Source organism: Pelophylax lessonae (assembly GCF_965119305.1).
Source record: "Pelophylax lessonae genome assembly, chromosome: 5".
In the NCBI taxonomy this organism is placed as follows: domain Eukaryota; kingdom Metazoa; phylum Chordata; class Amphibia; order Anura; family Ranidae; genus Pelophylax; species Pelophylax lessonae.
Window position 1 is genome coordinate 335452158 of NC_138772.1, and position 144179 is coordinate 335596336.

At 42.2% G+C, this 144179-nt stretch overlaps 1 protein-coding gene across 1 annotated transcript; it reads right to left on the minus strand.

Annotated features, from left to right (window-relative positions):
- Positions 1–6572: 6572 nt before the first annotated feature.
- ADTRP (androgen dependent TFPI regulating protein) lies at positions 6573–71502 on the minus strand. The gene is made up of 6 exons (XM_082259872.1): positions 71337–71502; positions 61085–61219; positions 56105–56206; positions 21614–21729; positions 9981–10132; positions 6573–7344 (listed from the first exon to the last, which is right to left on the minus strand). Exons 1-6 carry the CDS (start codon positions 71487–71489, stop codon positions 7310–7312), a joined length of 693 nt encoding a protein of 230 aa, XP_082115998.1. The 5' UTR covers positions 71490–71502; the 3' UTR covers positions 6573–7309.
- Between the last annotated feature and the right edge of the window lie 72677 nt (positions 71503–144179).

The window sequence follows — 144179 nt, forward strand, 5'->3', positions numbered from 1 at the left end:
CCCATCCGATCCGATCCGCTGGACGGATGGAAAATAGGGTTTCCATCCGTCCAGATTTGACGGATCGGATCGGGTCGGATGTCAGCGGACATGTCTCAGCTGACATCCGATGCCCCATAGGAATGCATGGAGGGACCGTTCAGATCCGCCAAAAAAACGGACAGGCGGATCTGAACGGTCCGCCAGTGTCAAAGGGGCCTAATGGTTTTAGATTTGTTCAATGAGTGTATTCATACCTGTTATGATGGGTCTGTCTGGATTTCTTATGTGGGGATCCTGGGCAAGTGGGCAGCATAAAGAAGTTCCCAATTTATGCATTATCTGGAATTGCACTGTTAAGTTCTGAATGTAGGTGAAAAAACGATGGCAGGTTGTATTCAGTTTTTCTTGTTGAAAGTGCACTAATATGCCTCAATCCCCTCAACCCCTAAACCCAACATATACAGTATCTCACAAAAGTGAGTACTACCCTCACATTTTTGTAAATTTTTTTATTATATCTTTTCATGTGACTATAGTGAGTATACAGTTTTTATAACAGTGTAAATTTGCTGTCCCCTCAAAATAGCACAACACACAGCCAATAATGTCTAAACCGCTGGCAACAAAAGTGAGTACACCCCTAAGTGAAAAAGTTCAAATTAGGCCCAAGGGTCAATATTTTTGTGTGGCCACCATTATTTTCCAGCACTGCCTTAACCCTCTTGGGCATGGAGTTCATCAGAACTTCAAAGGGTGCCACTGGGATCCTCTTCAACACTTCCATAACGACATTACGGAGCTGGTTGATGTTAGAGACCTTGCACTCCTCCTCCTTCCATTTGAGGATGCCCCCCAGATGCTCAATAGGGTTTAGGTCTGGAGGCATGCTTGGCCAATCACCTTTACCCTCAGCTTCTTTAGCAAGGTAGTGGTTATCTTGGAGGTGAGTTTGGGGTTGTTATGTTGAAACACTGCACTGCGGCCCAGTCTCCGAAGGGACGGGATCATGCTCTGCTTCAGTATGTCACAGTACATGTTGGCATTCGTGGCTCCCTCAATGAACTGTAGCTCCCCAGTACCGACAGCACTTATACAGCCCCAGACCATGATTCTCCCACCACCATGCTTGACTGTAGGCAAGACACACTCTTTGTACTTCTCACCTGGTTGCCGCCACACACACTTGACACCATCTGAACCAAATAAGTTTATCTTGGTCTCATCAGACCACAGGACATGGTTCCAGTAATCCATGATCTTAGTCTGTTTGTCTTCAGCAAACTGTTTGCAGGCTTCCTTGTGCATCATCTTTAGAAGAGGCTTCCTTCTGGGACGACAGCCATACAGACCAATTTGATGCAGTGTGCTGCGTATGGTCTGAGCACTGACAGGCTGACCCCCCACCCCTTTAACCTCTGCAACAATGCTGGCAGCACTCATACGTCTGTTTTCCAAAGACAACCTCTGTATATGATGCTAAGCACATGCACTCAACTTTTTTGGTTGACCATGGCGGGGCCTGTTCTGAGTGGAACCTGTCCTGTTAAACCACTGTATGGTGTTGGCCACCATGCTGCAGCTCAGTTTCAGGGTCTTGGCAAACTTCTTATAGCCTATGATGCTCAGGTACACTACAGAGTGTATGAGCATCATGGCAAATGTAGTTCCCAAACATCTGGGGTGCCAAGATTAGCCATCACTGGCCTATGCTATCTTTATGTAGAGCAACAATTCTTTTTTTCAGATCCTCAGAGAGTTTCTTTGCCATGAGGTGCAATGTGAACTTGAGGTGACCAGTATGAGAGTGAGAGCGAGAACACCAAATTTAACACACCTGCTCCCCATTCACACCTGAGACCTTGTAACACTAACGAGTCACATGACATCGGGGGAGAGAAAATGGCTAATTGGGCCCAATTTGGACATTTTCACTTAGAAGTGTACTCATTTTTGTTCACAGCAATTTAGACATTAGTGGTTGTGTGTTGAGTGATTTAGAGGGGACAGCAAATATACAAGCTGTACACTCACTACTTCACATTGTAGCAAAGTGTCATTTCTCACTGTTGTCACATAAAAAGATATAATACATTTTTTTTACAAAAATGTCAGGGGTGTACTCACTTTTGTGAGTTACTATATCTTACCCACTCTCAGCACAAAGCTTTAGAAGCTGAGTTCTTCAGTGGCTGCCTGTACACTGTTCTGATGCTGATTGTTGCTGGTAGCTTGTGATTTACCAATAGTGTCAGCCAACATCAGAGTTGGGCTTAGTTTATTAGAGCTAGACATAGAAATGCTGTACTGAATCCCCAAATGCGCCCTTGCTGGCCCCTTTACAAATTTCCATAAAGTCCCCACAGAGATTCTGGCTTGGCCTCGGATTATTCTTTCTGTTTTAGCTGTCTGTCTAAAGTGCTGTGCCATGTAAGTCAAATAAAAGGAGGCAAAGGAGACGCTTGCTCCTAACCTAGCATTGCAAAAGTTTCACCTGTTGCTCATCACTAAATATGAAAATGAAAAATAGAACCTTCATAAACTGTGTTTGCATACCCTCACACCTGCTAAGACTTATTATTTTAGCATGATGATGTCATCAAGCTTTCTGTAATAACACTGCCTTACATGCACATTAAGAACCCTTGTAGAACAATCCTTTGTTTTCAAAGGCTACCAATACTTCTGACACATCGCAGATCTGGAAAGATAGTCTGTTGTGTTTCATAAGCCACTTAACATTGGCAGGGGCGAATAAAATAATCAGCTTTTATTTATTCATGCAAAGCGTTTATTCAAAAAGGAAAATAAAATGTATTCTCTAACTGATCATAAAGTGTGAGCTGGAGTTTGGCTTTAATCTGCCAGTGTATCTAAATCTGCTAATACATTTAACTACACCCCCCCCCCCCCCTCCCCACCTTGTGCTCATTCTCCCAAAGTTGTGTCTCACATATACTGAATGGTAAGTTGCAATATAATTCATTATTGATTTTAGGTATAATACTGCTTTAACCACATACTGCCCTCCCACCGTCAAATGACTGTGGAGCGGGGCAGCTATTGTTCTGGGACTCCGTCATATGATGGTGCACCAGAACGGCCTATCTCGCGCGCCCGCTAGGACACAGCGCGCCCCAATTTTGGTAAAGAGCCAATGACATGGCTCTTTACCCATGTGAACGGCTATGTCCAATCACAGCCGGTCACATGTAAATGAGGAAGTGCCGTTTATCGGCTCTCCTCACCTCACACTGTCACTGTGCGGTGAGGAGAGCTGATCAGTGGCTTCTCCTCACAGGGGAGACCAGGAAAGGACACTGATCATCAGTGCCCTCGTTACAGAAAAGAGAAATAGAGTGCCAATCAGTGCCCACCATCAGTGCCCACAGTGCCACCATCAGTGCCCACCATCAGTACCCATAGTGCTGCCAGTCAGTGTCTGCTCATCTAGGCACTGATGGGCACTGACTGGCAGCAATATGGGCACTGATTGTGGGCACTGATGGTGTTGCCCGTCAGTGCTCATCAGTGCCGCCCGTCAGTGCCGCCTCTCAGAGCCCATCAGTGCCACTTATCAGTGCTCATCAGTGCCGCCTATCAGTACTCATCAGTGCTGTCTATCAGTGCCCATCAGTGCGGCATATTAGTACCTCCTCATCAGTGCCACCTCATCAGTGCCCATCAGTGCAGCCTATCAGTGCCCCTCAGTGCCGCCTCATCAGCGCACATCAGTGAAGGAGAAACATTTTTTTTTTCAAAATTTTCTGTCTTTCTTCTTTTTTTTTTGTGTAAGAAATAAAAAACCCAGTGGTGATTAAATACCACCAAAATAAATCTCTATTTGTGTGAAAAAAATGATACAAATTTCATATGGGTACAGTGTAGCATGACCACGCAATTGTCATTCAAAATGTGACATCGCTGAAATCTGAAAATTGGCCTGGGCAGGAAGGGGGTGAAAGTGCCCTGTATTGAAGTAGTTAACCTGCTGTGTCTGAGGCTGAGTGGGGCTGAGTTTGTTGTCAGAGGCAAGGCAGAAAAACAAACAACCTAATCTACCAAGTGGCTCCTGCAGGGGTAGTACTACACATTTTTTTTTTTTTAGCAGATTGATGGTATTTGGGTTTAGCGCATTACAGTAGCATGCCCTTTAAATAAAGGATGATATTTAGATTCTGATATTCATAGCTTCATAATAACATTGAACATCATGCTGATACTACAGTATGATATAACAAGCTGATATGTCTATTGGGCTGGAGATTATTTTAACTATGACAGATATGATCCAATCTTGTAATATTTGAAAAAGCATAAAAGCATTAATCTAGATCAGTGTTGTGATAAATTATGGTAGACACTTAAAAGATTACAAAATATATGTTACAGTATATCTAAACCCAAAACTTTTTTTTTTCATTTTGTGTAGAGTAGTCAAGGAATATAACCCCTATCATATTTTAATTGTGCCTGTATCCCACCTAGGTTAATTCAACCCTCTATTTGTCCTAGTAACTAATATCACTGGGAAAGAAAGCATGGAAAAATCTAACATTTTGAGTTGCCACTAGAACAGGAAGAGGGAGGAAATCTTCCAATTAAAACACCTGTTGGCAGTGACCACTGTCCGATAGGGGATTTCCTTCACTTTGGAGAAGTTTATCCCACTGCATGTTATGTCTATAGGGCAGAAAGTGAAGTAAAATCTCCCCAATAGAACATAGCTACATATAATTATTTAATTACATAATATATAATACAGTGGCGGCCGGTGTATTGAGGGCGCATGGGCGCCGCCCCCCCATCCATGCGTCCGGCCCCCTAATCTGCATGCAGGGGTGCCGGATGCATGGAGCTTAATGTTTTTTTTTTTTAAAATCACCTCATTAGAGCCAGAGGCTCTAATAGGGTGATGCAAAGGGTGGAGCCGGGGCGCAGAGCAGTGTGCCCCGAGCCCACCCATTGTGTGACAATAGCATTGAAAATTTGCTATCGTCGCACCGATCCTCCTCCAGGCCAATCAGGAAGCGTGTCCGATACGCGCTTCCTGATTGGCCTCAAGGCAAACCCCATGCCATTGGCCGAGGAGGAGGCGGGAGCGGGAGGACTGGAGGAGACAGGCCGCCGGGAGACTGAGGAAAAGACGCCCGCCGCCGCTGCTGCTCCAGGTAAGTAAGGGGGCACGCACGCTGATCTCTGCATTGGGGGAATGTATGCTGGTCACTGCATTGAAGGGGACATGCACGCTGATCTCTGCATTGGGGGAATGTATGCTGGTCACTGCATTGAAGGGGGCATGTATGCTGGTCTCTGCATTGGGGGAATGTATGCTGGTCACTGCATTGAAGGGGGCATGTACGCTGGTCACTGCATTGAAGGGGGCATGTATGCTGGTCACTGCATTGAAAGGGGGCATGCTGGTCACTCTGCTTTGAAAGGGGGCATGCTGGTCACTCTGCATTGAAAGGGGGCACGCTGGTCTCTCTGCATTAAAAGGGGGCACACTATACCTTAATTACTGAAGGCCCCTTTCACACTTTTGCGACCTCAAAGTCACGCAATTTTTTACAGCGTTTTTTGCCACAAAGCAATGCCTATTACATTTTTCTGTTTGCGCCCCCCCCCCCCCCAAAAAAAACATTTTGAGCACCAGCCATCACTGATATAATAGTTGGTTGACACAAGTGCATCTAGTTCAACCAATAAAAAGGAGAATTTTTTTTTTTTTTTTTTTACAATCCTATATACTCAATCCTATACCCACATTTGATCCAGAGGAAGGCAAAACAAACCCAGCAAAGCATGATCCAATTTGCTCCAGCAGGGGAAAAAATTTCTTCCTGATCCCCCAAGAGGCATCATAGAAAAAAACATGACAGGGGTTTCAACCAATCCTTGCTCTATCCAAAAATGACAAAAAGCCTTGGTTTAAATATTCTTTTAGAAATTATAAAAGCATAATTTATGCATTTTTATGGAAGTGTACAATTTTGATTATACATTGTAAAAATACTTGATAGTGTGTGTTTTTACATACATGTACAGTATCTCACAAAAGTGAGTACACCCCTCACATTTTTGTAAATATTTTATTATCTCTTTTCATGTGACAACACTGAAGAAATTACACTTTGCTACAATGTAAAGTAGTGGGTGTACAGCTTGTATAACAGTGTAAATTTTCTGTCCCCTCAAAATAACTCAACACACAGTCATTAATGTCTAAACGGCTGGCAACAAATGTGAGTACACCCCTAAGGGGAAATGTCCAAATTGGGCCCAAAATGTCAATATTTTATGTAGCCACCATTATTTTCCAGCACTGCCTTAACCCTCTTGGGCATGGAGTTCACCAGAGCTTCACAGGTTGCCACTGGATTCCTCTTCCACTCCTTCATGATGACATCACAGAGCTGGTGGATGTTGGAGACCTTGCACTCCCCCACCTTCCGTTTGGGAAGATGTACACTCACTACTTTACATTGTAGCAAAGTGTAATTTCTTCAGTGTTGTCACATGAAAAGATATAATAAAATATTTAGAAAAATGTGAGGGATGTAATCACTTTTGTGAGATGCTGTATATATCACTTGAAGCCACTTCAATTGAAGTCATCTGATGTTTGCAACAAAACAAGATTCTTAGCCTAGAATGTACATGGGGCATCAACTTCTGCTCAAGTGAGGTTGAACCTTCCACTCATAGTAAGCACCACTTCTTGACATCCAACTGACAAACGAAACAACTTCAATAAACACTAGAAGCAAAAAAAAAGTAGAAGCAAGTCTTTTTAATGCTGATTGGTCATATGGAGTGATGATAAGGCATTTTTCCCACATATACATTTTAGCAGTACGCAAATAAATCTGCTGCATCTTCAAATGTATGTTCTTCAATGGTGTGAACGGACAGTGTTTCATAAACGCAAGCAGTTGTCATTTCTTATTACTCCCTAATGTGGAAATGTGAATGCCTAATTATTCCTCTACATTTCTTATATGGTCTGCCACCTGCTTTATAACTCCAGCGAAGATTTTTCAGTTAATAGTTCCTGGAGCAGAAGACCAGAGACTGACTTGAACTTGTTCTTTGTTAAATACGTTTTTAAATCAGAATAATGAGTTCACAAGGCACAAAAATGTGTCGTTTTGAATTCAATAGGTGGACAAGGTTTATGCTTTGACTGTTTCTTTGTTCTTTAATAGACCAATTTCACATGCTGTCAGTTATGACTGATTGCTACTGAGCTCTACATTATAGAAAAGGGATATGGTAACACATCCATTCCCCACTCTTCCTGGAGGGCTTTCTGCATTGCCAAGGAGGTTTACAATTTCATTTTCTTGTCTCGAGCTTCTCCTGCTTGAATTATGAGAAAAACAGAAATTGTTAAAATTGTAAAAATCATTTAAAACATTTTAGAAGCACCATACTGTCATATTACAACATATATGTGCTGATTCGATAAGGAATCATGATGTACAAAGCGTTGTAAATTATAGCAACCAGATTGCAGTTTCCTGATGTCACATCTTTAAAAAATATATTTGGATGTTTGTTTTTTGCCTTATTGAATATGTCTACTAAATAATGGCAGTTCTGCATAATTAGAAGAACAACATTACAAGATTGTCCCAGCCTGTTACTTAAAAATGCTTTAAACTGCCATTTAAACAATTTTGGAGGCAAAATACAAAAAATTACATTAACTTACATTTCTGGAATTTTCTTTAGTGCTTTTACTCTCCATGTTTATTTAAAATGAATTTTTGTTCTCTCTGGAGTTTATAATTTATTTCCTTAACAAATATATTTAGACTGTAAAAAGGCCCTTTAGCAACCACTAGTCATCCTTTCTACTTGGATAAATTGAAAAGAAATCACTGACATTTACTATGTCAACATTGGTTGCTGTAAACATGACCATACAGTGAATGATTTCCATCCAGGAGAAACCAGTTTAGGCCTAATCTGGTAAATATGGGGAAAATCTGATTCACTGTCCTATTTAAAATGTACAGGGGATATAAAAAGTCTACACACCCCTGTTACAATGTCAGGTTTCTGTGATGTAAAAACATGAGACAAAGATAAATCATGTCAAAATTTTTTCCACCTTTAATGTTATCTATAAACTGTACAACTCTATTGAAAATCAAACTGAAATCTTTTAAGAGGTGGGGGGAGGGGGGTTGTAGAATTAATAAAACTAAAATAATGTGGTTGCATAGGTGTGCACACCCTCTTATAACTGGGGATGTAACTGTGTTCAGAATTAAGCAATCACATTCAAACTCAATAGAAGTAAGTACACACCTGCCATCATTTAAAGTGCTTTTGAATAACCCAAAATAAAGTTCTGCTGTTCTAGTAGGTCTTGCCTGACATTTTCTTAGTTGCATCCTACAGCAAAAGCCATGGTCTGCAGAGAGCTTCCAAAGCATCAGAGGGATTGCATTGTTAAAAGGTATCAGTCAGGAGAAGGGTACAAAAAAATTTCCAAGGCATTAGATACACCATGGAACACAGTGAAGACGGTTATCATTAAGTGGAGAAAAAATGGCACAACAGTGACATTACCAAGAACTGGAGGCCCCTCCAAAATTGATGAAAAGACGAGAAGAAAACTGGAGCTGCAGGAATATCTAGCAAGTACTGGCTGTGTGGTACATGTGACAACAATCCCCCATATTCTTCATCTGCCTTGGCTATGGGGTAGAGTGGCAAGACCGAAGCCTTTTCTTACGAAGAAAGAAAACATCCACGCCTGGCTAAATTTCACAAAAACACATCTGAAGTCTCCCAAAAGCATGTGGGAAAGTGTGTTATGGTCTGATGAAACCAAGGTTGAACTTTTTGGCCATAATTTCAAAAGATATGTTTGGCGTAAAAAAAAAAAAAAAAAACTGCACATCACCAAAAGAACACCATATCCACAGTGAAGCATGGTGGTGGCAGCATCAGGCTTTATGGCTGTTTTTCTTCAGCTGGAACAGGGCCCTTAGTCAAGGTAGAGGGAATTATGAACAGTTCCAAATACCAGTCAATACTGGCACAAAACCTTCAGCCTTTTGCTAGAAAGCTGAACATGAAGAGGAACTTAATTTTTCAGCATGACAACAACCCAAAGCATATATCCAAATCAACAAAGGAATAGCTTCACCAGAAGAAGAATAAAGTTTTGGAATGGCCCAGCCAGAACCCAGACCTGAATCCAACTGAAAATCTGTGGGGTGATCTGAAGAGGGCTGAGCACAGGATATACCCTCACAATCTGACAGATCTGGAGTGTTTTTGCAAAGAAGAGTGGCCAAATATTCCCAAGTCAAGATGTGCCTTGCTGATAGACTCATACCCTAAAAGACTGAGTGCTGTAATAAAAGCAAAAGGTGCTTAAACAAAGTATTAGTTTAAGGGTGTGCACACTTATGCAACCATATTATTTTAGTTTTTAATTTTACTTCCCACCTAAAAGATTTCAGTTTGTTGTTCAATTAAGTTGTACAGTTTATAGGTCACAATAAAGGTGTAAAAAGTTCTGAAATTATTTATCTTTGTCTAATTTTTTTACATCACAGAAACCTGACTTTTTAACAAGGGTGTGTAGACATTGTTTATATCCACTGTGTATGTCTTCGTGTATAGGTTGGTTTAAATCTATTTTGACTAGAGTGGGGAAAGTTTATAATTCTTGGTAGTGAATGAAAATCTGCAGCAGGCACACAGGCAGAAAAAAAATTGGCAGGGACTCTAGCATGCCCCTACTCTACAAAAAAAAAAATGGAAAGGGAATTAAAATTTCTGTCTGTGTTGCCAAGGGAGAGTTCTCACTACTTTCTGTTTATTAATAAAACACAGCAGGACAGGAAGTGAGGGTAAATCTCTCTGATGGAGAGTAAAATCTTGACAGGGTTCCTTAACCTTTCCCACACAAATCCAAGAAATAAAAAGCTACAGCCAGACATAAGTTTATACTTTGACTTTTTTCTTGAACTTACCCCAAACTAGATAATTTAGAGCATCTCCAGCAATGTACACCAATGCTGCCAGTATATTACTGCTTAATAAAAATAATATAAAACCAATTGGATTTAATAATCCCAGAAAAGGGTAAACCCAGTTGCCATCATAAATGTAAATCCACAGAACCCTACAAATGAGAAAAATATAAAATGAAATAATATTTAAAACAACAGTGTATTTAATAAAAGTAAAGGCAAAAGTAAAACTGGCAACTGTGATATAGGTCCAACATGAAGACATATATTCCGGAACATAAATGAACAAAGCTGGAAGAATGTGACAACTAGTAATGGCTTCAGCAAAAACTAAATCCGGGAAACCAAGGTTTTCAAAGCTCGAATGTAGCATAACTAGTCATCAGAAATATCAATATAACTTTACTATGGAGAAGACAGATCAGCTTAAAAATTAATTTGTAATAGAAATGGTCATGGTTTAGGTTAGTGGTTATCAAAATATCCCCAGGGGTGCTGTGGCAAAATGACATAAAACTGCCAAACCCACTCCTGTGTACAGACAGAGGGAGAGAGCACAGCCTGCACCTCCTCCTGGCTTTCTCCTCTTCCTTGCTGTTATCTATACTCCTGTCGGCAACTCAGGAAGCTGTGCCCACCTGTGCCCTACCAACCAATGACCATTGTTTGCTAAGGACAGGTTGGATGGCTCACAAAACTTCCTGGGATGCTGACAGGAGTAGAAATAGCAGCAGGGAGGAAGAGAGCCAGAAGGAAGTGTAGGTTGTACTCTCTCCCTCCTGTCTGTACATGGAAGTTAACACAGGATTGCTCTCTGATCAGACTGTACAGGGCTTGCTTACTTCCCCTTATCTCCTTCTCACACTGCTCCTGTCCCGGCAGGAAAAATTGTGGATAGAGGGAGGTAATCAAATTAGGGATAGACCGATTATCGTCAAGGCCGACATATCGAGAGCCGATATGCACTTTCCCCCGATATATACATATCTGCCCCAGAACTGGCCGATATTGCTGATATTTTTGTGACATCATTCTGCCTTCTTAGGCTGCCTCCCTCGCCTTGGACAGCCTTGTCTAGAGTCGGGACTAGTCTCACAGCCATACACCCACCCACAGCAGCCCAGTGCCACACAGCCACCCATATCCACAGGCCCTGTACCAGCCAGCCACAGGCAGTGTACCAGCGAGCCAGGCAGCCAGCCACCCATAGGCCCTTTACAGCCAGCCTCCCACAGGTCCTGTACCAGCCAGCAACAGGCACTGTACCAGCCAGTCGCCCACAGGCCTTGTACCAGCCAGCCACCCACCTACATCAGGGTGCCAGCCAGCCACCACAGGGTGCCAGCCAGCCAGCCACCCACCCACCACGGGATGCCAGCCAGCCACCACCCACCACAGGGTGCCAGAGAGCCAGCCACCTACCACAGAGTGCCAGCCAGCCACCACAGGGTGCCAGCCAGCCAGCCACCCACCACAGGGTGCCAGCCAGCCAGTCACCCACCACAGGGTGCCAGCAAGCCATTAAGCATTAAACAACAATTAGCATGTTCAGTACCAGATTTGTGTCAAAAATTGTCTTTATTTTTTAAAACGTTAAATGTACAAAATATCGGCCCATATCGGCTGATACCGATACGTTGTGATCAAAATATCGATATCGGTATCGGCCCTGAAAAAAACCATATCGGTCTATCCCTAAATCAAACCCTTCAAAGTCTGATCTGACTGTGTTCTGTGTTATCTCTGGTATACAGATAGGTGGGAGAGGAGCTGGAAGTGGGGAACACAGTCTACACCTCCTCTGGCTCTCTCCTCCTCTTTCCCGCTGTCACCGCACCTGTAGTGATAAGAGTGATGTGGTGGGATGAGAGGTTTTATGATAGGAGGGGAATTTGGAAGGGGGAACAGAATTTGTGCTAGGAGGGGGGAAATGGAGGGATTTACAACCTACAGACCAATTAATTCAACCTTAAAAACGTAATTTTAGGGTGTAAAGTGCAGTAACACATGCAAAACTGTGTGTCTTCCAGCACCGCACATTATTTCTTAATGGCACCCCCATGCATCTAGCAAATATGTGTATGTTAGCACTCACTAAAATGCACAGTACTGCAGTACCATGTGCTTTGGTGCAGTGCAATTTAAAAAAAACAATACCAGCATTTTTTGGTGTGTTTTCATTGAGCAGCCCATTAAAAAAGGCAACACGTGGGAACATGCAAAAAAGCGAGTGCGCTCGGACGCACCTCCTGGTATGAACCAGCTCTCTGGCTGGTGTGCCCCCAGATCCTGCACATTTCTAAAGGGTGCCTTGACTGAAAAAATGGTTAAAAAAATGGTTAAAAAAATGGTTTAGGTTATGTAAAAATGTGAAGCCTTTTTGTACAATTTTAGCAATAATGAAAAAGGGGCACAATAGGACCTTGTCGCGAGCACTTTTATGTGGTTGGGTCACCTTGGATTTCTAGGGGGGAAGTTGTATTCTCTATGTTAATTTAAGATTACTGTTGCTCCAGTTCTGAAAACTGAGCAATTACAACTGTTTTGGTTCTCATTAAAGTGGTTTTATATGATCAATTAAAAAATGTTTATGATGTGTTGCATACAGTATATATTAAACCAATAAAGAGTGCTGCGGCCTTTTCTTTGCCAAAACTGCGAGTCTAGTCTGTATTACTTTATTTGATTTAAGAATGGGGTGTGTTTTTTGGAGAGGGTGTGGCCTACAATCTCATACTATAGTAGGTACAATTAATTAAATTTTACCTTCCTGTATTTGCCATACATTTCTAAATACTAACAAGTAGCTGTTTGTATTACATTTTCTACAAGCAATTTAGTTATTAGCATTAAATTATACCCAGAGTTTAATATGTGTAATGCAAAAAAACATGTTCCAGTAAATGTTATTTACATGTATAATCATAAGAGGCACACAAGTAAACAGAGTGGCTGACTTGTCTGTAATCTTTGGTTTATTGACTTCTCTTAGTCATCCATAATTCAAGGGAAACCTGCAGAGAGCTCCCATGTGGATTCTTTAATACACTCAATGCTGCTTTGTCTTGTTGTTTTGCTAAATAAAAATATCACGATAAAGGTAAGGTAACAATAAAATGCAATCTTGCAAAACAATAGTAATAGCCTTCATTTTATCTAGGCATCATATTGGTAAAAACACAAAATAGTGCACAAAATAAAAATAAATGACGCATTTAATCTTTATTTTGTCCTTTGTCAAAGTTTACTTTGTTCTTATAGTGTAATTTTATCTTCCTCTGAATGGTTGAGGTGGAGAGGTGGGCAGATGACATCACATTCTCCACCTCAACCACTCAGAGGAAGGCTCGTATGCATTGATAAAAATACAATCCTTTGAATGGCTGGCTCTGCTTTCTTCTGACAGCAGACGGGAAGTTCCTATACTGCTGATACACAGCACTGCATACTATATGTAGATCAGGGGTGTCAAACTCATTATCTTTGTGGGCCACATCAGCATTACTTAGCTCCCAACTGTCCCTGATTTCGAGGGACTGTCCCTGATTTGGAGCAATGTCCCTCTGTACCTCTTTCCTCTTAATTTGTCCCTCATTTCAATACACTTTTTATCTTTCAAAAAGTGTTTCCTACTGCTAAACCTTTCATCCAATTTATAAATTTGCATTTGTAAATTTTAAAAGGCAGTAAAAGGATCAGTAGTGGTAAAAAAAAAGCACTTGTGGGTTTAACTAATCATATTTTTTGTATAATTCTCCTTTAAAGGGGGCGTGGCAGGAGGTGTGTCCTACGCCTACATACTTTTTCTAGTAGATATCCCTCGTTCAATCTCCAAATGTTGGGAGGTATGGCATTATGAATGCCCTCAAAGGGCTGGTTGTATCTGTAAGACTATATACATGTATCTACTATTTATCATAATAAATAATTGCCTCTACCGTCCATTATTACTGGTTTTGGTAATAATATAAGACTTAAGCTGTGAGGGGCAGGCGCAGACCGGCATGGAGCCCACTCACACTCCTGTAACAGATGATGCAAGTCTGAAAAAGAGGGTCGCACACAGCTGAGATCATCCACAAGAAACTTTTTTGGAGACTTCTCAAACAAAATATGGTTCTGCCATGGTGTTCTGTCTGATGAGTCTCCAATAAAGTTACTTGTGGATGATACCAGCAGTATGCGGCCCTCCTTTTCAACTGGCATCAAACTGTATTATTCTCATAATAATTATAAGCAGATGTCCAGAGACTGCTGGAGTCTGCTAAATGCTGAGCTGTGAAGGCAGAGAGGAGGGGTTGCTGTAGCTGCACAGGATCTGTAGGAGGAGTTCTGTCCTCCGCTCTGCTGTCGACTGCTGAGAAAAGGTGGGGTCGGAGACAAGGGGGGTTCTGGTGCTGCAAGAGAGGTGCGAGAGCCTCATGAAATGGCCTGGTGGGCTGCATTCAGCCTGCGGGCCTTGTGTTTGACACATGTGATGTAGATGATGCTACATACAGTTAACACAGCACTGACAGCAGCTGCAGCAATTAACCACTTGCTACCCGCCCGCCGTCAAATGAAGGCAGAGCGGTGTATCTATTTTTCTGGGGCGCTGTCATATGATGGCGCACCAGAACTCCCTCTCTCAAACACCCGTGGGGGTGCGCAGAATGGCAATCGTGGCCGCACAGTGTTGCTATGACAATGACATGACTCTTTACCCATGTGATCAGCTGTGTCCAATCACAGTCGGTCACATGTAAATGAGTAAGTGCCATTATTCGGCTCTCCTCGCCTCACACTGTCAGAGTGTGAGGCAAGGAGAGCCGATCAGCGGCTCCTCCTCATAGGGGAGACAAAGACATGTAATCAGGGCACTGATCATCAGTGCCCTGATTACACAAAAGTGAAATCAAGTGGCAGTCAGTGCCCACCATCAGTGCCCAAAATTAGTGCCCATAGTGCTGCCAGTCAGTGCCCATCAGTGCCTGATCCTCTAGGCACTGACTGGCCGCACTATTGGCACTGATTGTGTGCACTGATGGTGCTACCCATCAGTGCCCATTAGTGCCGCCCGTCAGTGCCCATCAATGCCGACCGTCAGTGCCCATCAATGCCGACCGTCAGTGCCCATCAGTGCCGCCCATCAGTCCCGCCTCTCAGTGCCCATCAGTGCCACATTCAGTGCCCATCAGTGCCGCCTGTCAGTGATTATCAGTGCCGTCTGTCAGTGCTCATCAGTGTCGCCTATCAGTGCCTCCTATCAGTGCCCATCAGTGCAGCATATTAGTACCTCCTCATCAGTGCCCATAAGTGCCACCTCAAAGATGCCTATAAGTGGCACCTAATCAGTGCTCATCAGTGCAGCCTATCAGGGCCCATTAGCGCCGCCTTATCAGCACACATTAGTGAAGAAGAAAAATTATTTATTTTCAAAATTTACCCGCAGAAAATAAGAAAAATTATATTTTTTTTCAAAATTTTCTGTCTTTTTTCTTTTTTTTGTAATAAATAAAAAACCCAGCGGTGATTAAATACCACCGAAAGAAAGCTATATTTGTGTGAAAAAAATGATAAAAATTTCATATGGGTACAGTGTAGCATGACCCAGCGCAATTGTTATTCAAAATGTGAGAGTGCTGAAAGCTGAAAATTGGCCTGGGCAGGAAGGGGGTTCAAGTGCACTGTATAAATGTGGTTAATAAAGGAAACCATTCATTTGGACCAGCTTGGCCCAAACAAACTATTTAATCACTTCAGCTCCGGAAGGTTTACTTTCATTACCAGGCCATTTCTTGCAATGCGGCACTGCGTTATTTTAACTGACAATTGTGCGGTCATGTGATGCTGTACACAAATAAAATTGATGTCCCTTTTTTCCTACAAAATGAGCTTTCTGTTGGTGGTATTTGATCAGCTCTGTGGTTTTTATTTTCTGTGCTATACGCAAAAAAAGACTGACAATTTTGAATTTTTTTTTATTTTCTGCTAAAAAATCTATCCAATAAAAAAAAAATAAAAAAATCTAATTTCTTCATAAATTTTAGGCCAATATGTATTCTGCTACATATTTTTGGTAAAAACAAAAATACCAATAAGCGTATATTGATTGGTTTGTGCAAAAGTTAAAGCGTCTACAAACTATGTGATATTTTTATGGAATTTTTATTTATTTTTTTACTAGTGATGGCGGCGATCAGCGACTCATAGCGGGACTGTGACATTGGGGCGGAAAAATCGGACACCTTGTCATAGAACTGCGATCTGCCTTGTTTACATAGGCAGACTGCCATTCTGCCTCTCTCAGTGGGTTCACCAGACCCACTGATTGGCTCCTGTTGTGAATGCACTTCGCAGACCTGGAAAAGCGACATCATGTACCTGTACGTTATTTTCGCACAGAAGAGCTGCCGCCCCTCAGTATGTGTACATAGGGTGGTCAGCAACTGGTTAAAGTGAAAGGAAAGAAGGAGTTTAGGCTTAAATTTGGACGGGTACTCTTCATTGCTGGAGAAAGGGTCCAAGGTTTTCCCATTACACCCGTAACAGAATAAGTATTTATAGTGTCAGTCTTACACTGCTCCTTGTACTAGCTAAATTAAATGCCTCAAAGCTTCAGGACCAATTAAGCTATAGTTTTTCTTTTTTTTTTGTTTAATAGGAACTTGAATCTTTTAAACCTGGGTATTCAAACCATAATACCAAAAGAGACGCTGCAGAAAAAAAACTTCCCAGAGACTTAATTTAATTTAACTAAGCCTATTACATTCAAACTCTGCTAGTCAGTTGAGAAAGAACACTCTAAGACATGTGCATAGGAAAGGATCCTAAGATGTTTATTAGATGCAATCAATTTTCAGGAGGAAGGGGTAAATCTGCCCAGGTTCGATTTACGGGGGTTTGTTGTGGGGGGGGGGGGTGGGGGTGTTGTACAGCACCAAAAACATTTTTTATGTGTAATGCTATGGATTGTGACCTGTGAATGGAGTAGGAGTGATTAAATGACAGGATCTCCTTCTAGTACAAGGTTTCCGAATGGAGGAGAGAGAAGAAGGGGGTGTTAGCAGCAAAACTTTTCACACTTACAGCAACTGCTGTTAATCCATACAGCCCCACAGAACCCTAATATAGCTGCTCAGGGAAATATACAGTGTCTATGAAGGCAGCATGAAGAAAGGGTTTTTACATAAAATAGCAGCTGCAGGACATAATATACACACTATTACATGTAACAAATGTGTTTGGTGCTATAAACAAAAAAAATATGCACTGTGAAAAAACACATGCAGTCAGTTATCACTGTTATGCATGCGGGCAGGGCAGATTGTAAACGGGCTGCAGAACATCAGCATTACTGTAATGTAACAAAAGATAAAAAAGTAATTTCCACCCCCAAATCTCTGAAATACAAAGCATTTTGCTACCTACGTTACATTTATTTTCTTTAAGCCCTACACTAATCTCTGCAGTTTGTCAGCAGCACTCCTTATGCATTCCCTATTGCAGATAAAGTACATTGTCAATATGGCTGCTGTGACCTAACCCTTTTATAGTGAAGGGACTGGCTTATGAAAAAGCCAACTTATTGGTCTTTTTAACTGTTGGAAGGCAACATGTTCATCAGATATTTATGGATTTTTACTGTCTGGTTATCAAAGAGCCACCTGCTAGAGGTTGTCTTAGAATAGGAAAGGGGTGGGGGGGTTGGCTTGTCAGTGCTCAAACCATTCGCCGCACACTGCATCAAATTGGTCTGTATGGCTGTCGTCCCAGAAGGAAGCCTCTTCTAAAGATAACGCACAAGAAAGCCCGCAAACAGTTTGCTGAAGACAAGCAGACAAAGGACATGGATTACTGGAACCATTTCCTGTGGTCTTATGAGACCAAGATAAACTTATTTGGTTCAGATGGTGCCAAATGTGTGTGGGGGCAATTAGGTGAGGAGTGCAAAGAGTGTGTCTTGCCTACAGTCAAGCATGGTGGTGGGAGTATCATGGTGTGGGGCTGCATGAGTGCTGCCGGCACTGGGGAGCTACAGTTCATTGAGGGTACTTTGAATGCCAACATGTACTGTGACATACTGAAGCAGAGCATGATCCCCTCCCTTCAGGGACTGGGCCGCAGGGCAGTAATCCAACGTGATAATGACCCCAAACACACCTCCAAGACGACCACTGCTTTGCTAAAGAAGCTGAGGGTAAAGGTGATGGACTGGCCAAGCATGTCTCCAGACCGACACCCTATTGAGCATCTGTGGGGCATTCTAAAATTGAAGGTGGAGGAGCGCAAGGTCTCTAACATCCATCAGCTCCCTGATGTCGTCATGGATGAGTGTAAGAGGACTCCAGTGGCAATCTGTGAAGCTCTGGTAAACTCCATGCCCAAGAGGGTTAAGGCAGTGCTAGAAAATAATGGTGGCCACACAATAACATTGACACTTTGGGCCCAATTTGGACATTTTCACTTAGAAGTGTAGAGCAGAAGCAGAGCATGATCCCTTCCCTTCGGAGACTGGGCCGCAGTGCAGTGTTTCAACATAACAACCCCAAACTCACCTCCAAGATGACCACTACCTTGCTAAAGAAGCTGAGGGTAAAGGTGATTGGCCAAGCATGCCTCCAGACCTAAACCCTATTGAGCATCTGGGGGGCATCCTCAAATGGAAGGAGGAGGAGTGCAAGGTCTCTAACATCAACCAGCTCCGTAATGTCGTTATGGAAGTGTTGAAGAGGATCCCAGTGGCACCCTTTGAAGTTCTGAAGAACTCCATGCCCAAGAGGGTTAAGGCAGTGCTAGAAAATAATGGTGGCCACACAAAACATTGACACTTTGGGCCCAATTTGGACATTTTCACTTAGAAGTGTACTAACTTTTGTTGCCAGCGGTTTAGACATTAATGGCTGTGTGTTGAGTTATTTTGAGGGGACAGCAAATTTATACTGTTATAAAAGCCGTACACTCACTACTTTGCATTGTAGCAAAGTGTAATTTTTTCAGTGTTGTCACATTAAAAAATATAATAAAATATTTACAAAAGTGTGTGGGGTGTACTCACTTTTGTGAGATACTGTAGATGGAAAGGTGGGAATAGAACATTATCGGGGCTCAGAGGGTATTGTGAAGGTGGCAAAAAGAAGGCACTGAAAGTGATTTCTAAAGAGTAATAAAAGCTGACTGTGATAAAGAGATTTTTGCTAATGTGATAATGCCCCTAAAATTGCCTAGGATTGCTAGTGATTTACAATTGATTACTACATATAGGGAACAACAGAGTGTAGTGTGTAGTACTAATTCATCATTATTGATAGCACAATACCCCACATGTGTGCAGTCATTCACTACATGCACCTGTATAGGGTTGATTTACTAAAGGCAAACATACTGTTCAATCTCGATCTTTCTCAATCAAGAGAAATGTCCCCACAGCTCAGTGGGTGAGGTGAAGCTCTGCTGACTTCCATCATTAAATCATATGCAAGCAAATATATTTTTATTTTTCATGTTTTCCTTGCACATAATTGGGCATTCTTTCCATTGTGAAATTTCATTGCATCCACTAAGCTCTGGGGAAAATTCTCTTGCAAAGTGCAACAAACTATTTGTCTTTAGTAAGGCTCCGTTCACATATTGGCGACCCGGATCCCATATCATTGCAAATCGAGGGACGCCCGCTCGATTCCCGTGACTTGCAACGGCACCCCAAATGCCGCGCGATTTTGCCGCAATTGTCGCCTGACAAATCAGTGTAAAATCGCGCAAATATAATCGCGGGATGCCTGTCGCCCAAAAAAAGTACAAGAACTTCTTTTGAGCGACAGGCGTCCCGCAATTCTGTTTATGCAATTTTACCGTGATTCGTCGGGCGACAATGGCGGCAAAATCATGCCACATTTGGGGTGCCATTGCAAGTCACAGGAATCGCAATGGCGTCCCACGATTTGCAATGATACGGGATCGTGGGCAGAATCACCGCAAATCTGACCGCGATCTGGGACGCCAATATGTGAACGGAGCTTAAATCATGCCTCGTGTAGAGATCACTAGCTGTGTTTATCAAACACTAGCTATATCTAAATCAAAACCAAAAATGTTTTATATTGCAACATACAAGTCCTTAGATGTAATAGCTGCCCTAGGCCCAGTTCACAATTGAGCAAGGCTGAAACAGTGTGTTTTTTCGTGCAGTTTTTTTGTAAGTTTTTTAGCACTTTTTTGGAGCAACACCATTGCCTTAAATGAGCTGCCCCTTGCTACAAAAACAGACCAAAGTAGCTCCTTTTCCCTTTTTTGGAGCCACATTTGGCACATTTTTGACTAGAGCTTTTTTTGCACGTTTTTCAGGTGATTTCTTGTAGTGGCTTTGGGGCTATTAACAATGAATGGTACCCAAATGTGCATTGTGATGCATTTTTAGCACATTCCAGTATCGTGGGCAGAATCCCATGATGCTCAGATGTGAATGGGGGCATGTTTTTTTTTTTCCCAGAATTTTTTCCCCTCATTTTACCTAGTAATCCTACAAAAAACATACTTATGACCCCTGGGTGGCTACACCCCAACACTGCATCTGTAGAGATAGCCATGGTTTTCACTTAGGCCAAACATTAGAAACTAATTCCAGGTATGGATATTTTACACATAGTTACATTTGTCTAGCTTGGACCAATTTAAATATGCATACACCATTACTGGCCGATGATTCTGGAAGCTGGAAATCACTGAAAGAGACACTGCTACTCCAGTGATCTCCATTCCCTTGTGGGTCCCATGCTAAACAGCTGCATTCTGAACACAAGAGGTTGTCCAATCAGCATGGGTGCCATTTGGAGAATTCTTTCCATTTTTGGAAAAAAAAAACTAGAGGAGGTAAAGAGGCGAGGTGTTTAAAGTCATCAACAGCTCTCAGGTACAGCTTCTGCTTGGGAGCAAGCAGGATGGAATGAGCCGCTAATCATGTGACTGCTGTGAGAGCAAGTAGATACATATTCGCCAGCACACCAAGGATCTTGCAAAAGCAATCCAAAAACTTAGTGCAATGTTTCGGAGCCGCGCAGGACCCCTTCGTCAGGCCTACAAACCAGGAAGGTGTGCGATAGGAATATGAACTATGCTTTGAGAGCAAGTCACAGAAGTCAAAATGTAGAATCCACACCACCTCCTAGGCAATAAAACAGAAGTCCAGCTTTTTAACTAATTAACATAGTTTGTTTGGGCCAAGCTGGCCCAAACAAACTATGTCTCTCCCAAAGCTGTCAGCCCACCGCATGTGTGGTAAAACTGTATGTAGCTGTGGCTACATATAGTATACTGCAATGTCAAAGAAAACCTCACCAATCAGCTGTTTTCATATAAAAAGCAGCTCAGAGGCTGCTGGCAAATGTAAGGCTGTTCTGCTTTTTTGGCAGCTCCATATCAGGAAAAGTGTAACCTTTCTGGATTACAAAAAAGAGATAATAATGTTCTTCTTGATGATGGAAAATGCACCAACATACCATTTTTACACTCAATTATTTTGTCAGTGGCGGTAAGTGAAATATAATGTTAATGAAATACTGTATACAGTGCAGAAAAATGAAACTTTTAGAAATGATTATGTTTGAATTCTCAAAGGAAAACAAATTGTATAAGTATTCTGTATTCTTTGTACTTGCCAGCTTAGATACGCTACTGAGCAAATCCCCAAGAGAGTGAGTCCCTTTCTCTTTGGAGGATAGTGATGTGGTGATGTTACAATTTCCAAGACAGCAATAGGGAACACAGCTGTGTGCTGGAAAACAAACAAAATCACATTTGTGTTGCATCAGATGGAGTGTTATTCAACTGGATAATTAAAATATACATTAAAAATATGCCATGTTGTTCACTATTCAAATATGATCTTAAAATAAATGAATTATGAAGATAGTGTGCAGAAAATGATACCACTGATATGCAAATTTTGAACTGAGATTAGATTCTTTTAGCATACTGTTGAAAAAAACAGGACAGATAAAGATGTATTTCTAGAAAATGTGTAATGGGGATGCTAATCTGCATTGGGGTAAGTGTTTCATATTCAAATAGCAGGAGGACTTAAATTAAATTAAATAAAAGTGGACATTACATTTTTTAGCTATAGGTATAATTTTAGGTATAATTTAGGTTTAGGTATCATTTTAATTTCATAGTTACATTGGTCCAGCTTTGACCAATGTAAGTGTGCATATTTTATACCAGACTGAGCCCTGTGTAACCTGAAAATCACTGTAGTAGTTGCAGTGATCACCGTGGTCTTCTAGGTCTAGTGCCGAGGCTGCCCTGCTGCATTGTAAACACAGGGGGTTGCTTGTTCGACACAGTCACCATTCAGTATAAGCCTTCCATTTTTTTCTCATTGAGTGCAAAGTGTTCTCTGATCAGACAAGGTGCAGATTGTGATGTCACCGCCTCACCTCTTCATCTTGTCCAATCAGAGAACGCCTTGTATTTTTTAGAATAAACGGCAGCAAAGTCAAGCAAACAACCCCCTGTGGCTACAATGCAGGAGGGCAATTGCTTGGCAATAGACCCGGAACACTGCTGGTATCACTTTAGTAGAAGCTACTACTACAGTGATTTGCAGCTTACACAAGGATCCGTCAGGTATGAGATGTGCTTACCTATATGGGTCTAAGCTGGACCAATGTAACTACACAAACAAAAGACATATCTAAACTTCAGCTTTAATGCCCAACTCCAACCAAGACTTATTATTTAGTTTTAGATAGAGCAGGAAATAAATGGATTCTCTTTCAAGTATGTATTCTTGTCTGTGTCCCTATTGCAGAGAAGTTCCTTGTTAGGACAATAGGTTTATAGAAATCTATGCAATGAGAACACAGACACAACTTAAATACATTGTCAGGATTCAGGAATTAGCAGCTGAAAGACCAGATACATGTAGCCACACACAGAAACTAGGACCAGACCATGTATATACACTATATTACCAAAAGTATTGGGAAACCTGCCTGGGGAGCAGTGGCGGCTGGTGAAGTTTTAAGATGGGGGGGCGCAAGACCCCGCCCTTCCATTTGACCCCTCCCATTTCTCAGAAGCCCCACCCCTTATAGACTCCACCCATTTTGTCCCCTGTATTTTGCTTGCGTGAACCAATTCTCCCAATATATCACATATTAAGGGGTCCATCAGTGCTAGTAAATCCCATAATAGGGAACAGGGGCCCTATTATGGGATATACTGTGAGAGACATCCTATTATGGGATACATGGACTGAGAGTGGCACAAACCCCACAGTACAAACCCCTCAAGCACAAACCCCACAGTACAGGCCCTCTAGCATAAACCCCACAGTACAGGCCCTCTAGCATAAACCCCACAGTACAGGCCCTCTAGCACAAACCCCACAGTACAGGCCCTCTAGCATAAACCCCACAGTACAGGCCCTCTAGCACAAACCCCACAGTACAGGCCCTCTAGCATAAACCCCACAGTACAGGCCCTCTAGCATAAACCCCACAGTACAGGCCCTCTAGAATAAACCCCACAGTACAGGCCCCTAGCACAAACCCCACAGTACATGCCCCCTTCAATATAGTGACCAGTATAAATGCCCCCTTTCAATGTAGTGACCAGCATACATGTCCCCAATGCAGTGAACAGTATACATGTCCCCAATGCAGAGCTATGCGTGCGTGCCTCCAATGCAGTGACCACCAGCGTACATGTCCCCAATGCAGAGCTATGCGTGCGTGCCTCCAGTGCAGCCAGTGACCACCAGTATACATGTCCCCCAATGCAGAGCTATGTGTGCGTGCCTCCAGTGACCACCAGTATACATGTCCCCCAATGCAGAGCTATGCGTGTGTGCCTCCAGTGCAGCCAGTATACATGTCCCCCAATGCAGAGCTATGCGTGCGTGCCTCCAGTGCAGCCAGTATACATGTCCCCCAATGCAGAGCTATGTGTGCGTGCCTCCAGTGACCACCAGTATACATGTCCCCCAATGCAGAGCTAGGCGTGCGTGCCTCCAGTGCAGCCAGTATACATGCCCCCAATGCAGAGCTATGCGTGCGTGCCTCCAGTGCAGCCAGTATACATGTACCCCAATGCAGAGCTATGCGTGCGTGCCTCCAGTGACCACCAGTATACATGTACCCCAATGCAGAGCTATGCGTGCGTGCTTCCAGTGCAGCCAGTATACATGTACCCCAATGCAGAGCTATGCGTGCGTGCCTCCAGTGACCACCAGTATACATGTCCCCCAATGCAGAGCTATGTGTGCGTGCCTCCAGTGCAGCCAGTATACATGTACCCCAATGCAGAGCTATGCGTGCGTGCCTCCAGTGACCACCAGTATACATGTACCCCAATGCAGAGCTATGCGTGCGTGCCTCCAGTGCAGCCAGTATACATGCCCCCAATGCAGAGCTATGCGTGCGTGCCTCCAGTGACCACCAGTATACATGTACCCCAATGCAGAGCTATGCGTACGTGCCTCCACTGCAGCTAGTATACATGTACCCCAATGCAGAGCTATGCATGCGTGCCTCCAGTGACCACCAGTATACATGTACCCCAATGCAGAGCTATGCGTGCGTGCCTCCAGTGACCACCAGTATACATGTCCCCCAATGCAGAGCTATGCGTGCGTGCCTCCAGTGCAGCCAGTATACATGTACCCCAATGCAGAGCTATGCGTGCATGCCCATCTGAGCAGTGCACTTACCTGTGAGTCACGGCGGCTTCTCCCTCTCCTCTTCTTCGTTCGGCGGCGGGAAGGTGAGCGGCGCTTCTCCCTCTCGGCCTCTTCTGCGGCGGGTGACCGGCGCCGGCTTCTTCTCCGGACTGGACTCCTCTTCGGCGGCGGGAAGCTGACCGGGCGGTGACGGTGAGTGACTGATGCACGCACCGGCACCACCCCCATTGCGACGTCAGCGGCGTCGCAATCGGATGTCCTGGATGATGATTGGTCCAGGCTGGAGCCTGGACCAATCACAGCCAGGATATCAGGAAAGTGGGGGTGTCCAATCGCAATGACTTGCGCCCAGGTTACGCCCCCAGAAGGCAGCCAATTGGCGCCTCTTCTGGGACGTAAACCCCCCCCCCCCCCCCCCCCATAGCCAACAGTGCCACCGCATAGGCCTGCAAACCCAATTTTTTTTCACAACTTTATTTGTTCTTTTTGTAATTTTTTTTTCTTTTTTTTTTTTCTTTTTTTGTAGGGGCAGGGGGGCGGCGCCCTGGCGCCCCCTATGCACGGGCCGCCACTGCTGGGGAGGCTATCCACAAGGTTTAGGAGTGTGTCTTTGGGAATATTTGACCATTCTTCCAGAAGCCCATTTGTGAGGTCAGGTGCTGATGTGGACAAGAAGTCCTGGCTCTCATTCTCCACTCTAATTCTTCCCAAAGGTGTCCTATCGGGTTGAGGTGCAGGCCAGTCTAGTTCCTCCACCCCAAACTCTCTCATCGATGCCTTTATGGACCTTTCCTTGTGCACTGCTCCAAATCATTTGGTGGAGGGGGATTATGGTGTGGGGTTGTTTTTCAGGGGTTAGACTTGGCACCTTAGGTCCAGTGAAGGTAAATCTTAAGGCGTCAGCATATCAAGACATTTTGGACATGCTCTCAACTTTGTGGGAAAAGTTTGTGGATGGCCCCATCCCGTTCCAACATGACTGTGCACCAGTGCACAAAGCAAGGTCCATAAAGATATGAATGAGCAAGTTTGGGGTGGAGGAACCTAACCGGCCTGCACAGAGTTCTGACCTCAATCAGATAGAACACCTTTGGGATGAATTAAAGCAGAGAATGCGAGCCAGTACTTCTCGCCCACATTAGTGCCTGACCTCACAAATGCGCTTCTGAAGGAATGGTCAAACATTCCCTTAGAAACACTCCTAAACCTTGTGGACAGCCTTCCCAGTTCATATGCATGTAAAGGCAGGTGTCCCACTACTTTTGGTAATATAGTGTAGATCTTTAAAGTGAGATTTATTTACAGTGAACAATAACCACACACCAACAACAATATACATTAGAACGCATGGAAATCAAAACTAAACTACAAAATACCTAACCAGCAATCCTAACCACAATTAACTACAGTATATAATGTATATACAAATGTACAAATGATATACAGGCAGGGGAGAACAGGGAGAAAAACAAAAACTGGGATGGGAGCAAGGCAGCAGGATACTGGATACAGGGCAAAGGCAAGAGAAGATCAAGAGTAAATGGCTACAGAGTCAGGCAGCACGACAAACAAAGTACAAAGCAGGATTAGCCAAAACACTGAGGTGGGGAGTAGTAGCACCGGTGGTATTTAGGTACCCTCACAGTAGGTGTGGCCAGGTGGAGCTGATTGCTGGAACCTGCTGGCTGCTGGGAGACACCTGTTGGTGGACACTAAAACTGTAGCTTTCCGCCCAGAGCACCACAATGCCACCTGAAGGCTAACTTGGTCCTAACATACATGCTAGCAGAGTGGTTATAACCTCTAACAATGTTTTCTTTATTACTGTACATGCTTTCCTGCCCTAGTGAGGATCACCCCTCCTCCCATTTTTGTCTGGGCATCACAGTGCGGTAATAAAGCTACACTGTCTTATGATCGAAAGTCAACCTTACAACACAGGCAAGCTGGATCACATATATATACAATGTGTACGTCATCCAGCCTCTCCCAGGTTAGGGGCGCACAGCACACTGCTCCTGCGGTGGACACAGTGGATTGCGACTCTTGGGCATTGAGCGGCCAGGGATCATGTGAACGCTATTCGATCACAATGTCAACAAAGCTGTTTTGAATTAATTTAATTCTTAACAGCTGTGATTTCTATAGTGATGCTGTGATTGGCCCACAGCTATCACATGGTACCTGGCCCAATCACAGCACCCTATACCATGTAATAGTTGTGGGCCAATCACAGCACACAGCTCTATGAATGTAACCTACTCATGACATTTCAAAACATTGCTGTTGCAGCGATCATCAAAGTGTGAAAAAAAAAAAAAAATCACTGATTACCCCCCTAGAGAACTACTCTGATAAAAGTATGTAAAAAAAAAATAGTAAAAAAAAAGAATTTTTATATATATATATATATATATATATATATATACATATACACACACATAGATATATATATATATATACTGTATATATTAAAATAATTCAAATTTTTTACATCAAAACATCATGTCACCAGTTAGTATCCTTGATCACCGCCACACCAGTTATATGATGATGCTGTACTGCATTGGTGACAGTATGTAAAAAAAATGTGAAAAAAATGCTTATTTAATTTCTTCATTTTCCAAAAAATTGTAACAAAAAATTACAACTTCAAACAGAACCCCGCCATTCCTCCCACTAAATTCCTTAGACTGTCAACATTTAGAAACCTCATAAAATGAGATAGGCCATCAGTACATCAGGATTGATCAAATTATCAATTACTGTATATATATATATATATATATATATATATATATATATATATATATTATATATATATACCATAGTTTGTAGACGCTATAACTTTCACACAAACCAAATAATATTTTTTACCAAAGACATGTAGCAGAATATATTTTGCCCTAAATTTATGAAGAAATTTGATTTTATTGGATATGTTTTTTAAAAGAAAGTAGAAAATATTGTTTCAAAATTTTGGGTCTTTTTTCATTTGAATAGCAAGAAATGAAAAACACAGTGGTGATTAAATACCAAAAAAAGGAAAGGGAAAGTCTATTAGTGTGAAAAAAATGTATATAAATTTAATTTGTGTACAGTTTTGCGTGACTGTGCAACTGCCAGTTAAAATAGCATAGAGGTTGAATAGCAGAAAATGACCTGGTCATGAAGGGGGTAAAACCTTTCAGAGGTGGTTAATGCAGAGAATGCATTAAGGTTTAAAAAAAAACTTTATAACTGCTTTAAGTTATGTATTGTGAATGAGAACGTATGACAAACACAAAGTAGACATTATCCCAATTTGGCTGCAAAATTGTAAATGCCCCAAGTAAGTTATCACTGGTGTTTAGATAGTTATTTCAATAAATGTTAACATATTGATGGACTGCAGTAGTCTAAATATCAATGGCATTTCTTCTCTCTTTCTTAGTTATGTAAGGCCTTACTAATTTAAGCCTTATCACATCAGCACAGTAGCACTTATTCAGCTGAATAGATTTTTCTGAATGTCACAATATGGAGATAGTTGTATCAAATGCAGTCCCACTTGTCTGGGTAATAGATATTTATTTAAAAGATAGACACAAGCGCTCTCCATTAAACAGCGAATCCTGAAAATGTGGCACATTTTATCTAATGTGGAGGAATTTAATAGATTGAAGGGAATATGATATGTGCATTTACTTGAAGCGTCTACATTCTAAATAACCTCCATTATTTGTCTGTTAAAATAAATGCACTAGGAGACATTTACAAAAGGCACAGCCTTACACTCTTTAGGAGATGCACAAAAAATATATAATTCACAGTTTTGTTATTTATAGGAAGCCTTTGCAGTTTTATTCCAGTTTGTATATTGCATAGGAGTAGCACATGTAAGTAAATGAAATATGCTGGCTACAGGTGTACGAAAGAAGGCAAACACTAATGGTAAATCTACTGGGGCTGCACTGCAAATTGTGGACCTGGACCCAATCTTTTTACTACTCACCCTTCATGTCTTAGCATCCCCACTGTCTCCACAAAACACATACAGTATAAATGTATTTATGAATATAAATTAAATCACCTCGAGGGCCTATTTCTAAAGCAGTTAATGGGGCATTCACCAAACATCCACAGATGGTAAATTATTCCATGCAATTTAAAGCACATGCACCAGGAAAATACACCTGCAGTGAATATTTGGTAAACACCTCCTTCACTGCTTTATACATATGCCTCTAGGATCTCATTTATTTTCATCTCAGGGTATTGAAACTGCTGTTCAGGTTTGGTAGTAGGAAGTTCATTCAGCAGTTCATAGGTGTTGCTAGATCCAGGCATCGGGGGAGCTCATCTCGTATCTCCTGCCTTAAGCCCCAAATCTAGCAAGGCCTAACAGAACATGTCACCCTAACTGTCAAATTTACTTTTTCTGATGAATGCAGAGAGTGCCTAGTGGAAGGATATTCACTGCTCTCACTGACTATGATTGAACGGGGGCACAGGGCACATAGGACATTAAATTATTCTAATTTGCTTTAATACCCAAGCTGAGCTACAAAACAAGGATCCAGCTCCATTCTGTATAGCATTTCAAGAAGGAACATGCAGAGCTCAGGGCCAAACTCCTGTGGTAGGGTGGTAACATCAAATCTGGAGTAGGGGTGTCCTTAGAATTGGGATGCACAAGCACCACTCTGTCCATATAAATGAGTTTTCCATAACTGAACTTTTGGTACACGTGCTAAAACTCTCAAATGCCGGGATTGTTCTCTTCAAGGAAGGGATGTCAGAGTCAGTCCCCCCCCCCTCCATTGCCCTAGCCACCGGCATGAAAGCGCCCCTCATTTTTGGACCTGCATAGATGTGAACATGGCCGACACCACTACGCTTCCTCAGCCACATCCAGAAAAGAAGACTGATCCCCCAGTTTCCCACATAGCTTTCTAGCAAAAAGCTCTGTTCAGGTAACACATGCATCGGGTCCAATTTTACAACAAGTGCAGAGTCCTCCACCCGAATCACTAGGTTGTCCAGATTTCCCCAAGGTAAAGTCCTTTTTTGAGGAAATCGGCAAGTCAATGATAGACTTCTCTATTCCCTGCAACATTCTTCTCTGCAACAATATGCCTCTGCAACATTCTTCACATCTTCTAGTTCCCCATGGACTGAGTGGACCCCTTGCTGCTTGGGGGAGTCAGTACATGGCTTGCTGGACACAACACTGTGGGGATCAGGGAAACATGCAGGTTTCGTTGCTTTGTTTGCCCAACCTATTTGTGCTAGCCTAGTAGTTTCTCCTAGGCAGTTTTTACTGCTCCAGACACTTCCAGGTCCCTAAGTTCCACCACCTTCAGCAACTTCTCAAATAGAAAGACCCAGCAGCTGCCACATCTTGCCCAAGCTGATATCTCTAGTGTTTCTTAGCCATGCAATGGGTACAGGGGCAGTAGAGACTCCTATTCCCCAGTTCAGCATAGGGGGAAGCCCTACTTTGTCTGAAAACATAGACCCATAGGTCTATGCAGGGTGTTGGTTTGCACTGCAATTCCTATCTCATGGGTCAATTCAGCAATTGCATGTGTATGGAGTAGCACTTTCTCAGAAATTGCTAAAAAAGCTGAGAAAGCTGAGTTGCAAAGCAGGGTTCCAGCTCTTTTCTGTAAAGCATTTCAGGAGGGGAAGTGCAGAGCTTGAACCTTCCTAACAGCTCCCAGTTATAAGCACATGGTCCGAAATACAAGGTCCAAAGACAGAAGCCTATTATTTAACAGGAGTATCAGACAAGGAGCAGCTTCATTGTGGCAGCAGGTCTACAGTGGACTTCTCTTATTGTGGTAATGTGAATCTACATCAGTGAACAACCTGAATAATGTTGGATTTACATCTAGTGGCTTTTCTTTAAATTAAAGACTTTTTCTACAGTTTTGGTGTCTTTGTTTTCTCACTGCTCCAGACACTTCCAGGTCCCTAAGTCCCACCACCTTCAGCAGCTCCTCACATAGAAAGCCACATCTTGCCCAAGCTAATATCACTAGTGTTACTTAGTCGCACAAGGGCCACAGGGGCAGTAGAGACTCTTATTCCCCAGTTCAGCATTGGACGAAGCATTACTTAGTCCGAAAACATAGACCCATATGCAGAGTGTTGGTTTGCACTGTCACTCCTGTCTCCTGGGTCAATTCAGGAATCTTTCTTAGCAATTTCTGAGAAAGGGCTACTCCACACACATGGAATTGCAGAATGTTTCAGAAACAGTTTTTCTACTTACTTCACTCATGACTCTCCTCCAATCACCAAAGGATTTAGCTTGCTCATACCTTTAGATATTGGCACAGCCTATCCTGCTCAGTATGCCAAATGTAAGCACCCCTAGTGACTAGAGGTAGTGGTTGCCATATCCTCTAGCTAGGAGCCTTAATCAGAGGAAAGAAAGAACTACTTTATTTTGCTATAATACCTGAGGTGAGTTACAAAGCAGGGTTCCAGCTCTTTTCTATATAGCATTTCAGGAAGGGTTTAGGAAACCCTCTTAACAGCTCCCAGTAATAAGCACATGGTCCGAGATACAAGGTCAAAGGACAGAAGCCACATATTTAACATGAGTATCAGGAAAGGAGCAGCTTCATCGTGGCATCAGGTCTACAGTGGACTTCTCTTATTGTGATAATGTGAATCTACACTGGGCAACCTGAATGATGTTGGATTTACATCTAGTGGCTTTTTTTTTTTTTAATTGAAGACTTTTTTTTTACAGTGTTGGTGCTTTTCTTTTGTCAATGCTTAACAAAAAGCACTATGTACTCTGTATTCATTGATTGGGGGGTATATGTGGGGGCCCCCTTATGATAAATGGGCCTTTAGGATTCAGATAAATCCTGCTTCGAAGATCCCCCCTTTTAGGGGACAGGATGTAGAGACAAGGTGCCTTACAAGAAGAAGAGGCTTTGTCACCCCAAGGTACCCTCCCAATTATGAGGACATATGGTCACACACTCTCTTCCACCTCTTTCCTGGCAACCTAAGCTGCATACCTGGATAAGGGTATTTTATAAATGTTTAGGGGAAAACCTGCCATTTTCTTTTTTCTTAAAGGGACAGTACACACTGCTTCACTGCTGGTTTCCCTTAGTTAGGATGCACATGCCTGTAACCAAAGCTGATAGAAGAGTCGGCTCAGGTGAGAACAGCGCTGGATCCCTGGACAAGTATATGTCCTTATATTAAAAGTCAGCAGCAACAGTATTTGTAGCTGCTGACTTTTAATATTTTGCGGGGAGACTGGAGCTCCAGTTTAAAGTCGGACAAGCTGTTTTCCTGTATCAAAGAAACATGGGTCATAGCAGTCTGGGACCTCCAGGAGATCTCGGTCCCCATAATGCAATCCCATAATAATATTGCACCACATGGAGGCTGCATCATAAGTACAGAGCAGCAGTTCCAATACCTGAGAGTGCGGTGAAGATGGCGAATAGACTGTAGGTAAAAACAACGTAACTTGATTGCCAATTTTTCCTACACTGTGCTAGCTATAGAGGCAAACAAAAAAACACCTGAATCAAGAGACTGATATTCCCCTTTCTTCATCTGGAAGGTGGGATATAAAATCTCACATAACAGTGATAGATAAGGATTGTGGGATTACGTTTGAACAGTTTACACTTTTATGTTGGCTGGTGTTGAATAATAAAAGGCTGTATGTGCAGACCAAAGTAATGACATATAGAATTGCAAGAAGGAACTGAATTTAGATTGCACATTCTATCTAGTTTTTAGTCTGTAACTGGAGCACGTAAAATAAGACATCAAAGGGTATAAATATGTTAGAGTGGCTAAGCTATACAATGTACTATAGTCTGCAAAACAAGAATAATTAAAGCTGCCGTGCTTTACGATTGGGACACACTAATGTTTTTCAGAATTTAGGACAATTGTTTTACTAATTATCTTTGCTTAGGGTGCTAAGTATCAGATGTACAGTATGTATATGTTTGGACTATTGAAGTATAGATGGAACCAATGGAATAGCTATGTTAACTATAAAGGAGACAGCTTGCCTTTATGAATAAAATATACTTGAATTTATCATGTCTAAAACAGAGATGGAATACAAATATATTTAGGACTGCTGAAATGTAGGAAGGATGATATGTTTATAAAGCTCTGGGTACAAAAATGGGATTTGTAGCTGTGTCTCTACAAAACTTAAAACTGCTTTATGTCCAGGGTCCTGGAACACTGGAGATCAGCTGGCCACAAATGCAGAACTGATGGCTGGGGAGAAGTCATCTAGGAGTAAAGGATGACTTCCAACAGCCAGTGGAAGGAGGCACTCGATTTCTCATTGGCAACAGTTTACACCCCGTGGTCTTTTCAGGACTTGTTAGTAGGGTTGAGCGGACACCTAGATGTCCGTGTTCGACGGGTTCGGCCGAACTTTAAAAAAAAGTCCGGGTCCGTGTCCCGGACTTTTACCGAACTTTTCCCGGACACCGAACCCCATTGAAGTCAATGGGGACCCGAACTTTAAGGCACTAAAATGGCTCTAAAACACCAAAGGAAAGGGCTAGAGTGCTGCAAATGGCAGCAAAACGTAATTAAGAGCATGGCAAGTGCTCTGCAAACAAATGTGGATAGGGAAATAACTTAAAACAACAAAAAAAAACAGAAAAATAAAACAATGTTCTTCTTCATCTCTGAAGGACGAGGCCCATATGGAGTAGGAGGGAGGTTGAGGTGGTGGTGGATGTGGCGGTGACATAGGCGTGCGCACAGGGTGTGCTGGGTGTGCCTGGGCACACCCTAATCACCTAGGGCACATAGCATTGCCAGTGAGGAGATGGGAAAGATCTCCCTGGGACCTGCTCTGCTCTATTTCTCCTTGCCTACAGGTACATGGCCCCGATACATTACTCTCCCTGCTGGCAAACACATGCATGTGTATTTCAACTTTGGGGTGCACACCTTAATGCAATAGGCTGCGCACACCTATGGGCGGTGTAGGTGGAAGCGGCGGTGGAGGAGGACCAGGGCCGGATTAACAGCATCATGGGCTTGGTGCTGAGGATTTTGAAGGGCCTTAAGGGCCGTGCCTTGCCATGCACCCAGAGGAGGAAGGGTGCAGCCATGCATGCCTAATTCAACATGGGATGCTGTCTCTGAAGCCCATAAACACATCCATGCATCGCCAACTGTCCCTCCTTGTCCGGCCTTCACGCTGTGTGGGGAGGTTCTGAGGGTGCTGCCTGGGGAAGCGAGCATAGAAGCCAGACTTCTGTGTTTACAAGTGACAGAAGAGCGGTAACAGTGAATATGGCCAACCCGGGGCCTATATAAAAGGTAGGGGCCTGGAGCTGCAGCTCCAATAGCCCCTACATTAATCTGGCCCTGAGGAGGAGGACGAGGTAGCCAACACTGCTTCTTTTCAAAAATTTTAAATGAGGGTACACCCCAAAAGAGTGAGAAAGAGCAAAAATGGAACAATGGGTGGGTAAGGTCGGTATCCATTGCTATTCTGCATAAGGTACGGAAAAGTCCCGTGGGATCCATGCCTGGTTCATTTTAATGAACGTGAGCTTGTCCACATTGTCTCTGGACAGGCGGCTGCGCTTGTCTGTTATAACGCCCCCAGCCGTGCTAAATACCCGTTCAGATAATACACTGGCTGCAGGGCACGCCAGCACCTCCAAGGCGTAAAGGGCAAGCTCAGGCCATGTGCCCAATTTGGAGACCCAGAAGTTGAAGGGGGCAGACCCGTCATTCACTACATGTAGCCGTGTGCACACATACTGCTCCACCATGTTGGTAAAATGCTGCCTCCTGCTAAGACGTTCCATCTGAGCTGCTGGTGCTGCTGTTTGTTGTGGCGTGCTGACAAAGCTTTTCCACATTTCGGCCATGCTAACCCTGCCTTCTGAGGTGCTGGCGGTGCCCTGGTTGCGTTGGCGACCTCCTCCTCCTCCTCCTCTGCCTTGTGCTTCCACTGTGGCCCCACTGTCAGATGGGAATGCCAGCAGCATGGCGTCTACCAGCGTGCGCTTGTACTCGCGCATCTTGCGATCGCGCTCCAGTGAGTGAATTAAGGACGGTACGTTGTCCTTGTAACGGGGATCCAGCAGCGTGGCCACCCAGTAATCAGCACAAGTTAGAATGTGGGCAACTCGGCGGTCGTTGTGGAGACACTGCAGCATGTAATCGCTCATGTGTGCCAGGCTGCCCAGAGGCAACGAAAGGCTGTCCTCTGTGGGAGGTGTATCGTCCGTGTCCTCTGTATCCCCCCAGCCACGCACCAGTGATGGCCATGAGCTGGCCTGGGTGCCACCCTGCTGTGAACATGGTTCCATCTCCTCCTCCAGCTCCTCCTCCTCCTCATCCTCCTCATCCTCCAGAACTGTGCCCCTGCTGGACAATTGCGTCCCTGGCGTTTGCGTGTGCAGGAACCCACCCTCGGAGCCCCTTGCGAATGACTGCCCTGAAAGCCTTCGAAATGTTACCTCTTCATCCTCCTCCTCCTCCTCATCCTGTGCCACATCCTCTTCCATCATCGCCCGAATTGTTTTTTCAAGGAGGCATAGAAGTGGGATAGTTAAGCTGAGAACGGCGTCATTGCCACTGGCCATGTTGGTGGAGTACTCAAAACAGCGCAACAAGGCACACAGGTCTCGCATGGAGGCCCAGTTATTGGTGGTGAAGTGGTGCTGTTCCGCAGAGCGACTCACGCGTGCGTGCTGCAGCTGAAACTCCACTATGGCCTGCTGCTGCTCGCACAGTCTTTCCAGCATGTGCAAGGTGGAGTTCCACCTTGTGGGCACGTCACATATGAGGCGGTGAGCGGGAAGGCCGAAGTTACGCTGCAGCGCTGCCAGGCGAGCAGCAGCAGGGTGAGAACGCCGAAAGTGCGCACAAACGGCCCGCACTTTCTGCAGCAGCTCTGACATATCGGGGTAGTTTTTAAGGAACCTCTGCACCACCAAATTCAGCACATGCGCCAGGCAAGGGATGTGCGTCAAACCGGCTAGGCCCAGAGCTGCTATGAGATTTCGCCCGTTATCGCACACCACCAGGCCGGGCTTGAGGCTCGCTGGCAGCAACCACTCATTTGTCTGCTGTTCCATGCTCCTCCACAACTCCTGCGCGGTGTGTGGTTTGTCCCCCAAACAGGCAAGTTGTAAAACTGCCTGCTGTCGTTTACCCCTGGCCGTGCTGAAGTTGGTGGTGAAGGTGTTACGCTGTCCGGATGAGGAGGCGGTAGAGGATGAGGAAGCGGAGTAGGAGGAGTTAGGAACAGGAGGCAAACTGAAGCGCCCTGCAATCCTCGGTGGTGGAAGGACATGCGCCAAATTGCTATCCGCCTCAGGCCCATCCGCCACTGCATTTACCCAGTGTGCCGTTAGGGAGATATAACGCCCCTGACCGTGCTTACTGGTCCACGTATCCGTAGTTAGGTGGACCTTGGCACAGATGGCGTTGCGCAGTGCACACCTGATATTTTCCCCCACTTGGTTGTGCAGGGAAGGGATGGCTTGCCTGGAAAAGTAGTGGCGGCTGGGCACGACGTACTGTGGGACAGCCACCGACATAAGGTTTTTAAAACTGTGCGTCTCCACCAGACGGAATGACAGCATTTCAAAGGCCAATAATTTTGAAATGCTGGCATTCAGGGCCAGGGATCGCGGGTGGGTAGGGGGGTACTTCCTCTTCCTCTCAAGTGTTTGGGAGATGGAAAGCTGAACGCTTCCACGGGACATTGTGGAGATGGTTGTTGGTGACCCAGGTGGTGGTGTTGCTGACAGATCGTCTGTTTGCGGGGTGGCAGGTGCCGGTATCACTACAGATGTGGCTGGAGCGGCCGAGACTGCAGCAGAAGAGGAAGCAGGATGAGCCAGAGACGTTTCTTGGTTTTGAAGGTGTGTACTCCACTGCAGCTCGTGCTTTGCACTTAGATGCCTGATCATGCAGGTTGTGCTCAGGTTGAGAAGGTTTATGCCTCGCTTCAAGCTCTGATTGCACAGGGTGCAAACCACTCGTGTCCTGTCATCAGCACATTTTCTAAAGAACTTCCACGCTAGAGAACTCCTTTGAGCTGACTTTGGTGCGCTCGTTCCCTTGCTGCGTTGGGCAGTAGCGGGCGTAGTGTCTAGGGCACGGCCGCTCCGCTTCTGCACCCTGCTCCCTCTTCTGCTGTGCTGGTGGCTCTGTGCGACCACCGCCTCTTCCTCCAAACTACTCAGGTCACCTGCATGACGTTCATTCCATGTGGGGTCGAGGACCTCATCGTCCTCCACATCATCTTCCACCCAGTCTTCACCCCTGCCCTCCTTGTCGGTCTCCACAATGCTGAACGCCGCAGCAGTTGGCACCTGCGTTTCGTCATCATCGGAGACGTGCTGCGATGATCCTTGCATGTACTCATCTTGAGAAATAAGTGGTTGGGCATCGCTGCACTCAATCTCTTCCACTTCTGGGGCAGGGCTAGGTGGATGGCCCTGGGAAACCCTGCTGACAGAGTCCTCAAAAAGAATAAGAGACTGCTGTATGGCTTGGGGCTCAGACTGCTGGCCTGATTTGCAAGGGGGTGAGGTGAAAGACGGTTGGACATTGGCTGCAGGTGCCAACTCTGACCTTTCTGCAGTAGACTGGGTGGGAGACAATGTGAAGGAACTGGAGGCACTGTCAGCAGCAAACCAATCTACTATCGCCTCAACTTGTTCTGGCCTCATCACTTCTAGGGGCGTTTGATGCCCTACCAAATACTGATGCAGGTTCTGTCGCCTACTCACACTTGAGGAAGGTGTTTCACTTGTGCGTGTAGCTGGCACAGATCGACCACGTCCTCTCCTTGCAACAGGAGCTCTACCAGCAGCACCACGACCCAGGCCACGGCCCTTATTTGACGGTCTCCTCATATTTCTGCAATTTAAGATCTTGCCCTAGAAAGGTTTTTATTGAATAGCGGAATAGGAAATATGATCCAAAAAAGTGTATGTATCTCGCACGTACAAAACCACACTAGGCCCCAATTACTATTGTTTCTACCCCTAAAAGGATGGATGAGGAGTAGGAGGAGTATGGAACAGACAGCACCCTCAAATCTTCAGAAGTATGAGATGAACCCCAAAAACTTGGAAAGGTGGATCTCACACGTACCGACACAGACTATCCCGCAATTCAATTGATCCTCAAAGGTTTTTATTGAATAGCGGAATAGGAAATATGATCAAAAAAAGTGTATGTATCTCGCACGTACACAACCACACTAGGCCCCAATTACTATTGTTTGTACCCCTAAAAGGATGGATGAGGAGTAGGAGGAGGAGTATGGAACAGGCAGCACCCTCAAATCTTCAGAAGTATGAGATGAACCCCAAAAACTTGGAAAGGTGGATCTCACACGTACCGACACAGACTATCCCGCAATTCAATTGATCCTCAAAGGTTTTTATTGAATAGCGGAATAGGAAATATGATCAAAAAAAGTGTATGTATCTCGCACGTACACAACCACACTAGGCCCCAATTACTATTGTTTGTACCCCTAAAAGGATGGTTGAGCAGTAGGAGCAGGAGTATGGAACAGGCAGCACCCTCAAATCTTCAGAAGTATGAGATGAACCCCAAAAACTTGGAAAGGTGGATCTCTCTCACACGTACCAACACAGACTATCCCCCAATTTAACTGATCCCCAAAGGTTTTTGATTAAATAGCGGAATAGAAAATATGATCCAAAAAAAGTGTATGTATATCACACGTACACAACCACACTAGGCCCCAATTACTATTGTTTGTACCCCTAAAAGGCTAGATGAGGAGTAGGGGGGGTATGGAACAGGCAGCACCCTCAAACCTTCAGAAGTATGAGATGAACCCCAACAACTTGGAAAGGTGGATCTCTCTCACACGTACCAACACAGACTATCCCCCAATTTAACTGATCCCCAAAGGTTTTTGATTAAATAGCGGAATAGAAAATATGATCCAAAAAAAGTGTATGTATATCACACGTACACAACCACACTGGGCCCCAATTACTATTGTTTGTACCCCTAAAAGGCTAGATGAGGAGTAGGGGGAGTATGGAACAGGCAGCACCCTCAAACCTTCAGAAGTATGAGATGAACCCCAACAACTTGGAAAGGTGGATCTCTCTCACACGTACCAACACAGACTATCCCCCAATTTAACTGATCCCCAAAGGTTTTTGATTAAATAGCGGAATAGAAAATATGATCCAAAAAAAGTGTATGTATATCACACGTACACAACCACACTAGGCCCCAATTACTATTGTTTGTACCCCTAAAAGGCTAGATGAGGAGTAGGGGGGGTATGGAACAGGCAGCACCCTCAACCTTCAGAAGTATGAGATGAACCCCAACAACTTGGAAAGGTGGATCTCTCTCACACGTACCAACACAGACTATCCCCCAATTTAACTGATCCCCAAAGGTTTTTGATTAAATAGCGGAATAGAAAATATGATCCAAAAAAAGTGTATGTATATCACACGTACACAACCACACTAGGCCCCAATTACTATTGTTTGTACCCCTAAAAGGCTAGATGAGGAGTAGGGGGAGTATGGAACAGGCAGCACCCTCAAATCTTCAGAAGTATGAGATTGTGTTCACTGTACCCCACAAAGATTGAGTTCACTGCACCCCACAATGATTGTGTTCACTGCACCCCACAAAGATTGTGTTCACTGCACCTCACAAAGATTGTGTTCACTGTACCCCCCAAAGATTGTGTTCACTGCACCCCACAAAGATTCTGTTCACTGTACCCCACAAAGATTGTGTTCACTGCACCCTAAAAGGATGTTGTTCACTGCACCCCACAAAGATTGTGTTCACTGCACCCTAAAAGGATGTTGTTCACTGCACCCCAAAAAGATTGTGTTCACTGTACCCCCCCAAAGATTGTGTTCACTGCACCCCACAAAGATTGTGTTCACTGCACCCCAAAAAGATTGTGTTCACTGTACCCCCCAAAGATTGTGTTCACTGCACCCCACAAAGATTCTGTTCACTGTACCCCACAAAGATTGTGTTCACTGCACCCCAAAAAGATTGTGTTCACTGTACCCCCCCAAAGATTGTGTTCACTGCACCCCACAAAGATTCTGTTCACTGCACCCCACAAAGGATTTTGTTCACTGCACCCCAAAAAGATTGTGTTCACTGCACCCCAAAAAGGATTTTGATCACTGCACCCCAAAAAGGATGTTGTTCACTGCACCCCAAAAATGATTTTGTTCACTCCACCCCAAAAAGATTGTGTTCACTGCACCCCACAAAGATTGTGTTCACTGCACCCCAAAAAGATTGTGTTCACTGTACCCCCCAAAGATTGTGTTCACTGCACCCCACAAAGATTCTGTTCACTGTACCCCACAAAGATTGTGTTCACTGCACCCCAAAAAGATTGTGTTCACTGCACCCCAAAAAGGATGTTGTTCACTGCACCCCAAAAAGGATGTTGTTCACTCCACCCCAAAAAGATTGTGTTCACTGCACCCCACAAAGATTGTGTTCACTGCACCCCAAAAATGATTTTGTTCACTGCACCCCAAAAAGGATTTTGTTCACTGCACCCCAAAAAGGATGTTGTTCACTCCACCCCAAAAAGATTGTGTTCACTGCACCCTAAAAAGATTGTGTTCACTGCACCCCACAAAGGATTTTGTTCACTGCACCCCAAAAAGATTGTGTTCACTGCACCCCAAAAAGGATGTTGTTCACTGCACCCCAAAAAGGATTTTGTTCACTGCACCCCAAAAAGATTGTGTTCACTGCACCCCACAAAGGATGTTGTTCACTGCACCCCACAAAGATTGTGTTCACTGCACACCAAAAAGGATTGTGTTCACTGCACCCCAAAAAGATTTTGTTCACTGCACCCCAAAAAGATTGTGTTCACTGCAGCCCAAAAAGATTGTGTTCACTGCAGCCCAAAAAGATTGTGTTCACTGCAGCCCAAAAAGATTGTGTTCACTGCAGCCCAAAAAGATTGTGTTCACTGCAGCTCACACACAGAAAAATGGATGTGGATCACTGACACCTGCCTATCTCCAATCCCACACCACACAGCAATATCGATTGTAGTTTGTAGAACACAGTTTCCCTAAAATTCAGCAGACTCTGTCCCTAACAGGATTGAGAAGAGATCGTAGATCAGGATTGAGTGCAGATTCACCCCACCCCCCACACAGCAATATCGATTGTAGTTTGTAGAAGACACTGACCCTATAATTCAGCAGACTCTATCCCTAAAATGCCTACAACTCGCCCTGCCTAAACACTCCGACCTGTCCCTCAATTCTATCCGGACACAAATGGTTTTTTCCTGCCTATCTTTCCCTAATCAGCAGCCAGCACATTGATGTGTGCTCTGTCCCTTAGCTAAGCAGCAGAATGACGCTGCTGCGGCGGCTGCCTCGAACTTATAAAGACTTGGTCACATGCTTCAGACGGCCAATCACAGCTACTAAGACATTTGCAGGCATGGCTGGGATGGCTTAAGGCACACCAGTTAAACGATTGTTGATTGGCTGTTGAAAGCCCGCCATGAAAAGAGCGCCAAAGCATGCAAAACCCGGAAATAAAACGACCGAACACGGATTTTTACCCGAACATACAGTAAAGTGTCCGTGTCCGTGTTCGGGTAAAAAAAATCCAATTATTCGGTACGAACACGAATAATACAGTCCGTGTTCGCTCAACACTACTTGTTAGTCCATTTCTACAGCCACATATACTTGCAAGGACATTTTTAGCAATTTCAGGCACTGTGTATTTACACAGACCCAGGGTACCAAGGGTAGATGCAAATCCAGAGCAGGTTCACATCAACAGCGCTTATTATTCATTGCTTTCTACTTCAATCACATACAGTATATAAAATGCAAGTTCTGGAAGCACATTCTAAAAAGCAGTGGCTATCAGGGTCTCTATTAAACAATACATGAAGCTGCTCTCTTCTTATGTGGGAAAGGGCTGAGAACAAATGGCACTGAAGTGGTGATCACTCGCTGTAGCAACAGTTTCAAATACAGCACCCTCATCTGCAGGAAACTTTAAATGTGGTGGGCTTTCATTACAACTGAAAATCCTAACTCTGCCTTTCTTCACCTCAACTCCAAGAAACCATACTTGGTCCTCAGCTACATTCGTCTTCTGCACAGTCTCTTACAATGCTGCTTAAAGTAGAAGTACAGCCAAAGCTAATTTGGCTGTACTTCTTCTGTGGATCACAGGAGTGCAGTTCGTTCCGCCTTCCTGTGACTCGTTTTCAGTATACAGAGGGCTGAAGCTGAAGTCTGCTGACATAAAAGAGCCGGTCCAGGCTGGTGAAAGATTGCGACCATATGGTTGGGATCCACCCAGAACCCTGGACTGGCATCTGAGAAAGCCTCTGAGAGCTCGGGCCAGATGCTCCTTCCCCCTCCACAGCTCAGCACTCCAGTGAGTGCTGGAGGGGGCGGGTAGAGCAGAGAGCAGTGACTGACAGTAACCAGCTCTCTGCTCATGGAGCTCTGAGAACAGAGCGATCAGCGGTGTTTGATCGCTCAGTTCTCCATTTTAGAGCTGGTGGGGGACAGATGCATTATCAGACTGATGCTGCATCCACCTACATAAGTATGATTCTTGAAAAAAAAAAAAACTTTTCACCATGCGATCCGGGAACCAACGTGAATCCTGTGTGTCCATCGCATCTAACTCACAGGCAGCTCACACTGCACTCTACGAACTTCTGCGGGTGTCAAAAAGAAAGGTAATGACACCCGCAGATCAGTACACAGATCACAGTGAGAACTGTGAAATGGTACAGGAATCAGATCTTATGGGTGTGAACACCCAAGCAATCTGATTCCAGTGCAGACTAAAAAAAAAGGGACCTGTACCATTTTGGTCCAAATGTTAAGCAAATTCAGCCATACAGAATTTGCATTGTAGAGACATTGCATGTGATCTGCAAAGCAATGCAGTGTGAATCACATGCAATGTCTGTATTCGCACCAGAGGGAATCCAGCTTTAATCCTGAGTAGTTCCAGGCTCAGATTCTATATGCTCACAAGTCTGACTAGAATAGGGCAGAGGGCAGATAAAATAGATACCAGCACTTTCCCAGCATGAGAGGGACAGTCATCCTGTCACAGACAGATAATCAGCAGCTTGGCTCTCTCTGAGCTCACCACACCTGCTTTTCTATTAATACCCTTCTCCTTTTTTCTGCACCCCTCACTGTCTCCCCCATTGGCTGACAGATGCCACAGTGGTAATGGGCTGATGAAGTTTTGCTAATTGATACAGTGTGTAAGTAAATCATTTTTTTCAATAACTTATAGTAATTCTTTTCAGGTGTGCTACTTTAGGCCTGTCTACAGAGCGGAACTCCCAGCTTTCAGCGATTTCACAGGACAACAGAACACTGTTTGAAGCGTCAGCACTAAACCGTGACTTGCACTGCTGAGAGGAACTGATTCTTAACCACTTCTGGACCAGAAGGTTTTACCCCTTAATGACCAGGCCATTTTTTGCAATTCAGCACTGTGTTACTTTAACTGACAATTGCACGGTCCTGCGACGCTGTACCCAAAATATTTGATTTCCTTTTATCCCACAAATAGAGCTTTCTTTTGGTGGTATTTGATCACCTGTGAGATTTTTATTTTTTGCGCTATAAACAAAAAAAAGCTAAAATTTAGAAAAATAAAACAATAGTTTTCACTTTCTGTTATATAACATTCCCAATAAAAAAAAAAATGTAAAAATCTATTTTTTTTATCATTTTAGGCCAATTTGTATTCTGCTACATATTTTTGGTAAAAAAAAAATCCCAACAAGCGTATTTTGATTGGTTTGCGCAAAAGTTATTGTGTCTGTAAACTAGGGGAACAATTTATATCATTTTTATTTATTTATTAATTTTTTTTACTAGTAATGGAGGCGGTCAGTGATTTTTAGTGGGACTGGGACATTGCGGCGAACAGATCGGACCCCTAACTGACATTTTTGACACTTTTGGGGGGACCAGTGACATTACTACAGTCATCAGTGCTAAAAATATGCACTGTTACTGTAATAATGACACTGGCAGGGAAGGGGTTAACCCAGGAGTGAGCAAAGGGTTAAATGTATGCCTAGGGGGTGTTTTCTATCTGTGGGGGGGGGGGGCTTATGGAATCATCACAGAGACCTGTGTTACTAAATAGGAGGAACACAGGAGCCCTGTGATGATTACTGGGAAGAGTACAAAGGTCAGCTGTGTTTACAACGATCGTGGGTGCCTGGCAGCAATCGCGGCTGCCGACCCCGTGCCTCAGCTTCCCTTTGGTGAATGGGTCGCTCCCACGAACAGGTGTGGACATTCGCAAGAACCTGCCGACCTGCTGTCGTATATAGGCAGCGGCTGGTTGGCAAGTGGTTAACCACTTCCCACCCGCCCTATAGCAGATTGACGGCGGGAATGTGGTTGTATTATCCTGACCGGACGTCATATGACAGCGGCGGGATAATACAGCTCTGCAGAGCGGCGATCGGTGATGCAAGGTGTCAGCCTGACACCCTGCATCTCCGATCTCAGTAAAGAGTCTACTGACGTAGGCTCTTTACCACGAGTAAAGGAGCGCCGATCGGAGACTCCCCTGACAGGGGGGGATCGGCACTGGTAATCAGATCATTGATTACCAGTGCAGACCCTCGGGGGGGGGTGCCCCTAGAACCACCAGGGATGCCCACCCATGACCCCAGGGATGCCCACCATGACCCCAGGGATGCCCACTATGGCCACCAGGGATGGCAATCATGGCTCAGGGAGCCCCCCATTGCCCTCTCCATCAGTGCTGCCTGCCAGTGCCCTCCCCATCAGTGCTGCCCACCAGTACCCATCAGTGCCATCTATCAGTGTCACCCACCAGTGCCCATTATTGCCCACCAGTGCCGCCTATCAGTGCTGCCTATCAGTGCCCAGCAGTGCCACCTATCAGTGCCCACCAATGCTGCATATCAGTGCTACCTATCAGTGCCACATATCAGTGCCTATCAGTGCCGCCTATCAGTGCCACCCCATCAGTGCCACCCCATCAGTGCCTCCTCATCAGTGCCTGTCAGTGCAGTCTCATCAGTGCTCATCAGTGCAGGAAAAAACATATTTATTTACAAAATTGTATAACATAAACAAAAAAACTTTTTTTTTTTTCAAACTTTTCGGTCTTTTTTTATTTGTTTAGCAAAAAGGAAAAAACCCAGAGGTGATCAAATACCACCAAAAGAAAGCTCTATTTGTGGGGGGACAATTACATAAATTTGGTGTAGGTACAATGTTGCATGACCGCGCAATTGTCATTCAAAATGCAACAGCGCTAAAAGGGGAAAATTGGCCTGGGCAGGAAGGGGATGAAAGTGCCCGGTATTGAAGTGGTTAAAGGAGGAACTGCTAATGATACCTATTATTTCTTTTTTTTTTTTTTTTTCTTTTTTTTTTTTTATGATACCTATTATTTCTATGATAGCATATATTATTATTATACAGGATTTATATAGCGCCAACAGTTTGCGCAGCGCTTTACAATAAAAAGGGGGACAGCACAATTTACAATACAGTTAAATATAAAAGGAATAGGAGGGCCCTGCTTACAGAGCTTACAATCTAAAGGGAGGGGGAGGGGGTACAAAAGGTAGTGGCTGCGGGGGGATGATCTGATGGAGGGGACTCAAATACAGATCTTAGGTGGAGGTAGGGTAGGCTTCCCTGAATTAGTGTGTTTTCAAGGATCGCCTAAAGGAGGACATGGTAGCAGTTGACCGGACATAATGGGGCAGGGAGTTCCTAGCAACAAATCTACCTCACATGGCGAATCACTGAGGACCAAGACATCAAATAGTTCTCTGTTCTCCTGTGGAAGGTAAATCCCCTGGGGGATCTACATCTTTCAACAGCTTCCCCCTGTGAGAAATAGGAAGACTTTCATTCTTTCCTGAAATGCAAGAATGTTGTTATTAGCCACTGATCAATGCAGAACGTTTGGAGTTTAAGTGATACCCTTTAAATGGCTAAATGAAAGAATATGCAAACGCAACACATTTTTCTTCAGTTTTGGATAAGGTAGGCAATTAGTAAAACCCCTATTTGGATTGTTTTTTCTCTGTCTGTGTCCCATCCAGGAGATTTCTGTATCATTCCTGTCTGAAGGGCACTACTTAACCATTTCAATGCCAAGCATTTTCACCCACTTCCTACCCAGGCCAGTTTTCAGCTTTCAGCGCTGTTTCACTTTGAATGACAATTACGCAGGCATGCTACACTGTACCCATATAAAATTTGTTTTTTGCACATAAAAAGAGCTTTCGTTTAGTGGTATTTATTTACCACTGTTTTTTTTTTTTTTGCTAAATTAATTTTAAAAATTCAGAAAATTGTGAAAAAATACAAACTTTTCTTTGTTACTGTTATAAAATTTTGCAAATAGATTATCTTTCTTCATAAATGTAGGTCAAACTGTATTCTGCTACATCCAAAACAGTGTTTAAAGTGATTGTAAAGATTTTTTTTTTGTTTTTTTGTTTTTTTAAATAACAAACATGTTATACTTACCTGCTCTGTGCAAGGGTTTTGCACAGAGCAGCCCTAATCCTCCTTTTCTGGGGTGCCCAAGCGGCGCTCCTGGCTCCTCCTATTCATTGGGTGTCCCCAAGGAGAGATGCTTTCCATGGGGGCACTCGTGCGGGCACAATCACCAGTCCCGCTGCTGCGTCCATTGACACAGACAGCAGGACTCGGCCCTGCCCCCCGCTCTCGTGTCATTGGATTTGATTGACAGCAGCGGGAGCCAATGGCTCCTGCTGCTATCAATCAATATAATGCGGAACTGAGACAGCGGCTGGAGTTGCTGGGCTTGTGCTCGTCGCTGGAACGATTGGGTTCAGGTAAGAAAAAGGGGGGTCTGGGGAGCTGCAGCACCGAAGGTTTTCTTGAAACTTTACAACTCCTTTAATATTTAGTCTGTAGGAAAGTTATAGAGTCCATAAACTATGGTATAAATATCTGAGATTTATATCTAAAAATTGATCAATACTCATGTACTAACTGTCTTTCTCATTTATTGAGCCCTGAAAACGCCAGGACAATACAAATATCCCCTAAACTACCCCCTTTAGGAAAGTAGACAGTCCAAGGTATTTAGTAAGAGGCATTGTGAGATTTTTTTTAAGTTTTAATTTTTTGTTACATTTTTTTGGAAAATGAATAAATATAAAATGAGCCCCCGTTCACACTAGGGCGACCTGTGAGGCGACCTGGTCGCCGCAGGTCGCCTCCCATAGGAAAGCTGCGGACCCATTCTAATAGGAGCGACACAAGTCGCTCCGACCTAGAAAAAGGGTCCGGAGCTTCTTTGGGGCGACCAGGAGGCGACCGCCATAGACTTCAATGTTATGAAGTCCGTGGCGGCAGCTCCGAGGTCGCGGCGCGCTGCTCGCACCGCGATCTCGGAGGTCGCCCCTGAAAGTAGCGTCGCTCCTATGTGAACCGGCGCTAATGGTTGTGTTTACAAAACAATTCTTTTTTTTTTTTTCTACATATTGCCACCAGTGCAGTACAGCATCATCATATAACTGGTGACAGACAGTATGAAAAAAAAAAAAAATAGTAACAGTTGTTTACAAAAAGACGACAAAGGAAATATGGCCACTGAGGACAGAGAAAAGGCGGAAGTGTTAAATAATTTCTTCTCTTCAGTCTTCACAAAAGAATCGGGGGGCTACACTAACCCAGCTTGTAAGGCCGATCTAAACAACACACCTCAGGAAATACCGCCATGGCTAACAGAAGATAGACTTAAAACTAAACTAAAGAAACTTAACATAAATAAATCACCGGGACCGGATGGCTTACACCCGAGGGTTCTTAAAGAGCTCAGCCAGGTGATTGCCAGACCATTATTCTTGATCTTTAAGGATAGTTTACAGACGGGTATGGTGCCAGCTGATTGGAAAAAAGCCAACGTGGTACCAATATTTAAAAAGGGGCCGAGGTGTATCCCGGGTAACTATAGGCCGGTCAGCCTAACATCTGTAGTCTGCAAGATTTTGGAGGGGATGTTTAGGGACCACATACAAGACGTTAGTAATGAAAATGGTATTATTAGTAGTAATCAGCATGGATTCATGAAAAATCGTTCTTGCCAAACCAATCTATTAACCTTCTATGATGAAGTGAGCTCCCACCTAGATAAAGGTAATCCTGTGGATGTGGTGTATCTGGACTTTGCAAAGGCCTTTGACACCGTTCCCCACAAACGCTTACTGTACAAACTAAGGAAGGTAGGTATGGACCATAAGGTGAGTACCTGGATAGAGAACTGGCTCCAGGGGAGAGTCCAGAGGGTGATGATTAATGGGGAGTACTCGGATTGGGCGGGTGTGGAAAGTGGGGTCCCCCAGGGTTCGGTCCTGGGACCAATCCTGTTTAATTTATTCATAAATGATCTAGAGGAGGGGATATCTAGTACAATCTCAGTATTTGCGGATGATACTAAACTAAGCATGCCATTATCTTCTGGGCAGGATGTGGAAACCTTACAAGCGGACCTGAACAAAATAACGGGGTGGGCAACTATATGGCAGATGAGGTTTAATGTTGAAAAATGTAAAGTAATGCACTTGGGGGCCAGAAACCAGAAGGCAAGCTACTCACTAGAGGGGGAACCTCTGGGTGAGTCTAGGATGGAAAAAGACTTGGGGGTACTGGTAGACAACAGGCTTGGCAGTGGCATGCAATGCCAAGCCGCTGCAAGCAAAGCCAACAGAATACTGGGATGTATAAAAAAGGGGATTCACTCCAAAAATAAAGAGATTATTCTCCCACTCTACAAGACTCTGGTCCGGCCACATCTGGAGTATGCTGTCCAGTTCTGGGCACCGGTCCTCAGGAAGGATGTGCTGGAATTGGAAAGAGTCCAGAGAAGGGCAACAAAAATAATTAGGGGAATGGAGGACATCAGCTATGAGGAAAGACTACAAGCACTGAACTTATTCTCTCTGGAGAAGAGACGATTGAGGGGGGATATGATATCAATGTACAAATACTGTACTGGCAACCCTAGCATAAAGAACAAACTATTAAGAGTAAGGGAATACAATAAGACACGTGGCCACTCACTAAAACTAGAGGAAAGGCGGTTTAACCTTAAAATGCGTAAGGGGTTCTTCACTGTAAGAGCGGTAAGGATGTGGAATTCTCTTCCACAAGCAGTCGTATCAGCAGGGAGCATCGATAGTTTCAAAAAACTATTAGATGGGCACCTTAGAGACCACAACATACAGGGGTATACAATGTACGGTTAACAGCAAACACACACGCACATCATAGGTTGAACTGGATGGACTGATGTATTTTTTCAACCTCAATAACTATGTAACTATGTAACTATGTAATTTGTTTTTCTTTTTTTTATGATTTTTTTTTTTTTAACACACTGTGACCAGAGTAATACAGTGTTACCATCGTAACTTTGTACTTTTCTAGGGAAGTAATCGGGATTTTTTTTTTTTTTACACATTATGATTGCTTATACCAGTGAATTTCACTGTTATAAGGAACCATTTTTACTGCATGAAATTGATTCATTCATTGTGTATTGTTGTGATTAGCTGTGATTGGCCCTGTCTGTACAATGTGATCACTTTGACCAATTAAAGATAGCAACACAATTGTACACAATGAATGGCATGAAAGGAAGCCATCCATTGTTTACAATTTTCATATGAACTACTGTGACTGGTCACAGTAATCACATGGTACCGGCAGAGGCCCAGTACAGTGATTTGTCATCGACTGTGTCCAGTGGACACAGCCAGTGATAGATCGCGCCGCAGAGCAGCCCATGGGCTGTGCGCCAGGCTCGTTCCTGGAGAAAGTCAAATGATGTCCACCCGGAATGATGAAAGCCTATTGTCAAATGACGGCTGAACGGAAAGTGGTTAAATTGGATTTCAAGTCTAGAACTAACTAAGCTTAAAATGGCTGCCACACCCCTTCTATTCAAACTACAATGTAGAAGGAAGAAGCTTATACTTACCTATTCTCAGAGCTCTCTTGTGCAGTCACCCAGTTGCCAGCTTCAGGGGAGAGGAGAGAGGACCACCAACACCAGCAATGTCTGTGCGGTGATGTCACCTATATGCTTACTATAGAGCAGGCATGTCCAACCTGCGGCACGGGGGCCCCCTGACAATTTTTATTTTTTTTTTGCTATGGGAGGAAGGAAGTCGAGTTGGGGGCACAGCCACAGCGGCTTCCAACTAACTGTAGGCAGAGGCTGCCTCAGAGGGGATCATCCACTAGTTGTGTTAAATTAGTGCTGGTGGGGGGGCACAGCAGCGCGGGAAGGGTGTGGCGGCATTTTATTACTTATATACCTTAACTATAGTATATACTGTATTTTATATGCGGCCCGAGAAAATTTCTCTACACTCAATGTGGCCCAAAGAAGCCAAAAGGTAGGACACCCATGCTATACAGCATCCATTGTCGGCTGTCCCTCCTCTTTTCTGAAGCTGGGAGCTGATCATGTGACCTGACCAGAGCACAGCATCCTCAGAATAGGTAAGTAAAGTTGGCTTTAAACACTTCAATATTGGGCACTTTCACCCCTTCCTGAACAGGCCAATTTTCAGCTTTCAGTGCCGTTGCACTAAATTGACAATTGTACGGTCATGTGACATGACTGTACCCAAATGAAATTGTTACCCCTTTTTTGAGACAGAGACACAGCGGTCACAGAACGTGTCAGTGGCGCTCCCTAGGGAGCGTGTAGGGGGTGGGGGTTCTGGGAGGACATCCAGAACTGAAAGCTGTCTTTTGGCTACAGCTTAGTTGGGAAGAGGATAAATTCAGGTCATGGGTAATCCCTAGTGAGACTGATTAAAGGGAAGTGTGCCCCAGGAAATGTGCATCTCTTTCTACCGGCGTCTCATTACTCCCGGCGTGCAACTTCATTCAGGAGGTGTGTAAGCACTGATAGTGTTGGCTTTTCCTCCTTGAGCGTGGAGTCAGTGGAGCCATCCCAGAGCTGCAGCGTGCATCCCATCCAGCCTGGGTGGGCCTCCCTAGCACTCCTGAGGCTCAGAGTGGACCTGTGGTCACATCAGCTGCCAGTACTCCACACTACATGCTCTCTCCATCATATTTGTGAGTGCATATTGGCATTTTTCAATTATTAAATCGTTTTATTCACTTTCTGCACTACGCTGGGTTTCTCTGTCTTACTCTTATTCAGAATACTGCAGGTATTGAACCATATCTCTTCGAGTAACGTTATTGTCTTGTTGATTGTTTGTATAAGTACACTTGCTAATCATTTCTCCTTTTAGGCTATGCTTGGCCTAATAAATTCTTTGAAATACCGCAAGGTGTATCAGTAAGTGCTGGGTAAGGGAGATGTGCAGAGAAATCACAAAACAATTCAGGGGCTCCTCTGAGGGTAGCGCTACACACTTATGTCCAGGAGTGGGTTTAGGGCTCTTTCACACAGTATATCCGTCGGACGGACTCTGTTGATCTCAGCGGGGGATCGATCCGCCGATCCCCCGCTGAGCGGGAGGATGACAGCTGTTCTCAGCGCTGTGTGCGGAGGCACAGCTGTCTGTTCCCCATACATCTCTATGGGGAAATCGGATGGGAACGGACTGTATGAATCACTCCCCTAGGCCCACATTTAACCCCTTAATCACCCACAGTGTTAACCCCTTCCCTGCTAGTGTCATTATTACAGTAACAGTGCATATTTTTAGCACTGATTACTGTAGTAATGTCACTGGTCCCCCCAAAAGTGTCAAAAATTTCAGTTAGGGGTCTGATCTGTCTGCCGCAATGTCGCAGTCCCACAAAAAATCGCAGATCGCCGCCATTACTAGTAAAACAAAAAAAAACATAAAAAATTACATAAATCTTTTCTGTAGTTAGTAGATGCGATAACTTTTGCACAAAATATGCCTATTGTGATTTTTTTTTACCAAAAATATGTAGCAGAAAACAAATTGGCCTAAAATGTTAAAACATTTTGATTTTTACATTTTTTTTTGGAATGTTATATAGCAGAAAGTGAAAGTTATTGTTCTTTTTTCAGAATTGTCACTCTTTTTTTGTTTATGTGGGAAAAAAGGACATCAATTTTATTTGGGTACAGCGTCGCATGATCGCACAATTGTCTGTTAAATTAATACAGTGCCGAGTCCCAAAAAATGGCCTGGTCATTATGGGGGCAAATCCTTCTGGTCCAGAAGTGGTTAAAATTATAGGCTGATCATTTCTTTGTCAGTGGGTAAACATACAAAATCAGCAGGGGATTAAATAATTTTTTCCATCACTGTACTGCTTGGAAGCACTGCAGATGGTAACACCTGGATATGGAAGGTACTAGTAAAAAGTGTAAAACTTTCCAAGGTCCCAACTACCCTGCCACCCCCGGCTGTTTTTTTCTCAGTGGTAGACTTTAGATTCTGCTGTTTTTAAAGTGAAAAAGTTACTGTAAAGTGGTTGTAAATCTCAGACATGAAATATTAATAAAGCATATCTTTCTATAATTTGTACTTGTTTCAATTAAGAGCACATCCCAACCCCCTTTGCCAGTACATACAGTCTCTGCTGAAGGTGCCGGAACTGCGTTCCCCCGCGTTCCTGCTGAAAAAACCCTGGTGTCTTATAACGACAAAAATAGTCATTTATGCAGTGCTATTTATCAATGGCATTGAGCAGTTCTGTATCTTAGGATTGCTATCATTGGTCATAGAGAGACCAATCACAGTGATCGCATGATGTAAACAGTGTAAACCCTCCCCTTCCTCTTACAATGAAGGAAGGGGAAGAAACAGGAACTAATGAATAGGTTGACTCATGCATTAATTCCTTAACACAGTACGATCATTATTGTTCTGTACATTAGGATTGCTATTTTTTTCATAGAGAGACTAATCCCAGTGATCACATGATGTAAACCGTGTGTGTTTACATCTGTGAAACTTCCCCTTCCTCTTATAATGGAAGAAGTGGAAGAAACAAGAATTAATGTATAGGTTGACTCATTCATTAATTCCTTAACACAGTACGATCAGGAATACAGCAGCTGCATAAAAGTAAATGTAATATTTAACCTTTCTGGACCCTTTATGGATCTTGCCTTGTGCAGTGGTCCAAATCATTTGGTGGAGGGGGAATTATGGTGGGGGGTGGTTTTTCAGGGGTTGAGCTTGGTCCCTTAGTTCCAGGGAAGGGAACTCTTAAGATGTCAGCATATGAAGACATTTTGGAAAATGTCATGCTCCCAACTTTGCTCCCTTCCTGTTCCAACATGAGGTAAGGTCCATAAAGACATGGATGAGCAAGTTTGGGGTGGAGGAATTTAACTGGCTAGCACAGAGTCCTGACCTCAACCCGACAGAACACCTTTGGGTTGAACTAGACCACAGACTGCAGAAGCCAACATCAGTGCCAGACCTCACAAATGTGCTTCTGGAAGAATGGTCAAACATTCCCATAGACACACTCCTAAACCTTCCCAGAAGAAGTGAAGCTGTTATTGCTGCAAAGGGTGGGCCAACTCAATATTGAACCCTACAGACTAAGACTGGGATGCCATTAAAGTTCAAGTGCATGTAAAGGCAGGTGTCCCAATACTTTTGACAATATAGTGTATATAAATATTTAAAAACGTGGCTAATTGATATAACCAAAAGAAAGCGCTGGCTCTCAAAAGATTATATAAAATGAATCTGAATACAATGTTTCATGACCGATTTAATTGCATATCAAACTGTCATAGCAGCAAAAACTGAAAAAAAATGGCCTAGTAATAAAGGTAACACAGGCTGGTACTCTAGAAGTTAAAGTGTACCTGAAGCCTAAACTTTTTTTAATTTCGGATCGAGTGGTGATGGGTTGAAATTGCTATCAGGTTTTTATTGCTGTCTGTGTCCCGCTCGAGAGATGTACTTTCTCTATTTACCTGCACAATGGAAATTGCATGGGTTTTTTTTGCTGGTGACAACTAAGGACAGTTTTCCATACATTTGAAAACTTTCTTCTTACTACCTGTTGTGTTGTACAGGACAAGTGAAAGTAAATTGTTGGTTTTTTTTATATGTATTCAGACTTTTTTTCTTTATTTTCTCTTAATGATCATAGCAGCACCCCAGTTATTGTCTTAGGGTGACAACGCTTACCTACTGTGCTATATCTATGAAGAAGCAGTGTTGTCCTAATAAAACAGAAAGTGTATTCAGACTACAAAATCCCCCCTTCCTTTTCTGCATAATGTAGGGGTGATTTTTCAGTGGTCCACACAGAGAGAGAGAAGAGACAGGAAAAATGCTAAAGGATACAGTGCAAATGCGAAGGACACATCGACAGGTATTTTTTTAACACTTATAAAACAGATGTATTATAATATTTGCATTCAGTAGCATATTCAACACACTAAAAGGGAGTGAATAAGAACATTCAATGTTAGGGTTTACACACACTTGCTAATACAGATGCAAGCTTTCAAAACATGTTAGGTTTCTTAGAAAACTGTGATAATGATACAGATCTTCTAAAACAATTTTGCCATTTTAAAAAGACTAAAAAAGATCATTACAAAATACAGTCACTGGCCACTTTATTAAGTACACCTGTTAAATTGCATGGTAACACTAATTGCCAATCAGCCAATCACATGGCAGCAACTCAACGCATTTAGGCATCTAAACGTGGTGAAGAAGACTTGCTGAAGTTCAAACTGAGCATCAGCATGGGGAACAACGGGAATTTAAGTGACTTTCAACGTGGTATGGTTGTTGGTGCAAGGCGGGCTGGTCTGAGTATTTCCAAAAAATGCTAATCTACTGGGATTTCCATGCACAACCATCTCTAGGGTTTACAGAGAATGGTCCAAAAAAGAGAAAATATCCAGTGAGCAGCAGTTGTGTGGAGGAAAATGCCTTGTTGAGGTCAGAGGAGAATGGGCAGACTGGTTTGAGATGATAAAAAAGGCAACAATAACTCAAATAACCACTCGTTACAACCAAGGTATGCAGAATAACATCTCTGAACGCACAACACATCGAGCTTGAAGCAGATGGGCTAAAGCAGCAGAAGACCACACCGGGTGCCACTCCTGTCAGCTAAGAACAGGAAACTAAAGCCCCGTACACACGAGTAGAAATTTGGCCGGGAATTTTCGTCCGACGACCGATCTGCCGATTTTCGGCTGGTTAGTATGGTGCTTCCGACAACCAACTCCGACTTTTCGGCCAAAAAAATCCTGGTGTGCAGGCTATATAATTTTTGTCGACCGTCAAAACACGTCCGATTTTCGTCTCATTAGTACAGATTTCGATGGGGAAAAATCTTATGAGCAAGACTAGGCATGCTCAGAGATGAAAGAACACAAAGAAAGCAATCCAACACCTGACATCACTTCTGAAGCAAAATTCTGTCGTGCGGGAAAATTCGTGTGCAGTCTACAGCACATTCCAAACAACAGACACCACTCTGGACAAAAGATGGATGACCAGTCGGCGGAAATTCGGTGCGTGTGTACGAGGCTTTAGGCTATAATTTCCACAGGCTCACCAAAATTGGACAATAGAAGATTGGAAAAATGTCGCCTGGTCTGATGAGTCTCGATTTCAGCTGAGACATTCAGATGGTAGGGTCAAAATTTAGCGTAAACAACATAAAAGCATGGATCTATCCTGCCTTGCATAAAAGGTTCAGGCTGGTGGTGGGGGTGTAATGGTTTGAGGGATATCTTCTTTGCACACTTTGGGCTCGTTAGTACCTATTGAGCATCGTCTAAACACCACGGCCTACCTGAGTATTGTTACTGACCATGTCCATCCCTTTATAACTACAGTGTACCCATCTTCTGATGGCTCCTTCCAGCAGGATAATGCACCATGTCACAAAGCTCAAATCATCTCACCATTGGGTTCTTGAACATGACAATGAGTTCACTGTACTCCAATGGCCTCCATAGTCACCAGATCTCAATCCAATAGAGCACCTTTGGAATGTGGTGGATTAGGAGATTCTCATCATGGAAGGGCAGCCCACAAATCTGCAGCAACTGTGTGATGCTATCATGTCAATATGGATCAAAATCTATGAGGAGAGTTTCCAACACCTTGTTAAATCTATGCCACAAAGAATTAAGGCAAAATTGGGTCCAACCCGGTACTAGCAAAGTGTATATAATAAAGTGGCCAGTGAGTATGTATATACAGTAAGTTGTTTGTGGTAAAATTGAAAATGCCATCGCAAGGAGAAGGTCTCTGCTGTCTGTTAGCCGAATTCCTATATATATTTATATTACAGAGTATTAACTAAACATCTGTTCATTCCATTGTTATTTGATGTAAGATTCCTTTGACTGGAAATAGGATAAATTAACAATAGCATGCTGCAAAGCTCCTCCTAATTTTTAGTTAACTTACCACAGCATGGTTCAGCCATAGTGGAATGACTTTATCCAGACCTTCAGGATAGACCAACTGCCTGTCATATGTATACAATGCCCAGAAGGATAAAAATACAAACTGCAATCAAAGAAAAAATAATGTATGAGAGGGACAGTTAATACTTTCAGCTTTCACAATATAAACCAGTTTATGAGCTTTGAAAATTGCCAAATGTGAATGTTATTCAATGCCACATATTGGACTAAAAATTAATAAAAAGTCAGTGCACAATTATTGATTGCTCCTGTGCAATTACAGTGCTATTACAGCCTTCAAGAACATGAGTTTGCCAGAATCAATGTTGGATTAGGCTCAGCTGAAGATATATGGGATTATGAACTTCGTCTGGGAAATATCAGTATATTATAAAACACTGCATAGTTATAAATGCATGAAGCCAAAGCTCTTGTGTCTCTATTTTTGTTAATTACTGTACACGTGTAGCGTAACTGAGGCGACCTTTCATATCACTTTATTTTATGATAAGCGTTAGTCCACAAATATTTATTAAAAATATATAGAATAACTTTATATATATATATATATATATATATATATATATATATATATATATATATAAAATATATATATATATAAAATATATATTTTAATCTGGCAGAAACTGGCAATGAAATGAATACTAATTTACAAAAAATGTAATCTGACATAGATAGAAATAATTACAGATAAGATGACAATGTAAGTCCTACATATATATTGACAGTGACAAACGCTGACAGCCTTACATTGACAGTTATATTGAAAAGACGTTCTAACAATTCTTTCTGCAGTTGAAAAATGTGGACACTGGCAGTATCATACTTATCAAAAGTGTGGCTCATTTTTAAAAAGTGATGTATTTTTGTTCCAGTTTTTTGAGAAACGCATCTTTCAGGGATGATTGGTACTGCATATAAAACAACTCTAAAATGCCCTGCATTAAATGAAAAGTGTGAATGGGATCCAGCACATACAGATGCATTTCAAAAATTTAGAATATCATCAAAAAGTAAATTTATTTCAGTAATTCACGTCAAAATAGATTGCCATATATTATAAAGATTTATTACACACAGTGATACATTTCAAGCATTTCTTTCTTTTACTTTTGATGATTATGGCTTACAGCTAGTGAAAACCCAAAATTCAGTATCTCAGAAAATTAGAATATTGGGAAAAATGTAAATATTGTAGACTAATGGTGTCACACTCTAATCAAATAATTAACTCAAAACACCTGTAAAGGTTTCCTGAGCCTTTAAATCAGGGGTGGGGAACCTTTTTTCTGCCAAGGGCCATTTGGGTATTTATAAAATCCTTCGGGGGCCGTACAAAATTATCAACTTAAAAATGTGTCTGTTATATTTGGTCAAACATTTATTTAACTCACACCTAATGTGATGGCTGCAACTGCTTCCCTTTGGTGAGGTGTGTGATGTTAGCTGGTATTAATGAGGTTGCTATTCACAACTGGCTTTCCAGGTTTGCGTTGGTCAGTCTGGAGCGCAGTCGAGCCTTTGTGGTGGTAGGTTTTGAAAAAGAACTGCTGATGGGTACTGCTGGTTGGTACTGCTGGTGGGTACAGCTGGCTGGTACTGCTAGCTGGTACTGCTGGTCTTGTACTGTGCTGTGGGTACTGCTGGCTGGTACTGCTGTGGGTACTGCTAACTGGTACTGCTGGCTCAGGCTATTACTGTTGTGGGTAATGCTGACTCAGGCTGGTACTTTGCTGTAGGTACTGCTGGCTGGTACTGCTGTGGGTACTGCTGGCATTGTGCTGTGGGTACTGCTGGCTGGTACTGCTGGCTCAGGCTGGTACTACTGGCTAGTACTGCTGGCTGGTACTGCTGGCTCAGGCTGGTACTGCTGTGGGTTCTGCTGGCTGGTATTGCTGTGGGTACGGCTGAGAGACACAGACTCAGCTGCATGGGGGGCCGGACCAGATGACTTAGTGGGCCGCATACGGCCCCGGTCCGTAGGTTCCCCACCCCTGCTTTAAATGGTCTCTTAGTCTGGTTCAGTAGGTTACACTATCATGGAGAAGACTGCTGACTTGACAATTGTTCACAAGACAGTCATTAACAACCTCACAAAAGGTCATTGCTAAAGAAGCTGGCTGTTCACAGAGTGCTGTATCCAAGCATATTAATGGAAAGTTTAGTGGAAGGAAAAAGTGTGGTAGAAAAACAAAAAACAGGAATAACTGCGGCCTTTAGAGGATTTTGAAGCAAAGACCATTCAAGAATTTGAGGGAGATTTACAAGGAGGTGACTACAGCTGGTGTCAGTGCTTCAAGAGCCACGACACACAGAAGTATCAAGGACATGGGCTACAACTGTCGTATTCTTTTTGTCAAGCCATACTTGAACCAGGGACAATGTCAGAAGCTCTTACCTGGGCTAAGGAGAAAAAGGACTTGACTGTTGCTCAGTGGTCCAAAGTCCTCTTTTCCAATTAAAGTAAAGTTTGCATTTCATTTGGAAATCAAGGTCACAGAGTCTGGAGGAAGAGTAGAGAGGCACATAATCCAAGTTGCATGAGGTCCAGTGTGAAGTTTCCACAGTCAGTGATGATTTGGGGAGCCATGTCATCTGCTGGTGTTGGTCCACTGTGTTTTATCAAGTCCAAAGTCAGCGCATCCCTCTACCTGAAAATTCAATAGAACTTCATGCTTTCCTCTGCTGACCAGCTTTATGGTGATGGTCCCAATACCTGCTTTAATGATCATGGTATCACTGTCCTTGAAGGCCAAAAAACGTTCCTGACCTAAACCCCAAAGAAAATCTGTGGGGTATTGTCAAGAAGAAGATGAGAGACACCAGACCCAACAATGCAGATGAGCTGAAAGCCACTATCAAAGCAACCTGGGCTTCCATAACACCTCAGTAGTGCCACAGGCTGATCACCTCTATGCCACGCCGCATTGATGCAGTAATTCATGCAAAAGGAGCCCTGACCAAGTATTGAGTGCATACTATACTGTACATGGACATACTTTTCCGTAAGCCAACATTTCTGTTTTAAAAATCTTTTTTTTTTATTGATCTTATGTAATATTCTAATTTTCCGAGATACTGAATTCTGGTTTTCCAGTAGCTGTAAGCCATATTCATCAAAATTATAAGAAATAAATGCTTGAAATATATCACTCTGTGTGTATTGAATCTATATAATATATGAGTTTCACTTTTTGAACTGAATTACTGAAATAAATTATCTTTTTGATGATATTCTAATTATTTGACATGCTCCTGTATTTATTATAAATTATCTATGTCTGTATTTGCAACACTAGCACTTCTTGATGGGTGACTTGTGCAGTATGTTGCTGAAGTTGGGGGAAGGTAGAGGGGAGACACTGAAACATACCAGCCACATAAATGAATAATAACAGCTTTGGGTATAACTAGTAACTATGGTAGGGAAATTGAAGTGCAAGCTTTTCTGACAAACTGTATGAAGTAAAATGTCCTTTATACCCTGAAAGGCTTTGCAGATTATGCTGAATGTTCAAAAATGAATGGCTAAATTATAGCATATGCAAATGTGATGAGGATACTGGGGTTTAGTTTGTGTACCTACACCGATTAGCCATAACATTATGACCATTAAGAGGTAAAATTAATAATATTGATTGTCTTCTTACAATGAAACCTGAAAGTGGTTGGGATATTTTAGGCAGCAAGTATTTATATGTTGTCCATGAAATTGATGTGTTGGAAGCAAAAAAAACTGGACAAGCATATGGATTTGAGTGACTTTAACAGGGGCCAAACTGTAAGGTTAGATGATTGGGTCAAAGTAAGAGCAAAACTGCAGCTATTGTGAAGTGTTTCCAGTCTGCAGTGATCAGAACCTACCAAAAGTGGTCCAAGGAAGAAGAACCAGTGAACTGGCAACAGGGTCATGGGTGTCCAAGACTGATAGATGTATGTGGGAAGCTAAGGCTGGCCAGTGTAGTCCAAACCATTAGAAGAGCTCCTATATCTCAAATTTTCGATGCTGGTTCCAATAGAAAGGTGTCATAACACACAGTACATCCCAGTTTTCTGCAATATGTTATAGGCCATGTAGCCGCAGACCAATCAGGGTGCCCATACTGATGCATGTCCACAGCCATAAGAACCTACAATGGACACATGAACATCATAACTGGACTACGGAGCAATGGAAGAAGGTGGCCTGGCCTGATGAATGACATTTTCTTTTACATCTTGTGGATGAATGAGTGTGTGTGTGTCCCTTACCTGGGGAATAGATAGCACCAGGATGCACTATGAAAAAAAGGCAAGTAGACAGAGGCTTAAAGAATGTGGTTGTATCTTTTTCTTAGTTTTGCCATTCAACATTTTACAGCCATATAAAATTTTGCAAAAATAGAGTTTAAGTTTGAAATAAAACAAGGATTTTATATAGTCGCTGGTGGTAAAAGGACATGTTCCTATTAGCACACTTCTCATAAATGATCCCCATTTGTGTGGATGAGTAAGGGCACTAGAGAGATATAATTCATTTTAAAGACCGAAATTAGGCTGAGGCAAGAAACGCACCTATGGTGAATAAAATGCCCTGTCTCAAGGTATTTTTCACCATAGTAAACTACACCTAGACTGTATGTAGGGGCATTCAGATGAATGTACTATCAGTTGATGAATTAAGTTGACTTCTGACCAGAGCTAAACCCGCTGCTATGCTGTTGTTGGCCAAATTACCATGATGGAAAATGCCACAAGTACACTTCTTTAGGTGTGTTTGTCACAAATTCATCTTCATTTTTCCTGTTATGGGGAATAAAATCTCATCAGTAACTTTTATTATTGACTTGGAGCGATAAGCGAGAAGTTCTCAGTGACAAACCAAGATATCAGTACACAAGCTCAGTGGACTGCATTTTGATTGACACTGATGCTAATCCCACCAGGAAAACACTTTACACATTATAAGATTTAAACTTACAGTTGATGCTGGAAAAGCCAGAACAGAGAAGATAAGGTCCCTGCAATAGATAACGAACTTTACTAATTTAATTCCTCTTATTGGAAGCAGGAGATCCGTCAAGAAGGAGACAGCATAAAATAGAGTCTGCAAAACCTAAGACATAAATATATTACATGTAAGTGCAAAACCTGAAGGTCACTTTTTCATAGTTCTACTGATTACAGTTAAGTAATTTGCTGTATGTTAACCAGAATCAGTATCTAGTGTATGATTGATTAAATCATTAATGAAACCATTTTAAAAATCACCACCATAAACTTATATTCTTCATTATAGTCATCATTATCTTCATCACAAAAATGTGATGATATTGTTTTTAAGTTTGTATGTGTTATAGCCCCTGTCAGATTTCATTTGCTTGTCTATATCCCCACTGGATAGTTTCTTCCTCTCAATTGTCACCAGAACAGAAAGTGATTGTAAATCCAAAATGTTACAGCTCTCACAAGAATTGAAGGTAAAGGGACAGCCTCCACTGGGGACCCACGTTTTGGTGACAACTGTATAACAGAGGATGACGTAATTTTTCTCAATTTGGAAAAGGTCTATCCATTGCATTCTCTAAAGCAAACAAAAAATGTTTTGTCTAGTGCAGCCTTTACTCAACTTGTTTTACATAGAAGAACCCTTGAACTAACTTTTGTGGGCTCAGGGCACCCTGCTTATAATTTTTTATATCTAAAGCTCACAGTATTACATTAGTGTGATGGTCACTGGGGAGAAAATTCCTTACATTGGTGATCATTGAGATTAATCCCACCTTACAGATAGCTAACAAGGTTATTGGTGTCAGCGGTTACTTATCTGAGAGGCAGAAATTGCTCACTGTTCAAGGAACCCCTAGCAAGCTCTGGAGGAATCCTAAGGTTCTGTGGAACCCTGGTTGAGAAAGTCTGGTCTAGAGATACACTTTAAGTCACTAATTAAACAATATAAGTGTGTATATAACCTAGCCTTAAAATATATATATATAGGTATTGGTTTTGCACCAACAAACACAGTAGCAGTTGCTTATTTAAATACCAGAAAATGTGTTGTACTGTAGAAAGTAAACAGCCTCAAATTATTCCCAGCCTTCGAAAGAAAATGTGAATAAATGACCCAGTTAAAATAAAACTAACTTTTGGCGCTTTTCCACTGCATGGAACCAAACGGTTCGGCTCGTTTTTGTGCTTTTCCACTGCTGGTGCCGCATGGTACGGTGTAGGAACGGTTCGGTGCGGTACGGTACGGTGGCGCTTTTCCACTACATGGAACCGAATGGTACGGCTCGCTTAAACAGTACCACCTCAGTTGTGGTTCCAACAGGGCCATACCGGTACCATATCCCACAATCCTTTGCATGCAGCCTTGACTGTTTGTCACTACTAGACACTGATTGGTCAGAGAATCATTGTTATGCCACTCACTGACTTTAGTACTACTTTAGTGGAAAAGCAAACCATACCAAACCGTACCGAACCGTTCCAACACCGTACCACGCGGTACCGTGCAGTGGAAAACCAAACCGAGTCAAGCAGGGCCAAGCAGGGCCGAGTAGAGCCGAGCGGGTACTTGCAGTGGAAAAGTGCCAATAGTGGGCTCTAGAATAAAAGGGATTAGGATCTACTAACCAATACAAATATTGGGTGATGATACAAAGACCATGCACAGTCCCTATTGGAAAAGTCAACTCGGGAACTGTGCATTACTTGATTATCATATTCCACTGTCAGATAGGAGAGTGGACAATTGTCACATCCCTCCTAATTTTTACCTTTAAATGAACAGGCATAATTCTGTTTCCTGTAAAATTGTTTGAGGAAGTGAATTAAAACATAAACTAAGAACACAGTGTTTAACTTTCACGTGACTTATAAAGGGGGAGGGCATTCACTCGATGTATCATTAAGTACATTTTGCAGTGAGATTAACCTGCATATCTGTAGGGTTAGGTAACCACGGACTAATTTTCTTTTGGCATTTTTTGCACGTACAGTACATCACATATTTGAGTACCACATTTATTTGCAATTGTACCAACTGTGGTGAAAAAGCATTGCAGTACAACTTGCAAAAATTCTCTATGGGGATCCGCTGTCATAAGTGTAGAATCAAACTATTTAATTTTTTATGAATAAAAAAAAAAGGAGCATTAAAAAAACTACCATTCAAGTATACTGGTATTAAAAATGTATAAGTTCATATTAAACTAAAAAAGTCGGTGCTGTACTTTAAAGCTGAATTCCAGGCAAACAGCTAAATACACTGCAAGTGTTAAACGCTCATTAAGAATAGGAGTGGAGGAATAAGGTGTAATACTTACCTTACCTCTTGATCCAGCAGGCTTCCTCCATTTTTTTTTTTTCGATTGATACCCCTACATTTCAAGACGATAAGTCCTGCAGAGTATGTGGGGATGCCAAGGGAGAGAAAAACCTTGGTGGCCAAGGGAGCATTACAGCCTTTTCCTTTATTCCCTAGATGTAAGTATTATGCAACATTTGCAGTGTGTGGAGGGGGGGCGCTGTAATTTTTTTTTTTATCCTAGAATTTAGCTTTTATATACATATCATTATTTAAAATAAATACATAACTTGGAATTCACCTTTAAATATTTGATAATAAATATACTGTATATATGTGTTAATCTTGTATTAACATTTAATATGAATATGAATATTGCAATACTTTAGCTCTTTTTCCCTTTTTCCATCAGTTTCCATCTCTTCTCTGAACTAGATTAGAATTAAAGTTGAACTGATCAAACAACTAAATATGTCACTGAAATATGTGCATGTACAGTAGATAGTTTCACCTGCTAAAAATTGGATTTTATTGTTACTCACCATAAATTCCATGTCTGAGTTCTTTAACAGACACAGCTCTTCTTTTTCTTCACCATAGTGTTTTATAGTCCCAGTAGGACACTAAGCAGAAAAGACCCCCCCCCCCCCAAAAGGGATTTTACAGTGCATAACAAAACATTCAATTTTCTCTTATGTTTATGGACAGACACAGCTCTTCTCATTCTTTCCCATAGGGACATCCCAAAGCAGTGCCTTGATGAGGGTTGGGCAAACAAAAGCAGTAGGAACCTAAAACAGCAGCCTGCAAAACCTTGCAGCCAAAACAAGAATTTAAAGATGCAAACACACCAACTTTGTAAAATTTGGTAAAAGTCTGCACAGACAACCAGGTAGCAGTCTTGCAAACTTGAGACACAGACGCATGATGTCAGAATGCCCAAAAGGGACTAATCACCATAGGAGAGTGTACCATGACAGGGTAGGGGGAGCCCAATCTTTAATGACATATGCCTTTATAATCTTCTGCTGAATCATCAGGAAATAGTGGTCTCTCAGAACCTGAATTTCAATAACCATGTCGTCAAAGCCAGTGATGGTAAAGCAGAGTGGAAGACTGAACCTTGGGACAGAAGATGGTCCCAGGGGACAGCCGCCACGGGGTGTCTGTGACCAGCCACATTCCTCAGCATACCAGGGTAGTTGAGGCCAGTCTGGAGCAACCAGAATGACCCTTCAGTCTCCATCATGCACAGCAGGCAAGGAAGGAGCTTGAGAGGAAGAAATGCATAGATTAGATGATACTGACCCCAAGGTTCCACCAGTGCATCTGTTGCATGCATCAGGGGATCCCTTGCTCTCACTACAATCCTCAGCACCTTCTTGTGGAGGCAGGACACCAGGAGATCCACATCCGCAGTGCCCCAATGTAGGCAGATCTGACAGATCAGATTGTTCGAGTGTAGGGACCAGTCTCCCTGATTCAGAGTCTGCCCACTGAAGTAGTCCACCACTGGAGAATGCGTGATGCCTCTAGTGCTGCTACTGCACTCCCAATGGGGCCCTGGTGGTTAACATCAGCCCCAACAGTGGCGTTGTTTAACTGAGTGCCTTCGGAGAAGGTCTGTCCTCTGAGCCAGACACAACTGCTCGTAGCTGCAGAAATATTGATGGGCAGCTGAGCTTCTACCAGTATCCAATGACCCTGAGACAACCTCTACCCCAGGAGCCCTCCCCAGCCAGACAGGCTGATGACCATCATGACCACCACTGTCCAGTAGAGGAGAAAAAAGGACTACCTGCCCTGGAAGTAGGGAAACCAAAGCCGCCAGAGAAGAGAGGCCCTGGTAGACAGACCCAGATGAATCTGGTTGTCCAGGGAAGCGAGAGATTTGTCCCGTTTGGCTGGGATTTCTCTCTGCAGAACCCTCATTTGGAACTGCACATACAAGACTGCCTCAAAGGTAAGACCCAGGACCTGCATGCAAGACCGCATGGAAGACTGTCTGTGGGACAGGAGCAGCCGAACTGCAGTCCAAAGTTTCTGGAGCGTGCCCATTGGGAGGATCACCTTGGCCTGCACTGAGTTGAGAATCAAACCCCTCTAGCTTCCTGTTTAGGGTAAAGGCAGACCTTCTGAGATTCTAGACCCATCAAAATTTTTGCAGAGTGTGCACAGTGATCTCCACAACCCACATGATTATCGGTTCAGAATGAGTTGATTGTCAAGATAGCCAATAACAGTATTCCCTGTTGTCTCAGCAAGGTCAGCACCGGGACCAGCACCTTAGTAAAAACCCAAGGCGCAGAGGCAAGACCAAGAAACAAACAAACTGATAATGCATGCCACCGATCTGCAAAATGAAAAAAGTTTTGATGCCAAACACAAATGGGGATGTGCAAGTACGCATCCTTTATCTATATGGAGGTTAGGAAATTTCCCTGTTGAACGGAGGCCACTACCAACTGAATATATTCCATCTTAAACTTCTGTACCTGTACAAAGCAATTCAGGGCCTTGGATGTCCAGGATGAGCCAAACTCCAGTCTTTTTTGGTACAGTAAATAGATTGGAGTAAAACTGAATCTGCTTTGGCTCTGGGACCAGGGCAATGACTGCCTGGAGTAGCAAATCCTGCACCACCCTGTACAGAACTTCAGGTGAGATGAGCGGAGGAGAAGATTGTACAAAAATGAAATTCTATTTTGTAGCCGGACACAATCAGCTTGTGAACCCAGTTGTTGGAGATGAGGGAGGTCCACAGGACAGCGAAGATGACTCCCCTCCCTGGAGACAAGCCTTCATGTTGAGGAGGACTTGTCTGTGGGCCTAGGGGCCTTGTGAGGCCAGAAGCACTTGGAATCATTCGCGGGGGACCTTGAAGGGTTTGCCCCCCCCCCCGTCTGAGAAGCCAAAGCACTGAAATAGCATTGTGTGTAGAGAATTAAGGACTGAGCTTACGACGTGGTTCCTTCCCCTGCTTGGACTATGGGAGAAACTTGGTAAGATTCATGATGATGTCATCCATGGTAGCACTAAAGTTATGTTTACCCTGGAAGGGTAAGTCCATCAGGGCCTTTATAGACATCTGGTCAGTGGACCAACACTTAAGCCAAAAAACTCGCTGAAGCACCACCATGGAGACTGAGCCTAAGCTTTGAGAGTAGCAGGGCTGCATGTAGGAATGCATCACATAAATATTCAAGACCCTGGACCAACAAACAAGCGCTGACAAATTGCACATTACAGTCTTACAATTTTTACCATCTCCCACGCAGAGGTAATCAGTGGGGCCACAGGTGCCTTATCTTGTGTGGATACAGAGTTAAAGGACTCATCCTCTCTACCTGAGGGATCAGGGATCGCGTCATACAGGCCCGCAGAAAAAGCTGAGCCACTGGAAGCAGAGCCTGACTCAGATACCTCCAAAATGGAGGGAGAGGGCGAGACACTTTTGCTCGCCCTGCACCCAAATGCCACCTCCAGCTGAGAGAAAAAGTGCATCTAATGGGACAGAAGCCCCAGAGGAACCGACCGCCTCTGGAGTGAATCAGGAGGGGAAGCTTGTGTGTCTGAGATCCAAAAGGGAACGTGGCATTGCTGAGGGATGCCCACCAAGAAAAGGGACACCACAAACACCCCTGAGCAGTCACAGAAGAGAGAGAACTTCCCACCAACCAAGAGGCTGATTGTTGAGGAGGAGCACTGGGAGCTGTCCGCACTGTCTCGAGGCTGGTGATCGCATGTAAAGTGTGCCAATCCATCCTGAGGTAACAGGAAAACTGCCCCTTGTAATGCAAAGAAAGCACTGAGTAAGAGTAAGATGTTCCCTGCCTGTGGCTACAGGAAAATGGCCACCACAATCCCCAATAAAATGGCCACTGGCTGGAGTGATGTCACCTACAGTAACCAAGGGCTATGTGGAAAGGACCATGCCAAAATAGCCACCCACCAGGCCCCAGGAAAATGGCTCCTGCCAATTCACAGGCAAATTTCCACCGCAACACATATACATGGGCGCAGCTAAAATGGCCACCGCATTCTAGGGAAAATGGCTGCTGTCCAGAGCATGTCTCCAAAAGTAGGACTGCCACCCCCCACTTACAGGAGCCGAAACCCGGAGCCCAGGGGGAGGATCCCCTAAACTGCAGGTACCTGCACTGCATCCCAGATAGCAAAGTCAGGCCCTGTACTTTGCCTCGGGAGGGGGCATCTACTTACCTATCTACAGAGATTGTAAGCAACTATCAGAGAAGACACATGCATGTGCACAGGTGCATGGTTCTTGTAAGCCCTGTTCATGAACGTTTAGCACAGTGGTTCTCAACTCCAGTTCTCAGGACCCACCAACAGGCCAGGTTTCCAAGATAACTAAATTACATCACAGGTGATCTCATTTGCTGCTCAGTGATTGCAGTATTCTAGTCTGCATCTCCCCAATGTAATACTTTAAATCTGGCCTGTTAATGGGTCCCAAGGACCGGAGTTGAGAACCACTGGTTTAGCAGGTGCGTGTGCTTGATCACGCACCAATGTTCGCGCATGTGTCCGAGTGTGCAGTTGCACCAGGCGGGCTATTTAAGCTGCACTAGTTCCTTGTTTTAGTGCTGTTTGGTCTATTACATCCCTGAAGCATCTGTGTATCTGTTTCTGTATTGTCCTTCAGTTGCTGACTTAATCTGCTCCTGACTTTGCCTAAACTCAGCCTACACCGACCCCTGGCTTGGCTCTGGACTACACTTCTGCCTTACCCTTCTGCTCATCTGCCTTGTTGTTACCGATCCTGGCCTGACTTCTGACTACTTTTCTGCTTGCCGCCTGTCTCTGATCTGCCGCTAGTTGCTGACCTAGACTGTCTGACCTTGCCTTGCTCTTCTTCCTGCTACTGATCCAGCAGTAGCGGTGCCTGACATCTGTTCCTGCTTTTCTGCAGTCAGTTACTCCTGCGTATCTGAACGCAAATTCACATCTTCCAGCAGAAGTCTTATCAGGCACTCATGCCATTCTGTGCTCTGGTATTCCCTGTTACTCTACCAGGGCTCTGGAGCCAGAGCTCTACACTTCGGGCTCCTTCACCAGGTATGTTACAGTAATGCTCCCAAGACAGATCTACCTCCCACCAGGGTGGGGGCAGTTGGCCAGGGTAGCACTGTGACACAGACCGCAGTTGCCCAGTCATATATGCCCCCAGACGTTTAACTTGCTGGCCACCCCAGTCCAGGATGGGGCTGATGCAGTTAACCTAGCATGTAGATAAAGGTCTGCATGCGCTTGTTTGCCAGGCTTGGATGACTACTGGATCTAGATTATCCAGCCTGTCACCCAGCCTGGCTGTTGATTGAAGAACTCTGCAGGAAAAAAATCCTAGAAACAAAGAAAAAGAGGAAACAAACTTATGGAACAACAGGTCCCAGCAGGGAACTAGGTCCTTATTCCTGAAATCAGAGATAGGATTTATACCAGCTAGGACTGCACATAGACAGTGCTGTGTTCTTTTTTTTCCCATGTTCTACTACTGTAGGTGGCGCTATAAAACCCTATGGTCAAGAATAAGAAAAGCTGTGTCTATCAATGAACGTAAGAGAAATGTTTGTGCTTGTGAGGAGCCAATGCTTTTTGATTCACACACCTCTGTCACACTGAATAGCCAAGGGCACCACGTGCTTTGTCACAGTTAAGAATAACAACTGTGTCATCTATCCATAGTTAGGGGATGTACACTTGGGCTGAATATCAGACAGTATTGGTTGTTTCAACAAAAAACGGTTGACATTCAGCCCATGTGTATGGCAGCCAGTCTGACAAAAGCCAGCCGAACATATGGGTTTTGTTGAAGGGGCATGACCTCAAAAAGTCTGCCGATCGGCATCCGATCAGCGCCCTCAGCCAATAGCTATGTGTGTTCTGGTGAGGGAGGAGTTTAGCGGGGAGATCACTATACTAACATTGGATAGTTAGTACAGTGGCTCCTCTTGAGCTTATCATGTTTTTTTAGTTTAGCCTGCTCGGGCTGTGTACTAGGCTTAAGTCTGTCTATTACACAATGAAAGAGAAGCACACAATGCATATCTTTGTGCTCTTCTTGCATGTGAGCATGTCCACATTGTTAGTGTGCACTGCAGAAGAACTCTGAATGTCTGTTATTGCCAGTCAGATTTCTGACATGCAGGGGATTGCAAGAAGCTAATATAAACATGAATTTAAATTATTCACACTAGTTGTATTTAAAAACCTTATTTTTAATATTAGTTTATTGTATTGTATTTTTCTCATTGAATTTTTTAATAGACCTAAATAGTGTAAAAAATATTTACATCTGTCAATAGATCTCTTGCTTATTGAATGTTTTAGAGCCCTTGCACACTGGGGCGCTTCTAAACTGGCCATAACACGCTAAGCACTTTTGCAGTGCTTTCTGCAGCACTGTTGTGGCACTTTTGCAGCACTTTTTAAGTGTTTTTCAGGCATTTGCTGTGCGCTTTTTAAAGGACAAGCGACTCAAAAACGTCTCCAAAAAACATTTTGAAGCGCTTTTAAGGCGCTTCCTATTTATTGCCATGGAGAGGGGCGTTTTCGAGGGGCTTTTCAGCTCTCCAAACATGCTTAAAAAAAGATGCTGTGAAAGCATTCATTGATTTTAATGGGAAGTATTTTTCGTGAGCTTTTCAGGTGCTTTTGTTAACGCCAAAACGCTTGAAAAACTCCTCGGTGTGAAAGGGCTCTTAACATTTTAGATGATATTGCAAGCGAGAAAATTAACAGATAAAACTTTATTGTTTAACATGCATATATTTCAGCATTTGCCTTATACAAACCACCCAAGGCTTTTCTCATTAATTTTTGTTTCTCATAAAATAAAAAATGGAGTGACCGCAAGGTGAAGAATGCTAAAAGCAATAAAGAGTTCCTTGGGCTGGCCATACATGTTCAATTTTCTGTTTAGATTTACCACAAATCACATAATATGAGGTCAAACCCAAACAACACTTTCACTTGTATCCAATTAGGCAGGCCTTTGTACTACATAGTTCAAGGAAAATTTCAAGCAAATTGTACAGAAAATTGTATAATGTATGGCCAGCCTTGGTCTGTACATAAAAATTAGGGGTTTATCTTTCCCTATTAGGTTTTTATTTATGTAAAACATAATAGGAGGTGCTAAAACACAGAAAGGTTAGTAGATGTACCCAGATTTCCCAGACTGAAACAGAATAAGATCTTGCTATTAGGGGAATGGAAAGATAGGAAGCCAGGGGCTGACAATGTCCACCAGACTCCACCTATAACCTAAATACCATTTTGCGTAGAATACCATGGGTAGAATGAGCATTTAATAACTTGCAGATGTGTAGATCTGTATAATTTTCTGAAAAAGAGATTCAGTATGTTTTTAATCGATGGATATAAAAGGGCAGTAAAAGTTTAAGAAGCAGACACAGTAATCCAGACTTTCTCAACCTTTTTATCACAGAGGAACCCTTGAAAAAACTTTCTGATCTGAGAGAACCCCTGCTAGTAATTACTATATCTAAAGTCCATGGTAAATTGGTGTCATAGTCAATGGAAAGACTGCTACTTATATTTGTGGCCATTGGGTAGAATCCCCTCCTTACTGATAGCTAAAGAGATCCTTATTATCAACAGTTATTAGTCTAAAAGGCAGAAATTGCTTATTGCTCAAAAAAAACCTTAGCAAACTCTGGAGGAACCCTAGGGTTCACAGAAATGTGCTTGAGAAAGGCTGCACTAATCACTATTTTACCACTATCTACTTATTTAATGTGGAAAACTTGTAAGCCAATAAAACAAACCTTTTCACATATTTACAGTTAAACCACAGCTTATGTATCAATGAAATTAATACTTCTATATTGCAAAATACTATATCAATTCAAAAAGCCATTGAATGAAAGCGAATCCTTACCACATTAAGTACGGTCAAGTATTTCCACTGCCCACCATACACAAACACTCCAGCCGGCGGATCCTTTGAACTAACAGAAAAAAGTAAATAGGCAAGGAAAGAATACCATAAAAAAACTGAACAGTGATACATAACAAGAGAAACGGTGGCCATGATGATCCAGCAATCTGACAACAGTCCTACTGGCTAGTTCCTCCAAGCGGTTCTAGCAGTACTAGCTTCATTGAAAGCACTAAGAAGCACTGAGCTTTGTTCTGATTTATAAATTCGATTTGGAATAAATTGGTTCTGCAGTGTTAGTTAACAGTGCTCATGAAACTTTCTTTGTACGCTGTGGATTTTAAAGATTCAGTCTAGATCAGAGAAGATTAACGTTACATAATGTCATATGAAACAAGCAAGATCTTTGTTTCTTAAAGACTCTTACGTGAGAAGAAACAAGGATCATTGTTAGATTTCTCCCTCTGAGCTTATTTTTATTAAATGCCTAATTCAAGCTGTCATTTTTTGTACCAACACTATATAATTTTAACATAAGAAATTCAAACACATGTAACAATTACATAGAACAGTTGTATAAAGAGTTACATTAAGTTGTATAATACCCTTTCCCGATACAATATTTGTACTGAATTTGTTTTGGACCGTTTTAAATGTATGTATTAATTAATACATAATTAAAGCCTATATAAAGTAAAAAAAAAAGGAAAAGTGAATGTTATCACTATATCTCTCTGAAATATGAAGGTTGTACAAATGTACAAATGCAAATACTAATGTGCAAAATCTGATAAAATACAGCAATCCATCAGAAATCTTACACTGGTCTGACTACAGTACCTTGAACCCTAGTTGTTAGGGGTTATTGGTTTCTGCATTCAGCATTGGCCTTAGTGTTGAATTTTCTAGATTATGATGTAAATAAGGGCAGCTTGATATAAGTGGTCTTATCAATATGTTTGGCTATATAAAATAAGGACTCATTCACATTTTAGATGCTATTGACATTTTTCAGGCAGTTCTTGCAAAGTTAAAATGCCAAATCTAAAAGTGTTTATGGAGCTGGATGACTTAGGTAGGCCATGCACAGAACAAACATCTTTCCTGCAATCTGTGGTTGCAGGAAAGAACTTTTCTTGATTCCCCTATTGTATTGTAGCACCCTACAGGTAGGTGCTAGGTAAATGTATAGTGCGCCTCGTCTGCCTAACAGCAGGGCTGTGATTTATTTAGTTAGGGTGTCAGGGCTTCCAGATGTGCCTGCTGAGGGGAGAAGTATCCCCACTGGCTCCTGCGAGAGGCTTCTCATAGGGCAGTCTGGGAATCCCAATCAGGGCACACATCCAAGCTTGTAACTACCCCAGAAGGCAGATTATGCTGCAAAGGATTCTGGGAGTGGGTATAAGTTTGGGTGAAGTGCGTGACACGGTGTCTTTGGCGGGAGCAGAGTCCCAGGAGGGAGAGAACGGCTTTCTCTCCTTCTGTCTGAGGAAGTGGATGTCTCTGGGTGTCGCCTGAGAATCCAGAGAGTGCTGAGCTGAGCTGAGCTGAGGGGATCCGGTGTGCCGAGAGCCTGCGGAGCATGGGAGGGGTCCAGTCCCAGGAAAGCCTACACAGGTCATGAGTACTGCGGAATTGCCCCTGGGGGTCTGCCAGAGTCAGAGGGGACCTCTCTCCGGGAGAGGTTCTGGGATCCAGTGCCAGCTAGCTGAAAGGGGGTACCTAGGTTGAGGACCCTGAAGTTACAGAGGGGGGTACATAGTCGGTGAACCCCGAAGAGTTCAAGGTTAAAGGGGCACCTGCAGTTGGGCCCTGAATTGTACAGAGTGTCAGTTAACAGTTGCAGCTTTACAGAAATCTACAATGTACTACCTCAAGCCAGTACAAGGCAGGAGGGGAGTATTCAGTGACTTTGCAGTACAGCAGTGTCAGTAATTTTACAATTCACAGTCTTGGGTCTTCTGGACTTTATGTCAAGGATCCAGCACATCTATTAAGCTACAGTGTGTTCTCAGTGTTAGTGAGCATTGGCTGGCGTCGGCTGGCATCAAAGAAACGCCAACGGGCATTTTTACAGAATTAAGTCCCATGTTAAATTAGTGAAACCTAAAGGAGTATCCCACTCATTCCCTACTCCCATCCCTCTTTTCTACAATAAAAACCACAAAACCAAGATGCCGGAGTTGTCCATATCTCAGTTCTCACACCCAGGGTCGCAGCTCACATGGGCTGGAGAGGTAACCGGTAACAATGGCAGACCCACATAAGGCTACAGGCCTGGAAAACCTGCTACAGTATTATTACAGAAAACCAGCCACTAGTGATAATCATATGTCAAATTTGGCAGCCTGGTTGTACCTATGGTAATCGGTCAGCTTGGTGCATTCAGCCTGCCCATACATGGTTTGAATCTTGACCGGTTCCCGCTGAAACGGCCGAGATTCGAACTGTCTATGGCCTGCCTTCCAAGTTACTGTCTGGGCATTGTTGTGCAGCAGACTGTCTGCAACATTTGGACTATAGCCACCTAATCTTTTACATGCTATTTCTTATTGTTTACTATGTCACTGGTATAATTGATTGGTTATGCCTTAAGCCAGCCATACAGGAGTCAGTTTAGCAGGGACCTGAAGAATTTCTATCAATGTATGGGCTGGCTGGTTGTACAGAAGTTGATCTATCGTTCAGCCTGTGCACAACCAGCCTGCTGGTTTTTTCCTGAACAATCAGTGCCGCCGACTATAGCCGGCAACACTGATCATTGTATTCTAACAGCAGTGAAGGCTCCCTGCTATCAAAATACAATACCACAGTAAGTGGGATTCCCCAATCCACCTTTAATGAGTGGATAGGGGAATGGGCTAATTTTATTTTTGTTTGTTTAACCCCCTGGTTGAATTAAAAGAACGAATCATGTAAGACCAGCCTTAGAGTAACAGGTAGAATGCTGCTATCACACACCTGATAGGAGACTGAATTGAGGAGGTCGGCCTCTCTTATATCTCCAGCCCGGGCCCCACTGAAGGTGGAACAGAGGGTACTGAGGGACAGCAGGAACACGAGTGTCTGTGGAAGTTGATGGAAGAACTGACAGCAGGAGATGTGATTCCAAGGAGACTGGCAGACCAATGAATCAGGAACAGTAGTGGTGTTCAGAAGTCTAGCCCAGGTTAAAGAGACACTCCGCTTACGCTGTTGGCAATGAAAGTCATATTGTAATTGAATGTTATTAAAAAGGACCTTTCCTTTTCAATCTGCAGCTGCTGTAATTCTCTGAAAATTCAATGCAATATGGCTACCTGGAGGTGTTCTGTACACAGAATGTTTACTGACCACACACCAGAAACCTAATTTCCTGCTTCTGTGGATGGCTCACTGATTTTCCCAGAAGTCTGCACTAAAATACAAGTCAGATTTCAGGTGTCCCCTAGAACAAAAATGTCATTTTTGGTGAGATACTTAAAATAGGAACACGTCTAAAGGGATACAGGCCCAGCAGCTTTTCTCATTAGTGCAATGCAGGTGTCACAGCTGATTGATAATTATGAAACCACTCCCATTAGATTTATTTTCCTATGGTGCACAAACAGGGATTTCTTCTGAATAACAAAAGGTAGGAATCTGTAACAAAGTTTGTTATAATCCTTGCAATGTACAGTGCCTTGCGAAAGTATTCGGCCCCTCTTGAACTTTGCAACCTTTTTTTCAGTTTTTTATTTGTTAAAAAAGTTTGAAATATCCAATAAATTTCATTCCACTTCATGATTGTGTCCCACTTGTTGTTGATTCATCACAAAAAATTACAGTTTTATATCTTTATGTTTGAAGCCTGAAATGTGGCAAAAGGTCGAATAGTTCAAGGGGGCCGAATACTTTTGCAAGGTACTGTACATAGATAACCCAGAGGGGAATGTTTATTTCTCAACAAAAGTGGAGTTACGCTATAAAGTGGAACTATGGGCCAATTATAAAGAGTGCAGTCTGTCCCTATCATTAACACAGGAGTTTTCGCTTTCCCTTGTAAAAACATTTTATCACATTATGTTCTTGCTATTGAATCCCTTGATTTCCACTTCCTGTTACAGGTCAAGTTGTCCAACAAAAGTGGCAGTTACAGGCATCGGGAGAAATAATATAACACAGAAAGGTATGCTTTCAACTGACATAATTTCATATGGCTTGAATATTTTTTTTTACAGAAAAACAAAAGACCTGTTACTGCAATTGCTTCAAAAGTATTAGTACAAACTGGACCTAAAATTGTTAATCTCTTACTCCTAAATTAATTTAAAACTACTTGTCTATCTAAGTCTAGCCTGTCCATAGGGAGACAATGCTCCTGTGCAGAAGTAACAGAATTGTTACACTGTACTGTAAAGGAAAAGAAAAAACAAAAAAAGAGGAAAACTCAGAAAACCAAAAAGTACAGTGTTGCTGCTAGTGACAGATTATAATATACTGTATATGTATTTTTTAATTGTTATTTTACCTATAAATACACTTTAATGGTCCAAGTTTGTAATGCTACATACATAAAGCCGTATAAGGTAGGACTTCTGTGGATTTACAGTTGACTAAAGCATAGCTATCAGATTTTTTTACTTTCAAAAGATTTTTATTTGTAATATAATGGAACAGATACAAAACAAGCATTATGAATCATGCACTAGAAGCAAATATTTGACAAATTGAAACATACTAAACAGAATACATACAACTCTCGAAAACTTCAAAGTGTAAGTAAGCAAGTGGTCTTCACATGTTCCACAATGCGAAAGGCGCAGAGGAAAAGTTATGCGCCGTGAAATGGAGATCCGGAGAGGCCTGCCCAATCCCAAGGAGACCCCTACTGGGGGCTAAGACTGTCCCCTCAGGAGAGATAGGGCTCCCCCATAACTCAGCTCTGGCAAGCCAAGTTGAGGTATTAATGATTTACCCATATAAAGGAGAGCCGTAAAGTTATAAATTTAGATCAAAATGCTATTGAGTAATATGCAACCCTACGAGTCGAGAAGGCTTCCAATACCGTGAAGGTAGGGAGCAACTAGCGTCTCAAAAACTTCACAACAAGCATGGTATGCTTAAGAGAAAAGTGTGTGGAGAAGAGAAAGAGAAGAGACAAAAGGTGGGAAAGGAATAGAAAGGAGAGGCTATTAAAAGAGAGAACAGAGGAAGGATAAGACCATGATAAAGAGGGTGCGATACTAGCACAGAGGAATGAGGTCTTAGAGAGAAAAAGTGATAGGAAGGAGTTTTCCTGACAGGTCCCTAAGAACAAGAAGGATCAAACTAGTGCTGCTGTAGCTATCAGATTTTAATTCTAAATAGAGTTAATTAGTATCAGTCAATAGCACTGTGATATTACAACAGCACTGGGTCATGTTCTGTTTAAGTTCTAAGTTATAGTTATGAGTTTAAGTGATATACAAATACTGTAGCTGCTGACTTTTAATATAAGGACACTTACTTGTCCAAGGATCCAGTGCTGCTCTCACCTGAGCCGATTTTTAAACCTTTGCGTCCAGGCAATCTGACCGGAAGTGGGAGCGGATACCTGTCAAAACCAGGTACCGACCCCCCCCCCCCCAAAAAAAAAATGGTTGGTAAGGTATTTACTTTTGGCGATGACACAGAGCTGTGTAACAAGGATGTGTTTTTTGTAGCTAACATAGAATATGGCTTGGCATTGCTAACAAAAAAAAGTCAAACCATTGGAATTGCAGTTCGATTTTTTTTTAAATGCAGAATTATACAAAATCTACTCACAGAGTAAAATATTGGAGGTACAGTTTTAGTTAGAGATACAGAAGAAAAAGATTTGGGGGTGTGTAAAGTGTTCAAATAATTGCAAAATGATCAAACAGTGTGGCCTGGCAGTAGGAAAAGCAAATAGAATTCTAGGATGCATCACTAGAGTGGTCATCAGCAGGAGAAAGGAGGTTCTGATTCCACTATACAGAACATTATTTAGACCTCATTTAGAAAGCTGTGTCCAGTTCTGGGTCACTCACTTACAAAAGGTTATTTATACAAAGCAAGTCCAGAGATAGGCATGCACGGTCTGAGTAATAAAATATATCAGGAGAAACTGCTGGAACCTAGCAGACTTGAGGAACAAAGGGAGAGGAAAGACAGCAAATACATTAAAATAGTGAATAAGGTTCAGAAGGGCAGTATTTATAATATGAAGCTAAGATCAATAACATGAGAAAAATACCTCAAACTAGCAGGAAAAAATATACCTTAGGCAGTATAGTTTTACTTAAAGAGAAATGGATGCTTGGAACAAACTGTCAGGAGAAGTATTAAGTCAACCAATAGTAAATTAATTTAAATCTTAACTCCATCTTTCTGTCATTTAAAATTGTATGTTTGGACCAAGCTGGTCCAAGAAAATTATTGCCTTCATTAAGTCAGAGGGGTAGCTTGAAGCTTGTGGACCCCGATGCAAAAGTTGACTTGGGCCACCCCACGACCACCCCTGCGCTACCACCTGCCGCTTCCACCTCCGAGTCTTGGGGCTGCACTCCCGCTCCCATCCTTGCATTCAGACTTGCAATTTAAAAGGTGATAAGAACCATGATGTCACCGTGCCATCCTGAGCCCAAGCCCAGCCTAATCCTGAGCACCATTTGGTCGCATTTGGAACTGCGAATGCACAGTTCTGAAGCCGACCCATGACCATAATTTGTTTTATGGGCAGCGTTTGCCAATGCTGGACATTTACAGACAGGGTAAAAATTGGCAACCCTCTACCCTTACTCCTGGTAATGACACATGTTCTCCCCCTCCCCCAGTTGTAACAAATTAAATGCCTTGCCCCACCAAGGTAATAACATAGGTCCTCCCCTCCTGGTAAGACATATCCCTTCCCCCCTCCAAGTAAATGACAGATGTCCCCCACCTCTAGGTAATAAGTGCCCTCCTCCTGGTAATTACACATGACATGCCCCCCTCTATTCTAGTAATGACCAGGGCTTTCTATCTCAGGAAATAGGTGCACATATTCAGCCACGCCCCCTCCACCTTCCCCTGGGGAGGGAGGCGTGAGTGTGCCACAGCAAATGGGTGTGGGAGGATCTTAAAGGGATAATAAATACCAGGAGGGTGCTATGTACAGAGTGCAGAGTTCAGGAGGGTGCTACGTACGGAGCGCAGGGTACAAGAGGGTGCAATGTACAGAGTGCAGAGTTCCACCCAAAAACCCCAATCCCTGACAAGATTGTTTCCCCCTTCCAGCACAAATCCCCCCATCACCATTCTAGGTATAAATGCTCTTCCCCTCCCAGCACAGCTCCCCATCTCCCAGGGTGGGAGTTTTCCCCATAGGTGACTTGTTGACACTGAGTTGAGCAGTGTATCTTACCTAACAGTGATAGCAGTCCTGGCCTGGCTATCAAGTGGCGCTCTCCTTCTACTGTGGTCACATCTATGACAGGCTGCTCAGTGCTCACCATCCCTAGTTGTCAGCACACACTGTGCACACAGCAGAGACAGTTCCTGGTCCCAGGCTGCTATCATCCCATCCTCCTCACTGTTCAGGAAATGGCATGTGTGCCCAACAGCTTCTCCCAGATAATGAGAATTGAGGGGTGTTGATTGTGGCGAAGGCAAAGTAGAAGACAAGAACTGGAGGACTGGAGCTCAGCGGTGGGACACAGTGCGGATGGAGCTGGTCCATAGGATTTTGTAGCAGCAGCAGTTGGTATGCTATTATGTCAGTGAGGCCGCATAGGCTCCCTGGAGCTAGGGACTGGGTAGTAATTGCTACCCCTGTGACCCCTGATGCTACACCCATGCACTAAATGATGCACCTACTATGGATGCTGTATAAACTGTATGTAGCATCAGTGCTGTGTTCTGACAGTGGGACAAGAACTTCTTGACCCACTCCCTGAACAGATCAGGCTGAGCGCTGCTCAACAATTCACAGGAAGCTTTGAACTTTTTGAATTGCTACAAGACTTTCTCTGATTGGCTGAGGTGAAGATTGTCCAAACAAACAATTTTGAAGTGACAGAAAACTGCAGTTAGGCTTTAAGCATGCTTGGGATGAACTTAGCCTATAATCAGACAAAAAAGTAAAAAAAAAACAAAAAGACAAAATATAATTTAGACTCAATTCACTAAAAGATATCTAATGTGATATTTGGGGTCATGTGGAACATTCTAACCAACTTTTGCGTGTGATATGGAAAATCTCATTTTACTATGGGTGATATTTACTGCAAAACTAAAAAACACTTAGTCAATACCGCATAACCCTGTCTAAAAGTAAATTCACAAAAAAAACAAAAAAAAAACAAAAGGTAATCAAATACATTTATTAAGTAACAGTCTAACCATCTATCCATGTGCTATTTAGGGAATGTACTTAATTACTAGCTGGTTGTTACCTTTTCACTCTGGTGCCTCCTGGCCCTTTAAAGTTTTATGATGCCAGGAGGCGGGGCGGGGCTTAGAAGCACGTGATCAGCATGATTGGTTGTCACAGCGGTCACTGCGGTCACATGACCCGAAAACAGCGCAAGCAGCAATCAGGAGCTTTTGGTTAGGCGCCGGTATCTGTGTCGGGAGCGCGCATCACACAGGCTCTCAGCACAGCTGTTTGGGCAGCAATTCACGCAAATATGCGGCCCCTTGGCACCAAGCAACAGGCACAGAGAGGCCACATATTTGCGTGCAGCCGGTGCCAAGGGGATAAAGAGCCAGGACCTGCGGTGTCCCTAACAACCAGTGACTCCCTGATGACAGCAAAATGTAAACCAAAGAGCTGACAGTACAAAAAAAAAAAAAACACTGTGCAATTCCCCCTCCCCCCCCCAATCCATACCAAGCCATTCAGGTCTGGTATGGATTTTAGGGGACCTCACACCCAAAAAATAGTGCCCACCGACTCACATGAAATTGACCCCTTCCCATCGAGCGTATATGTTTATAAACTCGGACGGGAAGAGTAATCTCGGTTATCGATGCAGCAATTATTGATATATCTTTTTTAGGGCCAGTGATTCTGCACAAAGTAAAAGTAATCAGAGCGGCTAACGAGCCCCTGGATTACATCTACAAGTGGCGGAAAGGGGTCCCAAACCCCTTCCGCCACCAGAAATTGTTCATTCCTTGTAATAGCAATAAAGTTGATAAAAAAAAAGTTAAAGTTGTATAAAAAAAAATAATAAAATGAAAAAGAAAAAAGTTAAGCCCCCTATTGCCCCGTGCTCACTTGCAAATGCGAACCCGCATGTAGGTCCCGCATATGAAAATGGCGATCACACCATTCATATGATGTATCGCGGCAAACATCAGAGTAAGAGCAATAACATTAGCACCAGACCTCCTGTGTAACTCTAAACTGGTAATTTGTAAAGGCTTTTAAAGTGTTGCCTATGGATATTTTTGGGTACGGTAATTTGGTGCCATTCCATGTGCGAATGCAATTTTAAAGCCTGTTTGGTATCTTTTTACCCGGCGTAACATCATCTTTTATATTCTACCAAACAAATGGGTATTATATTGTGTTTTTGTGCATTAAAATCCATTAAAGTGTGATTTTTTTTTCAAAAACATATTGTGTGACATAAATATATGCAATGCCCACCATTTTATTCTCCAGGGCCTCTGCTAAAAATATATATATAATGTTTGGGGGGTTCTAAGTAATTTTCTAGCAAAAAAAATGATGTTTTTTACATGCAGAAGAGGAATGCCAGAATTGGCCCGGCCAGGAAGTGGTTAAAAAAACACATGACCGCTCCTAAAACTAGGCTCCCACTGACTGACAGCTCTGCTTCTCCTAGCCGCATAACCACTTGCCGACCAGCCGCTGTAGTTTTACTGTGGCAAGCCGTCTCTAGTACGCGAAACGATGTACCTGTATGTTGCTTTGTGTAATAGACAGTGGGGGTGCGCACGCGCCGGCAGACTCACGCACACACGCCAATTGGCCAGAGGGGGAGCCAATCAGCGGGTCGCATTCGCTGGCCACCCGTGATTGCTCCCCATTGAGACAGAACAGCGGTCTGCCTATGTAAACAAACACACCGCCGTTCTGTCACAGATGAACACAGGGATCCTGTGTTCCTACTATTTAGGAAAACAGGTCTCTGTGCTCATCTATAGAGTACATCCCCCACACAGTTAGAATCCACTCCCTAGGAGCACACTTAACCCTTTGATCACCCCTGGTGTTAACCCCTTCCCTGCCAGTGTCATTAGTACAGTAATAGTGCATATTTTTAGCACTGATTCCTGTAGTAATGTCACTGGTCCACTCAAAAGTGTTAGGTGTCTGATCTTTCCGCTGCATGTCACAGTCCCATTAAAAACGCTCAGCGGGGAATCGGCAGATCGATCCCCCGCTGAGAAAAACTGAGTCCGACGACGGACTCCCCTGTGTGAAAGGGGCCTTATAAGTGTCCCTTAGAGCAGCCTTTTTCAACCAGGGTGCCCAGGCACCCTGGGGTGCCTTGAGGTTTCTTCAGGAGTGCCTTGGCAAAATGCCTAAAAATTGCCCCAAAATTGTATACAAGCTGGTGGGTGGATGAAGCTTGCCTTTTAGTTACACAAAGCCACAGGTTTTCATTGTACACCATTATAACTTTCTAGCTGCCAACCTCCTAACGACCAATGACATCATCATTTAATAAGGAGGATGTCAGTTGTCTGCATATCATCCTTGTTTGACCCTCCCTTGCCTCTCTCTATCAGCGTTGGGGTCACATTAGCTGAGTGATGGAGAAAAACTGAGGGAGAAGAGAAACATTGGAATACTAGTCAGCACTAGTTTGCAAAAGGGTTTCTAATGTTGGGTGTTCTACATGTGTGGATGTTGCTGCATTATATAAAATTATCAGAATAGTTAGAATGGGGCGCCTCAAGACTGTCCATCATTTTGGACGGTGCCTTGAGATTGTTCATAATTTAAAGGGTGCCTTGACTAGGTTGAGAAACACTGCCTTAGAGTACTAGTAGAGAGTTTTAGTGGTATATTTTAACAACAGTTTTTTTATATGTGAACTACAAGGTAGTTCAGAGAGAATAAAACAATTGGTATATGTTGAAAGTAGATGCAATTAGTCACAAAAAAACAAAAACAGCAAATGCTTGGTTAGTACAGAATGTCATGGTAATCCACACAACACAGCACCCTGTACGTAATAAGTATTGTTCTTTCTGCTGACCTCCTATTTATTTTCTCAATGCAGACACTTGTAACAAGAAAAAACGATACCATCAGTCATGTCTTGCTTATAAAGTTCATGCCTTTTATCAATCTCTATTTCCTGAGCAAGTATTCAGAATGAAAGGGGTCAAAAGTTGAAGCTAATTTTCTCAATTTAGAAATGACAATGTTAAGGTACAAGCTGGGAAATGATCAATCATCAGTTACCAGTTAAAAAAAAACATTTTTCGACTGTATACGGCATATATCCTTTCATCTTACCGGCAAAGAAACCATTATTTTACAAGTTACTACGAAATTAAAATCTATTTATCAATTTTCCTTGATTTAATTCTAGTTGTTTTTTATCCTTTTTGATCTAATGCTAATTGTTTTTTATTCTTTTTGATTTAATTCTAGTTGTTTTTTATCCTTTTTGATCTAATGCTAGTTGTTTTTGGGACCCAGTTACCAGTTAAACAACACATTTCTACTGTAAGAAGCATTTACCATTTCATTTAAACCAGCAAAGTTACCATTATTTGCTACCAAGAAATTAAAAGCTTACGAGTTACCAAGAAATTAACGGCTTCCCGACCACCCCATAGCAGATTTACTGCTACAGGGCGGCGGCCGCTCTGTGCAGAATCATGTATATAGAGTATCTCACAAAAGTGAGTACATCCCTCACATTTTTGTAAATATTTTATTATATCTTTTCATGTAACAACACTGAAGAAATGACACTTGGCTACAATGTAAAGTAGTGAGTGTACAGATTGTATAACAGTGTTATACATAATTATAACTTCTGGCAACAAAAGTGAGTACACCCCTAAGTGAAAATGTCCAAATTGGGCCCAATTAGCCATTTTCCCTCCCCTGTGTCATGTGACTCATTAGTGTTACAAGGTCTCAGGTGTGAATGGGGAGCAGGTGTGTTAAATTTGGTGTTATCGCTCTCACTCTCTCATACTGGTCACTGGAAGTTCAACATGGCACCTCATGGCAAAGAACTCACTTTGTACTCACTGAGATACTGTATAAATGATTCTGCACTTCCGGGTCTTGGGCGTGAGCCGACTCAATGTCTGCTGGGACCTGCCGATCTCTCGTTACCCTGATAGAATGACAGTTTGCCTATGTAAACACGGCAGACTGTCATACTGTGAGTACAGAAGACATGGATCCTGTGTTTCTGTAAAGCAGAAACACAATCCGTGTCTTTCAGTAGTTAAAGCAAAACACTAGATAGGCATACATTTAACTCTATGATGGCAACTGATGTTAACCCCTTCCCTGCCAATGTGATTAGTACAGTCGCATATTTTTAGCACTGATCACTGTATTAGTGTGGCTGGTCCCCCAAAAAAGTGTCAAAAGTGTCAGTTAGGTTATTGATTTGTCCGCCGCAATATCACAATCCTGCTATAAGTCGCTGATCGCCACCATTACTAGTAAAAAAAATATATATAAAAAAATGTATATCCCATAGTTTGTAGACGCTGAAACTTTTGCACAAACCAATCAGTATATGCTTATTTGGATTTTTTTTTTTACCAAAAATTTGAAGCAGAATACAAATTGGCCTACATTGATGAAGATGATGGATGTGTTTTAGAACAGTAAGTAAAAAATATTGTTTTTTTTTTTTTTCAAAATTGTCAGTCATTCTTTGTTTCTAGTGGAAAAAAATAAAAACTACAGAGGTGATCAAATACCACCAAAAGAAAGCTCTATTTTTGGGAAAAAAGGGACATACATTTTATTTGGGTACAGCTTTGCAGGACCATGGAATTGTCAGTTAAGGCAACTCAGTGCCATATCACAAAAAATGGCCTGGTCAGGAAGGGGAGTAAACCTTCCAGAGGTGAAGTGGTTAAAATGTATTTATTGTAACAATTTTCCTTGCTCTAATGCTAGTTGTTTTTGATCATTTTTGATCTAATGCTAGTTGTTTTTTATCCTTTTTGATTCAATGCTAGTTGTTTTTCTTATCCTTTTTGATCTAATGCTAGTTGTATTTGAGTCCCAGTTACCAGTTAAGAAAACATTTTTCTACTGTATGAGACATTTACTATTTCATCTAACCGACAACGTAACCAAGTTACCAAGAAATTAAAGTGTATATATTGTAACAATTTTCCTTGATCTAATGCTAGTTTTTTTTCATCCTAGTTCTATAAAGTAAGACACGGACAGGTTCAATAGAAACTGGCTGACATTCGGCCGTGTGAATAGCAGCCAGTCCGACAGAAGCCGAGTGCTCATGACCAGAAAGATCTGCCGACCGACTCCTGATCAGCCAATGGCTGAGAGCGCTGATCGGAATGTTCTGGCGGGGGGGGGGGGGGGCATCCTCCTGTCATAACACAATAGCACAGCAGGAGAGTTTGCTGTACTAACATCAGAATGTTAGTATAGCGGCTCTGACCTTAGCTGTCTGATTTTTTTTTTGATAACCTTCTGAGTTTTGCACGTCTACTGTGGTAATAAACCCCAAAACAAAAATGGATTAATTTTCAGCTTACCATTTCTTAAATAGTTTTCCTTTGTTAAGTGTTTGTTACCCCAATATTACATATTTCTGATATGTGCCTGCTGTAGCATACACTTGTATGAGAAAGTATCCTGTTCTCTTTGTATTGCTTCCTTTGTGTGAAATCCCTGGTGTTCTTGCCAGTCTCTCTGATTTCCTAATAAAAACTGACCACACTAAGCAGGAGAACACACTGTGGTCAGTTCTCTAGCTGTGCTGGGAACTTGGAGTGCTCTCCTCCAATGAACAGACTTCCCCTAACACGCCCCCCCCCTTGCACATCCTTTCCAAAAGGGAGGCATATTGGACAGTGGGAGAAAACCTGACGAATGGGTGCATGGGCTTTTGATACAGTCCTGATGATTGGCAGAGGGCAGGACACCTCGGTGCATGTTGAGCTACTGTATAAAAGCCAGGAGCAGATGTGCTCAATGTCTTTCGTAGGGGAGCGGAGTCCCAGAGGGAGGGGGTGGCTGCCTCCTCCTCTGTAGAGGTGCCATGCGGAGGTCATTCTGAGGGCCGGAAGAGTGGTTGAGTGAAGCTGAACCTAAAGGTCCAGGGAAGCTGACTGAGAGTGGAGACACTGGAGGTCCTGTTTCTGCAGTATCGTGAGTACAGGAACTCGTGTCAAGGGGCCTAACCTTAGGGGGCCACTCCTGCTCATAGGATAGTCAGTGGACGGGTGTCAGCTTAAAGGGGATGCTAGTAACAGTGTCCTGAAGATAAGATATCAATCCCCAAGTCATCTTGTCGGAGAGTGAAGAGAGCAATAGACTTAATTCTATCTACACTTGTGGCAGTGTGGATTAACGGCCTGGCCATTCCTAAGTGCTAAAGAAGTTCTGAAGGTAGAAGTCCTCATCTATGTGAATAGTTCGATTGGAGTATCCCACTATTCCCTTCTCCTCCTAGACTTTTTATTTCTGTGAAGAGCCAACAGGAGCAAGGAGGGATTCAGGAGTGGGATCTAATTACAATTGTGTGCTGGGAACTGGGGGGAGCCAGTAAAGGCAATTTTTAGCAGTCCCTGCGGGGGAAGTGCTACACTAGGGTGCACAAGCAATCTTTCTTCTGCACATAGCAGTGATTATAGAACAGCAGAAGCTCCAATTGCGGGTGGAGACGGAGAGGTATCAGTGGTTGTAACGTGCCAGCAGTTAATTAGTTAGTTAGGCCTTCAAATACCACTAAAGGCCCGTACACATGATCAGAAAATCGTACAAAAAAATACCCCTTTCTAATTGACCGTACGATAATCTGTTCTTTAGTACACAGCTTTGGTCAGAAACTATCCAAAGGGACAAACACGGAAATGTTTCTTGTACGTTAACAGATCGTATCGATTTCCATTTAATCTGAATGGTTTTCGTCTGGAAATACAATACAAATACACTACAACACATTACATCACTTCCAATTTTTTTCTGTCGTACGAGAATTTTTTCTACTTTAGTAACCTATTCAATTTCGATATAGAGACTAGCATGCAAAAAAAAATGAAAGATTATTCATCCAATAATCTCACCGTGTGTACTAGGTTTAAGGCCTCATGAGCATTTGAGCATTTGCCCAGCTTTTCCAACTGCCTTTCTCCTGTCAGGAGAAAAACAGCTTTGACAAGGTGTCTATAGGCACGTTTAAGCACATAAAACGTATTCATTTTATTGTCCAAAATATTCATTTATTATTATGAAATGTATAATTGCCCAAGTGCCTAAACGTGTGTGAATGCATCTAAAAGTGCTTAAGTGCTAAAAACACTGCCTCTTGAGAACGCGCTGGCAGCATTTTTTTTTCTTCTGCCTCTAAACACCTGTAAACACCTGTGTGTGTTTGTGGACACATAGGCTAACATTGAGGTGCGTTTAGAGGCAGAATAAAATATGCAAGATGCCTCTAGAAGCAGGGATTAAAATGCTCAGTGCACATGAGGCCTACAACTTAGTCATCATTTATTATTACCGGCTATGTATGTCGTATGTCTTTTGTTGTTGGATTGTACTTGATATACACTATTACCAAAAGTATTGGGACATCTGAATTTACACACACATGAACTTTAATGGCATCCCAGTCTTATGGCACTTTTCCACTGCAAGCACTCGGCACTGCTTGGCCCAGCTCAGCTCAGTTTGCTTTTCCACTGCGTGGTACGAGTCGGCATATTTCAGCACTGTATAGGCTCTACTCAGCTCTGTTTGCTTTTCCACTAAAGTAGTAAGTGGGTGGGATTAAAACAATTCTCTGACAAATCAGTGGCTAGTAGTGACAAACAATTAAGACTACATGCAAAGGATTGTGGGATATGGTATAGGTACGGCCTGCTTGGAACCCCAACCGAGGTGGTACTGTTTAAGCGAGCCGTACTGAGCCATACCATGTAGTGGAAAAGCACCGCTGTACCAAACCGTACCGAACCATTCTAGCACGTACCACGCGGTACCATGCAGTGGAAAAGCGCCAAACCGAGCAGTATCATGCAGTGGAAAAGCGCCTCTAGTCCGTAGGGATCAATATTGAGTTGGCCCACCCTTTGCAGCTATAACAGCTTCAACTCTTCTGGGAAGACTGACCACAAGGTTTAGGAGTGTCTATCCGAATGTTGACCATTCTTCCAGAAGCGCATTTGTGAGGTCAGGCAATGATGTTGGAGAGGTGGCCTGACTTGCAGTCTGTGCTCTAATTCACCCCAAAGGTGTTCTATTGGGTTGAGGTCAGGACTCTTTGCAGGCCAGTCAAGTTCCTCCACCCCAAACTTGCTCATCCATGTCTTTATGGACCTTGCTTTGTGCACTGGTCCAAATCATTTGGTGGAGGGGGGGATTATGGTGTGGAGTTTTTTGTGCAGGGGTTGGGCTTGGCCCCTTAGTTCCAGTGAAGGGAACTCTTAAGGCATTTCCATACCAAGACATTTTGGACAATTTCATGCTCCTAACTTTGTGGGAACAGTTTGGGGTTGGCCCTTCCTGTTCCAAGATGACTGCGCACCAGTGCACAAAGCAAGGTCCATGAAGACATGGATGAGTGAGTTTGGGGTGGAGGAACTTGACTGGCCTGCACAGAGTCCTGACCTCAACCCGATAGAACACCTTTGGGATGAATTTGAGCGGAGACTGCAAGCCAGGCCTTCTTGTCCAACATCAGTGCTTAACCTCTCAAGAATGGTCAAACATTCTCAAAGACACACTCCTAAACCTTGTGGACAGCCTTCCCAGAAGAGTTGAAGCTGTTATAGCTGCAAAGGGTGGGCCAACTCAGAAGTAGAGTCAGTCAGGAGGGAGCAAAGGACAGAAGGCAGTATTAAAGTCAGCAGCGACAGTAGTTCCATAACGTCAATGGGGGGGTCTGTGCGGCAAAACCTCAGACCGAACAGGAATAAAAATAATCACCATTCACTATCAACTTACACAAAACTAAGAGGGGTATATGCAAATGCCAGGAGCCTAGCTAATAAAATGGATGAGTTGGAAATGTTAGTACATGAGGAGGACATAGACCTTGTGGGAATAACGGAAACTTGGTTCGACCCCTCACATGACTGGCTGGCCAATATCCAAGGGTATTCGGTGTACCGGAAGGACAGGGTAGGAAAAAGAGGGGGAGGGGTATGTCTCTATGTCAAGAACAATGTAAGGGTGATAGAGAGGAGTGATATTACGGAAGGGATGAGTATGGAGTTAGAATCCGTATGGGTAGAACTCCACAGGGAAGAAGAAAAGAGAAAAGTAATTGTGGGGGTTTGCTATAGGCCACCCAACCAAAGGGAGGAGGTAGAGCATGAATTTATATCACTATTGGGAAAAGTGGCAAAACTGGGATCAGTCATCGTATTGGGGGACTTCAATTATCCCGACATTGACTGGGAAGAGGGGACTACACACTCATAGAAGGCCCGTCTATTCATGGAAACCTTACAGGACAACTACATGTCTCAGTTGGTGAATTCTCGTACTAGAGAAAATGCAGTCCTGGATCTATTGATCACTAATGACCCAGACCTAATCTCGGAGGTAGGAGTCCAGGACAACCTGGGCTCTAGCGATCACAGGATGATCACATTTAGCGTAAATAACAATATAACAAGGCAAGTGGGGAACTTAAGAACCCTAAACTTCAGAAGGGCAAACTTTCCCAAATTGTGCTCCATGATGGAAAGGGTAAACTGGGACCAAACCCTAGGAACACTGTCCACGGAGGAAAAATGGGATTGCTTTAGGAACATATTAAACAAATGCATCTCGCAGTGCATTCCTATGGGAAATAAATTTAGAAGAGACAAAGCCAAACCTGGCTGGCTAAACCGTAATGTTAAAAAACGTATTAAGGGAAAAAAAATGGCCTTCAAGAAATATAAATCAGAGGGCACAGTATCGGCTTTCCAGCAATACAAGGAGGCAAATAAGAAAAGTAAGTACGAAATCAAAATGGCTAAAATCAACTTTGAGAGACAAATAGCGGAGGATAGTAAAAAGAACCCAAAGAAATTCTTTAAATATATCAACAGCAAAAAAAACTAGGGCAGAGCATATTGCACACATAATTAACGATGATGGGAGGATGGTTACAGAGGACACAGAAAAGGCAACCGTGCTGTACGCCTTTTTCTTGTCAGTCTTTACTCAGGAAAAGGAGGGGTACACTGACCATGACTGTATGGTTAGTAGTAATACACAGGACTTGCCGCTATGGCTAACAGAGGGTGAAATTAGGGAAAGGCTAGATAAAATTAACACAAATAAATCCCCAGGCCCGGATGGCGTACATCCGAGAGTACTGAAAGAACTTAGTAAGACTATATCTAGACCACTGTTCCTGATCTTTGCTGACAGTATTATGACAGGAAATGTACCAGGGGATTGGAGGAAAGCTAATGTGATACCGATATTCAAAAAAGGGCAGAGGCATGTCCCGGGAAATTATAGGCCTGTCAGTCTGACATCAATAGTATGTAAACTCCTGGAGGGGATGATAAGGGACTATATCGTAGAGTTTGCTAAAGACAACAACATCATCAGCAGTACCCAGCACGGGTTTACAAATGGGCGTTCTTGTCAAACTAATCTCTTAACATTCTACGAGGAGGTGAGCTGTGAGCTAGATAGGGGGAGACCAGTGGATGTGGTGTACCTGGATTTCACTAAGGCGTTTGATACACTTCCCCACAAGCGCTTAATTTATAAAATAAGGTCTGCAGGCATCGACCGCAAGGTCTGCTCTTGGATATGGAACTGGCTAAAAGGGCATGTCCAAAGGGTGGTAATAAATAGCGCATACTCAGACTGGTCTGAGGTGGTGAGTGGGGTCCCCCAAGGCTCAGTCCTGGGACCAACCTTGTTCAATTTATTCATAAACAGCATTGAGGACGGGATCAGTAGTTCTATATCAGTTTTTGCAGATGACACAAAATTGGGCAGGGCAATAACTGCACAGCATGAAGCAGATATCCTACAGAATGACCTGGACAAAATAACGGAGTGGGCAATGACATGGCAAATGAGGTTTAATGTGGAGAAGTGTAAGGTTTTGCACTTGGGGACTAAAAGCATAAAAGCACAATACACTTTAGGGGGGGAACCTTTGGGGGAATCAAAAATGGAGAAAGATCTGGGAGTCCTGGTAGAGGATAGACTTAGCAATAGCATGCAATGTCAAGCGGCAGCTGCCAAAGCCGGCAGAATATTAGCATGCATAAAGAAAGGGATGTGTTCCAGAGATAAAACTATAATCCTACCACTTTATAAAACTCTGGTCAGACCACATCTGGAGTATTCTGTCCAGTTCTGGTCGCCGGTCCTCAGGAGGGATGTGTTGGAGCTGGAAAAAGTCCAGAGAAGGGCAACTAAACTAATTAGGGGATTGGAGGACCTTAATTGTGAAGAGCGTCTGCGATCGCTTGATTTATTCTCCCTGGAGAAGAGACGCCTGAGAGGGGACATGATAGCAATTTATAAATATCTCAATGGTGATCTTGGCATAGAAAAAAAGCTATTCAGTCGGAAGGATTGCATGAGGACTAGAGGGCATACAATGCGATTAGAGGAGAAAAGTTTTAACCTCAGGCAACGTGGGGGGTTCTTTACTATTAGAGCTACAAGATTGTGGAATTCTCTACCACATGAGGTGGTTTCTGCGGGAAGTATGGTGGCTTTCAAAAGACTCTTAGACGTACATCTCAAGAATCAGAACATTCTGGGGTATGCGAGATGATTTCGGCCACATACACCTAACGGGTTGAACTAGATGGACTATTGTCTTTATTCAACCACACCTACTATGTAACTATGTAACTTAATATTGAACCCTATGGACTAAGATGCCATTAAAGTTCATGTGCATGAAAAGGCAGGCGTCCTAATACTTTTGGTAATTTAGTAATATAGTGTATGTCAAAAGTAGAAATATTTTTTCTTATTCTGGTAATACACAACTAATAGACAACACTAGCAAAGCACTAAATGCAAGCAGTGATTGCAATAGATGGGTATTGTACAGCTTTATGGGAAACTCCAGGATTGTCTAAGCACAACATTCAGTCATAAATATGTCATGTACCGTAAATGGTTTTTACATATGTCTGTATTTTTGTTGATGGCATAAATAAATCCTGCCTATAAGAATGTTTTGCTTGTCTGTGTTCTGCGAACTAGCAATTACACAACACACTTTGATTTAACAACACGCACTACCCCATCCACAAAATGCTTGATCGAAATCCAGGACTCATCTACAGCAAATTGATTTGTAATCTTTGGTTCAGGTTCAGTTGAGCACAACTAGAAAGGAAGTGCAAGCCACAAATAACTCAGTATTACGGTATATAGTTTATAAATGATTCTGTAATCGATCACAGTTTTTATACTAACTGCTACCTCTGTAGTAATGACCCAAAAATAAGTAGCTTCAATTTGAGACATTTTCCTGCATGCTGCAGCCAAGCTTCTGGCCTTCCAACACACAATGCCTGTTTAGGTGAAGAGAGGTGGAGTGAACAAAAGTCAGCCCTGACATGGAAAGCCTGTATTGTTTTTAACCACTTCAGCCCCAGAAGGTTTACCCCCCCCTTCATGACCAGGTCATTTTTTGCGATACGGCACTGTGTAACGTTACCTGACAATTGCGACGCTGTACCCAAATAAAATTGATGTCCTTTTTTCCCACAAATAGAGCTTTCTTTTGATGCTATTTGATAACCTCTGCAGTTTTTATTTTTTGTGCTATAAACAAAAAAAGACAATTTGAAAAAAATATACCGGTATATATTTTTTAATTTCTGCTATAGAATATACCCAATAAAAAAAATGTAAAAAATCTAATTTGATCATCTATTTAGGCCAATATGTATTCGGTTACATATTTTTGGTTAAAAAAATCCTAAAAAGTGTATATTGACTGGTTTGCGCAAAAGTTATAGCGTGTATAAACAATGGGATATTTTATTGAATTTTTATTAATTTTATTTTTTTACTAGTAATGGCGGTGATCAGCAATTTTTAGCGGGACTGCGACATTGCGGCAGACATATTGGACAACTAACTGACACTTTTGACACTTTTTTTGGGGACCAGGGACACTAGTATATTGATCAGTGCCAAAAAGATGCACTGTCACTGTACTAATGAGACTGGCAGGGAAGGGGTTACCATCAGGGGCGATCAAAGAATAAGGTGTGCTTCAAGGGAGTGCTTTCTAAATGTGTGGGGTTGGCCTAACTGGAGAAAGACAGAGACCCATTGTTTCAGAAACACAATATCTCCATCTTCCTCTCTGACAGAATGGTTCTGTTCTGCCTCTTCTGTGAACGATCGGCCAGCCCCGGCAGACATCACGTTCACCCACTGATTGGCTCCTGCTGTGTCCAATCACAGGGAGAGCAGGTCACCGGCGGTGCGCACCCTAGACCCGGTGCACAAAGTCACGTACAGGTACATGGTTTCGCACAGGAGGGCCACCCTGCCACAGTATATCTGCATGGGGCAGTCCATAAGAGGTTTAATTCCAATGCTCATATTCAGATACTTGAAGAACTTACAGGTGTCCTTTAACCGTAAAAAAAAAAGTCTACGTTTGAAAATTAACAATGTGTTTTAAAAAAAACCTTCCTTTATATTATTTACCTTCCTCAGATCCCTTCCTCCAAAAGCACTGCTCTGTGTGAAAGCCTCCACCGATGTTCCAGGTTGAATATCACCCAGCATCATTCAAACGAATTCCTGTGAGGCCCAGCTGTCATAGAAAACTCTATGGGGGGGGGGGGGTTGTATCAGTGCTCTGCCTCCAGCAAGATAATATTTAAGTTGCTTAACCTGTAATCTCAGATTTGACCACAAGATGGAGCCAGTGGTAAATTTACTGTTATTGCAGAAACTAGAAACTGTTTACCTTTAACAAAAGTTCTCTTCATTCTTCAGTCTGGGAAGTGAGGCAGGTGCATCCTGGGAACTCAGACTTCATCTTAGAGACTGAAAGGTGGAACCAGCTATCAGTGCACATGTTTCCTCTGCTTGCATCCCCTAAATGCAGCGTCGCTGGTGAGAATCCCCTTATCGCCCTCTACAGCCTAGCTTATTCATTGTATTTCTGTATACTTCATATACTAAATATATGTATCTGCATTTTTTTCTGTATAGTTTCACCCCATCCTGTTTTGTGAAAAAAGCTTCAAAATAACACTCAGTCTGGCTTATTGCAGAATAGGAGGGTTTAGTTGCATGTCGAGCTACATACAGGGAAAGTAGCCACCCCGCATCTCCTAAAAGGGGTATACCCATTGGCCAGTTCATGAGAGCCAAAATGAAACTGCTCAACGGAGCAGGCTTTTCAGAGAGAAAGCTCCTTGCTAATGGAACAGTTTTCATGGAGGGGTTACAAGATGCATGACCTTAAAAGATCATATCAAAAGATAAAAAACATCCCAAGAGAAAGTCTATTGGTTAACAAACGAAAGAAAAGGGATACACAGGCAGGACTCCGAACTATTGGCTCGCATTCCAACCAGTCGGGTCAGATTTTTAACATCATAAGACAATATTGGAACATCTTACATGATGACAAAGATTTACATGGTGTCCTCTCCCAGAACTCCCTAATTACATACAGGAGGGGGAAAAACCTAAGAGATGTGCTAGTACATAGCCATCTTGATAGAATTCCAGCACAACCATCCACTCCCACTTGGCTAACACGACAACCTATTGGCTGCTTTAAATGCGGACACTGTAAGGCATGTACATATATCCCAACAACCAAGGAGTTTGTGAATCCAAAAGATGGTACAATGATCCAATAAAATAATTTTATAATTGTAGCTCAGAAGGAGTGATCCATGCAGCTAAGTGCCCTTGCCCAAAATTATATGTGGGCAAAACCATTCGCCAGTTACGATGACGAGTCCTGGAACATATTGGTTATATAGCACTTAAAAGAAAGAGAACTTTGGCTAGACATATGCAAAAGGTACACAAGAAGGAACCATACCAACGTAGGTTTTGGGTTATTGAACAACCAAAATTGGGTGCAAGGAAGGACAATTTGGATTAATACTTATTAAAAACAGAGGCAAGGTGGATCTTTCAGCTCAATTCACGTGCACCATCTGGCCTCAATGAAGGTTTTACTTATTTGCTCTTCTTTAAGAAATAATCAGGCTCTGCAGTGTGTATTCTGAGTTCCCCTTTAAATTAAACTAAATTTAGCTTAGAATGATCCGGACTGTTTAAAATTGTCAGAAAAGATTTGGCAAAGCAGGAAGTGTGATTTATAGATAGATATAGGATAATCCATTATCTCTACACCTTCTTACATGGTACCCTTTAAGAGGTTTCCCGGAGATTTGAATAGACTTTTTTACTCTTTCCCTGCTTTGGAACCTGTTTTCTGGTTATTCCCCACTAGATGGTGATATTCCCCACTGAATAGGAAAACCCTATAAATAGAGGGAAGGAAGGGGGAAACCGCCATTTTGATTCTTACCATGTGGGGATAGTTTGGTTCCCTCCACAAAACTTTTTTCTTTGACACATACTTACTTTGGTGCATTTTTTTTTTTCACTCCTGGCGAAACTTATTTATTAAGCAATGCATGTAGAGTTTACAGTTTTTGGGAGCACCTTTATGATTTGGGGTTAAGCATGGTTTTTGGGGAGGGTGTTTTTGGAGGGTTGGCAGGCAATGTTAGTACTCAGTTCTTTAGCATTTTCATGAGGCAATTCTGTAGAGGACACTTTGAGTAGAAGTTAGAGAGATTGTGCTTCTTGCAGCCTTTAGATCTGATCAGCAGGAACAGTAAGTTGAGACTTGCAGCTATCAAAACCCTGGATTGTATAGAAGGGGAGTTTTGTACCTGCTATCGCTCTATTTTTTAAAACATATGTAATAATCACTAGTATATTGCTGGCCAACCAATAAATACACCCTCCCTTTATGTACTGTACATATACATTTCCACATTATGTTTAATAGAAATTAATAAAAGTTATATTTTAATACCTATGGCAAAAGGTACGTAGGGGAACGCACCATTTGTCCAATGTTGTCTGAGTCTATTGCCAGTTTGGGATACCTGTGTAAAATTGCAGGTATTAGTCAGTATTCATACAGGGAAACATACAGCAGGGACAGAACAATCCGCATGTTTTCCAGGACATACTGTACAATACTGCAGAAAGCAGCTCCTTGAAGTATTAAAAATTGCCTATTGCACATGAACTTTCCAGCCAAAAGACCTTGGAAAAAAGGTAAAGGTGTATATGCAAAAAAAGTTTGGCCTGGTCATTTAGGGGGTAAAACCTTCCGGTCCAGAAGTGTTTAATCAGCTGACACTCAGGTGCTTTACATGTGTACAGCAGTTATTTAACCTAATTGTGACGCTTCCTATTTTTTGTTATCCCATCATGGACTACTTCCTATCTCTCAATAGCAGCTGCAAAACTCTGTGTAACTGTGTAAATATCGACATAATGTCGCTTTACAAAAATAATACAAATTTGAATGATATTAATGTAAAAGGTATCCCAGTATCCTTTTTAAAAGAGTAGCAGAATTCATTCCCATTAACCAATCAGACAAATAACACGTTTGTAATTTTTATGTGTACTTACTCACCTCTGTGTTTCTGGTAATCAGTAAAATGCACCATATAATTTGTTCTGTTTTCATTTAGAAGGAAAGCAAGGTAATTTATTCACTAATACAAAATGTGATCTGTATGGGAACAAACTGTTTTTGTATGATATGCTCGCTTTAATAATTCATTCCACCCACTGCCACCCACGTGGAATGTACAGGTTATTTTATCATCCGAAAACAGCTGCTCAAGAGAAGCCAGTGGAAAAAGCTTCTCCCGCAAGAAAATAACACTTGTGTGTTGCTGAGTGCTACATGGATTGACCTGGCAATATTTATTTAAAATCACACGTAAAGATGAATATATAGTATAAATCATTTTTGGAAAACGCAAGGTTAAAATGGGTTTCTAAAAGACAAAATATTAGATTGGTGATGAAGGACTTCATATACACTATATTTTTTGTTGAAAAAATAGGTGCGCTAAACAAGAGTGCTGAAAGGAATTACCATACTAGCACATATACAAACAATAAATCACAATAAAATTACAGTGAAAATTCACATAACTGTGTATAGAACAAAATGAACCAGTGAGTGAATGTGATGTAATCAAGAAGTTGAAAAAACGAATGAAGGTTCAAAAACCAATAATAGTCCACAAAGTTCAAATGATCATAATCTTCACCATGTGATGCAATGTGAAAAGGTGTTGGAAATCAACTTCTGGTGATATTTCAAGTGATATATACAGTGATTCCCACCACCGACAGGCTTTCCTCCTTACCAGATGGAATTAGGTAAGGTACAGAGAAAGGCTCAATGTAACCAGTTGGGGAGGAGGAAAACTTCCACTACAATTCCACCTTGTGCAATGACATAAAGTGGCCTCTTACCAGATGGTATATGTCTAAATGCAGGAAGAATCTCCTAGATGGATGTCCCCTCTGCTGATAGGATATCTGAAGTCGCCTCCGCAACCACGCAAGTCCGCTAACTCACTTCCACTCCCCGGATTAACATACGAGGAATAAGGAGCAGACAATAGTGTAATACCCCCGAGATTTTATTAAAAAAAAAGGTAATGCACTTACATGATAGTTGCAAGGAGACAGCGAGAGTAACCTGTGTATGCCTATGCCCGGCTGCAGATCGGGCAATAGGTGACGTATGTGGCGGCGCGACACGCCTCCTCTCTGACGCGTTTCCTCTGACGAGACTTCTGCTGAGATAGTTCAGGTAGCAGCTTCACCCCTATCAGCGCACCCACACTTATACCATATACACTATATTGTCAAAAGTATTGGGATGCCTGCCTTTACACGCGCGTGAACTTTAATGGCCTCCCAGTCTTATTCCGTAGGGTTCAATGTTGAGTTGGCCCACCCCTTGCAGCTATAACAGCTTCAGCTCTTCTGGGAAGGTTGTCCACAAGGTTTAGGAGTGTGTCTATTAGAATGTTTGACCATTCTTCCAGAAGCGCATTTGTGAGGTCAGGCACTGATGTTGTCTGCACTCTAATTTATCCCAAAGGTGTTCTGTCAGGTTGAGGTCAGGACTCTGTGCAGGCCAATCAAGTTCCTCCACCACAAACTCGCTCATCCATGTCATTATGGACCTTGCTTTGTTCACGGATCCAAATCATTTGGTTGAGGGGTGATTATGATGTAGGATTGTTTTTCAGGGGCTGGTCTTGGCCAGTGAAGGGAACTTTTAAGGCATCAGCAACATTTTAGACAATTTCATGTTCCCAACTTTGTGGGAACAGTGTGGGAATGGCCCCTTCCTGTTCAAGTATGACTGCGCACCAGTGCACAAAATAGGTCCATAAAGACATGGATGAGCGAGTTTGGGGTGGACGAACTTGACTTGCCTCAACCCAATAGACCACTTTTGGGATGAATTAGAGTGCAGACTGCGAGCCAGGCCACCTCTCCAACATCAGTGCCTGACACTGGTCACTATGAGAAAACCCACCCTGAAAAGCACCGTCCAGCCATCATCACTGTAGTTTATGTAGATGGAAAGTGGTTTCAGGGGATCAGAGGTACAACAAAGGAAAAGAATGTGAGAACAAGTATAGCCCTGTTAAACACTACTAGATGTTTCCTTCCTCGGGTTTCTAAAGGGAAAGTGCACCTGTCTGGCAAAAATATGGCTGAGCCACCGCAAGGTGGGTGTATGGCACCACATTACATTCTTTCTGACAGTGCTTCCATTCATTTGAGTCTTGTGTAGTTCATATTGAACCCCCAACTGAAATGAACCTTATTCTCAGGCATAGCGATGACTCTGCTGTATCTCTTGGAGTAACTGCAGTCCTGTTCATTGATTGATTGATTGATTCGTCTTTTAAAGGTTTATCGAGGAAACAAGAAAAACAAGGGTGGGTAGAATTCTCAAACAGCAGCACATCTCTTCAAATCCGGATGGAGCTTAGACGTCTTCTGTGTACTGAAGAGGTACTATACCAATACATCAAAGGCTCCTATGTTTTTTCTGTATCAACTAGTGACTGCAGCATCAGATCAGGGGAGATGCAAGTGTTTCTACATTGTCCCAGTGATATCCTTTTTTTTAGCAGCACGATCAGTGTGTGTAAGGTCCCTCTAAATTAACCAGCCCAGCAGTTCAGACTTAAGGCCCGTACACACAATCTGAAAAAGGAACAAAAAATACCGCTTTGGAAGCCATCGTACAATAATCTGATCGTTAGTACACAGCTTGCGAGAGTTGATCACAACAGTTCATCCGATATTATCAGATCAGACAAGCATGAACATTTTTCTCGTACGTTACCAGATCATAAGATTTTCGTTTAATCAGTTCAGCTGTCGTTCGAAAACACAATACTAATGCACTACAACACATTACATCACTTCCAATTTTATATTCTGTTGTATGAGAATTTTGTTAACTTTGGTAAACTCTTAATTTGCAATATGCGACTAGCATACAAAGAAAAACGGATGATCTATCGTTCGATTTTCTGTTTGTGCGCACGGGCCATTAAGCAAAAGGCCCCTCCAGAGGATTTACCCCCCTGACCAGGCAATTTTTTGCAATGCAGCACTGCGTTACTTTAATTGACAACACTGTACCCATGTCCTTTTTTCCCATAAATAGAGCTTTCTCTTGGTGGTATTTGATCACCACCCTATTTTTTATTTTTTACATTATTAACAAAAAAAGAAAATTTTGAAAAAAAAAAAATATATATACTATATATTTTTAACTTTCTGCTATAAAACCTATCCAATTAAAAATTTGTAAAAAATCTAATTTCTTGATAAATTTAGGCCAATATGTATTCTGCTCCTTTTTTTTTTGTAAAAAAAATAATCCCATTAAGCGTATATTGATTGGTTTGCGCAAAAGTTATACTGTCTACAAACTATGGGATATATACTGGAATTTTTGTGGCCATTCGGACACTTACTGACTTCTTGGGAACCAATGACACTAATACAGTGATCAGTGCTAAAAATATGCTGTGTCACTGTACTAAAGACACTGGCTGGGAAGGGGTTAACATCTAGGGCAATCAAAGGGTTAAATGTGTGCCTAGCCAGTGTTTTGGTGTACTGTGTGAGGTGCTTTTACTAAGGCAAGCAATGGATTTTAGTCACTGGTTTGTGGGAAAAGAGAGTCCATTACTTCCCCGCTGACAGGACAGGGTTCTACCTTGTTTACATAGGCAGGACTCTGTCTTGTGTAAATTCTCGACAATCGGTGGGTGCTGGCAGTTATCCATTGGCCGGCACCCGCTGATCGACATCTGCTGTGTTTAATTACAGCATGGCCGGGTCGCCGACGGTGCACGCCCCCTACCCAGAAGTGCCAGAACACGAACCTAGTACATGACCTGGCGCAGCAGAGCCACCTTCCCACAGTAAATCTTTGTAATACGGTTTATTAAGCAGTTTAAGATGAAGTTTAGGTATGGCAGTTTTGCATAGGTACATTGGTCCTGCTTTGAATAATGTAAGTATGTATGTGTTATAAATAAAAAGCTACGCTAACAGATTGACAATGTGAAATCATTCAACATAATAATCAAATCAAAAATACTGATATCAAAAAATGGTGATGGTATGTGCACTTAAAAAATTAAATGAATACTGAAATAAATAAATATCAGGTGAATAAGGTGCACAACCCCCAAAGGTAAAATATACAACTAAACAAAGTCCAATAAGTGATAGGTGAGGGAGTGGGAAGATGGGCTTGTAATAAAACGTCTTCCACCACAGTGGTTGTGAGTGCAGTGCTAATTCTTGCTTCTGTAATACCACCGAAATGGTTATTTCAGAAGGAAATATGGCATCCCTTGCATCCACCTGTCACTTTTAACCACCAGATGGTGCTGTGCATATAGTAAGTACATTGTCTGTCCCAAACAAAAAAGACTCAAAGTATCAAAAACGCTGTGGATGTCAAAAATGTTATTTATCACATTGAGAACTTGAGCAATTTTCAGCAGCTACAAAACATTATTACAATATATTTTTATATATTTAAAGCACTGTTTTACTGATTTTGTTTCATATACAGTACATACTATATATATATTTATACCTATAGCGCTTGCTAAAATTAATTAAAGTATTGCTAATATTCTAAAATAATACAAAATTCATACATAAATTTCATTAAGTTGATAATAGTGACAATATAGTGATATAAACAAATAAATTCATATATAAAAAAAATCCATAAAGTGACTGTAGTGAAAAGTCCAAAAAATATATTTTCCAAAATTTTAAAATCCAATATATATTCCAGATGAGTAAAGTGAGTCTCTTGTGCAAACAAAACAGTGCTTTTTTCCAAACAATAGGTGCAAGTGCTCAGCGTGGTGATTTCTCAATCCGCTCTGTAGTGCTCAGTGCAGCTTTAATTTCCACCGTAACAAATGGTAAGAATGGATCACTTACCAAATAGCTGGCCTGAGGTGAGAGGAGAGAGAGAGGGGGAGCCCGCCATCCTATCCACCCATAACAAGCCACGAGGAGACCCCATCTTAGCCCGGAAGGCTACATAAGCTTGGCTGGTCTTGGTGCCATAAGGCATGACCCACGCTATTTGGTAAGTGATCCATTCTTACCATTTGTTACGGTGGAAATTAAAGCTGCACTGAGCACTACAGAGCGGATTGAGAAATCACCACGCTGAGCACTTGCACCTATTGTTTGGAAAAGAAGCACTGTTTTTTTTTTGCACAAGAGACTCACTATACTTATCTGGAATATATATTGGATTTTAAAATTTTGGAAAATATATTTTTTGGACTTTTCACTACAGTCATTTTATGGAATTTTTTTTATATATGAATTTATTTGTTTATATCACTATATTGTCACTATTATCATCTTAATGAAATTTATGTATGCATTTTGTATTATTTTAGAATATTAGCAATACTTTAATTTATTTTAGCAAGCGCTATAGGTAGTCTAACACAGACTACTTACCCGCAACACGTCTACTTTATTTCTATAGCAGCTGCTACAAACGCACAGTTCTCTATTTAATCGCTCACCAATTAATTTATTATTCACATATTTATTCACATATTTATTTCTGAACACCGGGCGTGGGGCATATACTAAAGTATATTCCGTACATATATATATATATATATATATACACAAACTATATAGTAATTTTGAATAAAGTTTCTCCTTAATGTAAAATACCACTGTACAGTACTAAATAAATATCTCCATCCAATAAACTAGGACTTGGCAGAATTCAAAGGCAAAGTTTGCAAAAGTTTTAATGAACCTCTTCATGGAACACTTTATTACCATTATAAGTAACAATTTATAACATAATTTAGGAATGGGGAAAGAGTAAATTTCTCAAACACTTGTCTGAATTTCTATTTTTGCCTCTGGTTACACAGATCCATTCACAGACTGTACAGAACATATGAATGATTAATAGATACATGTCCCAGAGGTCTATCTAAAACTAGTTCAGGATTTCTTCCAAGGTGTCATGTCTACTGTGCATTTGAAAAAAATAGATTTATAGTTTCATTGAAGGTTTTTCTGAATGTTTATGTGAGTCAGCGGTAACATTTAAAAAATGTTCTGCATGGGAACAGTGTAAATGATGCATCTGGCAATCATATCGAACTTCGCAATCTATTTTACTCTTTGGCTTTTTAACCGGTTGCCGACCGCCGCACGACTATATACTGCGGCGGTCAGCCCCGGCCAGGCAGAGTGACGTATCGGTACGTCACTCGCCTGTCACTGACTTGCGAGCCTATAGCGAGCGGGCGCGCGCCCGCCGAGGCGCGCGCCCGCCGCGGCTCGTTCACAGGCAAGTCAGTGCGTGTGACCGGCGGACTCGATGTCCGCCGGCCACACTACGATCGCTCCTGTGAAGGGAGAAAGACAGAGCAGCTTGTGTAAACAAGCTGCCTGTCAGTTCTCCCTGTGTAAAAGTAAAGATCTGACCGTTCTACTATGTAGAACGGTTGATCTTTGCTTTTACACCAATAGCAATGTCCCTACACAGTAGAAAGCACGCCCCTAGGACACACTTAACCCCTCCCTTCCCAATAAAGTTAACCCCTTCCCTGCCAGTGTCATTTTTGCAGTAACAGTGCATATGTATAGCACTGATTACTGCAGTAATGTCACTGGTAACCCCAAAAGTGTCAAAAATGTCAGTCAAGGGTCCGATCTGTCCGCCGCAATGTCGCAGTACCGAAAAAAAAATCGCAGATCGCCGCCATTACGCGTTAAAAAAAAAACACCAAAAATGACAAAAATCTTTCTCTTTGTTAGTAAACGCGATAACTTTTGCGCAAACCAATCAAAATACGCTTTTTGCGATTTTTTTTACCAAACATAGGTAGCATAAAACAAATTGGCCGAAAAATGTTAAAAAATTTTGATTTTTACTTTTTTTTTTGGGGAATTTCATATAAAAAAATGTGAAAAATATTGTTATTTTTGCAAAATTTACGCTCTTTTTTTGTTTATAGCGCGTGATCAAAAAATCGCACAGGTGATCAAATACCACCAAAAGAAAGCTCTGTTTGTGGGAAAAAAAGGACGTCAAATTCGTTTAGGTACAGCGTCGCACGACCGCGCAATTGTCCGTTAAAGTCACGCAGTAAAAAATCGCAAAAAAACCCCTGGTCCTTTAGCAGCCAAATCCTCCGGGGCTTAAGTGGTTAAAGCCCAATTCATGTTCAAACATTTTTTGTTTCAATAAAGCATGCAAGGGATAGAGCCCTGTTTTTACTGCTGTTTGTGACCCCAATGGGCAGATTTCTCCTACGCTTTATCCGCCTGACATTAGGACCAGAAGTTAAGGGAATGGAGGTCACTGCGACAGAAAAAAGCAGACAGCAATATAAACCTAAAGAGGAATTGAGAATAGGTGAATTAATCATAGAATACAAACATGACTTAAAATCACAATCTTCTTAGATCTATTTAAAACCCCCAAAATATTGGAGCTAATATATTTTATATAACAAAAAATATGTGAAGTACAGCTTTAACAAAGAAAACAAATTTGATTTTGAAAGCTGTGGAGCCACTAGAACAAAGTTAAACATATAGTTACCTTTCAATCCTGTTGTTTGGGGCAATCTCCACTCTAAGGAATCAGTCCCCCCTAAAGCAGAGTTCCGGCCTCAAATACCTTTTTTAACTAAAAATACCCCTATAATACTAATCCATCGCCCTTTACAGAACCGCTATTCTCATACTTACAAGGTGTATAGTATTGGATTTTAGTCAAAATTTTACTTTTAAAAATGCTGTCTGAGCGCGGCCATCTTGGATGTGGGCATCTGAAGCCGCAGTGTAATCTGCTGTGTCCTTCTTCCTGATTCCAGGGAGTGTTCTGGGAGTTCCTCCTGATTCCAGCCTCCTGGGAGTGATGACAAACAGCTCCCAGGATGCAATGCAAAGACGGAAGTGATGTCAGTGGCCGTGGCCACAGAGCGGGGGGAGAAGGAGGAAGTACAATCAAAAATGCCCTGAAAATAAGGTAAGGGACCCCCAAAAAAATTGAGCACTCCAGGAATCACTAAAGTTGCAAAATAGGCCAGAACTCCGCTTTAAATAAACATCCCAGGCATGTCTCCAGCATACCTGTCCTGTCATATTAAGGGAAAGCAGTGCTGTGCTCCCCTCTGGGCTCCTCCCTGCTACCTTTTCCCCAGTTCTCCTGAAAGTCTGGGGCACTTCAAAGCATCCCTTTTACCTATAGAACATTATCTCATTGCAGAGAATGAGCTCGCCCAGAAGCTCCAGTGCCAATTGATACTGGAAGATGCTGAGCCATCAGCGGACAATGAAGGACCTGCCAAGGCACAGGACAATGGGGAAGCGTGCCATATCTGACCCTGAGCTGAGTACCAGCTAAATCAGAAGAACAACATTAATGCAGGCACTGTGTTAGTGAGTGGGATCCTGGCAGAAGGACATGACATTAATCGGGCACCAACCTAGGCCTGGAATGAAAAAAGGGAAATTTCCTGGCGATTGCCTAATATACAGTATACCTGGGGCACATATGGCAGCTGGTTCTAGAATCGACTGGGGACCCTGGCAGTAAGGCATGGCATACATAGGGCACCTACACTGCCTGTGGGTATACACGGCACATGCCTGGTTACTGGCCTCAGCATTTACCTGGGGCACAGATGGAAGCTGGCTGTAGAATTGACTGGGGACTCTGGAAGCAGGGCTTGACAAACATGGGTACCTTTACTGTCTGGGTGTTGAGGGCACATGTATGATCACTAGTTTTTCCCTGGAACACAGATGTCAAGTGACTCTAGAAACAATTGGGGACCCTGCCAGCATTCTGGGGCTTATTCTTCTTGCACACTACAAGTCATACACTATGAAGGGACGATGGTTTTATCGGGGTATGCCACCAGGTGCTTGGCAGGTGGCACACTACACATGCAATGTTTTTCTTCTTGATACCACCAAGGCGTCCCTCCTAAGTCTGCATTCATATCTTTTTGCCTCTTATTTGAAATCTGTTTAATTGTTTCTTTATACTTTATATTTTCTCTAGATGTCAGCATGCTGCTATTGAACAATACCTAAAGCATTTCAATAAAACACAGGAAAAATTACATAAAAGTGGGACAGAACATGCCTTAAATGGCTGCCTCTTGTTCCAAAAGTCAGTGAACAATTGTTTTAGGAAGTGTTAAAATAATAGAGGTGTGATTTTGTGGTTGTGGCTAGAAATTGGGGGCATGATTTTTTAGGTGTGGTTAAAAGGGGGCATGTTTAGTATTGTTCCCCAGATTTCATTTTAAAAATATTTTTAAAAAACTTTTTGATAAAATCTGAAAAAGCTGTATATGGTACAAGGCTTGGAATAGTCTCACTTCAGCACTGATATAGGTAGTTTGAACTGTAAAGCTGGATGCCCACTAGTAGAATTATTTTAGAAATCTTTGTTTTAAGAATGTTCGTTCAATTTTCTAATAATTATTGGGGTCAAATCTGCATTTTTGACCACAGTAACAAGGAAACTTAGCCATTTCTTCCAAAATCAAATGTTTAAAGCAAACAAAATTTTAAAGCACTTTGGAACGACATTCATCATTCATCCCCCTGTCAGAACACAACAGCTCAGCAGAGGTGATTGATGTACTAACATCAGATCGTTAGTACAGCAGCTCCTACTGAGTCTGTCAGTTTTTTTTTTTGTGGAACGAAAATAAACTGATAGTGTGTACTAGGCTTTAGACCCCCAGTATGAGCCACCAACAATCTGTATATGACTGCAGCTGGCTATGTGGGTGTGCCCGAGGTACAACCCTTGGCACCAACTTCGCCCTCCACTCTTCAAATTTAGTGCACATGCTGGTTGTGACTTCCTGCATTTCCCTTTGCATAATGGGAAATGTAGTTTTCTTTAACCAAACTCATATGATATGCAGCAAGGGAGAAAGTCCTCCGCCTGGCACAAGAAAAGGGCACTGTTTTCCAAGGATTTCCTGACATCACTGGGGCTAAAAATGTCAAATTGCAAGAAAAGTAAACTGTCATCTAAACATTGTCAGCGGTTTAACAGAGCTTAGGGAAAGGGATATGCATTTGCAAAATAGCTAGATTCCGGAGTTCAGCTTTAGGGAAAAAATGCCTACTGCTGTAACTGCCTAATAAGTGTTAGCTGAATTTGGGCTTCAGTTTTCTTTGTCGCTTACTTAACCACTTCTGGACCGGAAGGTTTTACCACCTTAATAACCAGGCCATTTTTTTGCGATTCAGCACTGCGTTATTTTTACTGACAATTGTGCGGTCGTGCGATGCTTTATCCAAACAAAATGGATGTTCTTTTTTTTCCCCACAAATAGAGCTTTGTTTTGGTGGTATTTGATCACCTCTGCCATTTTTATTTTTTGCGCTAAAAACAAAAACAGTTACGCCGTTTTGCGGGACAGAGTCGACTTGCCGCAGTATTTGTACTGCTGGCGGTCGGCAAGTGGTTTAAGTGATTGTAAACCCTCACCCTTTAAACTGAACGGGTTGTTTTACAATAGAAACGAAAGGCAAAACACTTGTGTAAAAAATTATAAATGCCTTATTTCCCTTTTTTATAAGAGAAGCAGCACCAGGCGGCTGGTGCTCCATGGGCCCGGGGGGGGGGGGGCGTTAGACGGACCGCACCATACCACCCCCCCGGACCACACCAGACCGCACACCATACCCCCCGTGGACCACAGCAAGACAGGAGAGTGGGGAGACAGGAGACAGGACAGGGGAGACAGAAGACAGGACAGGAGAGACAGAACAGAACACCCCCTTACTCACCCTGCCGGATGCAGCAGCAGGCGGCGGCTTCTTCCCCCTGTCTTCTGCGTCTCCTCCCTCCTCCTCCATGCCCAATGGCATGGCTTCTCCTTTCGGCCAATCGGGAAATGGGTCTCAAGACCCGCTACCTGATTGGCCAGGAGGAGGATCCGTGTGACAATAGCGAATTTTCATTCGCTATTGTCACACAACTGGGTGGGCCTTTGGCTCTAGTCACATGGTTAAAAAAAAAAAAGCTCCATTGAACTCCATGCGTCCAACGCCCCGCACGTAGATTAGGGGGCCGGATGCATGGATGGGGGGGGGGGGCGGCGCCCCTGCCCCCCATATACACTAGCCATCACTGAGCAGCACACTGTTCTTCCAGTGAATGGCTGTGCGGGGGGGGGGGGGGGGGTGTCAGGATATGTCTGATCATTGGAGTTCCCAGCATAGCTACGGAGCTGACCACGGTGTGTTATCCTGCTTAGTGTGGACAGTTTTTAATAGGAAAACAGAGGGACTAGCAGGAACACCGGGGATTTCACAGAGGAAGCAATACATAGAGAGCAGGATACTTTTTCATACAAGTACATGGTACAGCAGGCACATATCAGGAATTTGAAATGTTGGGTTTACAAAAGCTTTAAAACCCATCCCAGTATGACCTATGCACAGGGTGATAATGCTGCAATGTAACCTCCTAAAGGAAGTGGAAAATCACCAGATCCACTTGTAAGATCAACAGGTAAAAAACGATGTTACAAAGTAGATGCAAAAAAACAAACACTGCTGTGTTATTATTGTTGTCAGACTGCAGCATACCGGTATGTCATTTTTTTATTTTTATTTTGCCTATACTGTAGTTCTGTTGTAAATGCAATGATTGAGTTTATAGTAGACAGCTGGGGAAGCTTGTGGAAATAAAAGGATCCTTGGAAACAAAAAATGATTGCATGCACAAAACGTAATATTTATATACTGATATGACAAACTGGGGTTGATTTACTAAAGACAAATAGACTGTTCAATCTGCAAGGGAAATTGCACTTTGCATAGGAATTTTCTTAAGAGCTTAGCAAATGAGGCGCAGCTCTGCTGACTTCCATCATTCAATCATATGAAAATGCAGCTTTTTTATATTCCTTTTCTAGTGATTGGTTATTCTTTGCAAAGTGAAATTGTAACTAAGTCCCTAAGCTTTGTGGACAATCCCCTTGCAAAGTAAACAGCCCATTTGCCTTTGGTAACTATACCCCTCTGGATTTGATTTACCAACGCAGTAGAGCAAGTTCTATTAATTTAATGAATGTGGTGAAAATTCACTCTGCAAAGAATACCCAATCACATGAATGGAAAATTAAACAAAAACAGCATTTTTGCTTGCACATGATTGGATGATGGAAGTCAGCACAGCTTCAACTCATTCGCTAAGCTAAGGAAACATTTCTTTGCAAAGACAAAGTTCATTGGGCTAGGTAAACAGCCTTTTTGATTTCAGCATACAACCTCACTGAGAAGGCTTGAGGCTCCATTCACACCTGAGTGCATCATTTTTATGCTTTTTTTTTGGGGGGCGTTTTTCAGGCGTTTTTTTCCAGACGTTTTTCAGGCATTTTTTCAGACGTTTTTCAGGCATTTTTTCAGACGTTTTTCAGGCATTTTTTTTAGATTTTTTTTGCAGGTGTTTGGAGGCAGGCATTGACATCTAACAAAAACGCTTGTAATCTGCCAAAAAAGAAGCTCATGTACTTTTTTGAGCTAAAGGTGTTTTGCTTCAGGCGACAAAATGCTTATGTGTGAACAGGGGCTATTGAAATTAATGGGATTTTGCTTGTTGGATGTTCTGAGACTTCAGAGATGAGCGTTTTACGAGCTGAAAAATGTGCAGGTATGAACATGGCCTAAGACCAGGTTCACACTGCTCTACCATAAAAGTGGTGCGACTTACGATCAGACTTTACCCTGCAACTTCCATCTGACTTTGATCCAACCTATTGTGACTTTTTATACTCTATGGCAGCCTTTCTGAACATTTTCAACACAGAGGAACCCTTGCAATAATTTTCAGGTCTCAGGGAACCCCTGCTAAAAATTATTATACTTACAACTCATGATATATTAGTGTGATGAATGCTCCTTACACTTGTGGACATTGGGAAGAATTACCTTCTTCCAGATAGCTAAAAAGATCAATGGTGTCAGGGGAACTTCTGTGAGAGGTAGAGGAAGGGGGAAGAATTTGGGACTTTAAATGAGACTCATGACCAACTGAGTCTCCATCCTTAATGCATGCAAGCAAAAACAAAAGCAAAAGTTGGGACTTTAAATGAGGTGTGACCAGCAATAGATAAATTAAGAGTACGTCATAAGAAAGACCAGAAGAGTAAAAATACATCAGTTTATTAAAAATCTATAGACCAGTTAACAGTAAACTAAAGTGTTCACAAAGATTATGTAAATCCATGGTAGTGGGATAGACATAAGTGATACACATATAGGTGTGCATGGTCCAAGATAATTATACAGAAAATCCGGGTACATTCTGATGCATAGTAAACAAATAAAAAGGTTGTATAGTACAATACATAATAGAGACTGATAATGATAGTATATGCCTATGTATGACTCGACGCGTTTCGTGAAGATTCACTTCTTCAGGAGTATGCATAGTTCAATTATCTAAGAAAAGCATAAATTCATAAATAACAGTATATTGAATATGCACATGTACCTCAAAAACCTAACAAGGATGTAACTTACAATAGGTATCTACTGTAACATGGGTAATGTGTAAACCGGGGATACGTCCAACATGGGCACTGAGGGAGCGAGGCCTGGATACGCAAGGCAGATTTGAGAGATATATATGAAAAGGGTGATGAGGTAGCGATCTCCATGAGAGCTTGTTTTTGCTTCTGTGAGAGGTAGAAATTTGCTCATTGCTCAAGGAACCCCTAGCAACCGGAGGAACCCTTGGGTTCCATGGAACTCTGGTTGAGAACCACTGCTCTATGGCATTGAAGTCGTATCAAAGTCAGACCAAAGTAATGCAGGAACCTATTCTAAACTCAGAGCGACTTGTTTCAGATCAGTAAGGATGGCTCTCATAGGAAAACATTTAATTTGACATGTCATGCTACTTGTGCACTCACAAGTGTGACTCGGCACTTAAAGTAAAAAAGAATACATATGCAATGTAAACATCTATGTCCTGGAATCTGCTCTTTCTCTACTGGACCGTTTGGAAGAAGAAAACATTGGCACAAACAGCTACATTACCTGTACATACATAATCAACTTTTGATTGCAGTCAACCTGCTAATTCAATCTTACCTATTTGTACAAATCTCTTTTACAATCCTGTACACCTCTTAAACTGGCAAAATATGGATTGAAATTTGGCTTATTCAGCAGGGGATGGCCAAATTGCAATCCAGGTATGGGGACAGTGGTCTACCGATCAACTTCTGTTCAGCCATTCTGTCAGGTAAATGCCGTTGATCAGCGCAGACGACTAAAGCCGGCCAAGTCTCCCTGTCAGTCTAACAGCGGGCAAGTCTCCCTGCCATCAGAATACAATAGCTCAGCAGGAGTGATTTCCCCATCAACCTTGAATGTGTGGATTAAGGAATTGGATCTTTTTTTTTATTCAACCAACTGGTTCAAACCAAAACTGACTCATGGATGGGCTGCTTTAGGGAATTAGCTTAGTGGTCATTTTTACCCTGGCTAGACCACACACACACTTGCAATAGATGTACATTTCTGTTTCATCATTCTAGTACCTCATTAATCCCTGTCACACAGCAAAAGCAAATGGAGGACAGTAGCTTTATCTATGACAGATAAGAATTACAGCTTGGTAACCTCTTTTCACCCAGGCTGATGATTAAAAAATACAGGAGCAGCAGCACATTAAGCTGTGCTCTCCCATCTTTTGAGCTAGCTTCCAGGTTTAGATTGATGGAAGCCTACTATACAATAAGTCCTGGTTGGCTCACATTGCTGGTTTTTCATTACTGAGCCCTGGTAAGTAGGTAAACATGACCAGCTAATATAAATACACTTATACTAGCAGAAAATACATTTATTATTTTTGGAAAAAACATAACTGGGTTAATCAGTTCCTGCCCTCCCACAGTACATTTACTGCGGGTAGCTGGCACTGGCAGGCCGGATCACGAACATGAACATCACCAGCTGATGGGCACACAGCACACACACTTGGGGTGCGCAGCCTGCTGTTCCCACAACGAAATGCGGCTGTTGGGGTATCACATGATCGCTATGCAATCACATGATCACAATGTAAACTCAACTGTTATGAATGAGTTTCAGTCATATCAACTGTGCTTAGTATTGTGATGCTGTGACTGGCCCACACCTGGGCCAACCACAGCACCCTGTACCATGTGATAGCTGTGGGACAATCACAGCACACAATGCTAATCACAGATGTTATTATTGTAACCCATTCATGACAATTCAAAACTTTGCTATTACTGTAATTATATTTGTAGCAGCAATCAAAGTGTAAAAAAAAAAAATCCCTGATCATTCCCCCCAAGTAGTACAGTGACACTGAATTACTTTGATGAAAGTATTTAAAAAAAAAAAAAGTAGGGAAAATTAAAAAAAAAGACAAAAAAAGAAATGTAAAAAAATGTTTAAAAGATTTAATGAAAAAAGTATTTTGTTTTCTTTTTTAAACATGCTATCACAGTCAGTATCCCTAAACACCGCTACACCAGTCATATGCAGAAAATGAAAATTTTAAAAGAAAAAAAAAATTTTTTATTTAAATTCCTAAGTTTCCAAAACATTAGGACAAAAAAAAAATTACAACTTCAAAAAACACGCCATGCCACTTACTAATTACCTCAGACTGTCTACTCTCCAAAAATGGGGCAGTTGGGGGGTATTTGTACTGTCCTGGCATTTTAAGGGCCTCATGAAATGAGATAGGCCAGTGATGGCGATCCTTGACACCCCAGATGTTTTGTAACTACATTTTGCATGATGCTCAACTACACTGCAGAGTGCATGAGCATCATCTGTGGTGCCAAGGTTCGCCATCACTGAGATAGGCTGTCAGTACATCAGGATTGATCAATTTTGCAATAAACAGCCTTGGCCAAAAGTCTTGAGAATTACACAAATATTTTTTTCACAAAGTCTGCTGCCTCAGTTTTTATGATTGCACTTTGCATACACTCCAGAATATTATAAAGAGGGATTAGGTGAATTGCAGTTAATTGTAAAGTCCCTATTTGCCATTAAAATGAACGCAATCCTAAAAAAAAAAAAAATCCGCTACATTTGTAAAGAAGGCTTCAGCGCGCCCAAGAAAGTCCAGCAAGTGCCAGGACTGTCTCCTATAGTTGATTCAGCTGCGGGATTGGGGAACCACTAGTCCAGAGCTTGCTCAGGAATGGCAGTAGGCAGGTGTGAGTGCATGCACATTAAGGCAAAGACTTTTGGAGGATGGTGTCAAGAAGGGCAAAAAAGAGGCCACTTCCCTTCAAACAGTACAGGGATTCAGGACTGCTAATTTTCTCTGATTGATCCCCTTTCTGATTGTTTGGTGCATCCGGAAAAAAAACCTTGTCTGGAGAGGAAAAGGTGAGTGCTATCGCCAGTCCTGTGTCATGCCAACAGTAAAGCATCCTGAGATTATTCATGTGTGGGGTTGCTTCTCAGCCAAGGGAATAGACTCACTCACAACTTTGCCTAAGAACACAGCCATGAAGAAAGAACTTGGCCATTCTAACACCTGGATATGTTTATTTGTGAACCATTCCATTGTAGATTTTGCTTTATGTTTTGGATCATTGTTTTGTTGAAAGACAAATCTCCATCCCAGTCTCAGGTCTTTTGCAGACTCCATCAGGTTTTCTTCCAGAATGGTCCTGTATTTGGCTCCATCCATCTTCCCATCAATTTTAACCATCTTCCATGTCCGTGCTGAAGAAAAGCAGGTCCAAACCATGATGCTGCCACCACCATGTTTGACAGTGGGGATGGTGTGTTTATGGTGATGAGCTGTGTTGCTTTTACGCCAAATATAACGTTTTGCATTGTTGACAAAAAGTTCGATTTTGGTTTTATCTGACCAGAGCACCTTCTTCCACATGTTTGGTGTGTCTCCCAGGTGGCTTGTGGCAAACTTTAAACGACACTTTTTATGGATATCTTTAAAAAATGTCTTTCTTCTTGCCACTCTTCCATAAAGGCCAGATTTGTGCAGTATACGACTGATTGTTGTCCTATGGACAGAACTCCCACCTCAGCTGTAGATCTCTGCAGTTCATCCAGAGTGATCATGGGCCTCTTGGCTGCATCTCTGATCAGTCTTCTCCTTGTATGAGCTGAAAGTTTAGAGGGACGGCCAGGTCTTTGTAGATTTGCAGTGGTCTGATACTCCTTCCATTTCAATATTATCGCTTGCACAGTGCTCCTTGGGATGTTTAAAGCTTGGGAAATATTTTTGTATCCAAATCCGGCTTTAAACTTCTCCACAACAGTATCTTGGACCTGCCTGGTGTGTTCCTTGTTCTTCATGATGCTCTCTGCGCTTTAAACGGACCTCTGAGACTATCACAGTGCAGGTGCATTCATACGGAGACTTGATTACTCACAGGTGGATTCTATTTATCATCATTAGTCATTTATGTCAACATTGGATCATTCAGAGATCCTCACTGAACTTCTGGAGAGAGTTTGCTGCAGTGAAAGTAAAGGGGCTGAATCATTTAACAGGCCCAATTTTTCAGTTTTTTACTTGTTAACAAAGCTTGAAATATCCAATAAATTTCATTCCACTTCATGATTGTGTCCCACTTGTTGTTGATTCTTCACAAAAAATTACAGTTTTATATCTTTATGTTTGAAGCCTGAAATGTGGCAAAAGGTCGCAAAGTTCAAGGGGGGCGAATACTTTCGCCAGGCACTGTATATAAATATATGTGTGCATATATATATGGAATATAAAAACACAATTTTGAAGCCCTAAAACCCAATAAATGCCCCTAAAAGTACCTAGGGTTCTGGGTCATGCCCCAGGGACAAATAATCACACAAACAAAAGTTCTTAAAAACTGTTGTTTTTTGATAGAGAGCCAATTATTGAAAAAATTATTGAAAAAAAAATTAGATTTCTTTGGATTTAGTGTCTGGGGGGTCTAAAAAGTGTACCTGTAAAGTTTCAGCTCTGTAGCATGTCCAGAACCAGAAAAAAAAAAGATAATTTTTCTTAGAATTTCAATAGTGCAGGGATGGTGTTACCCTCCTTTCACACCTATATGTGTGTATGTGTATATATATACATATATATATATATATATATATATATATATATATATATATATATATATGTGTGTGTATATATACCCCTATACAGAAGTTCAGATGTCATGCTTGCCTCCAAAGACGAACAATAAACGCCTGAAACAGAGCTGAAACTTCACAGGTACACTTTTTAGACCCCCCAGACACTAAATCCAAAAACATATATATATATTTTTTTCAATAATTGGCTCTCTATCAAAAACGACAATTTTTAAGAACTTTTTTTTGTGTGATTAATAGTCCCTGGGGCATGACCCAGAACCCTAGGCACTTTTTAGGGGCATTTATTGGGTTTTAGGGCTTCAAAATGGTGTTTTTTTATTCCATATATATATATATATATCTACATTATGGTCACCCTGACATGGGTGAGTTCGGTCCCCCTGGCATAGCAGCAGAGTCAGTTCACCCTAAACTACATTACGGTCACCCTGACATGGATGAGTTCGGTCACCCTGGCATAGCAGTCAGAGTCAGTTCACCCTAAACTACATTACGGTCACCCTGACACTTAACACTTTCCCTACAGAAACTAGATTATTGAATCTAACTATAGTGGTATATAGTACCCTAACTACACTGCATATCCCTTTCCTCACCCTAATAATTGCTAAATGACACTTTTGAAGCAGGAGTAACAGAAATGCTTCCACTCTCTTCCACAGCCCCTGTATTACAGTGCTAGAGGTTTGGCGGGGCTATGTTATATACTGGGGGGCGTATTCACTACTAATTGGCCTCTGGACCCCGTAGTCACTCCAATCACATTCCTAGCAGACTCCTGCCCCCTCAATTGACTTTTACTGATGTTTCTGGTCCAATCACTGGCTTTTAAAGCCCAATTCCTGTCCCATTGCATTTTGGGCGGTTCTGGTGGCCGAATTCCGAACTTTTGCTGCAAAAAGTTCTGAATTCGGACGACAGCCAACCGTTCGATCATCCCTAGTCAGGATGTGGCCCAGAAGTTGATTGACAGCATGCTAGGGTGAATTTGAAAGGTCTTGAAAAAAAGGGTTAACACTGCAAATACTGACTCTTTGCAAAAACCTAATGTAATTGTCAATAAAAGCCTTTGACACTTATGAAATGCTTGTAATTATAACTTAGTATACCATAGTAACAACTGACAAAAAGATCTAAAAACACTGAGTCAGCGGAGTTGGTGAAAATTAATATTTATGTCATTCTCAAAACTTTTTGCCCTGGCTGTATATAACATTTGTAGTTTGTAGACACTATACCTTTCACACAAACCAATTAATATACTGTACACTTATTGGGATGCTTTTTTCCAAAGACAAGTAGCAGAATATAGTTTGGTCTAAATTTATAAAGAAATTGTATTTTATTGGATATGTTTTATGTAGAAAATAGTTTGTTTTTTCAAACTTTTCATTTTTCTTTTTTTTTAAATATAGCAGAAAATAAAAAAAACAGTGGTGATCAAATACCACTGAAATAAAGCTATGTTTGTGTGAAAAAAAATGATATAAATTTAATTTGCATATGTAGCAATATTTCCAGGCATTGGGCCTGAGGTGGGTCTGCCATTGTTACCAGAAACATTTACAACACATTTAAGTTGAAAACCCAGGTGTGAGAACTGAGGCAATGACCATTCTGGCATCTTTGGTTTGTGTTGTTTATTTTATATTGGGGATGGGAGAAGGGAAAGAGTGGGATACTCCTCTGGCTCAACTAGGTTTAACTGGGACACTATGCAGAAAAATGCACATTTCTCAATTGCACTAGGGCCACAACTGCATCTTCCTTCACTGAAATCAGCTGTCCCTCCTTGCTTGGCAAGAGTAATATCCCGCTGTCGGTCGCATGGTCGATAGTTCTCTTCCTAGCCACGCATGTACAATTCTCATCTTCCATACTGTCTCAGAGGCTAGCCCCACTGCCATTCTCGGCCTGGCCGACTATGATCCTCACAGTATCAGTGCAATCACTATACAGAATAAATGTCCCACTGTCAAATGCACGGTTAACATCATTCCACATAGCTTGCACGTACACCCGGCCCCTGGCACCTCTCTTTCTGTGCCCCCGGCCTCCATCTTCACCGTCCTCACTGGGACCTCTTCCTGTTAAGCAGTTGCAGCATTCATGTACTTTCACACTTTTCCCACCTGCTATCCATTTTCTAACAGCAGAATACATTTCATAGTCCATATCAAAAGTTCTCATCAGATTGCAGGTTTTACTTGAACATTTGCGTTGCCACGGGCAACCATCCACATGCACTTCTAGCTTCATCACACTCTCCCTGCCTCCCACAGATCGGGCCTCACACTGGGCTTGAAACTTGAACAACAGTTCTGGGCACAAAAAATTTACTTTTACGACCTTTTCTTCTGCCGTTGCCAGGGGCAACCGGCCCAGTAACCAATGTCAAAATCCCAGACGAGCCCCCAAATGTAGCAATATTTCCAGGCATTGGGCCTGAAGTGGGTCTGCCATTGTTACCGGAAACACTTCCAACACATTTAAGTTGAAAACCCAGGTATGAGAACTGAGACAATGACCATTCCGGTATCTTTGGTTTGTGTTGTTTATTTTATAATGGGGATGGGAGAAGGGAATGAGTGGGATACTCCTCTGGCTCAACTAGATTTAACTGTGACACTGTATAGAAAAATGCCCGTTGGCGCTGTCCGGACGCCAGCTGAATGCCGACCAACACTTCCTGGCGCTTTTAAATACTGTTCTGCTGAAAGTGCTGAAACTTCGATTTTAACTCCTTTGTTAACTCAGAAGATCCAGGACTGTAATGATCCTTGACTCTTGACACTCTGTATAGCTCAAAAGCCCCATGTTTGACTCCCTCCAGCCCTTCACTGACTGAGGTAGTTCCTTGTGACTGCTTGTACTGCTGCAACTCTTAACACTGCACACTTAACGCTTCAGGGCCCAACCGCTGGAGCCCCCTCTACACTTCCAGGGTCCTTTCGCTAGGCAACCCCCTTTACACTTCATGGTCCTTTCGCTAGGTAACCCCCTCTACACTTGCAGGCTCTAGGATCCCTGGGACCTTCACCGGAGTGGTCCTCTCTACACTAGGCAGACCCCAGGGGCAGTTCACAGTACTCACGACCTTGGAAGGCTTTCCTGGAACTGTACCCCTCTTCCTCTGCTGGTCCTCGGCACACCGGATCCTCACTGCAGCTCAGCTCTCCCTTCTGGATACTCAGACAGCCTCCTGAGACACCCGATCCTTCTGACAGGAGGAGAGACAGCCATACTCTCCCTCCTGGGACTCTGCTTCCCGCCAAAGATGCTGCGTCATCCTTTGTGGCCGAATCTGCCTTCTGGGGTAGATACAAGCCGAATTGGCCACTGATTGGATTTCCTCCACTGCCCAATGAAAATCCTCTCACAGAGCCAGTGGGGAGACTCCCACACCTGGGAGACATGACAGCCCAGCTGAAATCATGGCCCTGCTGTTAGGCAGCCAAGGCCCACTATACATTTACCTAGCACCTATCTGTAGGGTACTACACTTACATTGTTACATGATCGTGCAATTGCCAATTAAACTAGCACAGTGCTGAATAGCAAAAAATGGCCTGGTCATGGAGGGCAGACTAGATGGGCCAAATGGTTCTTATCTGCCGACACATTCTATGTTTCTATGTTTCTATGAGGGGGGTAAAACTTTTCGGAGCTAAAATGGTTAAAGAACTGCATTTTAAATTTGCCTGGAAGTCTATTGTAACTAAAGCTTTATTGACCCCAAAATATACCACTGATTTTCTCTGATACTGCATCTCTCTCAAAATTGATATCCATACAGATAACAGGTGCAAACAATTATAGGGTAATTAGAAATGCATAAATATCTTTACAAAAGAAAAATAAACTGAATAGAATGTGAAATTTGCATATTGGTGCATTAAATCTTTTGTCTAGGATCTCTGAAAGTCATTAACTGACCAATGTCAATAAGGAATTGGATGTCTCTCAAGTATTAATGTGATTTCCCTCGAACATATTTGTTTACTGAACATTTTGCTACTACGAAAATACTAATAATACACTACCAAGAATTTGAGAATTGGAGCAGCATGATTTTCATGTCTGTAAAACTAAAGGCAAATAAAGTTGCAGAGGATAAATAAAAATCAATAAATCAGAGTGACATATAGGAAGAAGCTGAGGATCAGAGCAGCACACAGTGAAGGATGTGCCAATACTTCAGCTTCCTTAATCAATTCTCCTATTCTTAGAAAGCTGTGCAAGAGGATTATGTTAGTCATCAATCCAGTCACTTTAAACAACTTATGTGGGTGGTATATGTCAACTGTGCACTGAATTTTCAAGTTCCTTCATTCTTTTTTTCTTCCGTTAAAAATTGAGTTTCCATATTTCTTTTTTCAGACTGCAAGAAGTACTTGAGGGTATGGTATTTTCATGTAATGACCCTTGGATAATAGGTATGTACTACTTGTTTCTATTATACCAATCCTAAATAACTGCATATGAATCTCCTTTTTCATTACAACTAGAGATGAGCAAACTGATTCCTGTTACCCTAAATTAGAAATGTTAGAAATTAGAAAGGTATCCATTAACTGTCTGAGGTTTATGCCAAGGGTTTGCACTATTTTGTGGCTCCTGACGACATTCAGAACTTTCTGCCATGCTGTTTTAGATGCTGTGCTATCCTCATGTAAGCCTTTTGACAAGTTGGCTATTAACCACTTCAATACAGGATACTTTCACCCCTTCGCATCCAGGCCAATTTTTAGCTTTCAGTGCTGTCGCACTTTGAATGACAAGACCGAAAATTTTGAAAATAAAAATGTTTTTCTTCGTTTCTAAAATTTAGCAAATTAGTAATTTTTCTTCTTCACTGATGTGCTCTGATGAGGCTGCACTGATGGGCACTGATAGGTTACACTGATGGGCACTGATGAGCACTGATAAGCTGCTCTGATGGGCACTGATTGGCACTGTTGGGCTACACTAGTAATCAGGGCACTGATTATTGGCTCTCCTTTCCTCACACAGACACAGTGCATGAGGAAAGGACTGCCAATAACCGGCAACTCTTTTTACATGTGATTAGCTGTGATTGGACACAGTTGATCATATGGTAAAGGGCTGTTGTAATTGGCCCTTTACCATAATCTGTAAAAGGAGGAGAGCCATGACGGTTATGAAGTACTGACAGCTTTTATGTACAAAAATTATGTTTTGCATGCAAGATAAAAGAAAACCTGGTGGTCAGAGAATGGAAACACCCACCAGACAGGCTATATTTTCTTGAAACAGTGTTTGGTGCCTCAAGCCAAAAATGGGTGGGACTTTAAGGGCTCAATCAAATAATATAGTAGGTAGTATTAAAAGTTTTATTGAAAACAAAGTTTATAGATGGTACATATAATACATTAAATATGTGGATGGGTTATAGACCCAAATGTGGAGGTGAATATAGATAGAAAGAGGTGACAAAGTGAATGGTGACAATGATATATTTTTCTCTATTTTTTTCTAGCTCATGCGTGAGGTATATTGGAACTGTTAAGGGAAAAAATATATCTGAGGTTTCCAACGCGTTTCGGCATTTAAAATACGCTGCCTTTTTCAAGGAAAGAATTGTCCACCATGTCTGAAAGATATATGGTGAATAAATGTTAGAAAATATAACATGTAAAAAATGGTCATTATTCCATTATTACATGGAAAAGTAAGTTTTACACATACTTGTGACGTATATGTCGGTTCCCGGACCCTTGCGTCTGTTCTCCTAAGTAAATCACACAGGATTTGAGAGGAAAGGCTGACTCTGGGATATATGAAATAATATGTTGGAAATTGTTGTGATGGAAAAAGAAAGAATATCAAAAAAATAGTATTCCACAGACTTACATTGGTGTATGAGTGCTTTCTTTAACTTGTGGGAAGAGAAAGGAATCCCTTCTTGTGGTTTCCCTGGAACCTGAAACAACTTAGTAAGTCTGGAAGAATTTCTTTAATAATCCGTTTATTTAAGAGACTGCAAATGTGTTACTTACAGTTGTGATATTGCAGATATACACCAGTAGGGGGTAGTCCCAGTCTTTGTTCCGGTTTTAGCCCTGGTGGTGAATAATTGGCAGTGAGCCTGAGATCAAAAAGCATTTTTTGACACTTGAACAAAGTCATCCGACAATGCATAAATATAGCATTGTGGGATGTAAACTTACTGTTAGTGGAACAGGTATGAGGGTAGATGTCCAGTTGGAGCGATTCCTGGGCGTCCGTCACGTTCCCTCTGCTGGAGGGAAGTGGCGCCCTGTTGCAAATCCCCGGCTATTTATGCCCGCTCACGCATGCGCATTAGCGCATCGGAGTGTCACAGCGTGAACCCGACTTCCGGGTTAGCGTGTCAGCGTGACGTGCGTCAGACTGAGCTGCGCGCGCACCCTGTGTGTGACGGTGGAAGGGAAAAAGGGATGTTCCGTAGCCGCCGACACAGATGTCAGAGGAGGATAATGTTCCCTGCTTGGGGAAAATTCCCGGAGGGTGCGATCCTCTGGTTTTCCTCTGTTTGTCCCCGGGAAGATGTAGACTTCGGGGTCACCTGTGCCGGGCGTGCTTGGGAGAACAGGGATTCGGGTTCGGGATAAAAGATAACATATTTGGTCACAGTAAAAAATAAATAAGGAGCAAAACAGCATTGTGATTATAATGGTCATTATATTAAATGAATGAGAAATTGTAATGTAAATAGAGTAATATAAACACAGCAATGATAGTCACTAAGAGAGGGTTATGAGAGGCCGTATGGTTGGCTTATCGGACCCAATGGGATAGATCTCATTGCAGGAGATACAGATTCAAGATTTTAGGAGGAGGGGGAGGGGCCAGGGGGCTAAGTAATGTTGAGATATATAGGTGGTTACTTGGTGGGAATTTCCCAGCATCTCATTTGGGTTGTGGTATATCAGAATGGAAAAAAGGGATATTAATTGAGAAGTTAATGGTTTCTAATCGGTTTTTCCGGAGGAGAAGCCCTCTAAGAAGGGGCGGTAGCTCTCACTTTCGTTGAGTCCTGGTGGTTTTGTAGCGTTCAGTCTTTTTATCCAGCGCATCTCAATTTGCAGGAGGGACTTGTTCCAGTCCCCCCCCTCTGGCTGGAATGTGTATTCGGTCTAGGACTGAGAAAGACACTCTGGGCATTTTGTATCTATGAAAGTGGGCCACATGACGACCCAGTGGAAGGTAAAAATTGCCAATGGACATGCTTTGTACATGTTTATTCACTCTTGTTCCGAATTCTTGGCGTGTTTTCCCTATGTAGAAGGCCCCACACTCACAGTTCATAATATATACTACTCCTTTGGTTTTGCAATTTGCGTAGTGCTTGGGCGTGAAAAGATCGCCGTTAGGTAGTATGAGGGATGTTGATTTGGGTATCACTGTGCATTGAGCACAGGACCCACAAGGGAAGGTACCTCTGGTTTTACAGGGGTCCTTCCTGGATTTCATCTCGCTGTGCACTAAAGTTTGACTTATTGAGCGGGTTTTCCTATATGTGATCATTGGATTGTCAGATACCAGATCTTTGAGAGTTGGATCTTCTGTGAGGATGGACCAATTCTTTTTTAGTATATTCCTGATTTTTTGGTGTTCATTGGAGAATCTCATTATTATCCTAGTAGGAGGTGGGTCTTTTTGGGTCTCTTTCCTTATTTTTTTGAAAAGAATTTCGTGTCTGTCCTGTATTTAAACACGGTTAAAAGCTTTTTTGAGACATGTCTTGGAATATCCTCTTTCTTTAAGTCTGTAAGTTAGGGGGTTGGCTTCTTTTTGAAAGTCTATTGGGTTAGTACAGTTCCTCTTTAATCTGAGGAACTGACTGTATGGTATAGACTTCTTAAGAGGCTCTGGATGAAAACTTTTGGCATGTAGGACTGTGTTCCCAGCGGTCTCTTTCCTAAATAGAGTAGTCATGAGATTACCTGTGTTGTCCTTGTAGATATAGGTATCTAGAAAAGGTATTTTAGTTTGGCTGTATGTCATGGTAAAATACATGTTGTACCGGTTTTGGTTCATCTTGTCTAGACATTCTAGTAGGAGGTACTCAGGTCCGTTCCAGATTAGAAGTACATCATCGATGTATCTTTGCCATAACATGATGTTGTTGGTGTATTGGCTGTTTTCTTCTGATGTTAGGAAATTCTCTTCCCAGTCTCCTAGATATATATTTGCGTATGAAGGCGCACAACTTGTGCCCATGGCAACTCCGCATGTTTGTACATAATATGTGCCACAGAATGAGAAGATGTTATGATTAAGTATATATCTTAACATATCTACGATAAAAATGTTGAAATTAGCATCGTGTCTGCTTTGTTGGTTGAGGGTTTTTTCTACTGTTTGTAATCCTTTTAGGTGAGGGATGTTGTTATAAAGTGTTTCAACGTCAATCGTGACAAGAATGGCATCTACGGGTATGGATATGCTATCCAGTATTTGAAGAAGGTGTCCAGTGTCTTTAATGTAAGAAGCCAATTTGGTGACATGAGGTTTGAGGTAGGCATCTATTACCTGACTGGCTTTTTCAGTGATGCTACCATTACCGGAAAGGATGGGACGTCCAGGTGGATTTTTAGGGTCTTTGTGCACTTTGGGCAGTGCATAAAAAGTTGGCACTCATGGATGTTTAGTTCTAACAAATTCCCAGAGGGTTTGTGAGATAGCGTTATTGTTGTATGCCCGATCGACAAGTATATAAAATTCTTCATTGAAGGTGTGTACCATCAGAGGGGAGATTGGCTTGTAGTATTTCTTATTTTCCAGAATTTTGAGGCACATTTCCTTATAGTTTTCATTGTTCATCAGTACCACATTGCCCCCTTTGTCCGAGGGTTTGATTGTGATCGATTCATTGTCTTGAAGTTCTTTTAACGCCTTTTTGTGTTCCGGTGTTAGATTTGTTGAATTAGTAGTTCTGCGTAATTGTTCAATGTCTTTTGTCGTCTGACGGACAAATAGGGCAATTGCTGGGTTAGTATTGAGGGGGGGAAATTTATGAGATTTCTTCTTAAATTGAATCTTTGTTACTCGATCTGTGTCAGTTTCGTCTTCTTCACTATTTGTGAGTTGGTCCATATCTTCAGAGTCATCCAAGCCTCCTTCATCCAATAATTGATTAAGATCCCTAATTGCTCGAAATTCGGCGGCTGTGAGTGGTGTCGGTGTCTGCTCAACAGTTGGTTTTTTATTGTAAGATACTTTTAAGAGAAGATTGCGTGCAAATAAATTGACGTCTTTTATGGCTTCAAACTTGTCCGTATTACGGTTTGGACAAAAGGAAAGTCCAAGGGAGAGTACCTCCTTTTGTGCTTGTGTTAGAGTGTGAGTAGAGAGGTTAATGACATTTAGTCCCTCTTTTCCTCCTGTCTCATTTCTGATGTGTCCTGGTTTTTAATGAACCATTACTGGATTTCACCACCATATTCAGCAAGCGCTGTTATCTTAATAGTTGGGGAAATTCACCTTTTCTATTATCCTGATGATTATTGTCAATGGATAAACAGTGATGGGAATTTTTAAATTTGATTGTTATCATCATAACTGGAAATTATGGAAAATCTTCTATTGGGGACACCTGTGCTGTCATCAACTGTATTACAGGCATTTCCCCACAATTTGGAAGTCAAGAGAAATCTCCAAAATGAGACAAAGACAACAAGAAACTGGATATAATTAAAATATCCCAACTAAGGGACATACTGTATATAGCAATGCACACATTGAGAGCAGGTTCACCTGTTGACAAACCTTTCTTCCTAAAGCTCCATTTTCATAGGCGTTTAACCATGGTGCGAATCCCAGCGGCAAGAATTTACTGATTCCTGAGGCTGGGATTGACAGCTCCGTGGAGATAGCAGCTATTCATGACTGTTTGCACAGCCAGAAATTACCTGTGGGGATCGTGGCTGGATGCATTTTATGTACACTGCAGTATGGACTTGGCAACCTGCTTGCAACTGTCAATCCTGGGTGCAGGAATCAGTAGATTTGCAGCATTGCTAAATGCTCATGCGCAATGAGCCTATAGATACAACAACACACCAGAGGCCTAGACATTACCTTTACAAGGCATGTAAAGACTTCCAGCATGAGTCTGCATCAAACCAAAAAAAAAACAACAATGGCAGCCACCTAGTTCAATTTGCAGCTAGCAAAAAGTGAGTAAGGTGCACAAAGGCAGGGCAATAGACAAAAACAATACAAAAAACTCTGGCACACTTTCAAGCTAGCCAGCAAAAAAAAAAAAAAAATAAGCACTAACTACTTGGGTTGAAAATAGACAATTTGTTGCAGATGTCCCTAACCCCTGGACCTGTACCCATCTGCGACCTGTTAAAAACCGGGCGGCACAGCAGGTGAGTGTCAGGTGAGTGAGAAAGTGAAACTTCATCTGTATTTACAGCCACTCCTCATAATTCCCATTACTGAGCTCCACCTTTTCAGATATGTGGCAGCATTAGATTCTCAAAGGAGCACAAACCCCACTGTAAACTGCATGCAAGGGATATAGGTTGCATGCTCCTTATGACAATCTAATGCCTGATGATCTGAGTTGGAGCTGAGGTGATGATGCTAGTGCTGGGCAGTGGCTGCAAATACAGATTATCATTTGTGAATAAGCCCGGTGAATCGACTTTTTCTGTGCTAGAAGGGGATGAACTTCTTGAGATCTCAAATAACACTGGCCTTAAAAGTACATTTAAGACCCCTTCAATTCTCTATAGTTTCTGGATTAAAGTCAAGGCGGAAAATTCTTAGATTGCCACAAAAGCACCAAAAAGCCTGTTTTCGTTTCCAACATCCTATCTTAATGAAGTCGGGTTTTCTGCAGGGGTAGCAACCAAAATGGGAATATGGAGTAGACTGGACATCAGCAACACACTTTGGGAGTCACTGGCTCCCATCACCCCCCCAAAGAAACCATCTAGCTGCAGGAATACAAGCTCAGGGCTCCTACTGATTCTGCAATATGGTAAGTTGTAGGATTATTTCATTATATATTACAATGTAGTAATGATAGAAATAAAGTGCACAATGAATGTAACAGGCTTGAATCATCCCGAAACCTCCCCAGTCCATGGAAAAATTGTCTTCAACGAAAATGGCAGCTGGTGCTAAAAAGGACTGCTGATTTGTTGCATATGTTTACAAATACACAAGTATACAGTAAAGCCACACTGGACATCTTTGGTCAATGTTCACATGGATATGTTATTTAATGTTTGCATTACTACCTGACAACTTTTGTGTCATTCTCCTACTGTTGGGTGGTCTCGAATTCTACTTCATGTATGTGAATGGTATTCTTGAAACACTAGTAAAAATATTAAATTCTAAAGTCACACTGGCATGTCAAGGCACCTAGGAAAAGTGTGTTCCTTAAAGCAGTGTTCCAGCTGGGGAAAAATAAAATAAAAGTCAGCAGCTGCAAATACTGTAGCTGCTGACTTTTAATATATAGACACTTACCTGTCAAGGGAGCCCACAATGTCAGCACCCCAGCCAATTTTTGGATCGGCTGCTGGGTGCTGCCGCCGCCATTCGTGCTAATGGACTTCTGAGGGACAGCGCCGCGGCACTGTCTCCTGGAAGTGGGGAAGGATACCTGTCAAAGAACAGGTACCCCTTCCGCCCTACCCCCTGAAAGGTGCCAAATGTGGCACTGGAGGGGGGGAGGAGGCAGATGAGCTGAAGTTGCCTTTTGGGTGGAACTCCACTTTACCTCAAAGCTATCTGAGTTTCTAACTATGGGACATATAGCAATGCACAAACTGAGAGCAAGGTTACCTTGAGACAGCCCTTTCCCTACCTTAAGTGGATCTTCACTCTTTCAAATACAGTGAGTTACCTTCTCTCCATCCTGCCCCTCCTCTCCTACACAAATATCGGCCAATTTTTTTGTTTACCTACAGTTTTTTTTTTTGGAAGGTACATCAGTGCCCTGGTGCCTTCTGGGATTTAAGACATGCATATTCCAGGAGGCACAGGGAGCACTACAGTAATTCTATTCTCTAAATGAGAAATGGGGTGGGATTAGAAGCGCATCATCAGGAGGCTGTACCTGAACCTGGAGGAGCTGGCAGCCTCCCGATGATGTCACAGGGGAATATGGCAGCATGGGACCTAAACCGTGGCTGCAGAGACGTGGATCTCAGCAGGACAATGCTGGATCCACTGGGTGAGTGAGTACCTGAACTGTGCCCATCCAAGCATCAAGTAAGCAGGGCGAAAAAATTAATAGGTGGGAGGGTGAAGTTCTTCTTTAAGGAAATTTGCCTAAGGGTTCCCAAAATTTTCCCAAACAAATTGGCTAGCCTAACAACAATTACAATAATCAACGCACAGTGAGCAAGATGTAAATAGGAAGGGACCGACTGCACAGTGGGTGAGAATCAATGCTCTACACAAAAGTGTAAGTCCTTGAGGAAGTTCATTTGAGAGAGTCTATTGGATGATAACCACACTGCTAGGGCGGCTGCCAGCTCTGAAAAGAGCTAGAAGGAACTGGGCTAGCCTTTAGCTTCTCACGCATGTTTTGTGACAGTTTGCCCTGCATTGATTTGCATGGTTTGCACCAGCATTGAGTTGTCTAGAAAATAAAAGACACCTGTCAGGATATCAGAAAAGAACTATGGAAGCTGCCATTGCTTATTTGTCAGCCCGGGTATAAAATTCATTCCGGTCATCCAATCTTTATCTTTTCTTCACTATTTGGTGAGCCAGTGACTCGAAATAGGCATACCTAAGGTATCAGGGCAGCTTATTAAGTAGAGAAGCATGGATAAGTGTACTAGCTTTAAAGTGTGCACCATAAAAAAACAAACAAGTAATGCATCACCTATGGTTCTTTCCTGACAGGTTTTATTTAAAGTAGAATGCCAGACTGATATAAGTGATGAAAATAACAAAGTTCTGTATTTATTAATACATCCCCTTTAAAGCAGACAGACCACAGACTGGGAGAGGGAGCCAGTCAATTGTGTTGCAGTGCTCATGTGCTAACAGTTGTCCTACTGATATGAGAATAGAACAGAGTGGTGAGTTCATCAGTGTACTGCTTCTCCTTCCTGTGGAATTACAGGGTAGGGGAAGAACAAGTAAATGAACACTACAGGTGTTGCTTAAAGTGTAAGTTCAGCTTTACAAAGAAAAATGCTATGCTGTCCCATATTGTTAGCCAGGGCTCCCTTTCTGTTTAAACAAGGAAGTCCACAATTTCAGTTGCAAGAATCTTCTTCAGTTCCTCTGCATTCAGCAATATCTCCATCTCGAGTTACTGTAGGAACAGAACAGCCATTGGGACCACGGGAAAAAACCCCATCCTGTTCTTTTGGGACACACGTGTGCATTGTATACTTTCTCCTGACACAGCCACTGAGCTCACTATAGCACACTGGAAAAAGTACACACTGAGCCCGTATGTCCCAAAATAACAGGACGGTACTCCCTCCTGTTCTAAATGTGATTGTTTAAACAGAAAGAGCCCTGGCTACTAGGTCGGTTTAACACATCATGCTGCTATACCTATGTAGCACTGTCCCCTAGAGGACTGCTGAATATAACACTTTCTGGATGCCCCTGGGTTACCAGTAGCAACTGCTTGCAGAAACTTATCACTTTAAGTACTTGGCTTAGTCAATGATCAATCCAGGGGATGTTTTGTAGTTTTATTTGGAACTGGGATAGGAGAAGGGATGAGTGGGATACTCCAACTAGGAACTATTCATAGTATCGAGGACAACTGACTTGATGATGCGGCAAGGCTGCTGCTTCACTCTGCCACTGGAATGAAGATAGAATAAATGTTCCTGCTTGTAATTATATTCAGGGTTCTAACTTGGTACACCCTTTCTCTTTCACTGTGTGCTGACATCCGTCCACTGACTCTACACTCTGGAGTGGTCCGCTTCCTGGGCAGACCCCCGGGCAAGTTCCTCTGTACTCGTGGACACTGTTTTTCCAGAGTCACCATTGCCCTCAACTCCACCAGTCAGCTTCTCCTGGACCTCTGGATTCAGCAACACACTCTGGTTCACTAGGCTGACCGCCTGTGACCATCATCCACTGCTGCAGAAGAGGAGACAGCTGTCACCCTCCTTCCTGGACCTGGCTTCCTGCTCAAAGACCCCCCTGTGTCATGTATCAATGTAGCGTTGGCGTCATTTGCCCATAGTTGATGGATCCGATTCCTCTGTAACCTCTGGACGACTGCACGGCGGCTTCCTCGCTGTTCCCCCGCCTCCAACTCTCCACGCCGGATGTGACGTCAGGCCGTGCCCGACGGACCTGAACGTCCAACCAGGAAGTTTGCAGAGCAAGTGCGGAAGAAGAATGCCGCATGAGGAACGCCATTACCGGCAGGTCCAGTGATCTACATACGGAGGTACGGACACTTCAGGAACCCCGCTACGGCATGTACTGTTAATACTTACATGGCAAACCAGATGAATGTCTTCTCATCTTCTTTCACCTGCATTTATTATTAATGGCTTTAACTGGAATCTGTAACTGAATTGAAGGCTGACATTCCTGGTCCTGTTCCTTTTGTCATTCAACATCCTTACTTTATATGAGACTTAGTCTAACATCAGCCATTTCTCAATTGGGATATCGGACTAGGGTCCCACTATAACCTCACATCCTATGCCACTCTGGAACCCTCTGGGAATTCTCCTAGTTCATTTGTGCTATTTAGCCACTTTTTATTGACAATCTGGGACAGGGTAATATCTTACCCGCTCTAGCCATTATTGGCTCTCACAAAATAATTTTTCCCCAATTGGGACATCTCACTGTTTTTACCATTTGAAATCCTGCTGGTATATCTGGATAACTCAGCCATCGTCTAGTGGCAATTTGGGACAGTGCAATACTCAGCCGTTCTAGCCAGCACAGGCTTCCCCGTGTATATATACTAGCTAATTGCAGCAATCTTGGTTCATGGTGGTCCATCACTATTGCTTGTTGTTTTTTATCTGTTTTTATTATACATTGATGTGCCACATCTTTTCACATGTATATACTTGCTTTTCACGGCACAAGTGACAAATAAAGTTTTTTCACATAATCATTGTAGCCTGCCTCGTGAGTACCCATAGTTGATCTCCTTCACAGTGAAGGATCCTCGATCTTTCACCAATTTTTCTATAGTCTAAGCATCTGATTAACGGCCACCCGGTGAGGGACTCAACTTCTTCAATGCCATTTCCTTATCCATGCAATCATCTAGGGCCATACATGGGAACATACTCCCGTTTTTTTCCCCTGCTTCATGTGCTCCTGGCTTTTATACCCTATCCCATAATGCATCACTCTCAATGCCAAACCCATGGGATAGTATCAAAGCCTGTATGTCATTGGCTGGGTTTGCTCCACTGTCCAACGTGCCTCCCCATTGGACACAGTGGGGACACTCCCTCAGCCCAAATGCATCACACACTGAGCACATGGAACAGGCCTAACTACAAATCATGCTCCCCTGATAGGCATAGGGCATCTATGTTTTGCCTGCTGCTTTCCTGATAAGCAGGCAGAGCCAAAACCACTCTCCTACATAGCACCTATCTAGGAGGGTGCTACACCTATATGAAACCACATAGTGTTCTTTTTTCTAAAGCTGAACTTACACTTTAACTATATCATCAGGTCTTCTGCTTTGCACACCAGAGCTGTGTAATTTTCAAACTGGTGCATGCAGGAAAACACATCTTTGACAGGTCCCATATACTGTATGTGTTTCATCTGTTTATTTAGCTGTTTCCAAGGAGTTCATATAGTCTGATTGAAGTAATTGCCCATATAGCTTGGCCTTTACATTAGTAGTCACCTTGGAGGACTAAGCCACAAAAATGGCCATAGAAATTTGCACAAACATACAGAAAAGCAATGTACTGTAAAGGTGGATAGCGGGTACAAAATCTGAAATTTCAAAATGTACTCCACCCACTGATTCCCAAACAAAAAAACTAAACAATGGCATTGACAGATCAAAGAAAGAAAGACAGACCCACTTGCCTTTTATTACAGATACAGCCAAGAGTACATTATGGAATCAGAACAGTAGATGTCTGCGTATTTGTACAAAGCCATTATTGATTAATCTGATTGCATAAGCCTTGCATATTTGTTGATATGTAATGACTAGCTTAACTATTGCCCTGACTCTACGTTGTGATTTATGTGTTTTTTTCCCAATGGGTCATAGAAGTAGACAAAAGTCTTCCCCAGGGAGCAGACACGTTTTATCTATACATCTGACTGCCTCTTGATGATAGCATGCTGATAGCAAAATAATCACATATTTCCTCATTGAAGTTATAAATGACTATATAACCCTTGGAATGTATGGCGATAATAAAGCCAGTCACCCCGGGGGCTAATGATATAAATAACTGTGCTTCATATGTGAGTCATACAGCAGGCTGGTTTCACAGTCTGAACTTACTGTAAATGTAATATTGCTGTAACATGCTGCTTCTATCAAAACCTGAAACATACATTAGACATCTGTCTTTCCCTATGATAGATAATAAAAACACCAATGATAGATATATATAGTAAATTCAAAAGATACAAATTGCTTTGTGTTATTCATTATTTTTTACACTAGTAGGCTCCATACACACTGGGCTTAAAAAAACAGCAGTTCCCTTTAGCAGAAAAATAAATGCTCATATAGAGCATTTTTGTACAGTTTAGGAGAGTTTAACGTTTTTTCTGCCAGAAAGCTCCAATCATAAAAACAAACCAGAAGGTTTTATTTTTTTCTGCCTATAAACGCTGAGCTCAAAATATGCCTGTAATCGTCCAAATGTGCATGGACACAGGATAACACTGAGCTGCTTTTACAGGCGGAACCCAAAACTCCTGTAGAAGCAGAGATTTTTAGGCCAGTGTGCATGGAGCCTTAAGGAAAGTTGTTGCTGCAACAAGCATTTCCTTTGGAAGATTTCCCCTTTATTCCTGTTCTGGTGGCAATTCAAATTATGGTTTTACCCTCACTTATATTCCCAGTGACATTGGTGATCAGGACAATTAGAAAGAGTGAATATTCCTGAAATAACAGACAGCAATAAAAAGCTGACAGTGGTTCTAACCCTTCAATAGTCTGTCCAAAACTTAGAAAAAAGTGTGTCCTTTAGTTTTTCAATTTAAAAAAAAGATGCAAACTTCATCTGTCTTTGTGAACAGTACTCAACACACAGATAACTTTCAGGCTAATGGGGGAATTACAAAAGGTAATGGTGATGAGCAAAGTAAATACACAAATCAGATTTAACTACCATTATTTGTTTTTTTACCATGGATTGCCTTAAAGCATGTTAATGCATGGGAATGTACAGTATGTGTTGTGCTGTGATGCCATGCTTTCTAAATGGCACTCCAAGGGACAGCTGTGGCCAAAAGTTTTGAGATTGACACAAATATATAAATTATATATATATATATATAATTTATTTTATATATTATCAAATATATAATTTATAAATATAAAAAATATAATTACAAGCATTTCATGTCAAAGGCTTCTATTGACAATTACATTAAGTTTATGCACATTGTATCATTTGGTTCTTTTAGTTCAAAGGGATGAACTTCACTGTTAATGAGGGCAGTTTAACCACTTAAACACTAAGGCTTTTCTGTTGACATTTGTTGCTTACAAGTAAAATCAGTATTTCTTGCTAGAAAATTGCTTAGAAGCCCCAAACATTATATATATATATATATATATATATATATATATATATATATATATATATATAGATAGATAGATAGATAGATAGATAGATAGATCTACAGTGCCTTGAGAAAGTATTCGGCCCCCTTGAACTTTGCAAACTTTTGCCACATTTCAGGCTTCAAACATGAAGAAATAAAACTGTAATTTTTTGTGAAGATTCAACAACAAGTGGGACACAATCATGAAGTGGAACGAAATTTATTGGATATTTCAAATTTTTTAACAAATAAAAAAACTGAAAAATTGGGCGTGCAAAATTATTCAGCCCCCTTAAGTTAATACTTTGTAGCGCCACACATCGAGAGACTGAAATTTTTGCCCATTCCTCCTTGGGATGTTTAAAGCTTGGGAAATCTTTTTGTATCCAAATCCGGCTTTAAACTTCTCCACAACAGTATCTCGGACCTGCCTGGTGTGTTCCTTGTTCTTCATGATGCTCTTTCTGCACTTTAAATGGACCTTTGAGACTAGTGCAGGTGCATTTATACGGAGACTTGATTACACACAGGTGGATTCTATTTATCATCATTAGTCATTTAGGTCAACATTGGATCATTTAGAGCCGGTTCACACTGGGGCGACTTGTCAGGCGACCAAGTCGCCTGACAAGTCGCCGTGGGTCGCCTGCCATAGATTAGTACAGGACCCGTTCTAATAGGAGCGACACAAGTTGCTCCGACTTAGAAAAAGGGTCCTGTACTACTTTGGGGCGACCTGCATTGACTTCAATGATATGAAGTCCGTGCATGTCTCTCCGATGTCTCTTCACAGGTCGCCCCGGTAAAGCGGGTCGCCTGTATGTGAACCGGCTCTCAGAGATCCTCACTGAACTTCTAGAGAGGGTTTGCTGCCCTGAAAGTAAAGGGGCTGAATAATTTTGCACGCCCAATTACAGTTTTTATATGTATATGTTTGAAGCCTGAAATGTGGCAAAAGGTTGCAAAGTTCAAGGGGGCCGAATACTTTAGCAAGGCACTGTATATCTATATATATATATATATATATATATATATATATATATATATATATATATATATATATATTATTTTATATAATTTATTTATATATATATATATATATATTTTTTTTTATTTTTTTTTTTTTAGCAGAGACCCTAGAGAATAAATGGCGGTCGTTGCAATATTTTATGTTGCACTGTATTTGCGCAGCAGTCTTTCAAAAGCAATTTTTTTGAAAAAAATATACTTCAACTGATTAAAAAAAAAATCTAAACTAAACAGTAAAGTTAGCCCAATTTTTTGTATAATGTGAAAGATGATGTTATGCCGAGAATCATGATCTTTATTCTAAGCAAAAAACTATGAATCTCATTTTATCCAGAATCGTGCAGCTCTAATGATGCTACAGTAACTCATTTAATCCAGTTATGCATTTCTTAAAATAATCATTAGGGCATACATAAATATTTGGATCTGTCCTAATATCAGCTTACTGTCATCTCTGTACTGTATCATTCACACTGGGAGAAAGAGAGTCAGCTCTATAAGCCAATCTAGACTCTATTAATTTTCACAGTGCTGTCAGTCAACAGTTTGAATATGCTTATAAGAAAGGAGAACAGCTTGATGACCTCATTAAAGCATTAAAGTGCTGCACTTACCTCACTGTCCAACCATTGGCTGAGGGCAGCAAAGCAATTGCAAAACTAGGATAGAGAAAACCAAGGTCACTAACCTGACTATGCTGTCTGGTGGGAATGCCTAGATCACAAGATTTGCTGAACACATATACATTTTTTTGTACAAGTAAAAGAGTTTATACATATGTATTTCAACTGTATTTCAAACTGACTCACATCTAAAGAAAAAAAAAAAAAACACTGGTAAGACTTCTTTGTTTAGAATTTGCTTAAAAAAACAGAGGCAGGTAGGTTGCACAAAAACTCTCCAAAAAGTCCCTGCTGCAGCACCAAAGGTAAGTGCAGTTTCACTAGAAATGTAGTTGCCCCTACTCTCCCTCTTGGGGTTGATTCCTAGATATAGTTACATAATATTGTTGCCTGGAAGATGTCCACTAGGCATAGAATGCAGATACATGAAATGACTGGGATTTTCCGAGTCAAAGGGAACCAGCTGCCTGGAGTTTTATTTCCGTCACTTGCAAACTGAGCCCTATAAATGACACTAAGTTTCCGCTGACTTAAAATAGAATGAGACAAATATTTTTATAGCATTAATGCAAGAGAGATTCAAACACTCAACTTTAAATAAAGTCTCATGTATGTTGTAAGTGTGTTAGCTCAACCACAAAATTTAAAAGGATAACACATGCGTATAGCAAGCAAAAAAAAAAAATGTGCAAGTTCATATGAGTAATAAAAAGGATGCAAAAATACTCATATTAAATAGTTAAGCTAGAAATAGACATAAAAAAGAATGCAATTTACCTCTTCCTTTTGAAACAAAGAGCTACCCTTCCTAATTCAAGTGATGCCCAATAGCTCCTTACATTGGTAGCCACTAGGCAGAATGCCTCTTACAATGGTGGTTAGTGGAAAGAATGACTTGTTACCTACCTTGCATGTGAGTTAGCAGAATGCCTCTTACATTGGTGGTCAGTGGAAAGAATGACTTGTTACCTTGCTAGTGAGTTAGCAGAATGCTTCTTACAATGGTGGTCAGTGGAAAGAATGACTTGTTACCTTGCTAGTGAGTTAGCAGAATACGTCTTACATTGGTGGTCAGTGGAAAGAATGACTTGTTACCTACCTTGCTAGTGAGTTAGCAGAATGCCTCTTACAATGGTGGTCAGTGGAAAGAATGACTTGTTACCTTGCTAGTGAGTTAGCAGAATGCCTCTTACAATGGTGGTCAGTGGAAAGAATGACTTGTTACCTTGCTAGTGAGTTAGCAGAATGCCTCTTACAATGGTGGTCAGTGGAAAGAATGACTTGTTACCTTGCTAGTGAGTTAGCAGAATGCCTCTTACAATGGTGGTCAGTGGAAAGAATGACTTGTTACCTTGCTAGTGAGTTAGCAGAATGCCTCTTACATTGGTGATCAGTGGAAAGAATGACTTGTTACCTTGCTAGTGAGTTAGCAGAATGCCTCTTACATTGGTGGTCAGTGGAAAGAATGACGTATTACCTTGCTAGTGAGTTAGCAGAATGCTTCTTACATTGGTGGTCAGTGGAAAGAATGACGTATTACCTTGCTAGTGAGTTAGCAGAATGCCTCTTACATTGGTGGTCAGTGGAAAGAATGACTTGTTACCTTGCTAGTGAGTTAGCAGAATGCCTCTTACATTGGTGGTCAGTGGAAAGAATGACGTATTACCTTGCTAGTGAGTTAGCAGAATGCCTCTTACATTGGTGGTCAGTGGAAAGAATGACTTGTTACCTTGCTAGTGAGTTAGCAGAATGCTTCTTACAATGGTGATCAGTGGAAAGAATGACTTGTTACCTTGCTAGTGAGTTAGCAGAATGCCTCTTACATTGGTGGTCAGTGGAAAGAATGACTTGTTACCTTGCTAGTGAGTTAGCAGAATGCCTCTTACATTGGTGGTCAGTGGAAAGAATGACTTGTTACCTTGCTAGTGAGTTAGCAGAATGCCTCTTACATTGGTGGTCAGTGGAAAGAATGACTTGTTACCTTGCTAGTGAGTTAGCAGAATGCTTCTTACATTGGTGGTCAGTGGAAAGAATGACGTATTACCTTGCTAGTGAGTTAGCAGAATGCCTCTTACAATGGTGGTCAGTGGAAAGAATGACTTGTTACCTTGCTAGTGAGTTAGCAGAATGCCTCTTACATTGGTGGTCAGTGGAAAGAATGACGTATTACCTTGCTAGTGAGTTAGCAGAATACGTCTTACATTGGTGGTCAGTGGAAAGAATGACTTGTTACCTTGCTAGTGAGTTAGCAGAATGCCTCTTACATTGGTGGTCAGTGGAAAGAATGACTTGTTACCTACCTTGCTAGTAAGTTAGCAGAATGCCTCTTACAATGGTGGTCAGTGGAAAGAATGACTTGTTACCTTGCTAGTGAGTTAGCAGAATGCCTCTTACAATGGTGGTCAGTGGAAAGAATGACTTGTTACCTTGCTAGTGAGTTAGCAGAATGCCTCTTACAATGGTGGTCAGTGGAAAGAATGACTTGTTACCTTGCTAGTGAGTTAGCAGAATGCCTCTTACATTGGTGGTCAGTGGAAAGAATGACTTGTTACCTTGCTAGTGAGTTAGCAGAATGCTTCTTACAATGGTGATCAGTGGAAAGAATGACTTGTTACCTTGCTAGTGAGTTAGCAGAATGCATCTTACATTGGTGGTCAGTGGAAAGAATGACGTATTACCTTGCTAGTGAGTTAGCAGAATGCTTCTTACATTGGTGGTCAGTGGAAAGAATGACGTATTACCTTGCTAGTGAGTTAGCAGAATGCCTCTTACATTGGTGGTCAGCGGAAAGAATGACTTGTTACCTTGCTAGTGAGTTAGCAGAATGCCTCTTACATTGGTGGTCAGTGGAAAGAATGACGTATTACCTTGCTAGTGAGTTAGCAGAATGCTTCTTACATAGGTGGTCAGTGGAAAGAATGACGTATTACCTTGCTAGTGAGTTAGCAGAATTCCTCTTACATTGGTGGTCAGTGGAAAGAATGACTTGTTACCTTGCTAGTGAGTTAGCAGAATGCTTCTTACATAGGTGGTCAGTGGAAAGAATGACTTGTTACCTTGCTAGTGAGTTAGCAGAATGCCTCTTACAATGGTGGTCAGTGGAAAGAATGACTTGTTACCTTGCTAGTGAGTTAGCAGAATGCCTCTTACATTGGTGGTCAGTGGAAAGAATGACTTGTTACCTTGCTAGTGAGTTAGCAGAATGCCTCTTACATTGGTGGTCAGTGGAAAGAATGACTTGTTACCTTGCTAGTGAGTTAGCAGAATGCCTCTTACATTGGTGGTCAGTGGAAAGAATGACTTGTTACCTTGCTAGTGAGTTAGCAGAATGCCTCTTACATTGGTGGTCAGTGGAAAGAATGACTTGTTACCTTGCTAGTGAGTTAGCAGAATGCTTCTTACAATGGTGATCAGTGGAAAGAATGACTTGTTACCTTGCTAGTGAGTTAGCAGAATGCCTCTTACATTGGTGGTCAGTGGAAAGAATGACGTATTACCTTGCTAGTGAGTTAGCAGAATGCTTCTTACATTGGTGGTCAGTGGAAAGAATGACGTATTACCTTGCTAGTGAGTTAGCAGAATGCCTCTTACATTGGTGGTCAGTGGAAAGAATGACTTGTTACCTTGCTAGTGAGTTAGCAGAATGCCTCTTACATTGGTGGTCAGTGGAAAGAATGACTTGTTACCTTGCTAGTGAGTTAGCAGAATGCTTCTTACAATGGTGATCAGTGGAAAGAATGACTTGTTACCTTGCTAGTGAGTTAGCAGAATGCCTCTTACATTGGTGGTCAGTGGAAAGAATGACTTGTTACCTTGCTAGTGAGTTAGCAGAATGCCTCTTACATTGGTGGTCAGTGGAAAGAATGACTTGTTACCTTGCTAGTGAGTTAGCAGAATGCCTCTTACATTGGTGGTCAGTGGAAAGAATGACTTGTTACCTTGCTAGTGAGTTAGCAGAATGCTTCTTACATTGGTGGTCAGTGGAAAGAATGACGTATTACCTTGCTAGTGAGTTAGCAGAATGCCTCTTACAATGGTGGTCAGTGGAAAGAATGACTTGTTACCTTGCTAGTGAGTTAGCAGAATGCCTCTTACATTGGTGGTCAGTGGAAAGAATGACGTATTACCTTGCTAGTGAGTTAGCAGAATACGTCTTACATTGGTGGTCAGTGGAAAGAATGACTTGTTACCTTGCTAGTGAGTTAGCAGAATGCCTCTTACATTGGTGGTCAGTGGAAAGAATGACGTATTACCTTGCTAGTGAGTTAGCAGAATGCCTCTTACATTGGTGGTCAGTGGAAAGAATGACTTGTTACCTACCTTGCTAGTGAGTTAGCAGAATGCCTCTTACAATGGTGGTCAGTGGAAAGAATGACTTGTTACCTTGCTAGTGAGTTAGCAGAATGCCTCTTACAATGGTGGTCAGTGGAAAGAATGACTTGTTACCTTGCTAGTGAGTTAGCAGAATGCCTCTTACAATGGTGGTCAGTGGAAAGAATGACTTGTTACCTTGCTAGTGAGTTAGCAGAATGCCTCTTACATTGGTGGTCAGTGGAAAGAATGACTTGTTACCTTGCTAGTGAGTTAGCAGAATGCTTCTTACAATGGTGATCAGTGGAAAGAATGACTTGTTACCTTGCTAGTGAGTTAGCAGAATGCATCTTACATTGGTGGTCAGTGGAAAGAATGACGTATTACCTTGCTAGTGAGTTAGCAGAATGCTTCTTACATTGGTGGTCAGTGGAAAGAATGACGTATTACCTTGCTAGTGAGTTAGCAGAATGCCTCTTACATTGGTGGTCAGCGGAAAGAATGACTTGTTACCTTGCTAGTGAGTTAGCAGAATGCCTCTTACATTGGTGGTCAGTGGAAAGAATGACGTATTACCTTGCTAGTGAGTTAGCAGAATGCTTCTTACATAGGTGGTCAGTGGAAAGAATGACGTATTACCTTGCTAGTGAGTTAGCAGAATTCCTCTTACATTGGTGGTCAGTGGAAAGAATGACTTGTTACCTTGCTAGTGAGTTAGCAGAATGCTTCTTACATAGGTGGTCAGTGGAAAGAATGACTTGTTACCTTGCTAGTGAGTTAGCAGAATGCCTCTTACAATGGTGGTCAGTGGAAAGAATGACTTGTTACCTTGCTAGTGAGTTAGCAGAATGCCTCTTACATTGGTGGTCAGTGGAAAGAATGACTTGTTACCTTGCTAGTGAGTTAGCAGAATGCCTCTTACATTGGTGGTCAGTGGAAAGAATGACTTGTTACCTTGCTAGTGAGTTAGCAGAATGCCTCTTACATTGGTGGTCAGTGGAAAGAATGACTTGTTACCTTGCTAGTGAGTTAGCAGAATGCCTCTTACATTGGTGGTCAGTGGAAAGAATGACTTGTTACCTTGCTAGTGAGTTAGCAGAATGCTTCTTACATTGGTGGTTAGTGGGAAGAATGACTTGTTACCTTGCTAGTGAGTTAGCAGAATGCCTCTTACATTGGTGGTCAGTGGAAAGAATGACGTATTACCTTGCTAGTGAGTTAGCAGAATACGTCTTACATTGGTGGTTAGTGGAAAGAATGCCCCTCTACATACAACTGTAAGGTATTAGCAAATTAAAACAAAAAAAATCTTGCGCACACCTATGTGAAAAATAAGACACAATATAATAAATAGAGCGCTTCTGCTGAAATCTAAAGCCCCATACACACAAGTAGAATGTCGGGAGACATTTGCAGATTCAAAAAAAAATGGCCGACATTCTGCCTGTGTGTATGTCGGTCTGCCCGACAGAAGCCGGCTGTTTGACCGGCTTCTGTCGAACATGCATGCTGGAAAACCAATATCCCACCGACTCCTGATCAGCGCTCTCAGTCAATGGCAGAGAGCGCTGATCTGAGTGTTCTGGCGGGGGGCCGTCACTTTGCATGGTTAGTACACCGGTTCCGCCCGGAGATAACATTTTTTTTTTCATTAAACCCCGAAAAAAAGGCTTAAGAGTGTACCACTCACTCCAATGTGCTTAGATTTAGATATTACAACCTAAAGTGATTCAGCGCCACACTTGTGTTCCACTGTATAGAAGCTCATACATAAATAAAGGTAGAAAAGTCCGTCATGCATCAAATGTATAAAGTAAAGTCCTCATATAATTCCAAAAATCAAAGAATGAAATAAAAAAAACGTCCATGTGTATGTGCTTCACCAAAACAGAATCCACTTGAAAGTGCTTGTTCCTTTATATTATACACACCATATGTAACCACCACCATTAGGAGCTCTCCTCCCGTTATTACCTATGGGTAAATAGGTCTTGTGTGATCCTTCTTATATCTTCTCCAGGTCTGCTCCCACTGTGTATAACATTAATCAAGTCCATGAGTGGAAGCTCAGAAATAAAGCATACAGACCATCAGAGTACTGTACTTGCCATAAAACAAACCATATATATTTAAGCACTTAAGCCCCGGAGGATTTGGCTGCTCAAAGACCAGGGCCTATTTTGCGATTCGGCACTGTGTGACTTTAACAGACAATTGCGCGGTCGTGCGATGCTGTACCCAAATGAAATTGATGTCCTTTTTTTTTACCACAGAGCTTTCTTTTGGTGGTATTTGATCACCTGTGCGATTTTTATTTTTTGCGCTATAAACAAAAAAAGAGCGACAATTTTGAAAAAATAAGAATATTTTTCACATTTTGTTATATGAAATTCCCCAAAAAAAGTAAAAATCAAAATTTTTTAACATTTTAGGCCAATTTGTTTTCTGCTACATATTTTTGGTGAAAAAAATTGCAATAAGCGTATTTTGATTGGTTTGCGCAAAAGTTATTGCGTTTACTAGAGGAAAGATCTATGTCATTTTTATTGTTTTTTTATTTTTAACTAGTAATGGCGGAGATCTGCGATTTTTTTTGCGGGACTGCGACATTGCGGCGGACAGATCGGACCCTTGACTGACATTTTTGACACTTTTGGGGGTACCAGTGACATTACTACAGTAATCAGTGCTATACATATGCACTGTTACTGTAAAAATGACACTGGCAGGGAAGGGGTTAACTTTATTGGTAAACAGTGGGTTAAATGTATCCCTAGGGACGTGATTCTAACTGTGGGTGGGCATGGCTTGTGATGTAACGACAGAGACATATGATCCTACAAAACAGGGAGAATGACAGACGGCTGTGATAGTTGTAATACTAAGGTATTACAATTGCATGCATGCTCATGTTACCTGGTCATGCCTGTCAATGTCTATGGAGGAGGGAGAGGGTGCTTGACAAACATACCAGCGCTGTCCTGAAAAAATGCTAATCACATGAATGTTTCAAAAGACGCTGCTGTAAATTCTTCAGAGTATGATTAATGGGGAATGTCTGTACCTACCCATAGACATAAATCTATCACAGCAGAGTTGTTTCCTGGTTTTGTCATAAATCACACCTTTACTTCAAAATATTAGACAATACATAAGTAATACAAAGTACTGTATATGGTAACTGACCCTACAAAAGGCCTACTGCAGAAGTGTATGTCAATAATCCAATAACAATTCATGGACTCTTTTTACAGATTTGAATTTATTTTGTTTTGTATACATCCTATTTAATGTATGTTAGTATTGGTTGTATAAACCAATCTTTACAACATGGGAAATTGAAAAAAAAAAAAACAGAAAAATGTGGCGGCTGCTAATACTGATGTCTTTTTAAAAGTATTCCTTTCCTGGCCCAGTTTTGCAAATGAGGGTTAAGGCCCGTACACACGTAGCGATTTTTGGCCGTAAATATTCGGCCGATCTTGTAATCCTGCATCCAATGCTGATCCGCCAACCTTCATGCGCACTCCTTCCGACTCAAATGACCACACCACTCAGCGTTCGGTTTCCCAGGCTTCTACTCCTGCTTGCATATTGGCCACAGGCTCCTACTAGGCCTTCCAGCAACCTATTGCCAGACAAAGCTCTTACCTTACTCTTCCCATTAGCTCCGCCTCGTACACACGTACCGATTGTTGGCCGTGAATTTTTGGCCAACGTTTGATCGGCCGATTGTCGGCTTGTTAGTATGATGCTTCCGACAACCGACAGCGAATTTTCGGCCGAACAGAATCTGACGTGCAGACTTTAAAATTTTTGTTGCCCGTCACCAGAACGGCCGATTGTTCGCCAGTCAGTACAGAATTTGACCGACAAACAGCAGATTAGCAAGACTGGGCATGCTCAGAAAAGAAAAAACACACAGAAAGTTAACCATCACATGACATCACTTCTGCAGTCGGCTGTTGTTGGCCGACAAAATTCGTGTGCAGTCTTTAGCACTTTTCAGCCGACAGGACAGCACCGGACAAAAGACGACCGATCGTTCGGCCGACATTCGGTACGTGTGTATGGGGCTTAAGTTTTACAAATCCAACACTGACAAATATGTCTTCATTGTGTGCTCACTGGTTTAGTATCATATGGTTTAATGCTATTCAGATTTTTGAACGGAAGTATCAGCCACCAGCTGCAGAAATAATACTGGCATTATATAACATTATAGACCTGAGTACTTAAAGTGTTACTAAACCCACAAAAGTAAAAATCAGTCTGTATTTCAGTAAAGCATGCATGTTATACTTTGGATCCTTTGCTTTGTGTAAAAAGGCTGTTTGATCATGTCTTCTCTGATCCTCCTCTTCTTCAACTCTCCCCAATCCATCTGCTGAGCCTTGGAAGCACTCTGCAGATGCTCAGTTTGGTGTGTATTGCTAGAGAGTTTTTTTTTTTTGGGGGGGGGGCGTAGCATGTAATCAACACAGGGCCAATTGTTCAGACAGAAAGTCGGGGGTCATGCAGCCTCATAGGACAGCCAGAGAAGAATGAAAATTCCTCCTACAGGCTTTAACCAGATACTGATAGAAGTCACAAGACTGCTAAATACTGCTGATTAGGAAAGGTATTTAGCAGGCTATATTTCCTACAATAATTGCATTTTCATGTTCTGTGTACAGCGGGAGACCAGATACAGTATAGTTAAAGCAGGGTCCTTGGTTTAATAACATTATAAGCAAGCTATAGGTGATCTGCTGATTGACAAAAGTTTTCCAATTTGTTTGTTTAACAATTGACAGTAGTTAATCTAACAATCAACTTCTGTTGAGCGGTTCCTGCAGAATTGGCCGAATTTTGATTCATCTACTGTCATCCTTATATAAGTATATAATTAATAATATATTTAATACTCTTTTATTCTGAAAACAAAACATCTTAAAACAAGTTTATGTACAGGTTCTGTGTAATGGGTTGCACATTTATGTAAGTTTTTAGTGTGTCAGTGTGTACATGTATTAGTGTTAAATTGGTAATCCTACATTGTCACTTTAAACTTTTGGTTTTTGTAAAAGTATAACTAAAGTCAAAAGTTTTTTCATTTTGGATAGAGTAAGGAATGGTTAAAACCCTTGTCAGTTTTTTTTTTTTCTCTTTTGGCACCTGTGTGCCATTAGGGAGCTTTCTCTTTTCTTCCTTTCCCATAGCCACAGAAGGAAGTAAAGCCTCGTACACACGCACCGATTGTTGGCCGACCGATCGGCCGTCTTTTGTCCAGTGTTGTTGTGTTGGTTGAAATGTGCTCTAGACTGCACACGAATTTTGTCGGCCAACAACAAGTTGATGTCATGTGCTGGTTAACTTTTCATGTGTTTTTTCTTCTCTGAGCATGCCCAGTCTTGCTCATCACATTTTTGTCTGCTGAAATCTGTACTGACTGACGAACAATCGGCCGTTCTGGTGACGGCCAACAAAAATTTTATAGCATGCACACTAGATTTTGATCGGCCGAAAAGTCGCAGTCGGTTGTCAGAAGCATCATACTAACAAGCCGACAATCGGCCGATCGGACGTTGGCCAAAAATTCACGGCCAACAATCGGTACGTGTGTACGAGGCAGAGCTAATGGGAAGAGTAAGGTAAGAGCTTTGTCTGGCAATAGGTTGCTGGAAGGCCTAGTAGGAGCCTGTGGCCAATATGCAAGCAGGAGTAGAAGCCTGGGAAACCGAACGCTGAGTGGTGTGGTCATTTGAGTTGGAAGGAGTGCGCATGAAGGTTGGCGGATCAGCATTGGATGCAGGATTACAAGAAAGAAGCCTATACTCTTGATTCTTTAACAGCTAACTTCGCCTCTACAGAAATATTTAATAAATGTACATACTGTATTTTTGCAGCCTGTTGAAACTAAGAGTCTGTCTGCCAGTTAAAGACGGTTCTTTGGTTTGTTCATTCACATTCACAGGAATCTATGAATGTGTGGGCACAGCTGCACTGTTTTTAAAAAGTGACAGCGGCAGTGTTGACAACCGTCAGCCTTTTTTACTGGCAGCCAGTAAAAAATGGGCACTTTTCTTCTGACAGTAAATACCAGTGGCAGAAAAATGATGGCAGTAAAAAATTTGGCTGTGACGCCAAGACCATCTGAGTGCCTGCTACAGTGTGTTCTGGTGGTGCACGGGGGGGAGGGGTCTGACGGAGGCAGTGCCTGAGAGTATCGCGTGATGTCAT

Excerpts from the sequence above, each read along its gene's own strand:
- ADTRP (XM_082259872.1), bottom strand. The coding sequence starts at position 71,489 with ATGGCCACCGTTTCTCTTGTTATGTATCACTGTTCAGTTTTTTTATGG. Across the intron at positions 61,220-71,336 it reads ACTTGACCGTACTTAATGTG|GTTTTGCAGACTCTATTTTA; the intron begins GTAAGGATTCGC and ends TTTATGTCTTAG. Across the intron at positions 56,207-61,084 it reads TGGCTTTTCCAGCATCAACT|TTTGTATTTTTATCCTTCTG; the intron begins GTAAGTTTAAAT and ends CTTTGATTGCAG.